The 144179-nt window shown below is 41.4% G+C and overlaps 1 protein-coding gene and 1 long non-coding RNA gene across 5 annotated transcripts; one reads left to right on the forward strand and one right to left on the reverse strand.

Annotated features, from left to right (window-relative positions):
* The first annotated feature begins 3807 nt into the window (after positions 1 to 3807).
* Positions 3808 to 80311, forward strand: EPAS1 (endothelial PAS domain protein 1). The gene is made up of 16 exons (XM_033054893.2): positions 3808 to 4093; positions 45284 to 45474; positions 56008 to 56159; positions 56767 to 56851; positions 57346 to 57464; positions 57560 to 57762; positions 65857 to 65963; positions 70562 to 70709; positions 71448 to 71656; positions 71978 to 72165; positions 72993 to 73103; positions 74758 to 75242; positions 76339 to 76462; positions 76552 to 76669; positions 77198 to 77377; positions 78059 to 80311. The coding sequence occupies exons 1-16, from the start codon at positions 4068 to 4070 to the stop codon at positions 78208 to 78210; spliced, it is 2598 nt and encodes an 865-aa protein (XP_032910784.1). The 5' UTR covers positions 3808 to 4067; the 3' UTR covers positions 78211 to 80311.
* On the reverse strand, positions 30649 to 120088 carry LOC116993805. Of its 4 annotated transcripts, none has more exons than XR_004417363.1 (7): positions 120008 to 120088; positions 67941 to 68028; positions 53572 to 53668; positions 52082 to 52218; positions 43298 to 43400; positions 41664 to 41848; positions 30649 to 32622 (listed from the first exon to the last, which is right to left on the reverse strand). It is a non-coding gene; the product is annotated as an uncharacterized LOC116993805 (long non-coding RNA). The 4 variants fall into 4 exon arrangements; XR_004417361.1 differs by having other exon boundaries at positions 41664 to 42062; XR_004417362.1 differs by having other exon boundaries at positions 41664 to 42062; positions 53572 to 53751.
* Positions 120089 to 144179: the final 24091 nt, after the last annotated feature.

The following is a 144179-nucleotide window of genomic DNA, read 5'->3' on the forward strand; positions in this document are numbered from 1 at the left end:
ATCCATGCTTCATAAGCATCTCTTTTTCCCTGCTAACAAATTAACCTGAAGTTTGAAATTTTAGTCTTATTTGCTATTGTCCTTAATAAATGTTCTTTGGCTTTAGCTCACCCTGGTGTAAGTGAAGAATCCTGTCTCCTTCCTCCAAGGGATCAGCTGTGTTGAATAACAGGGCTCTCTTTTCTCCCTTTCCTTTCCCATCATGTCATTATTTGTTATTACAAGCATCAACTTTTTGCTTTTGCAGTATTGAGGAGCCAGAAAAGAAAGAAGTCAGGGATTATTGATGAAGCTAAAACACTTTATCCTCTCAATAATCTGTTTTTAAGAGCTGCTTTTAATTCTAAAAAGTATGCCTCGCTTGTAAGAGATGGAGTATCCATGTTTTCTTCTGATTACTCTGGAGCATTAATTGCTGAGCAATGTCAAACTTCTGTTCTACCAGGACTCTTCAGTCAGTACAGGTGCCAGTAGCATGCATACATAAAGGGAGTACTGGAAGTGCTTTCACTTGGCTGACGATGGCTATGCGCATTCAAACTGGTGTAAGTGCTGATTTGGATGGTTGATTACATACATATGCATATCCTTGGAAAAAACAATGCAGCATAACTGGTCCTAAATCACTGGTGTGTTTCAGAATAAGTGGCAGTAATCAGGAGCTTGCCAGCATCTTGTTTGGGTGATGAGGTGTTCCCCATGAGCACATGGGGCCCTGTCACTACCCTGTGCAGGTTTCCTAGATTGTCAATGCAGTTTAAACTTCAGTGTGGGCTGTGAAAATTGCTTTCACACCACCGGGGTTTTTTGGTGAGCCTCTCTTTTCCCCAGAGTTTAGTCCAGACACAGTTGACATAAACTCGTCCCCTCTAGACTTGAAGGACCCTTCAAGAACCCATCTGATACACCAAGGCAGATATCAATGACTTTTCAAATACATCCCCTGAAGGCTGCTTTTAGAAATTAAAAACTTTGTGTTCCTATAGCATCTCTAGAATAATTCACATAGGAACAACATGGGTCATCTTTTCCAATATTTTCCAGAACAGAATGGATAAGACACAGCAGCTTGTATTTTCTCTGACTAGTAAAATAAAGAAGTCCCATCTGTTGATCCTGCTGAAATCTTTGATGGGGGGGGTGGAAAAAGAGGAGTTAACCCTTGCTAAGTTCAGCACATGAAGTTTTCCCGAGCACTTTCTCCCCTTCCATGAGATTTTATCTGAGTTATATCTACTAAGCAAAGTGTAAAATGTAGCAAATGCAAGGAAAATGTAAGGAGTAATATAGGAGTATGAAATGGAAAGAGCCTTTAGAAGGGTGAGAGAAATCAAGAGGACAAAGTGTGCTTGCTGTCGCTTTAAGGCTTTGTTTTGCTTTTTGGCAGCTGTATCTTCGTGGTTAAATAGTGCACATTTGTAGAGTCAATGTGCTCACTAATGGTGTCGTTCCTATCGAAGCTTCTGAGCAGTATAAGGTTAGATAAAGTCCATGCTCTGGTGGGTACTGCTGTTAATAAATACTGACTCATCACAAAGGAAATTAGAGTAGTAATGAGATGCATTTGAAAATTAAATTATGTGATTCTCCCCACTGTTCTCCAGCAAGGAGAAACTTGAGCAAGCCTCCCTGAAGGTGCTGTGGAGTTCTTTATCACCACAGAATGTATATAGTAAAGTGACAGTGGTATTAAAGATACATTTGATCTTTGCCTCCCTGAACAGTCCTGGGAAAGAGAGTGAATTAACTAGAGTAAGCTCTAGAGGACAGGCCACTTTTTTTTCTTCATGTTCAAGACGGGAAGCTCATTTGCCAGAAATAGTAGTACAGACAACTTCAAGAACTGAAGCTGTGAGGGGGCTGTAAGAATCACTCAGTCTTGCTTGCTTCACCTTCCTGATGCAGCAGCAAGATTCCTGTTTTCCTGGGCACTGCCCTGTGCTGAAGCCCACCAAGCTGTCTGTGCACAGGAGGACAGGACGGGCGGAGGTTCTTGAGTGGAGCTCAGATGTGAATTCTCCCGTTGTCAAAGCACCTTCAGGCCCTGCAGAGCGAGCGTTGACACTGTTAATCAACTACACCGTAGCCATGTCGGCAGAGCCAACGGGAGTCTGGCTAATGAGCTTGATGTGAAATAATTAAAATTTACTGAGTAGTTTAGATTTAGTCAGTTTGAATGCTTTTCTTGTCTGATTTTCGAAGGCAAGTTGTTTGTCCAAGTGAAGTGCTTTAAGATACAGCAAGGAGCATCGACATCAGCAGAGATCAATGATGGACGAAGAGGTCTATTTAATCTAGGAAATGAGTGACTTGGTTCTTTGATCCTATTGCATTCTCCTATTCCCAGAAGGTTAAATTTAGTCCTGCATACACAAATTCTGTTTGACTAAGTTTACTCAGGTTTTAAATACTTGTGGGTTTCTTTTGTTTAGGTTCTCTTGTATAACAAGAAAAAAAACCCAACTGTTACCACATAATTAGGCTGTTGCTGTGTAAGCATGTGTAGCTCTTTTCAGACTTGAGAGCAGAATATGCAAATTCAAACCCAAATGCATTTCTTTAAACTTTCATACTGTATAAAAGAAAAGGAAAACACCCTCTGACCCATTGTATACAATCCAGCCTCTGGAATGGCATAGGGAAATGGCTCACATTTGAATTAGCAAGAAATTAGTCTTGTTTGGCTCATGTTGCCCACAGTACTTCCATTTTTCAGAAGTAAAGAAAACCTTGTGCAGCATAACGCAAAGGTGTGCATGTAGTTCAAGATATAAAAATGTAAGGTAAGCCTAAGAGAACATAAAGATAAGGTTGAAGTTTCTACCATGCTGAAAGACAATATCAGGAAAAATTTTCATAATCCCTTGTTTAGGAAGGTTAGTTGCTTTGGTGTAAAATAGACAGAAATCAAAGCAAGAGGGTTTTTTTGTTTGGTTTTTTATTATTATTATTTACATTTTTCTTAACTGCAGCAAGCCATAGCAGATGCTAGCACGAGATGAGCTTTTTGGCACTTGCCACAGACTCTCTTCCCCATTTGTCATCAACCACGAGTTTTAAAAGTGCCTGAATCGAAATATACATTACGATACAGAAAATAAAATCGAAAAATCAGGGAGAGGAAGGAAGTCCCATCAGGGAGGCAAAAGTGCAGCCCTTGCTTCCTTGCACATCCCTGTGCCCCCAGCCGCCGCCAGGCTCCCTCTCCTCCGTGCGCGGCCCGGGCCGAGCTCAGCGGGGCCGGAGCGGGGCGGCCCCGCACGCCTGCCATGGCTCCGGCGCCTCGCCCCAAGCCCGCACCCCTCCTTGCGGCTTCTATTTTCGTAATTTTTAATTTCTTTTTTCAACACCCCCCGCCTCGGGCTGAACGGGGGGCGCTCCAGGGAGCGAGGCCGGGGCGGGTCCCCGCTTGCCGGAGGGGCGCTCGGTGCCGGGGCAGCTCCGCAGGTGCTCGGACCGCACCGGCCGGGAGACACCGCTTCTGGGAAAGAAAGAAGGGATAAAAAAAAAGAAAAAAAAAAAAAAGAAAGAAAGACAAGAAAGTTGAATAACCAAAAACTTCAATAACTAAGAAATAAGCGAGCGGCGGGGCCGGTGCCCGTGCGCGGCGCTGGCGGGGCGGAGCGGCCCCGCTGACCCCCGGCCGGGCCGGTGCCGGGGGCGGGGAGCCCGGGGCGCCCCGCCGGCCCCCATTGGCGGGCGCGGCGGCGGCGGCGGGGCCGGGCCGTGCCGGGCCGGGTCCCGGGCGGAGGGGGCCGGCCCTGCCCCCGCGGCCAGCGGCGGCCCGAGGTTTAAAGTGAGAACTTTCTGCGGGCGGCGCCGAGCTGCACAGCCCCGTCGCCGCGTCGCTCCTGTCCCGCCGCAGCAGCCGCCACCACCGCCTCCCCCGGGCGGGCCGTACAATCCTCGGCAGTGTCCTGAGACTGTACGCCTGCCTCGGGGGCGACCCGGCAGAAGCGGACCCCGCTCCCCGCCCGCCGCCGCCCGCGGAGCCCCGCGTCCCGCGGGCAGGTGCTGAGCGCGCCCCGGCCCGAGAGGCGGCGCAGGAGCCGGCAGCGGCCGCCGCGATGACAGCTGACAAGGAGAAGAAAAGGTGAGGGGCCGCGGGCGAGGCGCCGGGCTGCTCGGGCCGCTGCGCCCTCCTCCTGCCCTGTCCCCTTCGGCCGCGGGGCTGGGCGCCGAGGGGGCACTGCCGGCCGGACGGCGCGGCCTCGCCTCCCCGCCAGGGCTCCTGTGCGAGGGCTCGACCCGCAGCCGCGGCGGGAGTGAGCGAGCTCGCCCAGTCCGGGCGGGGAGAGAGGGGCAGGGGTGACCTGCGGGGTAACCCGCGCTCCGGGCGGCCGGGAGCCGAGCTGGGCAGCGCCTGGTCCGGGCAGCGCCTGCCCGGGGAGCTGCTGGTGCGGGGAGCTGCTGGTGCGGAGCTGCCCCCGCGGCCGGCAGCGCTCCCTGCCCCGCCAGAGCGGCCCGGCCGTGCGGGCAGGTGCACCTGGCGGGCAGGGCAGGCAGCCGGTGTGCGACCACTGCCGTGCGCGCCATGGCAGGGCTTGGTGTCAGCCACGACAGAGGTAGTGGGAAACTATTTCTGAGTTGAGGATGGGGGTTTTGGAGGTAGCAGCGCTCTTAGCAAAATGTGTTTCGTCGTTAAAGTCGCGTGGATGAAAATGCCAGGCTGTGTAAATATTTCGATACCTCCTCGCTCCGGTCCGGGACGCTGGTGCGTCTCCCGCGGTTCATGGAGCTCCTCGGCTGTCAGCGGGTTTTCCCGAAGGGCCAGGAGCCCCAGCAATGCCCGGCGCCTCGTTTGTTGCTGCCCTTCGAGAGGGATGTAAAGCTAGACAGACATTCCTACACTGCCAGAGCCACCCTTCCAGAGGGAATCAAAGTAACGCACTGGTGGTTTTGTAGTTCATCAAAGAGTGTGTTTTCTTGTTGGTTCTTGAGAACAAGCGTCAAAACAAAACTCAGCCATCCATAACACAGAAGTTACAGGTGGAGATTAAGAGAAGAATTATCTGCTTGTTACTCCAAAGCTGTAAACAATTCCTATGGATGAGCGAGGGCACGAACATGGGGAAAACTAGGCAAGTGAATAAAGTTCTATGAAGTCTTGTAAAAGGAAAAGTATTCAGTCTGTTTTATGCAGCAGGCAGTCACAAGGATCCGTCGATTATCAGCACACGTTACTGTTCTGGCTATATATTCTCTTTATAAACAATGTGGTTTACAGACTAAGAATTTAATGTTGTTATTTGTCATGCATACTGTCCAGTTGATGATACAGTAAACTTTAAACCCTGGGTTTTTGTTTGTGTAATAGCTCCTCTTTTATTGAGTCACCCTATGACGATGTCATAGGGGAGGTATGGTAGTGTAAATCATACCTTTTCCATGTAGTTCTGTTTGCCTCAGTTTATCACACACTAGTGTACTAGGGTTACACAGTTGCCTGAAGTATTTTCTTTTTGATACAGTGCAGAGTACAAAGTATACATACATTTTGTGTCTTATGTTGAAAAAGTAAAAAGTTACAGTACAAGGTAGTTATAAAAATGTGTTACAATCGTTTATAAGGCAAGAGGATGAAATAGCGTATATATTGGAAATACACTGCATTCACTGTATCACCTCTTTAATGGGACACTCTTAATCTCTTCAGTTTTAACCTCTTGCTTTCAAGCAGAGAGATTGAGCGCTGTCTAATCTTGCGGGACAGCACACTGAAGTGGTTTGTGGAAATACTCTTCGGATACAACACAGGCTTCACACGAGTGAAGTCTGAACCCTGATCCTGACTCTGTCACTGCTTTTAAATATTGTGACATTCAGTGACAATTTTTCTGTTTCTCTCAGAACTAAGCTAATTGTTATCTGGTTGGTGGGTTTGTTGCGTAAATGAATGTTTGTGGAAGAGCTGGGAGAGTGTCATATGAGGGAGTTCAGATAGCTGGCTTGTGCCTCCCTGTCAGTGCTCTGTGGATATCCCCACTGGGGGTGTACCTATGTAGCCTGTTGAAACAAGGTGGTTTTGCTTTCTTAGTTTTCCATTACTATTATGGAGTAGGTTTATTGCCTTGAATTCGACAGTTACTGTATTGTTTGCTTGATCTCTATCCAGATATGCAGCTAGGATCTCTAACCTAACTTGCTAATAGCATTTATAAATCACTTTCACGGAGAAAAGGTGGGGCGGTGTTACCGGATTTCCAGGCAGCTCTGAAACTATGTTGAGGAGCAGTTCTCTTACTGTTAATAAATGTTGTAAGGAAGATAATCTTTGATTCTCTTTATGGTCCACTTGAGTTGAAGAACATCCTCAGGTCCTCATTTGAACTGTTTGCCAGCAGAAAAGAGCAGTTGTTTTATTTGGAGCAAGTGTTGTGGCACTTTCAGTGGGCTGATTTCCCACATTTAAAGTTAATCCACGGTACAGAGCTGAGATTAATATGATTATTCTTCTTAATTTAAAAAAAGAAATTATCTACACAGTATTAGATACTCTCTTAGAATGCCGGTAATTAGAAGCTGTGAGAAGGAGGAATGAAGGCATATAACAAACACATTTTAGCAAAATAGTAGAAACTGAGGGAAAAGTATCTGTATCACTGCTGTACAACAGCAAGTAGTGGGTAAGTCCCCGTGTAATTAGAGCAGTCTGAAACAATATCTTGATGTGTTTTTTAATGATTTGCAAGACACAGTTATTTTGTTAGGAATGGATACTGTGTTAAATGAACGGTTCTGGATGGACAACAGTGTCTGTTTGGGAAAAGTTTGAAAGCAGGCTCAAGGCAAGTCAATTACCACTGAGAAGGACGCATCATTTGACTTTACCTTTTCAGTTGTGTTATTACTTGGGGAATTCTGTGTTTGTTTTCCAGTTGTATGAAAATAAACCAATTTTGCAGCTCAGGGTGTTTCTGTGCTAGTGATCTCCATGTAATTACACAATATGTTTTGTGACCATATAATGTTACACAAATCTGTTTAACTTCTTCTGGTCCAAATAGTAAACAAATGGGATTGCTCACAGTTATTGTCTAGGTAATAGACTGCTTTCATTTACCCTCTTACTTAATGCTTTATTTGATGTTGAGCCCCTCTAATGAGATGCTTTGTGCCTCAATTTTCATTGACCTTTTCCTTCAGGAGAGTAGTTTTGCCAAGCTGAGGTCACTCTTGGCTGTTCCTCCTCAGGATGAGGAAAGTGCCCTGATGGCACACACAGCTCTTCAGAGCTCAGGTAGTTGCTCTCTCATAATGGGTATAATTTGGATGTCAGGAAATGTGAGCATTTGGATGTGCCAACTGCAGATTTCAAGAAACCCAAGTCTGAGTTTTGTTCTCCCCAGTTTTTTTTCTGGGTGTCACTATTGCCAGGTATGCTCCCTATTGCCTGTTATTCCGTGATGCTGGTGAGAGATCTTGTCCATTCTCTTGCCATCCCAAGTTCATCCTTATACTTTTTTAAACCTCACTTTATGTACTTCAGCTGGTGGAGTTTTGAACACTTTCCTTTGCAAACTATTTCACAGATTACTCAACTTCAATTAAAAAAATGATTCAAGTTTTATTATTGCTCAACATCTCCCCATGCATAGCCCACATATTTTATTTACTTCTGTTTGCTTCTGTGTTCACATCTGCCCTTGCAGTTTTTCTTATTTGGAGTTATCAGAAGGAAATGTGATCTCCTGAATTCTTGGTGAACAATCTGTTGAAATTGGCTGTTTAGCACATGCTTATGACGTGTTAACATTAGGCAATTTGTACTTATGTTTCAGCGCCACAAATACAGGCACTTCATAGCTTGCAGGTCATCTTGGAATGATCCTGGCCACTCATAGCCCTCCTACTTGGGTTTTGCCCCTTCTCTTTCTGTACTCACTGCTCCGTCTGCATTTCTGCAGATGGCTGGCTGTTCTACCAGAGGGTGGCCCAAGGGTACAGGGATGAGGAAGGACGGGCTGCTCGCCTGCCCTGGCTCTGCCTTTACCTGCAGAGACCTGGAGCAGAGGTTGGGCTGAGCTCTGCCTTGGCCACCTGGCCTCCTTGGGAGCTCTCAACTTCTGCTGCCCACCTCCTGTGGTTTCATCTTGGTAGAATCAAAGTGTTTCAGCTTGATGAAGACTGAGTGGCTTTTTGCTGTGGCAATGGTGTGCAGTGTGAGTGCCTCCCAGTGTTGTACCATCTTCCCAAAGTGATCTGAGCATCTGAGGATTTGTGTTTCGCAGGGATGCTCCAAGGGCTTGTTCTGCTTGTGTTTAGCACTTAAGCCCTAGAGCAAGTAAAAAATCTGTCAGCCCTTCATAAGCACAATCTTTGTCTCCTTTTCTCTGCATCTTCTGTCACATTTATCTTCTGTAGGTCGTTGGGAGCATCTTGCATATTTGAGATACTCTGCTAATTACCAGTTTTGCATTTATGCTGAAAATTCAGGAGCTCTATCATGAGTATAAAAAAATGGATCTTTCTATGTCTTTCTCTAATATTTTTTACCATGATGGATTAAGTATCATAAACATTAAGTATTTTCGTTTTCAGGCTTCAAGCAGGAGTTAAATGGGGTGGGGGCAGAACTCTTCAATCATTCATTTTCTATTATTAGGATAAGCATTAGAGCAAGGAAATGAGCAATACAAAGGCAGATTGTATTTAAAAATAATTTAAATACACGGAATGGTTTTATTCTGCTAAAGCTATTTGTGAAATGCTATTGTGTTAATTACTCCAATATTCACAGTGACATGTGTATCTTAATAGTTATAAATAGTTCTACTCCTAGTAGCTGGCACAAGGTTGACAGAGCCCTTTTCTTAAATTAAGAGAGAGTGCAAGTATGAATATTATGCATCTGGCAGGTTTTTTTCTCATTTATCATTCTTGTGCTCAATTCGCTTAAAAGGCAATATAATAAAGTAGTTATCTGGTGAGGATAAAACCCTGACTGCTTATATTAAAAAAACTTTTCTTTCTTACCTTTACAGAGCTCCTTTTCATTGGAACTCTTTCTGAAATCTGCTAAATGGGAAACAATTTTACTGTGCATTTGGAAAGTAGCTTAATAAAGTACAGTAGGGCAGTTGGCTGATAAATAAGTAATGTTCCAAAGTAACTCACTTAATTATGCTCTTTACTTCTTCAGCTCGAATCTAATTATGGTTTTGGTTCTTTGCTCTGCGACTGTATTTAGATCTAGAAAATTTAGCTGAAACAAAATCTGCCATAATAAATTTTGATTAAATGGGCATATTTGGGCCTGAAAACAGTTAGACTTGTAATTTAATTTACTTGACTGTTATCACAAAGCATTTGGAGTTGGACAGCATCTCCATTATGCTTCTCTATCCATTGCTTTATGTGACCCAGCAAATATCCAATATGTATTCTATAGAAACTCATCAAATGTTTTGCCAGACAAGAAGCAAAGTTGCTTTAGTTGAATTTTTATGTCTGATCTTCAGTCTAAGAGGTGCCCTGGTCTTGACCCTTTCTCTGTGTGCTATTATGTGGACTCAGCAGTTTCCTTTGATTTAGGGGAATGTTTAGGGTGTTGCCTCCAAAAAGATTGTCTGAAAAATTCAGAAACTTTACACATACTTTATGTTAGCCTGTGGGTGAACGATTAATACCAGCTTATTGCAAGTTTATGAAAAAATTCTGTGTATTTGGGCAGGAGGGAAAAACACTATTTTATTTTGTTTGTGCTCTCAAGTAGGACAAAACCAGGATAATAGAGCTCCTCAGTGGTTTTCCTAACATAAATGTGTTGAACCACCCCCCAAGTTACAAATACTACTTTGTCCTGCTGTGTATGTGTTTATGCACTGATTTGCTTTCAGACAAACATTAAGTACTACATGTTTTAATCTCAAGTATTTGTGAAAATCTGTAGAACCAAACCGACTGTTTGGTCAAAGAGATTTCAGCAGCGTATTGGTGTGTCCAACAAGAAACATCTCTCAAACTGCATCTTGCCTGTGCCTGACTATTCCTCCAGTCCCTACTTCTGGAGGCACGTCCCTAAATCCCAGCTGTGACCTGCATGAGTGAAACCTCCAGGCCAGAATTTGAGCAGACTGTAAAGCAGGAATTGGATGGAGAGAACAACTGGACTTCTATGTGATTTGGCTGAGATTTGTTTGCTTGTTTTTTAATATATATGAGTGAACAGTGCTGAGTGCAGGGTCTTAAACTGCTCTTTGTAGCCTGCCTCATTCTTTAACACACCCTGCACATAAAAAAAAAAAAAAAGGGTTAAAAATAAGTTAATCCTGGTTGTTGTCACCTTCCACACAGCCCTAGGAGAACAGAAGGCTGAAGCACTGAAACATCCCCTTGTATTTGGATATGAAATATTGCGTGCCTTGAACTACCTCTACAAATAACAATACTTTTACAATAACATTTTGGAGCTAGGAGAGCGTGAGCAGTCTCTTTTTGTTTCAGGAAATCGTGTTATCTAAGGAAAAGCTAAAATTAGAAGTGATATGGAGATCATTGAGCATGGTGACTTTTTTTTGGGAGGGTGGTGTGGTTGGGTTTTGGATTTGTTTTTTTTTAAACAGAGCAGCTCTTCTAATGGGTGAATCATGCGGGTGTAAGTTAGGCACTTGATAGCAAGCAGTCTGTCTGAAGGTGTATGTGTAATAAGATTACTGGTATAATTTAGAAATTATTTGGAACTACTGAAATGTCAACTTAATCTATTGTAAATATTTGTTACTCATTATCTAATATTTCAAAATATATTTGGATAGAGTTAGGCAAATGAAGGTAAGATATAAAGTGCAAATTTTGAACAATGGGCTACCAAGCCCATTGCTGGGATAACTGCAGATGCAATTGGTGAATATTTTCTGTAAAAACAGATATTTTCTTGGAAAATAATTTTCCAGAGCACAAGGGAAACAAGAGCTACTGTTCTAGTTTTAGCTAGACTAAAATTAAAGAATTGGGTTAAGAAATTACCAAGACATTTGGAGACTGCTGAAACATTTTAGATTTGGCTTCATTTTTATAAGGTTTCTTGTGTTGCACAAGATGTTGTTAATTGAAAACTAGATGTTTTAAATTCGTTTGAATGGCACTTAAGTAATTATTAGTCTCATATTAATTTAAAGATTTTTCTTTTTTCTTTGTCTTTCTTTTCTGGTGTTAGACTTAACTGGAATTTTTTCCAGATCTTAGCTATACCAAAGTCTACCACAGGCATACATGTGTCTGGTATGGTGGCTTGACCTCAATCAGATTCCTGTCTTCCTTTCAGGAGAAATCTTCAAGTCTATCTGCTAAACCAAAATATTAAATATTCCTTTTACACTATTTACAGGGCCCTCATTACTTAAAGCTTTGAATTCAAAACAGTCCCAGTCTTTCAAAAACTGCAATTGCTTAGACAAGTTAGCAGGTCTGATGAAAATACTTAGTCGTCTTTGGCTTGCATTAGGCAGGAAGTGTGACTTGGCAATGACAAAGGTCTTCTCTAGCTTTGGTTATGTGAACAGCTTTTTAAAGACTGTAGTGTAATTGAAAACATAGCAATGGAGGCCCTCCATAACCCCTCACTGGCTCCTGACACAACAGACAAAAAAGTCAAAATATGGAAGAGATGAAAACAGCATGTTTACAGAATTCCTGACTTGTTCTCAAAGGACTGATCATTTCTGAGCCATGTTCTCGAAAACCTGCCTGCATATGCTGAGAGATAGACATGTTTGCCTTTCCCAGGAAAGCTATTGCTTTAAGTAGCAGATATAATAATATAGTCATACCAGGTGATATCCACCTTTGGCCTAGTACACGTGTTTTCTTTACGTAGTCAGCTTATGAATCCCTTATATGTATATATAGTATTGATTACACAGAAGGTGGTTTGCTGAATGGTTTTAGTTTAAGAACCCAGTTCAGTGACCTGAATGAGTTGCATGAAATCTTAAAAATGTGCCCTATTCTTCTCTTCTTAAAAGGGAAAGCTGGTGCTCATTTGTTGTGTCAGAAGCCTTATGAACCTTTTTAAATCTGCATAGGGAAAAAATCCACTAAGGGCTCATAATTTTGGTGCAAGTTGTCAAAATTTGCTGTATAATATTTTTCATTTAAGATACATTCATGCTTTTGTAAGATGAATATTTGCTTAGGTAATAAGCTGAAGCAAGTATGAATTGGGATGGTTATTAGGCAGCTTTTATAAAGGTGGTGGAAGCATGCTTTAAAGAACATTCCTTGTATTTTGTTTCACCATTAGCATATCTAAGGTATTTACTGCCATAAAAAGGTGCTTAAACTCTTGGTATCACAGCTGTAGTCGTTTGCACTTGCATTTGTATGATAAACTACAAAGCAGTCCTATTCAGCTATTGTGTTTGGGACATTCTCTGGCTGCTGTTGGTCTTCAGGCCCTGTCTGTTCATTCACAATTGTATCACCCTCTCTGCCAGTAAATTCTAGGTATTATTGGGTACTTGTTGTCAAAATACTTCAAAGATCTTTGAGCCATTAAGAAACCACCCCACTCTGTATTTCTACACTTGTAAATGGGGAATGTTGCTAGGAATGCACCCAACTTTTAGCTGTCTGTGCAATTTGTATCCAAAAATCGTTGCAAATAGCAAAGTATCTTCTGAGATGATAAGCATTGTTGTTCCTGGTTAGATTTTTGTGTGGCATTATGATGAAATAACAAACTCGTTAGCTGACGGCAATGACAGTGTCTTCAGACTCTTAGGTATTTATGGCCAGTATTGACTTAAAGCTGATAGGAAGTTTGCTTAGAACAAAAATGGCTTTTGAGAGATCTATGGAATGTCAGCGTCCTACGTAAGTGGATGTGTGAGAAGAAATTCAACATTAAATGACTTTATCATGCCACAACTCTTTAGGCAGTATTTCTATGGAATACAAATCCAGTGACCAGTTACAGCTATACACCAGTCCAGGATTTTTTTTTAAGGTCTCAGTTGCCTCCACAGTGTTTCATAACCTGTGAGAGAAGATTGCAAATTGGTGAAAGTGATTTTGGTATTTTCCTATAGTTTTTGCCAGATGATTCTTCTGGAAAAACTGCATTTGTCTAAGTCAGTGAAGGTGGAGTGCCTTTGGGAAAGAGTAAGCATTTTGGAATAGCCTCTGCCTATTGCCTTCACCATATGGTCTCTGGAAGAACAGCGAGGCTTTGCCTGCTGCTGGATTATCCCCTTCCTCCTCTGTCACAAAGGAGAACCATGACAAACGGGGCTCTTGGTTTACTTTTTCCAGTTATCCCCATATTGACCTGGGAGACACAATCCCCCTTGTCCTGTAAGGTTGTCTTGCACATCAAAGAATGCAGAGTTGGAATTCACCAGTTCTTGCACATGGGATGGCTGACTTCTGCTTGCAGAGGAGGAAACCAATGCCTCAAGACAGATAGTTATGCTTGGTCTTAAGAAAACAGTGTTATGTGCTCTTTTAAGGGAAGGCAGACATTTGGGGGTGTTGACCCCCTTTATTGCTTAATGCAGCCCTTTTATGTGCGGATTTAGGTGGAAGATGTCACATTTCACTGAGGGAACATAGCTTGGTTCAGCTGCGGGTGGGCTGTTTTTGTGCTGCAGCTGTAAGATTATCAGTTTATGTTAATAAATCTGGTTCTTGGTTTTTTTCCCTGTGAATGATTTGAAGGATGTGTTTATTGCCATTACTAATCAGAGGGACATTTTTATGGGAACATCCTTTCTGTGCTCAAGTTGTCTTAATGCTTCTATTGGCTTTTTTACGTAACAGCAAAGCCGTATTTATGTTCCCAGTGATTCACAAAAGGGGACTATCTCGTTTGCTTAGGCATGTGCTGGCTTGAAAATGAACTAGAAGCAAGTGCGGATATCTTGAGGGAAACTTAATGCTGGTGTTTCGAAACAGCCATTATTTCCCACTTAAGAAAAACCAACCCCCCCAACCCTACTTTTGTTTGTCAGCTGCATGACTGGCCCGAACAAAGCCTCTCTGGCATGGGGACCTGGGCCAAAACGCAGTGAAGCTGAATAAAATCATGTTTTAGATTCTGTCTCTTGAGCTTGTTCACCACTCTCAGTAGAGCTGGCTGTGAAAGTAGTGTCTTGTTGCTGACCTGGCTGCTGAACAACAGCTTCAGCAAGTGGGTCTGCTCTCTGCAGTTGCTTCTTCTGTCTCCTTTCCCTTCCACACCCTCTCTGAAATCCCCTTGCTCGGCCAAGTTCTTTGTTCTGCTGGGTACTGGGGGCATTGCATTGATAATGTAGCCTGGACAGTGTGGTGTGACTGATCACTGTAGTTATCCTAGCTCCCCAGTCTGGAAAACTGGGATGGTAGTACATCCTTCCTTCCACCTTTTGTGTGTCTTATTTATTTAAACAGTAAACTTTTTAAAATAGGGACTTTCTATTTCTATACCTAGCACAATGCTGTAGATATGTTGGCAAGAAGCTTGTAGAATAAACCTAACCTGAAAATGCTTTAATAGGGGGTTGTCAAGTGGAAGGAGCTTGGTTATCTCTCACTCCTATATTACCTAGTTAATTGCTTTCTTTACTGCACCACTCCATATTATCCCTCAATATGTAGGTTACACCCACGTGCTGACGGTGACCTACGCCTTCGCTTGCTTCACCTTTGAATTTGTCCTCCTGTCATATAAGAGCCATGTGCAATTTAGACGCCCCAAGCAATTGAGAAGGTGGGGGTGCTGGTGGCGGCAGCAGGGGGTTGCAACATCCTGAAAGCATCTCAGAGACGATAAAATCCCTTATTCTTTCAGATTTCATCACGGGGCAGGCAGGTGAGCAACCCACGGGGCAATAAGAGTGAAAAGGAGGATTTGACCATTGCAACAAAACCGGTCCTTTCTGCAGCTGGGGAGTTCAGCAGGGTTTCAGCAGCAGTCGTTTGGTCTCAGTTTCTTTGAACTGAGAGCTGTAAGAATGTAGAAGAGTGCCGACATACAGGGTTAATGTGACATGGGTTTAGAGGTCAGCATAGGCAGTCTCACTCACAGAGACTGAAGCCTGTGGATCTTCATTCAGTTAAGGCTTCTCTTGCATACGGGTGCCAGGGTGGGCCTGAAGACGGAGCCCACAGTGTTTAGTGTAAAGAAGAAGCAGTGAAAATAGCCTAACATTTTAGACAGAGACTTGGCAGCTTTGCACACTGTGTGCGCAGGCCCTGAAGAAGATAGTGCAAGAAGCCGTGTTATCTGTGTAACACTTCTTTCCCTTTGCCTGCCAAATCTTAGGACAACATCCCCCGCCCCTCCGACCTAAATGTCACTGTAAACATGGTGTAACTAAATTCCAGCCTCTCAAACAGCAGATATGAAGCAATGAACCAGTGACAGCACTGTTGCTTTTTGACACTTTTAAAAAGAAGAATTTTAAAGGAAGCAGGTGACAGCAAGTGGTGCTTATTCAAATAGGAACTTTTCAGAGCTCTTCTAACCTGGGAAATAAAATGAGCCAGGAGCAAAGTCTGCATTGCAGGTCACAGTAGGGATTTGGGGTGCAGTGATGGCTAATGTGGAGCAGAAGGCAGAGTTGAAAGAACAGCGCCTGCCAGCTGACCTGTTAAAACCTTTTAAGAAGGAGCACTGCCAAGGTGAAGTCATTATAGAGCATTCCTTCAGAGGGAGTCATGTGATGAATACAGTGCAAATATAAAATGATTTCATGTTATATTGTATTTTGAGTAGGTTACAGCCATGGAAAGAGCCTACTGAGTCATTTGTTGAGCTGTGCGCTCCTGTTGATTTGGTTTCCTAGGTTTGTCTTGGTACCTTAATTAACAGTTGGAGGGCTCTGGCTTTTGTACCAAAAAACCTCTGTATCCATGTCTAAACTTCTATCAAAATGGAGTTCAGTTCCAGCCTCAGACCTCTGGGTACTGTTTTGTGAAAAATGCCTTTAAGGAAAATAAAATCTCAGCTCTGTGTGATACAAACCTTTATCCTTCTTAAAAGTGGATTTCATGTTCATTTCACTTCAGGTCTTAGCTGGTGGATTAAGGAAATGAAATACCTTTGTGAAGTATGAGGAAAGTAAAACAAGCACTTGTTCTTATACTGTTACTTGTATAGGAAGTCAGTTCTGATTTACACTTGTGAGGATGAATGTTTGGTGGGCAAGTGTATTTCAGTGCACTCTGTTTGGCCACATAGCAGGACATGTTTTAGTGAAGCTGTGGAATATGAAATCAATGTGCTGAAGGAATATAAAGAAAAAACCTCTACCTAGAGATGTATTTGCTACTGAGAGTCAAAACATCTCCTTCACCTCAGAGAAATTAAATACCTCATTGTGCTTGTAGCTGTAGATATATTATAATTTGCTGTCGCTGAATATGAATTGCATATAGGAAGTTTAGAGAAGGATTATGGCTCAGTAAACCACTTGGAAATCAAAAGAAATGTTAATAGATTATGAGACGGTGATTAGATGAATTACCCTCTTCTAGCTTGTTTCCTTAAGGGATCAAGGTTTACATGGTTACAGTGTGTCTACCTCCTTTTCTGATAGAGCTGTAGAGATCTCAAGGATACTAAATAAGTGGGAGTAGGTGTTGTAATGGCTACAGGGAAAAGTTTCAGCCACAGGTCCATTTCCCTGTAGAGACAACAGACTTCCAAGAAGTCCAGGTGGCAGCTAGCTACATGCTTGCAGCCTGCTGTGCCACAGGTTCCAGGATCCACCAGGAGTCTTAGGAGTCTGGAGAAGTGTGTTTTTGCTAGCGCCCTTCTTGACACAACAGCTTGTCACTTTTGTAGCGTGGTTCACTAGTTAACCCTTGTGGCGTTTTAAAAACTATTATTTAAAAGCTATTTGCCTTGCTATTTGACAGGAATAGATACAGAAAAAATGCTGTTCCTTACTCCGGGTGTTTCCGAGTGTTTAATTGTGCTTAGACCTTACTGGTTTTGGATGAAGAAACTGCTGTGCTGCTATGATTAATGCTAACACTCAGTACTGTGGGCTGTTTTAGACTGGCCACATTAAAACCACCCATGTATATACTTCGCTCAGGCCTTGGGAGGTGCAGCTAGACTTGTTTCTGCTGGACAAGAATCTCTGACTTCGACTGGAGAAACAACTGCTCTTCTCAACAGCTGTAACTCTGGATCCGGCTGTAGAAAGATCTGTTTTGGTTGGAGAGGCCCAACTGTGTGTGCATTGGTGTTGATTGTCGGGGTTGTGATTAATTTTGGGCATTGTTATACTGGCACTAACAATGAAGGCATTGTCACCACTAACATTTTCACTTTCCTGTGTTGTTGCAGTGCTTGTTTAATTATTTTTGCAAGAGCAGTAGGTTATGGGAATCTTTTCATGTGCAGACCACGTTGGAGGCAGGAATCTCCTGTTAAGAGTTGTACTTTTGTTGTTCCCATAAGCAAAGGTAATGATGAAAACTTTTAGAATTGGTTCATTGGCTTTGGCAATCGGTATCTACTGAACATCTCTTATACTTCTCAGAATCACTTCCCCTAGTCAAGGCAGTACTACTGTTTGGTTTTTGTTTGTATTATGTATTTGCTGGAAGGAGAGTGCTATTGTGTGTTTTTTGAGGGTGATTACAAACATAAAATAGATTCTCTTGAGAACACTTTGTCTACTCTCATGACAATTGGTAATTGTTTTGTGTTGTGTAAGACTCTGCGTGCTGTGCTTCTTATTTGGCAGTATGTGTGTGTGAACCTAAAACTGAATTTCCACCTCCAGCATTTTTATCACTGATGTTTTAAAGGTGAATCCTGGAACAAAGCATAAAACCTCTCTGAACTCATGTATTGCTAGACGATGAATACTTACCAAATTAAGGCAAATTTTTTCAGTCATTTGGGAAATAAAGTTTGATGCATTTTAATGGATATATCCTCTAATTAGGACCTGTGTGAGGTCGCTTTCAAAAGTGAAAAAAAGAAAGCCAAACCAAAACCAACCCCCAAAACAATTGCTTTTGACATTGGAACAGACTAAAATAGTGTAGTTATGTGCAAGGTGAGTGTCATCCTTTTGCACCAAGTGTGTTTTCAGAGGTCTTTCCAAAATGCCAAGGGAAAAGGAATCCATAATCCTCACATATCCTATTAGCAGAGAACCTTGAGGTAGAGATGGGCAAGATGTGTGGAAAAAATGAGGCTTCTGCAAGACATTTTCTTTGTAGGTCACTTATTGTAGTTGAAATTACAGGGAGTGTAAGAGCAAGTGATTTATTAGCAAAGCCATGAAAATAAACCATTTGCCACTTCTAACAAGTGTTGCACCAAAATATGCCTCATATTTTAAAAATAAGTGAAAACTTGGCGAAAAGTAAGACCCGGGTTTATCTGCATTTCATCAGGTACATGGCGTCCTGGAAGGCAGCCCACTGGCAAAAGCATGGGGAGTGTTATCCTTTGCAGCACTGGGAATGTTCTCTGCTGAATTTGGCGCCAATGACCGAGCTTTGCTTGTTAGCTGAAGTTCACACAGACTCCTTGCCAGGCCTGCCCAGAATGCTGTCTCCTCTGACTTCCTGTGGTCTTGCATAATATTTCCTTGCTTCTTGTATAACTGCGGCTCGTTCTGGTCACAGCCTGGTTTATACGGTCGACTTTTTGAAAGGCCAGTCCTGCAAACGTGCGGCCGAGCCATGTCAGCGGCGGGAGCGTTCCGGTGGTGACGCCAGTGGAAGCACCCTTCCACGGGGACACCGCCGGCAGCGGGGGCGTGTGTCAGTGCCGACATGTCTGAAGGCAATAAAGTTGGCTGCTGCAGCCTCGTGACGAGATAAGCGTGTGAGGCATGACTTCAGATTGACTGCACCTTTGAAATCCGTGCCGCTGCCGCTCCGATTTCTGTAACAAATATAGGCGCCAATTAAGGATGGGGGACGCAGCAGGCAATGGAAGCGCATTTTCAGAGCGCTCTGAAATTCTTGTATTGCTAATAGTCCCTCAGTTAAAAGTCCCCACTTTTGCCTTGAAAACATGCTCCAGGTATCCAGAGTGTTAAAGGCTATGATAGGAATTTCAGGAAGGAGCTTCAGAAAATGGTATTTTCATGCTGCTGGTTTTTAATGCTTCCACACAAGTTGTTTCTGCAGTTGTCCATGGTTAAAATATGCATTAGTTTTGGATTGCTATTGAAGCAAGTGTATTTAATAATGTTTGCCATTTACTAGCCTAGACTATTTGTATGTGTTTTGAAAGTGTATTTCACAGCAGCTTGAACTATGTCACTGTGTTTGTGCTGATTATTTTCTAAGTATTTGTGTTTGCACATGTAGTTATATGTGAAACACCAGGTGTACTTACAGAGCTTTGTCAGTAACTCATTTTCAGAAAGGTGTTTGTCTAACTTGACACCTTCCACACAGTTTAAACACAGTTTTCAAACTGTTACCTGTGTTTTTTGGCAAACCTGTTCCTGGCATGGCTTTGAAAAGCTGAAGAGTAGAGATGGCAAAATAGTCACTTCAGTATGTTTGTAAACTTACTCAATAGACTGTACTGATTTTTTCTGTTATACTTCCCAGGTCATGTATCATCTTCCGGTTAAATACTATCTACTGTGGAGAAACAGAAGAATCATTTTAAGGGGAAAGCATTAGAATTGACTTAGTCATCACAGCTATGTGAGATTCTCTTTAAATTGTCTCATACCATCATCTTTTCCATGAATCCAGGTTATCCATTTGTCATAGAAAAAGTCATGCTGCCTACACATCTTCTTGCAACACTGTCTTGGATCTGATTAATTTAATGGAAAATAAACTTTTACTGGGTAAAATGTGTTATGAGAGCTTTCCTGGTCACTTAAAAGCTGTAGGCTGTAGTCTGATTTATTACATTGTATTCTTGATCAACATTTTAATGGCTACAGTCCAAGTAATACCATACTTGGAGAATTGTCAGAGTAATAGAGTGGTGGTACTACTGACATCTAGCAAATCATTTATAGTATTGGGAGCACAAGCTCTTCTTGGGGGTGTGTATTACATATATGCATTTTTGACAGATGGATGCAAAGCCAGAAATCCTAGTATGGCTTGACCAAAGACCTCTAGTAGCATGGGTGCCAAATAAAACAGGTTAACCCAAATGTGTTGTGGCCAATGTTGGAGAAAAGCAACAAGCTTATGGGTTTCCTGCATAAGCCATAGAAGTATGAATTGTATGGTGGAAGCAGACTGGTGCTGGGGTTGGCCCTAAGATCAGGGAAGACGCATAAGAATTGCAAAAGGTGTTGGACTGAGCATTGCTCAGCCAGCTGGAGAACATAGTTTGCTGTTCAATAAAGATCAATTTACTCTCCAGAAGGAACGGTTGAGATATTTTAGGACCTGACAGTCCATTTCTTTTAATAAGCTTATGTTCCTCCTGTGTACATAATTTTAAGTGATCTCAGGAAAATCATTTTGCGTTATAAAATCAGCTAGAAATTTACTCTGCATATAAAATAACAAGATTTAGAAGCTTGTTCAAAAAAGGTGGGCTGAACCTTAGTCCTTCTTTCAGCAGTGTTAAAAAGGCACATGTGTACTCTTTGAATCCGAATGTAGCCAAGCGTTGGAGAGATCCATGGTCACCTGGGCATGTTCGCTTTTTCTTTGATGGTTTAGAGATGTGCAAATGGGCACTGCAGAAGGCTTGAGGGTTTAATCCTCAGCTGTACAGGCAGACAGATACCCTTTGCGTTCAGTGGGAGTTTTGTCCCAGTAAACAGCTGAGGATTGTTCACTTGTGTACATGTCTAGATGTGGATCTCAGTCCAGTAAACACGTGTGTAGATCTGTACACGCTAATCTGCTTTCAGAGCTGGGAACGCCGTGTCCCTCGCGTCACTGGGGACGTGGCCACACCTGGAGCTCCGTGCAGACTTGTGTTAAGGACACCAATGGCCCATCCAACGTGTGTCCTGCTGCAGGAAAGGAGTGATAGGTATCTCCGGGGCTACAGCAGCCTCCGTCACTCAGCATTTGGTGCGTGGAGATACTGCTGTCCTCTGAAGGATGTGTTAGGGCAGATACACACTTCCAAAATGCCTGTGCTCCCAGATAAAGTAGAAGGGCGCAGCTCGCCTAACACTGAATATTTTCAGCCTGCATGCCTGCTCCTCCCTGAAGCTGAAGAACTTGCTAGGTGTTTCTCAGGCTGAACTTTTACAGGAGCAGGAGTAAACTTCTCATCTAGGGAAGAGTCTGCATAAAGGCTGACTGGGAGCAGCAGAAATGCAGCTGTGCTCGCAGTGCCAAAGAGCATTAGAGTGCTTCTCCTGAGCTGCATGCTGCAGCTGGCAGAGTGATGACACCTGTGAACCTTCCACAGGCAGTGTGCAGGGGAGAATGAGAGACTTTTTGTACAGGTGCTGCTGTTGAGAGAGTTGCCAATACTTTGGTTTATTCTTATGATTTAAAATTTTTTAATGGTACTTGCCCAGAAGTTGTAGTCTGTCAGCAGGGAAAGCCAACCTTGTGACATTACATCAGAACACGCTGTGTCTCATGCAATGTAACTTGCATGCTGTCATTAGGGACCTGTGCACATGAGGGAATGCTGTAGGTGTGTAGCAACAATTTTAATGGATATTATAAAATCCAGTGTCATTAAGTACTGAGGACCTCAGGAGTTTTGGAAGAGCTTCTCCTACTGCCTGATGTAGTAATTCAGTATACTTAGCCTCTTAGAGGAGAGGTGTAATAACAACAATTAGTACATTTGTATGTTTAAGTATGCTTAAAAAGCTTAAATGGATGTGGTTTGAAAAAGTGAAATGAAAGAACAGTAAAATTAACATTAAAATCCAGCATATGCTATGGTGAAGAAGTATAGTCTTAGCCATACTGCAAAAAATAGAGATCTGAAAAGGTTTCTGGTTGACAGATCTGTCAGAACAAGCAGAAGTGAATAGTAAATGTTAACTGCTGCTTATGGTGTATTGGTTTTTTTGTTTGAGTTTTTCAAAACATTAGGGTGCTTTGATGGGGATGTGGTGCTGTGTAATAAAAATTATGAAAATGCACCTTTTCAAAATGTTAACACAAAAGTCCCAGGAAGAATAATATCTTATGCAGTGTTCACACTTCAGTCTCTCTAAATAGGAAAAAAAATTGTATTTTTTGTTTGCTTTAATAAGTATGGGAACACTGTTGAAAAAAGAGCTTAATGCAAAGGGAGCATTAAGAGAGGACAAGAGGCACTTTACTTTTGCTGTCACTAGAGCCCCTGCAGGCTTGGTGAGGCTCTTTTTGGGTGGAGGTGGCGTTTGCAGCACGATGCTGCCTGGGGGCTGGGAAGGAACCAAGGGGCTCTGCCCCTCCTGCGGAGGGAGCTCTGAGCAGCAGCTTGGCTTTGTCCTGAGCAGACTGCTTAGGCTGCTGGCCCAAAGGGAGGGGCTGGCAGGACAGGACCAGGAGCTGTGAAGGCTGTTGAGCAGTTCTGGACACTTGAGTGTCATGCTGGCTACCACAGCAGGCAGTTTCAAAGGGTTCTGCTGAGCCTTGGGTGTGTGCTGGACTTCAGTCAAGAGCACCCATAGCCACTGCCGGAGGTTTGACCAGACAGACTTTCTTGGGGTCAGTGCTCAGGGGGAGGCTGGGAGAACGTTTTGGGGAAGCTTTCTGTGTCCTTCTTGAAAAGTCTGCTGATTGAAGTGGGCAGATGGGAAAATGCTGGGCTACATCAACCTCTCACCTTGCCAAAGCAGATTTACTTTCCTTTATCCAAATCAACAGCAAAACCTCCTCCCACTGATTTCAGTAGCCACACATGCATTTTTGACCAGACATCTTATGGTTGTATATCTAATATGTTAATATCTGTATGATCCAAGTTTTAGCCTGATGTTTAATAGGTAAGGGCCGAAATTCTGGTTTGCCTTTTTTTTTTTCGCCCTCCCAGGAAAACAAACATTTGATACTAGCAACTATAATTCAGGCTTTTCACCAAATTACATGTGGTTGTTTCCACAGCAAAACACATTTTTACATAGCCATAGCACAACACTAGCCTTGGCCTAACTCTGGGGATTACAGAGATAAGATACCAACCATGGTTAGCGTCATCTTCTGATAAACTGGAGCATCAGTAGGGTGCAGAGCTATAGCCTTGAAGGCACAGAAAATGGTATTTAGGGCTCTTTGAAAAGTCTTGGTTTAGGGATTGCATAGGAATGATAAACAGATTTTTGCAAGGTTTTATGGGGACACCATTGTTAACTTTTGCAGTAATTATTGAACTGCTTTCTTGTTGCTTGAGAACTGGTACTCTCATTTGTTTGTCACTGTTCAATCATTGGAGTGAAGCACTCGGTAACAAATTGCAGCATGGGGAAGTACTAAGGTTGTCTATTTCAAGCAACATTTGAATACTGAAAACATAGGTAAAATGAAAGGCGAAGGTTAATGATTTAATAACAAGGTCCCCAGGACCGTGCCTTATGTCTAGAAGGCAGCAATTTGCATTTGCTTCCTGTAGGGTGACTTTACTGAGGAACTGAAGCTACTTAGCATATGCAGATGCTGAAACTCTTCTATGCATCTGTTACTACTTAAAAAGCATAAAGTCTGTGGTGGAGACTCTAGAGATGTCAAAGGAGAAGGAGTGAGGCACTGACAGAGAGGAGGGTGCTGGTGTAGGCAGGGACTGCCAAAGAGAGGAGATGGTTATGTGCCCTCCAAAAAGCTGGGGGGTCACTGGGATGGTTAATGAAGGCAAGTAGGCTCTGTTTAGGAGAAGGATGTTTATGTGCTTGATAGAATTGCATGTACAGCAAATCGCTTTAAATACATTTTGTGGTTACCACTACTTATATCCAAAGCAAAACCATAATTATAAAGTTGCTCTTGTTTCTGAAACATCATGTGCCAAACAAGTTGTAGATATTTGTAGGGCATGGTAATGTCAAAGATCACCTGAGTATGAAAAAGATAGGTTTATGGGTAGCAGCTGTATTCATAAACCAGCTGAAGCTGAATTCTCATTTACATCATGTTGTGAAAACTCAACTTTATTCAAGTATTTGATGCTGGCTCCTGCAGAACCTGCAGCAGATGTTGCGGGCAGTGGGTGGCTGTAGGCAGAGCGCCTGGTGGAGCAAGAGACTGGCGGCCTCAGGCTCTTCAACACTTTTCTGATGCTGGTCAGGCTGTGCAGTACGTGCAACAGCATCATTAATGTCCCTTTGTTCTTCCCCAACAGTGTGTGCTGCATGAACAGCTTGGGGCAGAAAAAATATCTCCTTATGTTGAGCTTGCTGATGATGACAGTGTCTCGTGAAACTCAGTTGTTTCTCTTTGCCTTTTTGATCGTGCTAATAGCTTCTTCTGGAACCACCACCATTACATTGACGCTCCTATTTTTTAAATTGTTTTGAAAAGTTCAAGGAGAAGAGTTTTGTTGAGTTTTTTTTTGTTTTTTTTTACTTTTAATTTTATTTTGTTGGTAGATTGGAGACATTAGAAGAGCGAGCCCTAAGCGCAGTTGGAATGGCAGGTTCCTAGACAGTTCAGCACTCACATCCAGCAACCTTCCCTCTCCTTTTGATTTCCCCGATGCTGTTTGAAGATAAATTATAGACATGAAATAGTGTACAGGTCAGATGCCTGGCACGAGAGCCAAAGGCTTCAGCTCTGGCCAAGTGGCCAAGCTCCCACCAGGCGTCCCCCAGGTTGGCTGCAGGGTATTGAACTCATTGCTCCAGCCCAGCTTGCAGAGCTCACAATCTCAAATTACTCAGTGTTATTCACTGGATCTCTGCTCAAAACTAAACAAAAGTCAGCACCCTCAAGTCCTTTTGTAAAGCTTAATAATAGCTCACAAATAATCATAATGCATTAGGAAAAAAAATACATAGCAAAATATGTCCAATATCTGCAGTAAGGCGTTGGTTTTGCCATCCTTTCACAGCACATTTTAAAGAGTGTAAGAGCACTAACTGGTGCAAAAATGAGTATTAGGACTAGTTGAAAACGTGGCCATTTTGTGCTTTAGCCTGCCCTGCTTATGGCCTGTTCAGTACTAATGGAACTCTATGGGATGTCACTGGCCATTGCACTTTTGCTGTTATATATAAACTAAATTTAAGGAACTTTTTAGTGTTTGTTGTGCACAGTGAACCTCTGGGAAAGCTTCAACCTTTGACCTCTGTAGTGGGTTATGACAGGGAAGATTCGTAAGAGCTTGATTTAGACTCATCTCTGGAAAGCTGGTTAAAAATACTCAACTACCACATTCTTCCTCCTCCCCCATCTCGGTAAAGGTCCTCTTAAAATACATACTCAGGCACTTCACTTGTTTCATTTCTTTGGGAGCCCTGTAGTCAAGGCTCCTTGTAAGAAAAAGATTAAATTGTGTTCATGTTTGTGCTTTTAAATTGCCTTGGTGGTAATCCAAGAAGTATTTTCTTAGTCTTCCAAATTTCCATGTGCTTTAATATTAATCTATTTTCATCAATGTGACCTGCCCCAGCAGTAACATTTGTTTGTAATTGGTCATGTAGTGTTTGCTGAGGAGACATAAAAACTAAATTAAATTTATCTGAGACTTTTAAAAATCACATTCTGAGAAAAATGAGGGATTTATTAGAAAATGAAAAGACAATTGACAGTATTGGGGCAATTTGTCACAAACCTGAATAGTCAATAAATTATGGTAGCAGAACTCTTTTCATTTTGCTTCTACAAAGTAGAATATTCTGTCTTTGAAATACTTTGTACTAGCTTTTAATTTTGCATTATATGTTAATAAATGTTTATGGCTGAGTTTTGGCAACAATATCAGACTGAAGGACTGGTAATGACATTTTTTGTTGGCTTTATAGAAAGAGCCCTTTTATGTGCATTATGTATCACAAATTAGAACTATCCCAGATATCTAAAATTAAAGAATATATATATATATATATATATATTTTTTTTTTTTTTAATGGAAACACAGGTATTCTTCAGAGCATGCCAGAATATCTGACTGTCAGCTCAGACTTTGAAATTCTGGTGTTCTAAGATGGTTTTTTTGTTAAGTCCAAGTGAAAGGCTATTTCATAAAAAACAGAAGTCATTGTATTATTTAGTTAGAATAGTTATTAGTAATGACTAATTTCTTGCACTTCTAGAGCAGTCAATAATATTTTGTTGTTTTTCTTGCAAAATTGTTTGTAATCAAAGCCATTAAACTATCATTTAAATGGAGAGCCCCTGTTTGCCCAGAACAGCTGGCTTGCTACATTAGCTTCTATAAATAAGTTTATTATTTTTGATGAAAGTTATAAAGCAATCTGTTTACTTCTACTGAAGTAAGTAGAATAGCTGAAAACATTGCTAAAAAAAGGATGAAGAGCATTGGAACAAAATAAAATCCTCCAAGGGTTCTTTATGCTTATTTATTATTTTAATCAAGCACAACTTCTCTGTGGTTTTGTGGTCTTAAGAAAACTGGAAGGAGGGAAAGTGCTATTTCACTCTTCAGTTGACTGAAATGTAGTATTCTCCTTGTTTAAAATATCCCTGATTGTCCTGAGATGTTTTTGGAAGCACATAGAACTGAATGGAGAAAAAATACAAAATATGAAAAAATACAAAAACTTGCATTAGCTATGTGGAGAGAATAAAAGCATTAGCATGAAATCTGTTCTCCTTTAGAAACACATATTGGCTAGAAACAGAGACCTCAGTGCCTCATATGCTGAAAATGTGGTCTAAGAGCTTTAATTTACCTTTGCCTGTCTATGTTAATGGACAGAGCAAGTGCTGGAGCTGTTGTAAAACAAATCTGTTTTCCTTTTGTCTGCTCAGCCAGATAATGAAATAAAAGCTAAATTATCACTGATAAAAGTAATTTGAAGAAAAGCATTGATAAAAATATAACAACAGAGCTTGCCATTAGCAGTTTAAATGGATAATGTTTACTTGTAACCTACTTCTGTCCTCTGGTTTTTATTGTCTTCTCCCCCTTCCCGAGCGAGGAAGGACCTTTTCAATAGAGGCTTCAGGCAATAAAATTATGGGTATACTAAATCCTGGCATTGGGAAATTTCTGGGGGATAACTCTTACTTTTTCCTCTTCTTTTCTCTACTACAGCATTGCCAAGTCAAAGTTTGTGCACAGTTTGAAGTGCAATCATCAGTATAATTCTATCCATCCCATCTTGAGGAATGTGTCTGCTAATGACAAAAACTGGGAAAATTATTTCTGTCATTGCAGCACTGGTAGCTCCTATCATGAGTTACACAAATAGTTACTGTGAAGGTCTTAATTCTTGATGTTTAGGTGTGAGACACATTCTTTCCTTTCTGGTCTCTCAATGTCTGTGTCTTTTTTTAAAAATTTAATATGTTAAGGTGGAGAAGTTTGAAGATGTGTCCAAGTTGCTCACAAAAATTCAGAAATGGGAAGGCAAGGACTTCTGAACCCCATGTGTTTGTGTGTGCTTAGTGATTCTAATGTGTACATATATGAATGTGCACACACATCTACAAACATTTAAATTTTACCATCTTCTTGTAAACCAAACTTACCTCTCATCATTTTTTAAATGCTTGGACTTCTTATTACATTGACAATGGGTAGCCAGCGTCCAGGGTAAAACATTAGCCACAGGGTATGTGAAGGATGTTTAGTGTCTTGCAAAAGCTAGATATGCTTTCTGGTACATTTACAGTTTGTAAAAGTATTTATTTAAAGACATTGAGTTCTGAGTGACCAAATAGGGAACCACTTCTAAACTCTAGCTGCAGTACTTAAAGTATTTTATAGTTGCAGCCTGGACACTGCAGTACAGTGCTTGCCAGTTTGCAAATGTCAAGGACAGTTACCCTCTCACATTCCTAAATGACTTGCTCCTGACCATCCTTCAAAATACCTGCCCTTTCTCCAGCTCCTTCTCCAGTTATTGCTGCCAATTTCTGCTTTGCTGTGTGACTGCAAGGGCTGTAATCCCTGGGAAGGCTAGGTCTTGTTGGTCCAATCTGTAAAGTATATGAACTCCCTCTCCTTATCCTGAAAACTAAGACAATGGCACCTGAAAATCTGGGGAAAGTATTTTCATGTGTGTAGCTGTGCAGTTATTGGCTAGAGCACATAGTCTTGCTGGTGTCTTGGTCAGATAATTCCTTACAGGCCCTGGCTAATACAATGTGCAACAGTACTATTGTTTTTACATTTTATAATGCATTAATATATTGATATTTTCATGTGTAATGGGGAAAAAATATGACATATATGAACTTTCTAAAGTACTTTTATCTGACTAAAACCTTTGTGTTACTTGTATTGTACTGTAGTCCCTTAGCATTTATTGTGGCTGATGCTGTTTTTAGAAATGTATAATGTTATAACAATGGAGCATTGCTTCTGTATTATGCCCATTCTGTGGGTAATGCTTTATTCCCTCTGCAGCTTCAAAGTGTTTAGAAAAAAGGGGTAGTGTGCTATTAAAAATGTGTTTATGGCAGAACAAGTAACTAAATTTTTTTTCATCAATACTGGTCAAATACGTGAAAGTTGTCTTCAAAAGTGAACTTAATGGCATAATACTTAGATAGCAATACAAAGTAGTAATAACAATGTCATACATTCAGTGTAAGAAACCCTAAATTCTGACTGATGTAAATGCAAATTTAGGGCAATAACCTGAAGGTATGGTGGCAGAGGTCTGTTTGCAGTGTAGAGTACCAGGTGTACTCTGGCTTCTGACAGACAGGCAGGATGGGATGCACAAGGTGATTCTGCTCATGGCATGTTAAACGGGCCTTCAATGAAGTTCAGCTTTGAGTAACATCAAACCTGCATTACCACAGCTGGATAACAAAGCAGTGTAATGTGTTGGCATTGCGTTTACACCCGAGAGAGAACAAAATGGAGTAGCAAAACTGAGGAGTGTGAATCTCAACGTACAGGTAGATACAGGGAAAACTCTGCTGTTTGGTGTATATTTACTTACTTATTTGTGATCTCATAGGTATGAATGGATGTTGAACAAAGCAGTTTCAATGCAGAAAATGGTCCCCAGTTCCCTTATGACAGAATGAAACAGATGTAGCTCCCAAAACTACTGAAAATGGAGATGCAGGATTAAATCTTCAGGACAGTTAGGCTTAGACTAAGCTCTAGTTTGAACTTCCAATTCACCTCCAGGGAGGAGGATGCAAGGGCTCATCTCCTGGCCTGTGATGTGAATGCCAGAAGCACATCAGAAAATGAGCCAGTTTAGGGAGTTTAGGTGAGCAGCTGGACCAGGGATAAAGCTTGTAAGACCTGAGATATTTGGGCAGATGGCCACGAAAAATTTACTCAGGCCAAATTGGAAAAGGCTTTTCAATGAATGAAATGGACTCTGCTTCACAGGACAGGTGTTCTCACTAGGGGAGCACTTACCTTTCTGAGGAGGGCTGGCAGTGGCCTTGCCATGTCCAAGGGATAGCAAGGGGCTCGCTGAGCAGATAGTCATGGCAGCTTGCCATGGGTGAGGATACAGCAAGAATTCTTGTGAGCAGAAACATGGGAAAAGATACTTGAACATACAGAAAGTATATCCTGGCGTGAGGTTTATTCTGGTTTTAGTTGTTTTGGATTGTGGAGTTGTTTTGGTGTTCTTTTGAGGGCTGAGTCGTATCTGCACAGTTGCAGTCGTGTATTTGTATGAGGGTACCGGTGCATTTTTATGTCTCCTTTAAAGTTTTTCTGCAGTATCTTTTCCTCTTCTTTACTGTATCCCTATGGGAATAAGTGTATCTTCCTTGATGAAGCTACTGAGCAGGCTGAGCTCTTCTGTTCCTAAAAACTGTTATTCATGAAGTAAAAGAGAATTAATCTTTGTCCTCCTGACAGTTCTCAAAGCCTGGTTAATTAAGATGATCAGTGCTTGCATAACTAGGACTTAACAAAGTCCAGATGTTCCTGTATTTCAGGCACACCTGTACCTTTTCCCCTCTGTGAAGCAAGACACTTAGGGTGAAAAGTTCTTGACTTCTCTCTTTATCTAATTCTACGTCTGGACTTGGAAATGTTTTCCATATTCTGGAAGTCTTTCTACACTCATGGGATTTTTTTTTTTTTTTGGTTGTGTGCTTTCCCTTTCCTCTCCCTAAATCTGCTGACGGCACTCCCAAATCTTTATCCCATTTTCTGAATTGTGTTATCTACTTCCTCCAGAGATGGTTTGATAAAAATCTGGTTTCCAGTTCTCTCCATGTTTCAGGCTTCTATGGGGAAGAGAACATCATTTAATGAACCTCTGTTTGTGGTCTTTCTTGCCTTTTTATATGGTAGTCATTACAAATGCTCCTCAATATTTTATTTTTTTTTTCTCTACTGAAATAGATTTGTATTGAGGCATTGGACATGCTATGTCACAGAGTAGTTACAGATTCATTCTCTCATGGCCTCTGGAATTATGTGAAACTCCCATTGTTTTCTATAACAGACTTACAGAAAGAGTTACTTTTTTTTCCTTGCAGAGCCCTTGTTTTGTTTAAACTGTTCCCACAACTGTTTCCACAATTTCGTATCTACTTTCTCTTTTAAATCTTTATCCTTATTTCTCGGTAGCCAAGTAACCAAGAGCTGATGTGGATATCTAGATGTTCCTTCCCATGCTGCATAGTACTACTTCTTAATAGCTGATCTGATGTAAGGAGTGTGACATGTCCCAAGAGAGTCTGAGAGCAAAGTATTTCCTGTTTATTGGCATTAAAATGAAAACATAAAACATTCTTCAAACAGTTGTATTCCAATCTCCCATTGGTGCAAGTCAGGATAACTCCTTTTAAGTTAGTGGGATGAGATAGGAATGGATCTCAGGGACAGGTGTGATGTGATCTCTCAGAGAAGCGCTTGGGAGGGGAGACCTTGCCTTTGTAGTATCACAGACTAGTTCTTTATCCTGAACTCTGATGTGTCCCCTCTGTGTCCTCTTCCTTTGTACAAGTACCATTGTTTGGATGGAGTTTGATGTTCTTTGCTGTCCCTCCTCTCCTTGGGTCCCCTGTTTGTGCGTGGGCATGAGTGTCAGTATTGGGTCCCTGCTCTGAGCGGGACTCAGATGGGTCAGACATGGGACATGTCATGTCAAGTATGTTCTTCCCAGTTGTTTTGTTGCTGTTTTGTTTTTAATGCTAAAATGAGGAAGTGAGGAGTTCAATATTTCAAGATGATCATTTAAATAGTTGCATCTTCCAAAAACGTGGAAAGACATGTTTTGAGACTGGCTTTGCAAAGCTGTTTTAGTCAAGTGTACCTCAGAGGGTATACTCTGTGGCATTCCATCCTTCCCATGTAAACACTAGCGAGGGAGAGGTCACAGAAACAGGCTTTGCAGCTGCTGCCTGTAGCCACTCTTGGGTTTTTACTGTCCAGAGCAGTCCTGTAGTCTGTAGAAATGTGGAAATGTCTGTGCTCACCACAGCGAGTGCTGATGGTGAATACGAGTGAGCACAGTGGCTCTGGGAGCTCCTGAGCAGTGACTTGCTGTGGCTGCTGCCTGAGGAAGGCAGAAGGGGAAATAGCATTCACCAGAGGCACACACTGCATTTTCTGGGAACTGGGGTGGGCAGCGTTTGTGTGTGTGTGGGTTTTTTTCTCCTGAAACCCCACAGCTTATCTTGCTTGTTTCTCTGTCTCTCCTTTCCCCAAACTCGACTTTGTGATTCTTTGCTCTTTCTGGCTTGGCTTGATGTTTTCTCATGTTAAATGTTGGGTTTCAGTTTGCACCAATTTGCACAGAACATGGCATTGATGCAAGACCTATTGGTTAGGAGGTTTTTCACTGTATGAAACAGAGACTGAAAGTGAAGTGGTATTGGACTGGTGTACCTATATGCCCAAATTAACTTCAGGCCTTTAAAAATAAGCAGTAAGAAATAAATTATAATGGAGGAAAAAGAAAATCTCTACAAATATTTTGACAGTGAAGGTGGCTGACCAGTAGAACAAGTTTCTAAATGTTGCAGTGGGTTGGCTTTGGTTCTCCATCCTTGAAAGTTGCTTAAGTTGGTCAGACTGTTGTTTCAAAGAAATGCTCCGATTCAAATTGTATTAATTCAAGTGAATCCTGCAATCTCTGATCTACAGGTTAGACGAGTTGTTGGCATTCTTCATTTCTGGGCTGATGAGGTTTGACGCTGTCATTCATTCCTCTCCCAGAGCTATTAGCAAGCTAGAGCTTCAGGGAAACAGATCTTCATTCAGATTTTTAATAAAACATGCTGTAATCACAATGAACAAAATCTCCATGTCTGCAGAGGCACAGACCTATGCCCTACCTCACTGTGAGTTGGAGCTTAATAGAAAATACAGCAGAGAGATGAACCTCTTTCTTCTTACATGGTGAATTGGTTTTGTTCACTGTGTTTTTCGAGAGATTTTCCCAGGCTTTTGTTGGTTAAAGCTAAACAACCTGTTCTCAGCTGTGGTAAACGTTTATTGATAGATAACAAAACTTTGTTTAGTATCAGTCATGAAAATCGCCTGTTTGATTCTTAGTGATCTGAGAGATTGGTTTCCTCTGAAGTGGAGAAACTGTGGTTAAAATATCCATCCACATGGGTTTGTTCTGGTAAAGGCTGCTGTCTTACAGTCCTTGAAGATTTTTCCCAATGTTTTCAAGTTTTCTTCAAAATGAACAGAAATTGGTAGAAGTCCATTATCTGTATGAGAAAATTATAATAAGAACAAGGGAGAAAAGTTTATATAGATAAATTTTATATACAGTCATGAATAAAATGGCTTTAATTTTTTTTTTAATGTGTAATAAAATTAGGAGTATGTACATGAAATGTATTTCTCCAAGGTTTGTTACTTTATAAAGTATCACTGACTAAAAGCTATGTGAAATCAAGTTAAGTCCTATTTGTACAACTTAGATTGTCTCCATTAGATGTACTGTGCCTTGCTCTTTAATTATTACTCTTGTTTTCCATATTCCTTAGTCTTAAAAGTATTTCACAATAGCATGAAATTGTTCCAGTAAAAGAGTTAAATATTTATTCACATTCTGTATTCTGTATTAAAGGACTTTTTTCTTTTCCCTGTCTATGAAGGGGCAAATGTATTTTTATAACTACCCTTGGCCACAACAGCATGTTCTGTACAAATGTAGCTAACTGCACTGGCAGACACACACAGTTCAAAAGAATACATTAGCAGGAGAAGCGATGTTCCCTTTGGATGCAGCTTGTATCAACATGTGTACGTGGTGCTCCCTCTGCGCCTGCCTCAGCCCTCCCCTGCGCTTCTGCTGCTGGTGGTACAGTTGTTTCTCAGCCTACCTCAGCTTTGGCCCCTGTACCATCCCAGTTTCTAATAACAAAACCATAATTTTAGTTGCAGTGAGCGCAACTTCTGGTCTTTTTTCCCCCTTCCTTTTTTTTTTACCTTTTTCCTTTGGTTTTTCTGAGAAAGGAGTTAGGTTTTGGGAAATTGTGCAGTTCAGTTGATTAAGTTACATAATTTAGGGAAAGGATGAGAAGATTAAAATTTTATTTTCCAAGAAGCACTGTAAGGAGGCACAAAGTGTGTTTACAAAACAGTGTTGGTAGTTTCTGGGATGAGAGCATCCTCACTCCTGACTTGGGAGATGCCATCTGTTTTGTGTAACTCTTGTGGCCACTTTTGTGTGTACTGTGCCAGTTGCAAGTATTTCAGCATCTTGGACATTCTCATCAGAAATTTGGTTACCGTATAGGTAGAATCAAAACAGTGACTATTGAGGTACCACACCCTGACAGATGCACAGTTCTGATAGATCTCCAGGACCTCCCTAGTTGTAATGTGTTGCTGTTAAGTAAGCTGACAACTGTGGATGGTATTATATGAAACAAAAAAAAGTATATTTTCTTTTCTGGATGAATTGAGTTCTTCCTACCTATATTTTTCTTGCACAGAATTTTTTACAGCTGACCCCTGCCTCCTGCCCTCTTGGGGTGATGGGACCAGCGTGGAGATGAGAATCATGCCCAGTACATGCATATGTGCCTTGTTTGCTTAAACTTAAGGAGAGCAAAAGCTCCAAGATGAATAACACTAAAATACTGATAGGTTAATTCATAACTCTGAAGTAAAACCCAGAAAATGTAAAGAAATGTGGCCATGTGAATTTACCTTTGTATATGTACAGAAGTTCTTCCTAGCTTTGCTGCTTCTCATGTTCATAGTAATTTTTTTTTTCTTTTCCCAGAGTAACCATTTTTTTTTAAAATTGTAGCTACATAGTGGTTTAAGAGTTAGTAGACAGTAGGAGCAGGGAAGCAATAAAGCAAGAAACACCAGAAGAGAAAGACTGCATTCAGTTATTTACTTTGTGTTACAATACAGACTGCCTTTATATCAGTTCCCTTTGAAAGTTAGTGTTTAGTGAGTAATTATTCAGGGTGATGTGTCAGAGGAGCTAGAGGCTGATTCCCGACAGAACCAAGCCTTAATTTTTAAAATATTTGAAATACTGCAGTTGAGTGTTGAGGGGCCTCAACTGTTTCCTCCTCAAGTACTGGAGTTTCGATGTCCCTACGGCTTCTGCCACGACCGTGGGTGCGGACGGGCAGGTCAACAGTGAGAAGACTTCTCAGGGTACTGCCAGGAGGTGAAGGTGTGTGTTCTGGGGTTACTGATTGCCCCCAGGTTACATCACTCCAGGCTCTGGTTTTAGCTGTAAATTTAGAGGATATGCCTAACTTGGCTGAAGTGACTGCTGCTTTTCTGGCCAGTAGTCTGACCCTTTGGTATCAATCCTTGTAGTAAGCAAAGAACAAAATTTACCCCAGCTCAAGCTACTGAATTTTGATGTTTATCGACTTAAACTAGTGGCAGACTTTTGAATACTAATGAGAATGCAAAATCCCAGCATGCAAAGTTATCACTGCACCAGCTAACCCAAACTTAGGAGGAGAGAGACAATTAAAGAGCTACTGTGTAAAACAACAGCAGGGGCTGAGAATGAGCTGTGTCCTGGGATGTTTGTACAGACAAAACCCACACCCCAGAGGGCAGAAAATGTAGCCTGGCCCTCAGAATCTGTGCTTGATCATGGTTGCAGGAAGTGGAGGAAGCTGTTTACAAAGAATGATCAAAATTTAGAGCATCTGTATTGTTATTTTCAGGAATTATTATTCCCTGCTTGCCAAAGAAATGGCTGTTTAATCTGTGTTTCTGGATATCCATCATTCACCATGGATGGCTATAAATTGCCAAGAGATAGAGAAGGAGAAACCATTAACTTCCTTCATTACCAAGTGCACGTTAAAATGGTTTAAGATCCAAAAAGTAAAGAAGGGTCAGTGTTATTTAATACAGATTTTATTGCAAGATCTGTTTTCTTTACTTTAGTATTTGTAGATTTGACACTTTGGGAGGATAAAGCATGTCTTATTAATAGACAATGCTGCAAAATAATATTAGTGAGTGTTTTGAACATTCTCTAAATGAGACAAAACATTTTCATTTAGAGTTGGCGTGTGTCCCACTGCAGTCTTTAGAGCATCCAGCACATTGACTTCATGCTTGAAACAAGGTGACCCAAAGTGGCTGAATTTCTGTTGTAGGTGCTCTGTGTAGGTTTCTACACCGAACCCAGGAAAAAGGGTGCTGTAGTGAGCATCACCAGAGAGCAGCCCAAAGCCTTAGGAGAAGGAGCTACTTCTGTGTTTCCCAGGCTGGGGGCTTCACCTGCTCAACCTTTGTGATGGAGACAAGCCTCTGTGAGAGCATGGTCTCTAAAGACTGGCTTCCAGTTTGCAACTGTCTGCTGGTTTCAGAGATCCATTTAATTATGGATTGTTTATTGTTTCTTTCTCTCTGGCTGCTGTTTTACCTGAAATATTTTATTAGTTCTAGCTGAAATTGGTAGAGGAAAAAAAATCACAGCTGAAGTGCACTGTAGTGGACTATATAGCAATTTTTTCAATTGTGTCAATACAGCTACTTTTTAATCCCTCCAAATGCTTGCTATCATGTATTTACTAGCCAATATGCTTTAAATATCAATTTTACTCTGAAAATTAGGATGTCTATGTGAATCAGCTTATATAGAGAGCCTGGAGGTGCATGAGAGAAGAAAGGTGGCACGGAGAGATTTTGGTGGATGGCCTCTTACATGGCTCTTTTTGGTGAAGATTTCTACATCTTTATGGCTTGCTGCTTTTTCAGAGGTTGGAGAACCTACAACATATTGAAGGGTGGGCTGTTTATTTTCCCTGTGTTGTTTTTATGTACTGAAATATTGTAGTGAAAATAGCTGGGTGGGGTGTAATGAATGTTTTCAAAGACCTTCCTTTGAAAGAGGCTTTTTTCCAACCCTTGGTGGTCACCACCCATTTTCCTGTGCTGTGCAGGCCTCTCTCATTGTTCCTACCCACAAAGGCCCCTTGTGTGAACCTGTCAGCAAATGTGCCAGCACAGAGCTAAAATGTCATGCGATACTGGTCCAAGCCTGCTGAAACCCCAGGGTTTGCCCCCACAAATGTTGGTGGGTATTGCCCAAGGCACAACACGGAGTTAGATCGTAAAACTTGGGATTTGTCAACAATGCTCTGCTCCACTCTCTGAACTCTTTAAGGTTGAGTGGGTTTGAGGCTGAGGCATACCACTGATAGCAAAGTCATGCAATGGCAATGATTGTCTCTTAGGCTTGAAATAAAGCTTAATTGAAAAATTGTCCCTGTTTACCTGCACTTGCGCCATCTTGTTAAATAACCACCGGTGGTGGTTCGGTATGGGCTAGGGATGTGCTCAGTACCCCATCCAAAAATGGGGCTGGTTCTGAATTTAACTGCAGGGCCCACTCCCCCTCCCCCAGACTTCAAATTGCACTTCATTCACCTTTAGCTTTAACCTGCTGGTGAAGAGATAAAGCACATCCTTTCATATGTGTTTTTTAGAGTAGGTAAATAGTTGGGTTATCTGAAAACAGATCTTAGCAATACCTGCTGAGCCTTTGAGCAACAATGTGTATGGACCTCTAGATTAGCTGTCAAAATTGACTGATTACTACAAGTAATGCCCCAAGATAAGGATCTGCAATCTCTCAAACACAAATCATTGATAGACATCTGGGGTTGTGCATTGTCATAACCAGCCTTATCCCCATCATTGCTGAGTGATTCCAGGAGAGAAAAGCAGAGTGATACATTCATCACCCACCAAAAAAATTTGGCTGATTTAAAAGCAAGTTCAGTTTTGGCCAATGTTGAAACAGTCATTTCTGTTGTGTTGTTTAGAGTGTTTGATGCTGGGCCTGAAGCTTGCCTTGTCTTAGCTGGTGTCAGAGTTGATTGCCACAGGGAAGGAATCCATGATCTTGATGGAGCAGAACAGTGCAAAACCAGTCTGGGGAGGGAAGAGCTGAGCTGAGCTGATTGGCTGATCCACTGGGATTTGACTATATGCTGTCCTCCTTGTTTCTTTCCAAATGTCCCTAATATTTGAGAAGATGGAGGATGTGTTTCACTCATCTGTTTCAAATGTGGGCTGCAGCAGCTTTGCAAAGGTGACCCAGAGCTGTTTTGACCCTCTGTGAGCAGCACTGGTGCTTTCTGAGCATGAGCCAGAGTAAAGTCACCTAGCCCTAACACAGGCAAAAAGGCAGTGCCACTATCTGCTCTAACAGCTGATCAGCAGCCTGGCATCTTCTCTGCACGCCGTGCGCCTCAGGTGGTTCCATGGGGCTGTGCCTTGGCTCGGACACAAAGCGTTTGGCACATCCTCTGAGGTACCAGGCTTGTGCTGGCGTGGCAACTGCGGGACAGGCTGGCACTCTCAGCATCGTAAAATAATCCAGGAAGAGATTAATGGCTGCCGAAATCCTAATACTTATCTTTCTGTTCAAGGTACTCATAAAACCAAAGGAAAAAAGGAAGAACATAAATCCTTAGACATTGTTTTGCTTACTATTATTAAATTTATCAGACTCTGTTGACATATTGCGAACCTAAATGCTTTCAAAAATGTCAGTGCTTCTGCAGCCTCAGTGAGATTTGCATCATTGAACTTCCAAAGTGCTCCATAGTTGCTGTAATAATTTCAGTATATTTACAGTGATACCTTAAATTGCACTTGCAAATTTTTTCTTTTAGTAGCTGCATTAAATGCAGTTAGTGTTATAAAAAAGATGCCAGTGCTATAAACATTTTAAAACTGTAGAATGCTTTTTGTGTTAGTACCACCATTTTTTTTTTCAGAAATCAATGCCAAGAATGTTAATGAAAAGAAATAAAATACAAACCAAATACATTTTAATTATTGTGACTAAAGGTACAATCAGAACTTCAGACACTGGAGAAGTTGTAGTCTTATGTGTGCTTTTAAAGTATGAGTAAATTTATCCCCATAAAGAAAACCTATTCCTGGCTGTGTTACTGTCATCTTTGAGGGTCTTGGAGTGATATGGGCTTAGTGAATCATAAATATGTTTGAAGGCACCAAAACTTTGGTATTCATTTAGGCCTCATCTCTTGATACTGTAATTGTAGTAGGCAGATCCTCTATTGTTGTGCCAAGTATCCTAATGAGAATGGACGTGAGTTCCTCGCTCCTAATGCAGACTCTTCCCTCTGTTGTCCCTGAGACACTCAGATTTCTCATTTCCCTGTCACCTCACCATTGGTTTTAAACCTTGGTGAAGGAATGGCATCAATATTGCTATGGCAGTAGGTGCCAAGCTTTACTGAACTAGCAGGGATTTGTTATTTAATTTGCATGTACAGAAACACAAGAAATTCCTCAAACAAGCCAAGGAGCTTGTTTGAGTTTGGTGACTTACTGTAAGTCAGGGCAGCTTTAAAGGAAGGGTGGAAGATACTTCATTTCCTTTTTTTTTGTAATAGCCCTTTCTGTTAGTTGCCTTTCTTGTTACCTTCGAACTTTCATTTCCTTTATTAACAAATTCCCCATTTTGGCGTCATTTGAATTTGTTTTGTCTGTGTACTGAGTACTGTATCCCTGTGGGCAGCAATGCTGCTTTAGCACTTGCCCTCCGTGAGCACTCCATATTTCAAACTGGTTTGGGTTTTTTTTTCATCCATCTGATAAATAACTGTGTGTCCTTTCCCTTCCTTTTGCCCTTGCTGCTGTGCTGAACCTGGGCATCTGGTGTGTTCTGAGACTTTAGAAATAGTTATTTTCACTGGAAAGAGGTATAAGGAGGGATCTGCATGGCACTGTGTAGGGGTTTCCTTTGCAGCTTTCCTAGTTTGGCCCGAGTTCATGGGGAGTGAGTAAATTGCAGCTTCTAGCACTTTTTATTTACCGATGGTCACTTTTATTACTTTAACGCAGGGAGCTTTCAAAAGCACAGCATGCCATCCAGAATAAACTGCTTGTCAGGTAGAATAGTTACAAATACTCTTTAAAGGAATTTTAAGGCTAAGTAAGCATGACTGCTGGCTGCTTGGTGTCTGCAAGCACATCTCTGGTGTGGTTCTGAGATAGCTGTGGAGTGCCTCACAGTCAGCAGAACTTCTTTTTTATTATTCTGGTTCAAATCAACTAGGGATTTGCCAAACAGAAAGTAATGCAAAATATAAACTCAGCAAAAAATGGATTTACTAGTTTGAAATAAATCTTTTTTGTTATCTAAGGTAGTACTGCCTGTTAAAATATTTTTGAGTTTTTACAGGTTTTAGTTAGAATTTTTTTTATGTTAAGCATCCGATTTTTCATTTTTCTGTACTGTAAAGTATTTTCTTATCTTTGCATTCACAGAATGTATTTTTCTTGTTCTACAAGTTAGAATTTGATGCTTTAACTCTAAACCATTTGAAATGAGCATTTGCAAGAGAAATTTCATGTGACAACTTAATTAACAGTGGATTCTTGACCTTTAAAGTGCTGAAGCTAGAGACATTTAATAACCAGCCATTGGATATAAAGTAATATGCTTGTTGTTTTACTGGCTTGCATACATGGCAGTTTGAAGCAAAGTCCAAGGGTCACCAAAATCATGAAGTAAACTCAAGCGAGTCTGTCTGAACTGCATAATTCAAAGTGCTGTCTGGATGTGTCACACAGAGTGTAGGTACGACTGAAGGCTACCGGGTTACGTGCGAGATATTTTTCTGCAAGGTGTGCACTTCAGTTTCTCTGAGAGCTTCTGAGGTCTGGAGCCTGCATAGTGGGAGTGTAATTCAGTGCAGTTGCTGCACTGCTGAATCTTAAACAAGCGTGTGTGTGTGTGGATACAACCTGAGTGTCGACCCACATGGACTCGTGAAGAGCAGCGAAACCCCAAGCAGAAGATTGCTGTCCTGGCAAGTCCCCTCCATCAGTTTAGAGGAGGCCACCAATGTCCCAGACAGAAGGGAGCACCCGTGACGCTGACTGCCTGGCACTCTCATCAGCTGAGTGGGTACCGAGGGCTTTGGAGGGGTTGGAATAGCCCGCGGGAAGGACCAGCCAGGTGTATGGGTGGAGGTGGTGGGCAGGGATTGAAACTGAACAGAATGAATACAGTCACAGTCAGTGGAATTGGGATTGAAACCTCATCTCAGTCTCTGGCTGCTGAGCTGAGGAGGATTGTGTGGGTGCCTAACCAAACTTGGGATCAGTGAGTGACGCCGTGTGTTGAAGCTCCAAGGCGGGGGATGATCTGTGTGCCCCATCGTTTGTGGGGCTGATCCTTCCTCTCTCTGGGTCACAGGTACCTTCTGAGGATGCTGTAGCAGGACAGTGGCAGCACTGCAGCCCCTGGCTGAGGCTGGCTGCCTCAGCCGTTTTCCTGGCTGCTGGAGCCCGGAGCTGTCACAGCAGTGGGCACTGGGAAGGTAATTCCTAAACTGACACGGTAGTTTTGCAGGATTGTTTAAACCAGATGGGTTATGCGGGGCTTCAGGTTTTGTAATAATTTGCTGTCCCTGAAGTTTCCAGTCCTGCAGTAAGAGAGGCTTCAGAAAGTCAGATTAAGATCTTCACCCCGGGTGTGCAAGACCTTTGTCTGCAGGCATTCCTGCCGATTTCAGTGAAGCTGTGTTGCAAGGGCCTGCTGGACATGAGCAAAGAGATAGGAATCTGGCTCCTGGGATCCATGCAAGGCATTCCTGCATCACCTGGGGTGTTTGCACCCGGTGGGATCAAGACCTCTGTTCCTGGGCATGGGTGTACCCTTGGGACTAGTTTGGTGTTTGGATTCTAGGAAGGAGCATGGGGAACTGCTTATTAAAATATGGAAACCTCACCTGGGAGCACTAACAGTTGCCAGTTGTTTGTCATCCTTTCTCACGTGCATTGGCCCATAAATTCTATTTTCAGAGTGCAAACTAAACCCACCAGGAGGGAGTGGGAAATCACGTAAACAGCTGTCCTGTACAGTGCTGTACTTGTGTTCTGTGTCACAGAACTGCCTGTGCTTCCAGAACTCTTCCATTCCCAATGGCTTGCATGCTCACAAGTGGTGCAGCACCAGCGCATCATCCAGCAGCCCTGGGAGAGTCCTTGCTGGGAGGCAGCACCTCCCTGTTCCTTCTCAAGTCTCCTGACCACCTTTTATGTAGCCAAGCCCTGAATGGAGTCACCAGACCCATTCCTCAGCTTGGCTTCCCCATTTCCAAAAGAAATTCGAGCTTCTCCGTTCCTTTCTTGGTTTATTGGGACCAGTTATGCTGTGATTGCAGTGAGGGTGCATGTGCAGCTCAGTCGGTTCTTATCCTGCCCAATCCTGGGACTCTAGAAGGAGCAGGTGTCCAGGAGCTCCCCCAAAGCTTACCTTGGAATACCCTGGGGCTTTGTGCCAGCGTAGGGGTGCCTTGATTCGTGGTGGCTTTCTCTGCTCTTCCCTCTGCACTTTTAGAAATCTGTCAGAGCGAGTGAGGTTTCTGCTTGCGTTGTTTTCTCCAAGCGGTGACGCACGCGTGTGCTCTCTTTCTGCCACATAAGTGGGTGGTTTATGTGCTAGGAGGGAATGATTCATAAATTAGCTAGAGCCCAGGCCTCTTCTCTATAGCCTGGGTGATGTGTGAAGAGGATTCAGTGTCAGCTTTTCTTTTCTCCTGGCCTTCAGTCGTGCAGGTTGCTGAGCAGTCACTTTTCCACTCTCCAACTATGAGTGGTCCAACCTCGCCCAGGGGTGGGTAACTGCAGAGAGAATCATAATGTGGCCTACAGTCTGCAAACAAAAATAGTGAAAATAATGCTTTTTGCAGAATCCTGTCACTCAACTACAATTTTGGAGTCTTTTGTAACCAGGACAAGTAAGCAAAGAATGGCCGTCTTTGACATGGACATCCCTGGGAGGCACAGCAAGCTAGTGTAGATGGAGGTCTTGAGTGGGGAAATGGCATGGAGGCATTTTGGGTCTTGGTGGGCTTGTGCCACCCTGGCTACAATAGCAACACAACTTGAGAGTGTGTTGTGGGAGGGGAGATGGGGAGGAAAATTGAGGTGCAGGAAGCCATAAGGGGAAATGCTTAATGGGCAAGTTGTTTGTTTATTTAAAATGATAATGGATGAGCAGAAAAGTCTTTTGAAAGCAATCAGGCAAGCTGATTCCTCCCCTTGTTTTCTGATGTGAGAAAGCTCTTGTGTGGCATGCAATGAACAGAGATGTCTCTCTGCAGAGGACCTCAGCAGGACAGTCAGAAGCAGTGTTGAGGGAAAGCATCTGTAACAGATAGAGAAAATCTTTCTCTGCTTATAGTGCTAACTATTAGAAACCTTGAGCAACCTATGGTTATTGAAACCAGCTTGTCTCATTAGCCACACTTCAAAATTACATTTACAGAGGTTAGAAAACTAAATGTTTTTCTTTGTGGCTGCAGTGGTGTCATGTGAGACCCTGTCTTATACAGCCTGTTTTTACTGTATGAATTGTGACCTGGCTTTGGCCTTGGTTCCCAAAGTTTCATAATGAAATGAGGGATTGGATCTTGTTTTGCCCAATTTGGTTCTAATGTGAAAATTGTGGCCTCTAGATTTAGAACAGAGCTCAAACATTTATAGTTGAAGTTATATTTTTCAAGCGACAATGGGAAATGCTCACAAATACTGCTTCATAGTTCTTGTTCTGTTTGGTTTTGTTTTGCTTCTACTCTTTTATTTTCTTGGTATAATCAGAAACTGAGATTTGTTCCCAGTCTGCCATCTATATAGGCACAGAGTAGGCACATTTTTCTTTAGAGAGCAAGATGTGTTTCTGAAAGTACTATCAGTATAAGTATTATACATGACTCTCCATAGCCACCACCTGCCCCAGGAGAACATAGGGCATTTTTTGTTGTATCTTCTCAGATAGTTTTAAGAAGGGACTTCTTTTTTCACATGGATGTAGTATGACTCTTACTTAGCAAGGGGAGAGTAATGAGTTAGTGTCACCTTGTGAATTTCCTTTAGATTCAAACTTACGTGGGTTGGTGTTCGCTTCAGCAATACCCCTGAAGTAATTATGGTAGTTGGATCCTGCCATTACGTTCTGAAATGTATGTAGGTCTCCTTCAGCACACGCCTCCTGTAACAGAGACCATGTTGTAAAACATTCACCTTGGGCAAAATAATTGTGAAAGAGGTTTGCTGAGGGCTGATCACTCATCTTGAGAAGATACTGTAAGAATTTGAGCCCCCTTGCCCTGTTAGCACACCCACTAGCGAGCACCTATCTGATCCCACGTATGTGCCCAGCTTTTGTGTTGTGCAGCACAAGGGCTCTGCTGATGTGTTGTGTGCTCCTTCCTGCTTTGAATGATGATGTTGAGTGTCCAGCCTTGTTGACCCCCAGCAAACACCTCATTGTGACTTTACTCTTGGCATTTAATGCATACCCTGGCTGGTTTTCCTTCTTACTAATTTATGAAGCCTCCTGTGGTTTCAATGCTAGAAGCTTTTGCAGACTGTCTAGGTCTTCAAGAAACAGTAATCTTTTTAGAAGATTTACTCTACTATGGATTAATACTCTTTTTCTATTTTAGGCAGTTTTGCATAAGACCAATCATGATTGAAACAGTTTCTAGAGTTAAGTAATGCAATTAATTCTTGTTTTCCTTGTAATCTTCATGCAATAAAATATATTTATTGAAACGCCTTGTTTTGATAGGGTGGGGTTTTTTTGGTTGGTCCATTTTTAATTTACAGGCTCATTATTTTATATTGATGTTGAAAAAAACAAGTTATAAGCTGCTTCATTTTTGGGAGCCTTGCGAGTGGAGACAGGTGCTGCTGGTGATTCTAGAAATGAAAGTGCAGCCAAAACAGCAAAACCAGTGGAACTGTTCTACTTAGCACCCTGTTCTGTGCTCAGTCAAGTGGCACTGGAGGACTGTTGCAAGAGTCGGCCTGGAAAGAAATGTATTTTGTGTTGGTGTGTCTGTGATCCTCAACTTCAAAACTTCAACTCGTGCAAGTGTAGGAACTTGTAGTATCAACAGAGCTACGAAGGGTTAAAATGTCTCAAGGTTTTAAATGGATTCAGATGCTTCATGTTCTGAAATAAGAATTGTATTTCATTAAGTCAGTAGAGTTCACTCTTAAAGCGCCCTATCCCAGAACCATTATAAATATATTCCTTGTGCTTCTCACATGTTAAATTTAGCTTTATGTCCCTTGGTGGCTTAAATTTGCATACTTGCTTCATACTTCATACTTCCCCTTTATTATTTCCTGCCCTTCTGTTCTCCATGGAGTTTGAAGAAGGTTGGCTCTGTTGGTTATTTTATTTTACTCAAGAAGGAATCTATTTTCATAGACAATGGAGAGATGGTGATTTAATTAGAACAGCTTCTCCAAAGAAGGGCTATCTTGCAAGCAACAGTATTTTCCATTTTGTGCCCTTCATGGTCAAAGAAAGATGGCTTTCTGGACAAGTTTTGGATTAAGAGCTGAGACAGTTCTATAGACCAACATAATTTGATCCTCTGCTACTACTTTTAGTTTAATGTGGAGTGCAGCCATTGTTACAACGTTGTCGTATCTATGTCACAGCCACATTCACTGTAATTATTCTAGCTTTAAAAAGAATTGCCACCCTGTCCCACAGTAAGTAAATTTAGATGGAACAAGCAAAAAAAATATTTTTAATGTTTCCTGAATCCCAGAAGTAATAGTTTGCTATTACATTTTGAATCTCTTGCCTAAGGCAGATCTCAATCCGGTTGAACTGCATGGGGATTCAGGGTGTTCAAAGGCTGACTCATGTACAATGGGAGCCCTTTCCAGCTGTGGCAGTCCTCTCCTAATTCCCATTCAAAGGGCACAAATAGGTGTTAAAGCCTGGCCAATTGATTTCAAACACTTGACAGAATGGATTCATTGCTGAGAAGATGCACTCTTGTAAATGCCTCACAAGTGGTGAATTGCATTTCAAGAAATGCTTTTTCCTTTCTCTTCTTTACCTATCAGGAGCAGTTCCGAACGGAGGAAGGAGAAATCAAGAGATGCAGCAAGATGCAGAAGAAGCAAAGAGACCGAGGTTTTCTATGAGCTGGCACATGAGCTGCCCCTGCCCCACAACATCAGTTCCCACCTGGACAAGGCATCCATAATGCGCCTGGCAATCAGCTTCCTACGGACTCATAAGCTTTTGTCTTCAGGTAAGATCTGGCCAAAAGAAGTTAGCTGTCCGGGCTGGCTGATGGCAGCTTGGTAAGATGATGCATGCTCTTCTCTGACAACAGGGTTACCACAATAACAGTGCAGGTTTTTTACCTCTCTAAATACAACCTCTGAGAACTCTTGAATGTGGTTTATTAATCTCAGTTATGAGATTTTGAGCTTTTAAGAGTTTAATCAGAATTCAAACACATGCCTTAAGCTTCCATGCTGAAACAAATAATTTTTGATTTGGCATGGCAAGCGTGTTTGTGCCTGCACATTCAAACAGCAGCTGGGATACTCTGAAGGTCCAATACTTTGTTTGAAAGTGGTAATTGTGCTATCCACTGGCAAAGAACAGTGGGTAGGCTGCTTAAAACAAGCTATACTAAGATACCTAAAACAACTTTTAAATACTTGATGTGAGTGGATTGTATGCAATCAGAGTTTTACTCATGTTGGATTAGTAGGAAACATGAACAAGCATAATTTTTATAGCCTGTGAAAACTGATAAAATTAGGAATATTCTTATTTTGCCCCTCTACTTGAATAACCACTTTGATGGAAGTACATGGCTTGAGTAGCCTGCAAGATCAATGAAAACAACTGATGTTTCCAGAACTTTCACACGGTGACCTATGAGTGTTGAGAATACGTTAAGAAAACAATGCCTGCATTGTTTGTGAATGGTAACCCCAGAATTTTGTCTTTTCCTTCATTAATGGCAAGCCTCCCAATAAGGTCACGATTGCACTTCCTCTACACAGAAAAGTTGAGTCATATGAGAGCAATTACTTTAAAAAATGTTATTAGGAAGCATCCCATTTTGTAGTCGAATTTGCTGTTAGTTTGTTGTTAGTTAGTCCGAAAGATATGGCAAATTCAGTTCTGCTTCTGTGCTCTCTGTTATTTCTTGTAGCACATTTGGCTTTTGCTGAAACCTACTGTATAAAATGTAGGTATTTTTATCTTATCTTTTAGAATGTGCTTTTGTCATGTACATCTGTGAAAAGTTTATGTGCTGAACAGTGTTTGGAAGTAATCTCTGATTTTGTCATGTAACTAATACTTGAAGAAGTTGCGTAAATAGGTAAATGTTCTTAAACAAAGCCAATTTGTTAGTAAGTTTCTCATAAAAACACAGCCTCAGCTTTTCAAATATTTATATGTCATGAACTGGAGACTGCCACACCATAGGAAAAGTAAACTGAGACACTGTAACCAATAAGATAAGTAATGTGCGTGCCTGTGAAAATTGACATGAAATAGTTGGATGCAGTCATCAGAAAAATACATTTCCTAACCTGCTAAGATTAAAGTGACCTTTTCAAATGAATTTACATTTCTCAGTGAGGAAAAAATCTACTAATACATTTATTTTGATGCTTCTATGATGTTAAGGCTTAGACTCATTATTTGATAGTATGGACAGTTCAGTATATTTGTATAATATTCATACATACACATAAAGATATGATATTTCTGAGGCATATTTCTGCGACAGTATTTGAAAAATAATAATATATTCATGTAGACAATTCACATTTTCTTGAAGTACCACCAATACCCAGCAGCAGAAAATAATCTGGAAATAAGATGTTACAGTAGTGACAGGCTGTACGTTAATATTTCATGCTTTCTCTGTATTAGTTATTTGCTTAGCCTTTAATCTGATGCACTCACTTCCTCAGTCCAAATATTAACTTGGAGTAAATCCTCTCATTAAAATTTGTGTTGTTAGTAAAATGCAGGTTTGTCCATGGCTGCATCTTTGGACACCAGAGGTATAGAAAAGGGTTTCAAAATCTTAGTAGCTTCTATTCTGAGGAGTTGAACTTTAAAAGGATGGATTTTCTGGAAATTTTGGGTATTATTTTCTGATAATGAAAATATGTTATAGTTAAAGAACTCAAGTCAGAAAATCTTGTCAGCTGCTCATCTACTATTCTGAGTATAGGTAACATATAAGTTAAATTTCTTATCTTTGTGGAGTTCTGAATAATGTCAGTCTTTATAAGGACACTGGCTTTCTCTAGAAGGCTGCCCAGTTTAATTCAGAGTGGTAGGTTTTTGATGCAGCTGGAGGCTCACAGATCAAGAGATTTGCTGCTTATCCTGTTTTGACGAGTGTGAAGCAAGATGGAAAATGGGCTTGGGTGATGTTTGTGCTCGTTCTGTTCTTGCTTCTGCTTTGGACCCTTTCTGAGTCCCAAGCAAAGCTGCAGCAAAGGTTTCATGTGAATGTTTAGCAGCCTGGAATTTGACCATAAATATACTGTTGCATTTGAGAAGTCTGGTTTGACTGACAGGGAGCTTGGGGAGCACTGTGTCATCCCTCAATGGATGAGCTGGGAAATGGGGAGGTGGAAGTGCATAGAAGCAAATGCCCACCCCAGCTTTCAAATCCCCTCTTTGCTTTATGTTGTCTTTATTGAAATGGCTTTGATTATTTGGGCTGGACACCTAATTGTAAACTGGAGTTAAGTGAGTGTATTTGTTCTGTCAGTAATTTGGACATTGAAATGACATTTGCTGCAGCTTGGAAAAAAGCTTCAAAATGTGATAAAGAAAAAACTACTACTTGAGTACCATTTTTCTTGTTTCTTATTTAGTCTATCAAAACCTACTAGCATACCATATTTTAGTTTGTATTACAGTTGGTGGGCACAATTCTCAAACACATCTCTCTGTTTTAAGGCAATTTTGCCTGAAGCAGAGAGAACAAGGCCTTTCCCAGGACTGTACCCTCATCTTTCTGCAAGCTGATGCTCCAGGTGGGATTTTGGAGATGGCCATAGGCAACTTGCCAGTGTCACTCTGCTGGCATTGAGTGTTTCATGCCCTTTCCTATTATTCCCTGAGTTGGAATAGGGCTTTTCACTTGTCTAACTCAGGCAGTTTTGTTAGCTGTGTCTGCATAATGATCATTTATCTGTTGGGAAGGCAAGACCTAGGGAAATCTATGCCCACATTCTTCCAGCAGGTGAATGGCAGTGCCCCTGAACCTGAGCCCTCATTGAGAGCTCTCCTGCTACGTGCCTTGAAAAATCCCGACTTCTGGATTGCAGAGTGCACGTCTCCGGCAGGCGTTGCAGGGCCCGAGCTTGGCCCTTGTATCCTATCATAATAGGAAATAGCTGGTTGTATATCTCAGAGTTCAAAAGGGTAAAAAATACCAGGTTTTGCTTTATAAAAGTTGCTGCTTTACTTAGTAACACGTTTCCCTTTGATTTTCACAGTAGGCAATTCTGTGTGGGAATGTTGGAGAGGAAGCCTTTAACATTTAGAAATGCAGGCTGTTCGTCTGACGGCCTGATTGAGATTAGTATCACAGGAAGCAAACTGAAACAATGGCTTTATAATACTGTTTCCATGTTGTGTACAGAACAGTATGCGGTATAATTGGAATGCTAAGTAGAAATATTTAATTATGATCATCTTAAATATTTTTCAAGGTGTCTCCTGATTCTGTTGGCATAATATATTTTTGCCATCGTCACATTCAAATGTTTGGGATAAATTTAGAACTGATCTTTGCTCATTTCAAGTAAAGGTTTTGATCCCATAAAGTTGCTGCTGAAAATAGCAATTCTGATGCTTATCAGTAGGGGAGTTTTTGGATTTGGGATCTTATGTTGTTTAGTGTGGTCAGAAAAACTGCTAGCAGTACTTTTCCCCTATTATTTTCTAGTACAGCTAGTAAGTCAGGATAATGCTTTTTTGGGGAGCTAATAGATGGCAAAAGAGAAATAATGGCTTTTGCTAAATAATGGCTGCCTTGGTTAACAGCTAAAATTGTGATAGTTGCTAAGGCTGCTTCAGATGGTCTCTTTTTGTCTGAATATGAGGAGAAGAATCCATTTTAGGAAGCCTGTATGCACAGTGCCAATAATTTTAAGTGTTTATTTGAACCATGCTGATGTTAAAGGTGTTACAGGAACCAGAACTCTTTAGTACAGTGAGTTTCTCTGTGCCAGGACTACTTTTTAATCAGGCTAATCAGACAAACACTATTTTATTGGCTTGCCTTAATCCAATCCCAATTGTGTGGTCACCCGGGTGTCTCTTCTGTGCAGAAATCCAGCAAAGGAAACTGGCTGGGAGTTGTTCTTGTGCAGGCAGACAGCAGAAATGGGGAGGGAACAGGGATACAGACAGGAAGTTGTTTGGGAGAAGGGAGGCCACAAGGAAGCCAGTTGTGAAGGTTTCAAGGGAGGGAGACAACAGGGCCGGAAAGCCAGCAGGGAGCAGAAGGGGAAAAAATAGCTTTTCTCTAAGCTTTTAAGGGAGAGGACAGACTGTAGGGAGAACCGATGTGGGCATTGTTTTTGAATGTCTGGACAAACTGCCTCTAATATCAGACCATTGTGGCATAAAACAGTGCTTTAAAAATAGCATGTCTACTCGGTTGCTTTTATTAAATTGGAAAAATAGTTTTATGCCAACCATGCTGCTAGGAATGAGAGTGAGTCGGGCACTGAGTGCTTCAGCTGCTTGAAGTGATGTCCCCTCTCAGGGAAGGTGCACCCAGAGGTCCCACGGACTCAACACCTGGTCTGATGGGGTGTTGTATTCCCAACATTCAACACCGATGGCTGCAGGACTCCAAGCAAGTTCCTGGGAGCAGCATCTGAATGATTTGGCTAGATACAAACTCTGCAATCAAAACAACACTAACATAAGTGTTTTCTTTATCCAAGATTGCTCATGCACTTGGAGATAAGAGCCCTTCAGGAAGCTTCAAGTTTAAGAGTAGCTTTTTCTTGGTGTATCTAAATTGAAAGCTTTTATTGAACACATTGAAAATGTGCCCTTCAACAGGATGTACTGCCCTGTCAAGACAGAAAAAAGGGGGGAAAAAAATCAGTCACTTTCCTTTGATGGAAAACAAGAAACCAGGAAGAGACAAGTCTGTCTCAAAGCTTCTCTCTCTGATGCAGGATGAAGCTGCTGTTAGATCTTCCCTAACTTTTGCCTGCTGGTGTCAGGCAGGTTTTATAGCCCTCCTCTGGAGCGGCAGCTGTAGCCTGGTATCAGTTATGCTCAATATGTAAGCAACTTACTGGTACTTATAGGAATCAGGATGAGAGACAAAGCCAGGAAAATTCTGTGCAGGTGATGATGTGACCTCCAGTAGAAACACATTTTATCATTGTCTACCTCTGAACTGACCAGAAAGACCCCCTTGAGTCAGATCAAAGGTGCTGAGAGGAGTTACAGGCTGTTTTCTAGGAGGTTGTTTATACCTACACAGTTATTTCTTTTAAGGAGAAGCCTGATTTTTGAGTCGTCAGACTCGTTCCAAGAGGTTGGACTCAAGGAAATGAGCAAGCATCTACGGAAAAAGTGTTCTTAAACTTGGGAACAGTGCACATCCTGACAGTGAGAATTAATCAAAGCTTGTTTACAAAAGTTATTTTTAGCATAAAAGGCTATCATAAACACTGCAATAAGCATTTGCCATTACAGTTCAAAGTTTCTTGTCAATGAATAAATTCTATTTGGTGATTAGAAAATTTGTCAAAATAAATACTTATCAAGATTTAATACAGACTGAGACATAGACTGAAAAATACTGTATCAAAAGTCAAGAAATACTGCCTTGGGGAAAAGTGAGCAGTGGATGACCCATCAAATGCTGGGACATGGGGCACCATTGCTGTAGCTCTGACAGTCATCCCAGAAAGGCCACAGCAGCAGTTTTACGAGGCTTTTTGACGTGTTTCAACATCTCCCAGTCTCCGCTAGACGGGGATTCTCCTCCTGTATAGGCTTTCCAGTGTTGCATGAGCACAAACAAGTAGCTATAGTATGAACAACAATATTACAGCACTTCATTCTGCTGAACATGCTGTTAATTTAAACTAGCATATTTGCACTCCAGTCTCCCTGCTATACTGTCATGTTGCCTGAACTGAGGTACTCCCTTTAATTGAGGGGAGGTGGAAAAAGTTGTAGGAAAAAAAGAAGAAACACATCCTTATTTCAAAATTTAGCTAGCAGCTATTTTGAAATGCAATGCTAACAAAAAAACAATCAAACAAAACCCCACACCCTAAAAACCAGTATAGACTGAGTCCCACTGTTACCATTCCTGAAGACCTGCAAAAACCTGGCAAGTCTACATGAGGTGCTTCTCTCTGGATAAAGTGACCTCAGACCCACTGGAAACACAAGGCTGAAGTTCTGCTCTCACCTCCTCATGCTAACTTCCCACTTCCATTTGGTCCCAGCTTTCTCAAATATTTTCCATCTGAAGCTGAATTTTCTTATGCTAATCTCCACTTCAGCTCCAAGGTAAATTAATGAAGACAATTTAAAGCAAAGTGAAACACAATAGGAATTTCAGGGAGAAGCTTGCACTAGCTATGCCATTATTTGTTTTGCATCTGTAAAATATTCTTTCTGAAGCAAACCAGATTTTTGCTGGAGGCAATGGCTGAATTGTTTCTGATGTGTATCACTCTCCTAAAGTGTGTATATCCTCTGGGTGCTAGTAGCTAGTGGTTTCCACAGAAGAAAAGGAATATGCTCTAATGCTGACACCGCAGCCATAGGAGGGACCCCTATTAATTATTTATATTACTATAATTATACCAAGTTACCTGATACAGGGCATACCAGGGCAGCCACAGTGCAGCCCAGCACATTTCTTTGCTGCAGACCCAGGATCCTCAGGTAGCTCATCTGCTTCAGTGAGTTAGTACAGATGACACCTTCTGGGGCTGTGTTTGCAAAGAACCTGGAAAGAGTCAAAGACATGAACACCTGTGGTGTATTCCCCAGTGCTGGAGCTGCTGGGGAGACAGGCAAGGAATAGATGGGCAACAGCAGCAGAGTGGCTTTGGCACTTGGCACCCACCTTTATGTGCCTGATAGTGCCTGCAGTTTCCTCGTCTTTGAAATGTGAGCACACCCTATTAAGTACTGCAAGAAACCCTTATCTGCCAGCTCCCCTTTCTTGCTGCAGCCAGGCTGCTGAGGAGAAAGGAGGGGGTGCAGTGGGGTTTATTGAGTTACCAGTGGAGTGTGTCTGCAAAACACCTTGGTCGTGCTTTTGGGTTAGGTTAGACAGGCTGCACAGCAGCACAATCAGTCTTCTCTCCCTCCTCCCTGTCCACACCACAGATGCCTCCAGCTGGACAAAGATAATTTTAATAAAAACAGTGAACTCTGATCCCACAAACCCCTGTAACCACATGCTTTAAAGCTGACTATATCTTTAAGTGCTGTGCTCAGCTCGGACCTTAAGGGTTGGAACCTGCAGCCCTGATGTGAGTGATCCATGTCCTCTGTGTGTGTTTGTATAAGTAATATAATTTATATACATGGAAAAGCAAACTTAATCATCTGATAATACAAGTAAAGTGTTTGTCTTTCACTGTTGGAGGCATTTAAGAATACAAATGCTTTGAATAGCCTTCCTGCCTTTGAATGGTCATGTTTTGTTAATGCAAACTTAATGAGCTGGGAAAAAAAAATGGAAAGGAGGGTCTGGGGTTAGAGCTGAAAAGTCATTTTTTCTCTGAACCCACACTTGGCTGATTGTCTTGGGCTATAGCCATGATCCCTGCTGAATAAACCATTTGTTTGCTTCCGGAAAAGTAAAAAAAGACCCTTGACATTCTTTACACAGCAGAAACAAGCTTTGGAGCAGATGGTCACTTACCTCTTTTTTTTTTTTTTATTTTCCCTTTCCTAAATGTCATTTTGGTCAAAGTGCATACTATTCAAATATATTATTGTACATTTTCTGAATTTTAAATGCTAGTCCTGATGTAATTTCCTGAAGTAATTTGCTTTGTACTGAGGAGGAACTGGCCCCTGCATGTGTACCAGAATTAAAGTGCAGGGACATGAAATGATAAATCCCCAGCCTATGCTGGCCCTCCCCAGAGAGCATCCTCTCTTCCCTGCTAGCAGTCTTGTTGAGAGGCAAAGGGTGATAAACTAAGTGGTCTTCATAGCTCTGGGGCTAAGTCCATTTCTTCCCTTGTTTGGATGATGCATGATGGCCTGCTGCTGCCAGGGAGGAGTGTTTGAGGAGCAGGAGGATGCAGCAGCAGCAGCCAGTATCATTTTTGTCACCACATACCTGTTCCAAACAGTGCTTGCTGGGCTCTGCATTGCGAATGTTCATCCCTCCCGGGATGCAGTCCATCCTCAGGCACTAGCAGATGCAGTTCCAGGAGCTGTATGGATCAAACTTAAACTTTAATCATCACTCTTTGGTAGTTCAAAGTAAAAACGGCATTAATTTGCCTCAGCTTCTTCCCTATTCAAAAAAGCAACAAACCCAAACATGTAATGTTTTACAAAGCAATGCCCTATTCCTGCTTCTAGACTTCTTACTGCAAAGTAAGTATTTCAACAAGAAACATGAAGGAATATGATCAGTGTGCTGTTTCATTGAGGAAAAGAACAAAAATGAATGACTTTTCTTAATGCTAACAGTATGTGTACTACAGAACAAACTGTAAGCTGAAATTGTAACTCAGAGGAGCAACTTCTCCAAGATATTTGTTTGTGTTCCACTGTTCTTGCAAGTAAGGCTGATGCAATTATGGCTGGAGCCTCTGGACAGCAAAATTGGTGGTGAGCCCAGCTTGGAGAACTCTTGTTCCACTAGGAAGGAGCAGAATCACTTCAGCTCTTCTCTCATCATCTGCTGGATTTTAGAAATTTGGGCTTTTGAGGTTTTTGTGTTGTTAGGTATTGATTTTTTGGAGAACATTGTTTTTGATGTGAGGCTTTGGAGAAGGCTTTTAAATTTGAGTGATGGAGTTAAAATTACAAGTGTGTAGTTAAATAGAAATGTGTGGTTTAACATGGCAAAGGGTTTTAAATTTAAGGTTTTTTTAGTGTAGTAATAGGTATAGGACAAAATGGAAGATTTTGGCTAGTGTTTCTTTTGGTGTTTATCTTTTTTTTTTTTTAAAGAAGAAGAATCTTTCTTTTTGAAAAGAATCTTCTTTTTATCTTTTAAAAGAAGATTTTCAGCAGCTTAAAACAAAAGAATCATCCTTGCTTCCATGGGCTCTAGGGCGCCTTCGATCTGGATGAGACTTACCCATGGCCCTATATCTTGGAGTTGGCTATTCCTTATTCTGAGACAATAAGGTGGGGTTTTTTCTTCTTTTGTTTGCTTTTTCCCTTCAAAATCAGAGCCTTACTATGACATTTGCAATCACAAATCACTGATCACAAATGTGCAGGCTAACTGACAGAACTGTAAAGATAAGCTCACCACAGCATGTCTGAGGTACAGACATGATACAGTTATCTGTAAGTGGTTTTATAAAAAATAATTCCAGAAGTTTCACATAAAACATACCAAGAAATTAATGGGCCAGCTCCTACACAGAATTTTTCAGTACTAGCTGTCTGCATGTCATTCCCCGACAGCTTCTTATTCATGGAGCTGAGACATGCTTAAAAGCATAGAAGGGAAATGAGCATTTGTGTGACTGGCATCAGGAGGAGCAGTGCCTGCCCCTTCCCCCTCTGCCTGCAGTTTTGCCAGGTGCTGCCTCCCATGGCACAAGATGGGCCATGTGGAGCACACATGACAAGGGCATCATGGTGCCATCAATTATCACTACACTGCACCCAAAAGGTACCAGGAAAATGTGTAACAAAAAAAAACCTCAAACTTTCCCCCCCAAAACAGCCGTAATAAATATTCTAGCACTGCCTTAGGTTTCAGCATGTCTTTCCCAGAAATTAGTGAGGCGCACTGGGTTCATGAATCTGCACAGCAAACATCTAGGACAGAAGGAGAGTCTGAGGCTCTCCTTGCAGGACAGGGGAAGTGTGGGTGGGTGATGAAACTTGTCAGACTTTGGGGGAGTGGAGCATAGGAAGTTCTGAGGTCTGCAGATGAAAAAGCAGGTACCAATGAGTGAGATGGGTCTGTGTTTTTCCAAGGAATACTGAGATTTTTGGGGTGACAAAGAGATTTACCCAGAATTACTTCAAGGGAGTTTTCTACTTTTTTTTTATTCAAAGAAGTGTTAACAGGTGTGTCTGTACTGAGTGAAGAGGTTTATTTAGGCATGTTTTGTTGGAGCTGTATTTGAACTTCTTAGAAAGCCTGACCTGATGGAAGGGTCCTATTAGGTGTTTGTTAGGGATGCACAGACTTATGTACCTTCTGTAAGGCTTGCCCTCTACCTTGTGTCTGTTAGGATGTACAGATGTTGGAAGCAGCTAAGAGAACATGCACAAAGAAGATGTACTTCAGTCATTTGCATCTGCAGGTGTTAGTGACTGGAAACACTTCACATGCTAAAGGTGAAGAGAGGATCTTGTATTTGCCAAAACATTCAGAAAAGTATCTCCTGCCTCTCCTAGTGATAAGGGCATCCTTTTCATATGTTGTTCAGAAGGCCCCACCAGAAGAGGTTTGTTGAAAGGATATTTTAACAGCAGAAAAATATTTTGTCATCTTGTAACCAGATGCGCTTGCATTAAAAAAGGCTGGCTGGGGTGCTGAAGGCTTTAAATGCTTTTTTTTCTTTTTTTTTCTCAGTATGTGCTGACAATGAGAATGAATTAGAGGCAGACCAGCAGATGGACAACTTGTACCTGAAAGCTTTGGAGGGATTTATTGCCGTGGTGACACAGGATGGAGACATGATCTTTTTGTCAGAGAATGTCAACAAATACATGGGTCTTACCCAGGTAACTTGTTCCCTTATGCTTTCCTCTCTTTGTAATACAGTTCATAGAAGCAACTCTTACGTCTAAATGCAGAAAACCTGTCTATGTATCACTGCAAAAAAGACTGGAAATAAAATGTCTTATTTCTCAGACAGGTACCCTGTACAGCAGACACCACAGGTTGCAGGTTCCCTCTCCCTTCCTATCAAGTTGTCATGTCTTTGGTGACTGCAGAGTTGCCTTCCTACATCTTACTGGGCAGATGAGAAGGCATTTATGCTACTTGTGCCTTAGACTATGGGACAGAGGGGAACAGAGCTGCTCTTTTGGGTCCCCATTTTCTGCTTTGTGGATTGGGAGTTTTCTCCTGTGTCAAAAACAAGTGGTGTTGACTGTTAACTGCACTGTGCAAATTCAAAGATAAGAGAATTGTTATGGGGAGAAAATGAGGAGTTATGCATAGGATAAACAAAGGGAGGGTCGAGGTGTTTGTGTCTGTGAGCATCCTGTCGATGTACTTAGTGACCAGTTTCATTTCAATTGTATTTAAAAATAGGTAAATACTTTCAGTTGCTTTCATCTGGCTACTGCTTTGATTTGGCTATGTGTAGCTCTTACTTCCACACAGGTGGAACTCACTGGACACAGCATTTTTGACTTCACTCACCCATGTGACCATGAAGAAATTCGAGAGAATCTGAGTCTGAAAAATGGTAATAATGACAAAAGTCCCTGTTTGCTTTTGAAATAACCAAATGAAGTAAATGGCTAACAGTAGAGATCTGTTTGTCATGGTAAAAGAAATTTTCATTCCTACAGTAATCATTAACTCTTGTTTAGTGCTTTGCAGATTCATTTTTCTGCCAAATATTGCTTAAATATGATAGTACTAAGGAACTGTTTGTTTAGTATTTTCCATTCATCAAGTTTAGACAGGTATAATGTTTTCAATTTTAACACTGTGGAAAGATTCATATGCTGCAAGCTAAAACATAGACTTAAAATGCAAAAAGTCCTATTAATTTCCACTTAAAGTTTTAGGTCTGAGCTCTACAAACTGCTCTGCAAGGATCAATGCATCTCTGATGGTCTCTGCTGGTAAATTACCTGAGAATTAGTCTGTTATTTCTGTTGAATCCTTCATGCTTATAAGTAGAAGAAATCAAGAAGGAAAATGAGAAAATTAATTTGCCTTTTCCTTATACAGGGCCAGGCTTTGGAAAGAAAAGCAAAGAGATGTCAACTGAGCGTGACTTCTTCATGAGGATGAAATGTACTGTTACCAACAGAGGCAGAACTGTTAACCTCAAGTCTGCCACATGGAAGGTACAACATTTGAGCCAAATTAAGTGGGTTTGATTTTAATAGACATTTTGATGTGGAGAGAAAGTGCATCCTAAGTTTGTTTCTTGTTATTTCAGGTTTTGCACTGCACTGGACAAGTTAAAGTGTATAACACTTGCCCTCCTCACACTCTGTGCGGGTATAAGGAGCCTCTCCTCACCTGCCTTATAATAATGTGTGAGCCTATTCAGCACCCTTCAAACATCGATATCCCCCTGGACAGCAAGACCTTCCTGAGTCGCCATAGCATGGACATGAAATTCACCTACTGTGATGACAGGTATGCTCCACTGGTTTTTCATTTCCAGAGGTGTTTTAATGTTCTTGTACAAAACAAGCAGTTCTTCCAAATGTCTTGTGTGGACCTGGTAGGCAAGGACTAGAAGGAAGTAGAGCCTGTTATCAAAATGGCTATTTAGTGGCTCACTTAATCCACCTCAGAAATTTCAGTTCAGTTGAAACTGTATTCCTGCTGTATTTCCTTGTCCTGCCAAATGAGGGATTCAGTTTTACTGGCAGAAGATGAGGCAACTTGGAGCCACAACACTTGCTCCCGTGTTTTAGAGAGCATGCCCCATGGCTGTATGGACCTTAGTCAAGGACTGTTTTACGGTTGGTTTGGCCCAGGATGCTGTTATCAGTTAGCTGGCAAGTACTTTATGCTCTACATTAACCAAGAATTGCCAAGGCATCCAGAGTACCTGCTGCTCTGAAATGGAGTTGCAGCCTCTTGCTCAATGAAAAGCAAACAGCCTTTATTGGTTATCTCCCTGCCTCTTTTAATGACAAAATGAACGGGAGGGGAGGAGCTTGAATCAGGCAAGGGGCTTGTTCTCTGCTCCCCACATTTCACTCTTGAGTGGAAATAAATGGAGGTCCCTCTAGTCTCCACCTGCCTGACTTGTCCTGGGATCTCTGTGGCGTTTCATGCCATCTGTCTCTTGTGCCTGTCTATGTACTGTGATAACCATCTTCCGTGCAAGAGAGCGAGCCAGAGATCCCCTCCCGTGAAGTGTCTTCCTGTCCTCTGTTTGCCCAGAAAGTCATGTCTTAAACTGCTGTGGATTTGGAATTTGTTTTGGATTTTTTTTTTAAAGTTTATGAGGTCATCTCTGAATTTAAGATTAACTTTTCTGCCTAAAGAAATTGGTCTCCTGATATTCAGAGATGCTAGCAACCTCTGAGGCCTGGAGGGCTATCAGTGAGATTATACACATGCTCGCAACTTATGCAGAAACTCACAGGACCAACATCTTTGTTGATTTCTTCAACCTTCAAAGTTTTTTTTAAACTTTGCTAAGTAAGATTATCTTTTTAAACAATGTGATTTAGCAGCCGTATAAACTTGCAGTGTTAGCAGCTGTGGATGAAAGCAAGATTGCAAGTGTGAAACTTGTGACTGACCTTCTGACCTCTCTGAGAACTGCACAGCAAGTAACTACAAATGGTCACTGATGTAATCGCAATCAGACTTTTTCCTTTGTTAATATTTTCATGAAAATATTAAGATACCAATAGGATTTTGCTGCTGGAGGGAGAAGCAACAATACGGTAGTGACTCATTATTAAAAGCAATATGCTCTGAATTACTGGGGTCATTTAGTGGCAGGCTACAGGAGAGTAGCAGAGGATTCTGCTTTATTGCATTCACATGTCTCTGAAAGACTTAATGCATAAGCCATTATAAATGAGAATTAGAGGGACTGATGCTATCCCATTCAAGATACTCATACTTATTTTAAAAATAATGATATTTTATGCCTAGTCTTAAATACTGGGCATTTGATTTACAGGGGAAATATTTCACATGGCAGTGAAATACAACAGCTTCCTCTGGAGGATTGAACTTGTAGGGTTTTGAAGATTTTTTTCTCCAAAACCACACTACAAAGTAGCACATCTTTTACTAGATAGTTTTGGTTGGATGTTTCGTGCCTGTGTTATTCAGATTTTGGTAAAGCTGCAAAAAGACAGCCAGGGCAGAGAAGGAGGACACCTCACAAACCTTTTATGTTCTTTGCAGCAGATCTGCCTGGCCCCTGTTTCCCTCCCAAGAAGGATGTTGATTTCTCTCCAGCAGGCGACACATTGCTAGATACATAAAAATGCAAAACAATCAACTGTTCTTATCAAATTCAGTGCTGCTAGACAAATTGCATTGAAGGAGCAGCTTATGCTAAGAATGTAAATCCAGGCTGGGGAGTGGAGGAGGGAAGGCAGCATGTGCCAGTCAGGTGCCTAAACCCTTTTCTACCTACTCTATCCTTTCTGCAGAATGCAGCAGGGCTGACACAGCTCATTGCTCCATAAGGGACAGTGTCTTTCCAGTTCAGGGCTGGTATCATTGAGGGCAGTGTGCCTCCTCCACCAGGCTTCTGCAGTGGTCCTGGTATCCTCCTTGCAGTTCATCTGGTGTGGACAGGTCTGCTTCCAGGGAGCATTAGGTTTTTATTTTTCAAAGTACTCAGTCAAAGAAATGCTTGGATTTCTGAGTATTATCTCTTTAGAAAAGCTCATGGTCTCTGTCTGTCACAAAACAACATGAAAAATATAGGCTGGCTACCTTGCAGCATTTTGTGACAAAAACTAGTTGGCTTTTCCTTAGGAGGGTATAGGGTAGATGTAATATGAAGCAGGCAAGACTGGCCATCATTTAAAACATGTGAGACAGTAGCCCATATAATTTGCCTTCCAAAAATAAATTATGTATGAGGGCCTATGACTTGCCAGTGGTTAGGTGGAATATGTTTGTAGTCTTAAAACAGTTTTTGCAAGGTGATGAGCCTGTAGAGAAAGGTTTGTGGATATGAATAATAAATAAGGGTTGTTTTCTTAAATGCCTGCTTCAGCCATTCCTGGAGAGTGATTTAAAACTGTTCCCTTGCTCCACTTATCTTGGCTAAGTGGTTTACTGGAAGGATTATTTTAGCTGTAATACAGAAATGCTGATCAGGGGTACAATTTAATAATCCAAGTGGGGGTTTAGGTCAGCTGCACAATGCTGTTGTGTCAGGAAGGATTGCCAGTGAGGGTGTTTCAGTCAGAAGAAAAGGCACAGCTTTGTACGAATGCAATTTTGTTACCTTGGTGGCATCCGCACGTACTTTGTAGGCATGGCTTGCTGTGGGGGATCATATTTCCCTGATTACAGAAACCAAATCAGTTATATATCCTTTTCTTCTTTTTCTTGACTGTGACATTTAATGGAAGAGTTGAAGAAAACAAAAGGAGCAGTGGTGATTCAGAATAGGATGGGGCAGGAAGATACTGTTGGTCCCAGTTAGATTTCCCCTATGAGTATTCATGTGGGATCCAGGCTGTGCCCAACTGAGAGGAAACTGAGTTTTATTGTGTTTCCAGTTATGTCCCAGTAAATAAGAAATATGCAGGCACAGGACTTTGGAGGAGGATTTAAGTCAATTTACCATTTGACCTATACTTGGGGAATACTTTTAAATTAAATGAGAGCACAGGCATTTGAATGGACCTCCTGTCCTTTTAATTTGTGCTCAGGGGAAAATGCGGAAAATGCAGTATGGAGATGAGTGAAGTGGTGATAGCTGAAGCCAAAGATCCACATTTGACAAAACTGACTTTTGGTATATGTCATATTTAAGAGTAAAACGTAACCTAGTTCTTTTGTTAATAACAAAAACTTGATTTAGGTATACAAATGAGTGAGAATGATGGTCCTGGTGAAGATTTTCACGTACACATACAGTTTTTTGCCTCACAGAGCAGATACACTTCACAAGGCCATCCATCCTGCTCGGTAGTGGCCAGGGCTTCCAGGATTTTGCATTTTGGTTTGTTTTCTTTTTCCATTGGTCAAGGTTAGAGTAGAAGCAGCCCTGAATATTTTTGAGAGGAAATGTGGTTAGTTGGTAAGACTGCCCCACTGCCTGCTCTAGCAGGCTGACAGAGTGCTTTACCCCAAGCACAGTGTCTGTATTAGGCTTTATTATTTTTTCTCTCTTTTTTTTTTAGCTTATTCTGCTTTAAAATATAACTTTGTTTTGTTTGTTCCCCTCAAGACCAATTTAACTTCAATAACTTGGTAACAGTTTGAATACAGAAAGACTTTGTTAAGAGATGCACACCCTCACTCACACAGTCCGCACAGAGCCCAATGAATATACACCCAGCTGGTTTTTTTATAAGCAGTAAACATTAGAGCAGTCTTTCACAGAGCCTGACTTCTAGGTGATGAACCTGATGGTTCTTACCATACTATTTTAACTCTAGAAATGGTATACAATAAAAAGCTTTGTGCTCCTATAAAGGGACAGAAAAGCACAATTTTAAGAAAGACTAAAATACTTGAAATAGCTCATCTTATAGGAAACGCAGCCTTGAAGCAGTGAGTTTTGATTGCTTTGCCATATCTCAGAGAGATAAAATAGAGCAAAGTTGTGCAAACTTAGAAACAGGATTGAGATCACTTGTTTCGTAATTGCATACCCTAAGCACAAAATTTGCCTTTATTCCATGTCCCAAAAATTCAATATTAAAATACTTATATATAGTATATTTAAGGGAAACCAAACAAGTGCTCAAAACACACTTGAGTGGTGACAGTGGGACAAATCTCCTTCTGCAGATGGCTATTGCTCACCTCTTCACTGTGTTTTCTGAGATTTTGACCTCTGTACATCATGATGACAAGTTTAGCTCAGAAAACTGAAGTGCCAGTCTGGCAAAAAATTAAAATTCCCCCAAAAGTATTCATGTTATCAGAAACGAATTGGTAACAGGAAAATAAACAGCCTCACAGCCCACCTGTCATCTTCAACAAAAAATTATTATTATCTTACTAATTAGCATTCTACAGATGCAAAGGAAACACAAAGCCTACCATGACAGGAATGCCATCCAAAACCACCATACAGTTTGTTTTCTAATTTTGTCATTCCACAGCTTGCACAAAGAGCAATTTTCTGTCTGGTGTCTAAACAAAAGTAGAAGTCTTGTGCCTGAATTCAATTTTGTAAATCATCCTTTGGTATTATGGGATGTAGACATTTTCCTGACTTTCTTAGCTGTGTACTCCTTCTCATAGCTCCATGGGATGCCTTTTCTTTTGCATTTAGTCCTCTGCATGTTCACTTGGCATTTTGTGTTGCTAAGAGGCTCCTGTGGAGAGCACACAGAGTTTAGAGGGTGCACCTCACTGGCAAAGCTCAAAGTAATGCTCAGGTGAGGTCAGTGCAAGGGCCTGTGCTAAAGCACTTGCTGCCTCCTGGCCCAGGGGCTGGGCAGGCTCTTGGCTTTGCCCCATCTTCTTTCATGAACATCTTGGGAGAAGAGCCACAGGGTGGGTGTGATGGATATAGCAATAGCTGCCCACTTCAACCCTGGTGCATAATGTGGCATGAAATACGCTGACATGATTTCCAGTCCTGCACAGCCTGCAGCCTACAAGATTTTTTTAAGCTTTTCAGGGTCACAGCAGCACAGGAGGAATAAAGGGGGCTATGAACTTCTAATTTATGCACCCAAAACTAATAGAGATAACGACTACTAGAGAGAGAGTGTTTTATATAAAATAGTGGTATTTTAAAATGTATTTAGGAAATACTGTCAGCCAGTTTCAGGGGGGTTTTGTGAGCGGGAAAATGGAACATTTTACAATTTTTTAAAAGATCATGTCAATCTGAGGAGTCTTCAAAGAGAAGTGGAATTAATCTGAATAGTGTTAACAGACGATCAGATCAGTCAATGAGAGCATACAGGCTGTTTAGCCACTTATTATTGATTTTAAAGTAACTATTTTAAAACAATTATTCTTCTTTAGTATTTAACTGTTACCAGGCATGGGTTTAGAGTTTAGCCAATGTTGGGGTTTGTGGGTAATTTTTTGATATCTTACTTACATCTTTTCATGTAATAATGTAGTTGCTTGTAGTAAAAAGATACTATCAACCCACTACTTGCTAACTTCCGTCCAAGATTACATTAGATCTAATTAGATTTGACATTGTCACAGCAGGATTGCAGCAGAAGTCATTCTGTGCCATGGAATGACAAGAAGAGTAATTTTATAGTGAGGGTGCTCATTATGAACAACAAGGAGCAGCTTGAGAAGGGGAATTACAGGACTAGAATACATAAATTTTGCATAGAGATTACAATTCCCATATGAGAAGAGTCCCTCAGCCTGCTGTAATGTGTATTTTTTGTTTGCTATCTCAGTTCCACTGCTGACTTCCATGAAGGCTGTAATGTGGATTTGGACTTGCACTGGTTCTGCTGGGTACATGGTGCTTCTGTTTTTCCCCCATTATCTTAATTTTGTTTTCCTTGTCCTGGCTCAATCCACACTTGGTTCTCAGCCCCCAGTGACTGGATTAAGAGTAAATACTCAACTTCTTGAATTTTAAAATCCCTCCCCTTGCTATGAGCTCCAAACTAACTGGAATGGCTTTATGGTATTGTGCCATTATATAGTCAGATTTTAAAGATCATGTGTTTACTCTGGTCCTGGCAAAAGTCTCTGGTCACTTATACCAGTGTGTCCCAGCTGGTTGTGTAAAGGCAAGCAGCAACTATATTTTGTGAACCTCAATTTTATTAGGGCTCCTTCAGTATTTGTTGTTTTCTCCTGATGATTCAGCTTTGGTGACCCAATTCATTATGAGAAGTACTTTTCAATAAGAAAGAAAAAACAACTGTGGTTTCAGAAAAAAGTTAGATTTGAGTGGGATGCAATTTAAAAGCTCAGAAGCTTGTCAGTGAAGAGAGTAAAAAAACTTCTTTGAAACCTGGATTCAAACATTTCCCCTTTGTTAGTCTAATTTTAAATGTAAATGAAACTGGAAACATAAACAGAAGAGTAAGTTTTTGAGGGGAGCCCAATACAAGCTAAAGCTTTTGCTTAACTAAAATTATTATAAACTCAGGTTTGTTCCATGGAAATCAGGACAGAGAATAGTTTTCAGAGTGACAAAACCAAGGTGTCCTGGGGCTATGAGCTATGGAGCTCTGTGGAGGTGGAGGCAGGGAAAAGCTGACTCAATACCTTGGCGTTCAAGCCATACACAAAATAGTCCCATCTTAAGTGTCTTCCTTGCTGGAGGGGGATCCAGGAGATGAATGCCATGCTCTTGCTCTGTTTGTTTTCCAGTATTTACATGTCTGTCTTGTAAAGACATGCTTCTGTCTAGAGGGCTGGGCCAAAGCTGTCCTTCCAGGGAGTACTCAAATCTGAGGATGCCTCTTAAAAGTAGCAACACCACAAGTCGAATGTGGTGGCAGATAAAGCCATTCTGAGTGAGTTAGTGATGTTGCATAAAACCTGGGCACCTCCACTGATGGCTGTGAGGTGCTGCAAGATGTGACCCTTCCCTGCAAACCTCCCAGTTTTTAAAGGTTTGCAAGGTTTGTATGACAGCTTCACAATCAGTTTGTGTCCTTTCTGCTGCTGTTTTCTGTATTACAGGTTATTATAAGAATTTCAGAGGTAGGAAGCTTCATCCAAGAGTGTCACTGTCTTGTAAACCAGAAGATAATCTTTGCTTTTGAATTAATTTTTATGTACCTTTTAGAACTTACTATATTTCCTGTACAGCTGTATGTGATGGTATTTCCAATTGAAATAGAGCATTTTCCTTCCACCCCCTCATTAGAAAAAATCATCAGCACAATTTGATGACCTATTTTCATTGATTCAGGAACTTGAGAAATTCTGCCTTGACTCAAAAAGACTCTGAAAAAAAGGTCTAGTTTTTGAGATCATAGTTTTCTTTGTGTAAAATCCTACTTAGTTTGTGGATTAGTCACCCAAGTAACCTAATCCATATGCCAATGTTTTAAAATGATTGAGGAAAAACTAAGTACATGAGCATTTTTTTTCCTTTTAACTGCCCATAATTTCTCATCTGCCATTTTAATTTGATTTAATGCAGTGCCCAAAGTAGGGATTTAACCATTTTGTGTATGTTTTTCAAATGTACACATACTTTTAAACCTGGTGTCACCAACCACTACCCCTTCACACATATTTGATTTTGAATGGTGGTTGTTGGGAGTTTCTGCATGTAGTGGGCAGCTTGAGAACTTTGTCAGTAACAAAAGTAGATACCTTCTATTAGAGATAGCATGAAATAGGCATAGCAAAACTTACAGTGCACACACTGACATCCTTAGGAATTTTTACTCTAGTAGTAGGACAAGGCAGTTTATTCTGAACATGGAGACATTTCAGAATGTGATCAGAAGTCCTCTACAGTTCCTCATGTGTGTGGAAGCTTAGAATTTCTCATTTTGCTTTTTTAATTCTGTTAGTTTAAGGACTTGAGCTGATAGCTGCCCTGTACATGTAAGCATAAGGCTGCAGTGAATTTTAAATACTTGCCTTTTTTTTTTCTTGAACAAGAATAACAGAGTTGATTGGATACCACCCAGAGGAGCTGCTGGGTCGTTCAGCATATGAGTTCTACCATGCCTTGGACTCGGAGAGTATGACCAAGAGTCATCAGAACCGTAAGTCACATTCTTGTTTTTCTTTTGTCGTTTGCATGTAAAGAATAAATTGTGGGTACCTCAATACACAGTTGAAAATACAAGTGCATTTTGTGTGCAGATACTCTCCAAGAGCAATATTTACACCAGGTTACTGTGCTTGTCTAGCTGAAATCTGCTGCTGGTCCTTCCAGAGGGTCTGGGTTTCACCATAATTAAAAAACTAAACTTGGATTTTAGAGAGGAGAATCACTGTCTCTCTAAGGTATAGTGCAGACTCAGCTGAAAATTTGAAAAGCTGTGTTAGGAAGTTCTAGCCTGGTGAGAAGGGCAGTTCCTGGTGGTCAACTGGGATTGTTCAAAAAGAAGAGAAGGAATTGAGGTGACCTAAATGTGCTTTCCTGTAACTGAAGGGAGCCTACAGGAAAAATAGAAAGGGACTGTTGACAAGAGCATGTAGTGACAGGACAAAGAGGAATGGCTTCAGACTGACAGAGAGTGGGTTTGCATGAGATATTAGGAATAAAGTCTTCAGTATCAGGGTGGTGAGGCACTGGAACAGGTTGCCCAGAGAGGCTGTGGTTGCCCCATTCCTGGAAGAGCTCCAGACCAGGTTGGAGGGGGCTCAGAGAAACTTGGTCTAGTGGAAGATGTCCCTGCCTATGGCAGGGAACTAGATGATCTCTTAGGTTACTTAAAGATTCCCAAGCCATTCTGTGATTATTTTTCTTGTGTGCTGTTGAACTCAGCAGACAGAGCTAAAGGGAAATAGGAAGAGCTTATTGCAGTGTTTTTTTGAATGTCTCTCTTTTGCTATCAAATAACAACTATCTTCCCCATCCAAAATAGATGTGCAAGGAGATTTTCTTAAAGGGATATTCATTATACAAATAATACCTATTGCCAGGAGCAGCTGATTCTTGTTCCTATGGGAACTTAGCTTTCTTAAAGTAAAGTACTTGAATTATTCTAGGAGCAGAGACCAGATCCAAGCTCCCTCTCTTCAGCAGGCCACACAGTTACAATTTCCATCTCTTTCACATCAGGTGTCTTAAAATAATTGGATTAAAATCTTCAATCTCTGTCCTTAAGAGTTAATGCTTTGGCTGGAGACAAGGCAGTGCATTGATGTACAAATGACATTTCCCATCCTTGGCTGTTACAGCCCCTGAACCAGTTTACTGGAGAGTTCTAACCAGCACATCACTAAAACCTCTGCAGATGCTCTTTTAATAGAAACACAGCAAAGCAGTTAGACTGGAACCTGCAAGATCAAAAACTAACCCCCCACACCTTGTAGTTGCTGTGATGAAGGCCTCTGTCCCAAGGAAAAAGCCCATGACTTAGGTCACGTCTACAGGGAATTGGCCACCAAATAGACTTACAGAAAGTATTTCTGTACTTCCCAGAGAAAAGTTGCAGCAAAGAATAGCTGTCTGACCTTAAGGGGTTAGCTCCAATGGCAAAGATTCAGGACAGTTTTAAGTTGAAATGTTTTTTTGAAAAAGTGTTTGGCAATGATGAAAGTTGTGTGCTGTAAAACAGTGTTGATATAAATCATTCTGCTTCCAGAGCTGCTTACAAGAAAAAAATAGAACAGCCCATACTCAATGTGAGTTATCTGGAAATGTAATTGTTAAAATTGTTTCTTAGGTAATATGTTAGTGCTCTTATTCAGTAAAAATGAATAAGTAATATTTATAGATAGGATGTTAATATCCTCTGCTATTGAAAGTCATCCTTTGAAATCAGAGGGTGTGCTGCACTGATGCTTTTGAATCATTGAGTTCGATTTCTAAGAATGGGACAATACCAGGGAGGGAATAAAATGGGATCTGGCAATCCATTTGGTAAGAGGAAGGGGAGGGTGAGCAAGCCCTTGGTGGTTATCCTCATCTAGTTAATAAAATGGGAGCACTGAGTTACTTGTCCATGTAAAGACTTGTGTTTCTAGTACCCACCGTGACTAGGCGTTAAGAAATGTTGCAATTCACTTACCCTCACACAGTGCAGGGTGTGTGTCCAGATGCCATTTGTGCCCACTGTAAACGACCATGTCCTATAAACTTGCTGCAGGGTATGAGGTCTGATCAAGAAGCAGAATGAGAGCAACAGTAAGTCTTAGAGGCGTGGTGTTACATCAGCAAAAGTCCTCAGGGCACTGCACATGCTATAAATGTTTAGGATCAAACTGTTCCATAGGATTTATGATAGCACAGGATCAGCATGGATTAGGTTTTTACTGTTGGAAGCACAGGACCAAAGTCTATTGCTGTGATAAATGTGATTTCCCACAACAGAACCATCAGTTTAAATTGCCAGCAAATTTGACCCCTTTAGTTTTTCTAACATAAAATAGTTGCCACATCTTCAGGACCATCAGGCTTCTTACCAAGTCAGGAAACAACCCCAAAGACAAAGTGACAGCAAGCTGTGACTTGACAAAACACATGTAAACTCTTCAAATAGGAAATGCCTGGATTCCATTATGTGTGCCATTGAGATGCTTGTTCTTCCAAGCATGTGGCTATACAGAATTTACACATTTTCCCATTGTCCTTTAGTAAGTGGAAATAGCCACCTCAAAATTCATGTTCAGCAGACTTGATTTTACTAAACAATATTTTTTTTTAGAAATATGCTATGTATAGAGTATATCTCCTTGCAATAATGCAGTCATCAATTCTGACAGTGCCCACCAGTTAGCAGAAGTTCAGCAAGCCTTCCAAGGGAATAATGGTTTTGTGTTCTATTAAATTCATCCCCACCTTTCCCCCTCTCCACACAAAGAATATAATTGGAGCCTATTTAATTGACATGTAACTCTAGTTCTGTACAGACATAGGTAATGTATACCTTAGAAAATTTTACAAAATCAAGAGAGGAAGTGAGAAGCTCACTCTGAAGGCAGAACCTTAAATGTAGCATTGATACCAAAGTCAGCAGTTACAAGTGTATTAGTAATTTATGAGATTACCCCATGGAGGGATTCTGCTGTACTTTATTATATCAGAACATGACATGCTTTGAATAATAATAATAAAAAAGATTAAAGCAGTAAAAAGCTTCTTTGTAATGTAACAGGCGCCTACACTGTGACTCTTATTGATGAGCTGATGATTAGGAAGCAGTGTAATTATGTTTCACAAGCAGAGCAGAACAGTCCAGTCACTAAAACACTTTGAAATGAAAGCCTTTTGATTTTGTTCCACCAGAAGTATTTAATCAATAAAAGTAATGTTCTACTTTGTCTAAATAAATTAAATGAAGGATGATTAAATACTCCTAGGAAGAAAACAAACAAACTTCAGAAATAGAAGGATAAACACAGCAACAATTATCTGCAAAACAGTTGCTGTATTCCACAGGCCTGGATTTGTACATTTGTATGGTGGCAATGTAGGAGAGGCTGATAATAAATAGCTTCTTTTAATGGCCACATTCACAAGAAATTTTTCTGTAAAAAGACCATGGTATCAATTTTCCGGTCCTCCTGAATCAAATTGCATTTTTTCTAGGGCATTAATTTGATGGCATACTTCTTTTGGATGCAAGAACTATTTAAAAGGAGAGGTTGCCAATGGGTGGTCAAAGGTTTAGTTCAGCCAGTTCCACTTCTGCTGCTATTCAGTGCCTATGTACAAGTACAAGCTCTTATTAGTGCAAGTACTGCTTTTCTACTCCAGCCCTAAATTTTTTGTCATTGATTGGCATTATTTTTCCTTTGAATTACAACAGACAGGACATCATAAAACCTTACATCTCAGAAGTCCAAAGCTCCACACTGAAGTCTCATTCTCTGCAAATACTGGAAAATATTGGAGGGTAGCAGGCCTACAGAATTCACCCTTCAAACATTTAGAAACTTTAAACCAAATTTGTACTGTTGTCAGTTTATTATTTAAGAAACACAGGATAGTTAAAAAAAACAGAGTTATATTAACATTATTTGATAGGGTGACGTATTTCTTGGTTTCTTTTAGGCTGCTAATTCCAAGCTCTTGCAGAGGAACTACACAGTTCAACTACAGGGAGAAATATAGTGGTTCAGCCTTTTTTTATGTCTAGACAAAGCAGTCCTGTTTAATATTTTTAGTTTTTATACCTTTTTAAGAGTGATATTACTACCATAAGATGTTAGATTAAAAAAAAAATCTTAGTGAATATAGCTTTTAAATCATCTGATTTTTACGTTTATCAATTACCTAAATAAGGAAACTATAGTTTCCGCAATAAATTCACTTTTCTACAGATGAATTTGGGGGCCCAAACTGAGGCACTTCTGCAACAGTGACTCAAGAAACATACACTCAGCAGGCATTACTTTTGGAGTTGGGATATTATATTAAATTTTTAAAATTCCACTTTGTGATCTGAAGAGTCAGACCTTCTCAAGAACTCAAACGCCAGAATTCAAATTTTCAATCCTCAAATGAACAGCCCCTTTCATGTTTAAAATGGCTGAATTTCCCCAAAGTTAAGCACGTCCCTTGTCCACAAATGCCTTAGTGCACTTCTGCATAACTGAAAATACAGAAGTGGGTGTATTTAAAACAAGTGTTACATGTTGCATGTTCATGTCCTGATGCATTGTTTATTTCTCTGCCCCCTTTTCTCAGTGTGCACAAAAGGTCAAGTAGTGACGGGCCAGTACCGTATGCTTGCCAAGCATGGGGGATACGTGTGGCTGGAGACCCAAGGAACAGTGATTTACAACACCCGGAACCTGCAGCCCCAGTGCATCGTCTGCGTCAACTACGTGCTGAGGTGGGCTCGGGGGACACACGTGTGCATTCACGTGCTGGAGAATCGCACTTTTCAAGGGTCTGTTTATTCAGCCTTGTTGTTCTGAAATCAGTTTAGTCATGTTTGTTCAGTCTTGTTTACTGATGTTAGACACCGATGAAAAATGTGGCATGCCTGTTCCCATACGCGCTGTTGAAATACACCACAGCCTTTCTCCTCCGTAGAGCGGCTGCTGTGCTCATCCAACAGCGTGTAAGGTCTGCACCCAAGATTTTATTGTGCAACACGACTGCTGATGTGTTTTGTTTTTCTAATGCTGTGACCAAGAGATAAACTAAGTAGTAACTGTATCATATGTTGCTAGGAGAAGCTGTTTACAGCCTTAAAAATCAGGACCAATCAAAAGTTTTGCCTTCATTTGGCAAAACTCAAGTTTTTTTGCTCCTAGTTGGGGCCAAAATAGGAAATACTTATTTGAGTGATAGTCTGGGTCCTTACAGCCTCGATTACATCCCTTTAAAAAGCAGAGCAACAAAGCCCTGAGTATTCCCACAGAAGTCCTGACCACACTCTCTGCGTCATCTGAAATGGTGGTGCTCAGCAACGCTGGAACTGTGCCTTGCCTGTCGAGAGCCTGGCATGCAACCGAGAGGCCAAAACGCTCCTATAGCCCCAGCTTCAGAGGCTTTGTCCTGCCTGCTTTTATCCACATCTTTCATCTTTATGGTACAAAATACCTAATACCTATTCTCTCATTAGTGAAATTGAGAAGAACGATGTTGTGTTCTCCATGGACCAAACAGAATCACTCTTCAAGCCTCACCTGCTGACAATGAACACTGCCTATGACAGCGGCATCCCTGCGACAGAGAAGAGTGACTTCTTGTTTACTAAGCTAAAGGAAGAACCAGAGGAACTTGCTCAGCTGGCACCAACACCTGGTGATGCCATTATTTCCCTGGATTTTGGTTAGTATTTGTATAAATTATTTTTGTGCAACAAAGAACCACATGTGAGCCTACATTTAGAAACTTAATAGACAAGGTCTGTTTGCTGTGAGTACAAATTGGGAGTAATGGCTAAAAAAGCCCACATGCTCACACCAGTGGAAAATTTCTGTGAATGAGAGCAGAATCAGGCTTTCTTGCTGACTAAACGTGCATTAAGTCTATGCCAACTTATTGTCATGGCAACTAGGAGCAGTGTTTACTTTTAAAGAATAGCTGCAGTTATATCATAACACTGCACCAGCTAAAAGTATTCATTAATATTGTTAAAACTCCATCCAGGAACACAGAAGTATGAGGAAGCCCCTGCCTTCACCAGTGCTGTTTTGACACCAAACAAAGGATGGCCAGTGGAAATGAAAAGCCACCCTGCTCAAGGTGAAACACTGACAATACCATCCTTTACCATGCCTCAGATTGCACCTGGCAGCAGTACTCCAAGTGCAAGCAGCAACAGTAGCTGTTCCACGGTAAGAAGAGCGTAAAAAGCATTTAAAGGATGTTATGTTTTGTATGAAAATTCCATCAATATATGTAGACAATATTTTTGTGTTGGCAGTCCTACCTCATGGCTTATTAGCAAGGCCCAGAGTATCTCTATCCTTCCTATACTGCATCATGCCTTAAGAATTAATAGCCAAACTATCAAATGGGAACAATATCTTGGCTTCACACTGCAGTCCTCGTTGTCTCCCAGCTGTCCCTCAGTAATTACTGTAACATATAAAACAACTAGTAAGAGGACATGCTACCACCTTTCATGGAGTTAGCCTTATATAAAAAGCCAATGTAAAATTGTCTGCCCCAGACACATCCTCCTTCTGCTAAGTGGAAGCTTAGCCAAGTCAGGCTTTTGAGAGCAGCTCCTTGGAGTTTCCCACTGAAGAAATGAACATGGTTCCATGGCACTGCCCCCAAGAACTGGAGCCACCCCTACCAGAGGTCATCCAGTCTTAATAAAAGCATGGAGGTATTGCTAAGCATCTTCTTTCTTGACAAAAGTATTTAATGGTGTACATTTCTTGTTCCTGGTCTAAGTTGCTGAAAAACATTTAAAATAGGATGACAACTAGGTTCGTGTAATGGGTGCCTATGTCTTGTACTGACAATTTTATGTCAGAGAAAAGCTTCTGATAGAAGTGGACAGTTTTGGGTTCTGAGCACACTAAATATACTGTCTGCCCATTCACTTTTCATAGGAAAGAGTTACTGAATAACAGCATGGTATAAATGACATGATGCTAAGCCAGTACTGTGGCTGTCTTCCTGCTTGTAACAAATTGTTATTTCCATGCAGCCCAGCAGCCCAGGAGATTACTACAGTTCTGTGGATGAAGATTTTAAGATTGAGGTGATCGAAAAACTTTTTGCCATGGACACAGAATCAAAAAGTCAGTGCACCTCTCAGGTAATGAACTATCTCTTCCAAAAGCTACCAAGATCAGTCTCCTGCTAACAGACAGTACAGCTGCATGTTTTGTGCACAGATATTGGCATGCAGCATTTAAACTGCATTTGCACATGCACACCAAATCTTTGGTGCACATTAACAAAACAGTGCACTTCCAAAAGCTGCCATGTCAATCTCTGTCCCTAATTCTTTGAAGCACAAGGTTTGGAGTGTCACTGTGGTGGCACTGCTAAGAAGAAAGGATCACCAGAGAGCTTTCAAAACTTGGATGTTTCTATAGATTGGATAAGGAATATAAGCAGCAGCAATTTGTTTTTAAATCCAGCTGAATGACTAATGAGTAAACATCCTTTCTAGAACAAAATAAACTAATTCTTGCAAAACAACCAAAGGAGGGAGGAATGCCCCTCATAGCACACATCTCCTTTAACTACAAAATGAAAACTCATTTTAGATATACGCTTCCTCTTTTCCCTCTTGGAAGTTTTCAGAGAGACTTGGAAATTACGTGCACATGAAGTAACACAATCTCCATCTCCTGCATTCTAATAATAATGTAAGTGTAGAAATTTCCCCTATAAATAAATAAACCCACTATTATAACATTACAGAAAGTGAGCTAGTGAATAAAAGGTGTGGACCTGATTCAGCTTACTTAATTTTAGATATCTAATCAAACTGCCTTTGTGAAGAGCTTATAGTTGAAAGGAAGGAACAGGCACTGCTGATTGAAAGCACAGACCTCACACTCATCTCCATCTATTAATCCTACAGAAAGTTTGAGGTGCTGGGGTCCAAATTAGTTACCAAAATTTTCCAGCACAATTTGCAGGCTTCGGTAGGCTGTAATCATCTTCTGAAGAAATTTTGTCTTAGTCTGGACATAGAAATGAAAGCAAGAGAAAGAGTGGACAGATAGGAGATGTGTGGAGCAGGGTGAAACTCACTGCAAGACTTTACATGTGCAAACTTCAGTATTGTCAGATTCAGCATCTGCTTGCTCAGGTGTGTCCCACCACATCAGCTGCTTTGGTGGGAAAGTCAAGTATTATAAAAGTGCTGCAGGGGTGTTATGAGCTGATTGAGGGGCCAACATTGATTATCCGCTTTGCTCAGCACTGGTCAAATGCAAAGAGAAGTGAATATGGGTGACTAGTCCTCTAAAGAAAAAACATTACAGATTTAAGTGTGATTGTGTCCTTCTGGCTAAATTTTTTCAACCCTCGTATTTTTAGACACCTTTTTTTAATGTAGCTGGATTATGAGAAAGCTGTGTTTTCTATTTTAACATGAAAAAGCCTGAGGTTGAGCTACATACCACATGTTGTAGAGTCTTGGCAGACAAGTTATTCAAAGCTTAGTGAAACAACATCTACTTCAGATCACAGTGATGCTGGAGGCTGCATGCAAGCTGCTTTAACAAATATTGCTCCCCTAGGAAGTTTTTCCTTCAGTTTGTTGTCTTAATTTTGCTGCTGATGTTATGATGAACATGTATGCTAGCATAGAAGTAAGACATCTTTAAACAGGAGTTGGCCAGTTTCATTAGGTAAATTTGGCATACAGTGATTTTTCAGCTTCGCATCTGTTAGTATTCCATATCATAGTAACTGCCACAGCTATTACTAACTTACAGTTTCTTTTTGCACAGACTGACTTTAATGAACTGGACCTTGAAACATTGGCTCCTTACATTCCTATGGAGGGAGAAGATTTCCAACTCAGCCCCATCTGCCAAGAAGAAAGTCCTCTCTCTGAAAGTGCACAAAATACCCAGCAGAGTCTAAGTAGCATGAGTACCATCTTCCAACCTCTCGCTCCTACTTCACAGAATCAGTTCCTCCCAGAGAAATATTGCCCACAGCTATCAAATGAAAAAATTAATTCTGGCCATGGGTCCTTGTCATCAGTGTTCTTCAACAATATGAGTAGGTCATCACTGCCACCATACCATGACCAAGCCAGCACTCCCTTGTCTTCGATGGGAGGAAGACCAAACACCCAGTGGCCACCTGATCCCCCATTAGAATATATTCCTGCAAAATGGAGACTCATGGATAAATACTCAGGATCCCTATCAAGTTCCCCCTCAGGCCCACCAATAATTTCTCAGAGGGTGCCCATATATAAAAAAAGGTATGTGTCTCTGAGGTATAACTATGTATTTTTACCCAGAAAATATTTTGGGAAATTAGAAGGGTCATAATTTTGAAAATTAATTTTTTCTCAGTTGAGCTGAAATAACTTGTGATAGGCATCAGACTGTAGCTCTGGGGAAATTAATGTGGTGCTCTCCCAGTGGCAGTGAGTCTGGAGGAAGCAGAAGCGGGCTAATTTTTCATTGCCTGTAAGGATACGCAAATGAATTTCCTGCTGGTCCGGTTAAAATTACACCAGTAATTTTGCAAAGCATGCTTGACTTTATGCAATTTAAGAACAGTACCAAAAAGACTTACTGGTCCAGCAGTAGCAGGGACACACACGTACTTTCTTACCTTGCATATATTTTCTGCACAACAGAAAATGGGGAGGAGAGAAGAATAAAAATTCATTATTGCTGGCATATATAAATACTACAGGCAAGACTTAAATTGCAGGGTCATTTTCTACAACCTTATTGTTTGCTTTCTTACACACATGAACAGTATGTGATGAGATGTAGATCAGAGGGTACAGTCCTAGAAGTTGCCTCATAGCTAGAAGTTTTTCTGTAACTCTTGAGTTTTCAATGTTGCTCACACTGACATGTTCAGAAAGTATATAAAATAGCAACAGCCATTTTAAAACACGAAACTGTACAGTTTGCTTTTTGGGATTACTTGTTGGCAGAAATACCAGTGTCTGAATATGCATCTGGAAAGAAAGCATTTGTCCCCAGTCAACAACTTTTGTGTTCATACCTAGTATGTAAAGCAAGGTGACATGCATGGCTCTCACATCCAGTTCTTAAGAATTACATTACTTTCTTTTCCACAGTATTTTTTGTCTGCCTGGAGATCCCTAGAGGCTGTTTATGCTAAACTTTCCATAAGTCTTTGATCCCAAACGTCAAAAGTTTCTGAAGATGGTGGGATGACTAATAAAAGGAAATAAAAACATTTGATGTTTGAGATCTGTCCACTGCCAAGTCTCAGATACTTAAATGTCTTTAAATGAAAGAAGAATCTGTATAAATGAACCAGATTATTTCAATTTGTCTTCCTGTGCACTCACAAAGATATCCTCTTCACAGGCCCCTGGATGCTTTTGGACAACGAGGCATAGATGTAAACCCAGCAAGACTTGCTCTGTCTAACAGTTTGAAACTGAAGCGACAACTGGATTATGAAGAGCAAGCTTTGCAACAGCTGAGTGGGGTAATCACAACAAATGCAACCCCTTCACAACTCTGGACTCACCATGGTCATTAGTGTAATTGTTTGTTTTGCTTCCCTTCTCATTCTAGGGAGATCCATCTGTCATTAACCCATCTCACTTAATGTGGAAGAGAATGAAATTTCTCAAGGGGGAAAACTGTTCCTTGGTTACAGAAAAGAAGTCTCTCAGCACAAGTGTTCTTACTGGTAATACAAAAGAAAGGGGTTTTGCAATGTTACATATTGAAACACCATTTTTAGACAGGTTGAATAGGGAAAAAAGCTCTTTCAAAAGGAAATGTAAATAAGCTCTGTAAATATTATACTAAGCTAAAATTAAAGATCAAGTTGTATCACTAAGAGCTGAACAATTTAAAGGTGCATTTGATAAATACCATTTAGTTGGTTTCACATATGTTCACACGCTTTGGAGGGAGCAGAAATCAGCATAATGGAGCTGTGTTTACCTCCTGCTGATCCAAGGTGTGAATATCTCAGGGCTTGAACAGACACTCTTTCTCTACCACACTGTGCTTCCTTACACAAGCATATCTTGACTGCACTACTACTGCTAGAGCTGGGGCTGTTTCTGGACTTCCTTTGTGAAAAGATGCAGATTTGCCTATGCTGTAACACCATCATGCCGAGGTTCATTTTGCTTTGGATCAGTATTATCTACTATAATTACTACAGTGGCTTCATTTAACTGTTTTTTTCCTACTATTTAAATAACAGATGAATTTTTCTGTAACTCAAGAGGTCTGAGCCAACCAATGAATCAACTGCAGCAACAGCAGCAGCATCAACCCACCTGTGACAGTCCGGGTGAGAATTTGAAAGCAGGAGCGTTTCCCCCTCTGTTTTACAGTTCCCATTGTCAGGACTACAGTACCCAGCCAGCTCATAAAGCATCAGGTAAGAGCTGTCAAACACAGAGATTGGAAAATGTTGGTATTTTGTTCAAATACTGATTCCATGAAAAAAAAAAACCCCACACCTTTTTTTCATGAGAAAAAAATGGGAAGGAGGATGATAAAAATCAAAATACAGCACAAAAAATTAGTTCTGTGGGTCAGTGTGAAACTGTAGTGTTTACATTTATAACATATGAGAAATATATTTTTACCCTTCATTTCAGTTAAACTTAATACCTTTTCGCCTTGGAGGACCTGTTATCCTCCATCCATATGCTTGTCTTGTGATGATTGATTATTACATCTTACTAAACTTTGCTGCAGCATTGATATGGAAGTTTGTAGGTTAAAGGGGTGTGTCTGTTCTTTTTCATACATGAGAGGAGTGGTGTCAATTCAGAAACCATGTCTTTTACTACGGCTTTCCTCATCTGCGCCGAGTTTTTCTCAGAACAATCTCAGTTTGGAGGCGGAGGTGAAAAACTGCACTTGTTTGTGTGACACCCTTGCAGCAGTTTAAGGAGGGGCAGAACACAAGCTTGCTCTGACCCATGGAACTGCTGGTGGTTTGAGGCATATTGACACAAAAACAGAATGAAACTGGCGTAAACAGAAGAGGTGGGAGGAAACAAGTGCTGCTTCTGGTCTCAGCCCCTTAACTCACTTCCCTGCTGTGTTCCAGGTATGACCAGTCGGCTGCTGGGGCCCTCCTTTGAACCCTACCTGCTGCCCGAGCTGACGAGGTATGACTGCGAGGTGAACGTGCCCGTGCTGGACAGCTCGACGCTGCTGCAGGGCAGCGCGCTGCTCCGAGCGCTGGACCAGGCGACCTGAGCGATCCCGCAGCACCCCGTGGCCCACACTGTCCAAAACAGCTTCAGTTTTTAAATATATTTTTGCAAGTAGACAATTTCTAATACCAGTACACTTTTACAGGATTTTACTTAGATATCGAACCTGTCCACATTACCAAATAGTGGCCTTTTGAAGTTACTCACTTTATTATTCATATTAAAGAAATACATCTACTGTATTTTCTCTATTGCAATTAAAGTGGTGTTTAGAGAGTTTGATTACCCTCCCCTTATCTCATTACCTGTAATTTATATTCTGAATTTTTTTTCAAATCTCATGCTAATAAAAAGCTGTGGTATAAATGCCTCATCATGTGATACTTTGGCTGCAGTACTGCAAAGATATTTTTTATTGCCAAAGATGAATGAAACAAATTTGATCTCCAACCACAGTTTTTTGTTGATCTGCCAAATTAAAATCCTTTGAGTCTTTCTATTTTCCAGCATTTATTTTATTGTAACTTTAATAACTTTTGGAAAAGCATACTAAGGAAAAATCCCAGCCTTCTGCCTCCCATCCCTTTCCTTCATTTTTATACACTTTGTTGAAAGAAATGTGAATGGTGAAATGCAATGTTTGTGGGTATCTGTGAAAGTAACATGTTTTAAGCTTTTTTCCTCAGAAGCAAGCCACATTCTCAGCTGCCTTAACCTGGCTTAGCTCTACAGCCAAGGGAGTCCTACAGATTTACCCCAGTGGAGGATTTAGGCCTGTATTTTCGTTTGTGTTGAGGTTTCTTGTTTTGTTCTTTGTTGTTGCCTTTATTTTTTACACAAAACAGATTTTTTTTTAATTATTATCTCTCTCTGGGTCAGTTGTTCATCATCTCTTGGTACTTTTGCTATATCTATGACACAACTGCTTTAAGAGCTGTTTCTGCTAGAAACTTGTAGTATTTGTTATGATGTTGCTGATATTTCAGGAATCGGAGCAGTGGCTCGTACTAACACCTCTGATGTTACCCTTTTTCATTTTATATGCTAGCTAGCAATATAATTGCAATATTGAATCCACAAATCTCAAAATATTATTTCCCAGTGTATTAAGCTAACCCAGTTATAATTAGACAAAAAGAATTAGGATTTGCATAGTGAGATGAATAGCCAGCAGGGAGGTCTCTCATTTTTACTTGCCTTACATTAATCAGCAGCTAAAAAGTCATTAAAAGGCAGCCAGACATTTTCAGAGCTCCTTTCCAACTATCATTAATTGTCATGTACATATTTGAAAAATAGGGCTTTGAATGCTTTCAAAGGGTTTTGAAAGTTTAAATTACATCTCTAAACAGAAAAAAAAATATTACAATAAAAGGTAGGTGAGCAGTTCTGACTTTAAAATACATACAGACTTAGATCTGTGTTGGGATCTATCTTGTTTCCTCCACTGGTATAAATCACTGTAGATTCACTGAAGAAAATGAAACAGTGGCAAAGTACTAAAGGTAAAAATCTGGCCCAGAAACTTGAAACAAAAATATATTTTTGAGACTTCTGACTCTGCTGAAGCCTGGTGTATAAAATTGCTTTATATCATGCACTGACACTTGCATAGAAAGAGCCTTGGGTTCATAGAGCACTTCACTGTGTTAAGCAAGTCTTAACCACACTAGAAAAGCTGAAGACCTTTTGCTATGGGTACATGATGTAAAAAAATATACTTCCTACTCTAGGCAATCTTTCAAGAGTTTATTACCAAAAATAATCTACTCATAAAGTGAAGTTATTACTGTGTGAAAAAATTTATTGTAAGCATCAACATCTGATGAAAATTGGCCATCCAGATTTGACAAATTTGCAGTGGCACAGACTTAAGGCTTAAAGGATTAAAGACACTTGAATACTGCTCTTCTGTTTCTTATTTGTGTAGTTTCAGCATTAAAAATGTTATACCCTAACAGTTTACTAAAACACTCTGAAAAAAATATTCCATGTCTTAATATTAATCATACTTTTTATCATAATTATTTCATAATCTATATTGCTGAATTCTTATTGACAATATTATAACTGTATGGGAACGTTAACTTGATAAGGAAATGTATTTTGACACTGATACCTTATTAAAGTATACTGATCCTAAATTCTTTGTGACTCATTTGCTATGAATTTGTTATTTGTTGTATCATTGTAAAACAAAAAGTATTTATTAAATTATTTATAGAAAATAAAGGTTTGCATTGATCTTTGAAGACTGAAAGCAAAACCAAATGTTACCCATGTTTGAGAGCTGGGAAGTAGCCTGACAAAGGTCCATAGTATGAACTGCTTTCCTCAAATGAAGAATTAATGCCCTGCAGACCCCTGCCCTTCTGGAACTTGTCCTGTGGCTCAGACTGCTACTTCCATTTCTAAACTGTGCTTCTTCCTGATGAGCTGAGGCTGCCTTTTGTAATGCTTACCCTTACCATAAAAAAGAGAGGAAAAATTAAGTCCCCCAAATCACAATTTAGAGGCCGAATTGCTACAAGTCCCAACCTGAGTTTTGGTGGAGAAACAGAAGCCATCATATTCTAGCAGTCTTGGCAAGCCCCTGGCTAATGGGCTTTCCCAAATCCTTCCAAGCCTCTGCTTCACCCTGACAGTAGTCATTAATCCCAATGCTGCTGTTAAATAGGTCAATCCTTTTCCATATAGAAAATTTTTACACAGATTTTGCCTGTGTAATTACACCAATCACATAGTAGGAGGACAGACACATTAAAAAATTAATTTCCAAATATGCACCTAAACTTCACCACTGTGTGGAAGCTGTTAATGCTTGATCCTTCTGATAACTGCCTTTGAAATGTGCAGTGCCCTCACAGGCACCAGTGAGCTGCTCAAGCACCAGCAAACCTTGTGAAGAGCCTGCAAAAGTAGGTTATCATTACCTCCTTTCTTAGACTGGACGCTCAGTAGAAACCAAATCCTTGCTTCTAAATCTGTTGTAATGAACATTACCTATACAAAACTTGCCCTTTTAAAGTATCTCCTTAGTCTTTGTCCAAGTGTCCCCAGGACTAACTCAGCATAGGAGAGCCTAATCCAACTGAGTATTGGGGAAAAAAAAATCCAAAAAAAACCCAAAAAACCAAACAATCTCTGAAATAGAGATTAACCTGTTAAGATCAACTTCTATCTTTTGAAGAGTGTAATAGCTAACTGTTCATATAAATTAGTGCTGTCAGGCATTATTTTTGGGGTGTCCAAACAGCTGATGGCTCACACTCTCATACTTAAGAGGATCCTGCACTCACCATTCCCATGTTCAAATAGCTGAAAGAACATACTGGTAGTGCCTTGAGCTGCCTTTTGTCTTTCCCCCTCTACAGCTAAACATTTTTCATGTTAGTAAGTTTTTCCTTACATACATGAACATCCTGGACAGCTATACTCTGACAGTACAATTCGCATACGCCAAAGACCCAAACCCTGGTGAGAAACACAATGCAACCTATGAATTAATAGCTGAATTTTATTCTGCTGAACAGGGATTTACAGCAGCTTTTAAAGTTTTTTTTTCTCCCCAGTAGGCCAACGGAAGTGCTTAAAATTCAGCGTACATCATCTTTCACTGCCTACAAGCACCATTTCTTGGCATCAGACTTTGTATCTCTAACAGCACAGCACTGATCCCAATGATGTTGTTCAGCACTCATTACATTCTGCTGAAAAATTGGCCTGTTTTGCCAAGCTCTCATGGCTTGGGCTGGTCTCAGTCTCTGGCTGATTATCAATTCTATCATCTTTTTAAAATGATCAAGCAACCATTTTTTCCTAGAACACAGGATTTACTCAGGTAAGACTCATGACATTTATCAAATAAATGCTTATAACAAAATACAATAGGGAATTCTCAACATGTGATAAGTAATAAAAATACAAGAAAGCCCAGAAAACTTGGATAACAAAGTCCAACTGTCTTTTCACTGGAGACACAGGCTCCTAAGCCATACTGAGATCTGCAGACACTACGTGATTCATCACACTCACTTGGAGCAGCAGGCAGAGCACACAGAAAACTAACACACAGATGCTCCAGTTCTAGGTGGTAAAGGTTTCATCTGTTACTTCTACCTGATGAGCTTTATAAAGCTATTCACAGACATGCCACATGCATGTGTGTGTGTGTATATATATTTTTAAATTTTTCTTTTTAAGTGTTACAGTGGAGAAATATTCCTCTACATCTAAATAAACAGCTTATTTTTTCTTTCCCCTCCAACCCCTAATTATAGGCTTCCCAAGGGAGGAAGAAATAATTTCTAAGAAAAAAGCAAGTCCTTAACAATATTTTATTAGGACAAGGTCTGTCACACATCCCTGTCCTGCTCCCTTAGCACAAACCAGCACACAGCACAAAGGCTGCCTTTTGGTTTCCTAGGGCTGTGTCTGAGCCCACCCTTGCCTGTGGGGGAGGCAGGTGTGGATTCTTGCTGCTCCAAGCTCAGTTCATTGATGTTTCCTTAGTTAACTGATACAACAAAAGCACCATCAGAAGGCTCCAGTAACTGGGACATACCCCAGTTTTGGATGTTTGCATTAAAAATGTATTTGAATAAACCAAAAAATTTATAAAGTGAGAAACACCTTAGCTACTGTTTTGTTATTGTTTGCCTGAAAGCCAGCTTGAAGTTTTGGAAGCCTGTGATGTGCCACAAGTCTCACATGGAACATTTTCCTTGAAGAAGTCCTAAATTCCTGGTAATCAAGGAGTTACTTAATTCTCTTCAGTCATGCCTCCCAGTTCAGAATGTGGTTAGGATGTCTCATTAGGGAACAGCAGCACATTCATGAGCCTGGCTTGCAAGGACTACCTGTAAGCCAACCAACACCAGCCTTTGACATGCTGGAGGCAGCAGAAGCTGTGTCACAGCTTGGGCACTATCTGAAAAAAAAAATAATATCCCCCAAACTCCTTACTTGAAAAGTCTGTGCTTAGGTCTTGGAATTACAGACAAAACTGGCAAGCTAGATCCTCAAAGGCACCAGCACCAGAAACCAGAGTGACTTTGTCACATCAGGCATATTAAAATTTTTGGGGTCTGGCTGTTGATCTTTGAAAGACTAGCACTAGCTCTAGGGACTGAAGCTGTCTCCCCACAGCACTGGCAAACCATAGAAGAAAACTACCTCAAGCATTGCCTCCTCCAGGCTTACTGTCCCCCTCCAGTGCACAGTTCCAGGAACAAAGGCCCTAGATAAACCATAGCAGGGCAGCATGACCATCTTGATGGCTTATTCATCCATCAAACATCAAATGTCCTCTAGTCTCTCAACAGCTAAAACATGTTTCTTAGCTGCAGCGAGCAACTGCAGACAATTGCTTAGTTTTGTCTCCTGTCCTTTCCTCTAACCCCAATGCCATTCCTTCCACTAGCCCCAGCCCATACATAGGTCTATGGTTTCATCATTCTGATTTCTGCCTCATGCTGCTTCCCCTTGCCCAGCTCACCTTCCCCTCTTGACAAACCTGCTCCAACCTGTCCTCATTGCAGGCAGCAGTTTTCAGCAAGAATTTTGGGACTTGCAGTGTGGGTTCCTTCTCATCACGTCCTTGCCTTGGCCGTCTGTTTGATGCGGCAGTCAGCCAGACTCCCAGCCATTTTCACCCAAACCTCAGCTTCTCTGGTTCTGGGGTTGAGCTGATGTTAAAAATGTCCAAACCCCACTCCTAGTCTAACCACTGGGCATAAGAGATCACAATCCTTTCCCTGACATGAAAGCAGATTTAATGCTCCCACTCACAAGAAGTTAGTGCACCCTCCCAAGAGGTGCAATACCACCCCAAGTCACTTCAGACATTTCTCTCAGCCTGTTTTCATTTGCTATTCAAGCAAGCAGTGGTGGGGTATGAATGAAAAAGGTTCTGCTGGCTCACAAAAAATACAGTGTCTCTTTTATCAGCCCCTTGACACAGTGTTTCAAGAAAAAGCCCAACAAATTTCAGATGCACGTGTAATTTATGCACAGTTTTGGAAATGACAGCAGAATTGAGCAAGTTCCCCAGATGGCTGAACTCTGATCTGCAAAGGCAGAACAATTTCCCAACCATAGGAAGAGCAGGATTGGTTTGCTCTTTTAGTTCTATCAGCACCACAAAATTAACACTAACAGTGGGAAGAAATCCATATTTGTGGCTCCCCAAACCTTCTTCCCATACAAGTACTTGCTTGCTCAGGACAAGAATTAAGCCTGACACAGAGAGGTGCACACACTTGTTTGACTGCTGCCAAATGCTGCCATACACTTGACAGACACCAACAAGCTCACAAAGGGTGTGATTTCCAAGTCCAACTTATCCATCAGTATTTTCAGCCCTGAGCAATCCCTGTACACTCACTCCAGAGTCTGGTTGCCCAGAATTTGGAGAATCCTGGGGTGCCCCAGAGGAATCCATGGGGATCTCTCTCTGTCTATAAAACCCACTTGTGTGTCCACTGGAGAGAATGACAGGAAAGTGATTACAATGCCAATTCAGCAGAATTTTCCAGAACAAAGGTCTTTTTAAAGATGTTGGCAGGAATGCATTTTCCCTGTTACAACTGTTTATGCAACTGAATTATATTTTATATTCTCTATCGGGAAAAGAACATCAAACAAACCCAGCAGCCTGAAAGTCTTCCTCTTTTTCTCAAGATTCTGGTAAACACCAAATTTGATATAGAAGGAGAAAGCACAAATAGAAAAAACCCACAACTGTCAAATCCCCAGACCAAAGCACACAGCTCCCTGGCATTATTTTGTAGCAGAAATTGTGTGAACTTCTAAGTGGCAAGCCACAAAAGTTGCCTCATATAATGAGCCTTATGATCAATACAAATACATATTATTTTAGTTCAGCCCCTCCTCCACACTGCAGCACCACAACAGTATTACACTGGATCAAACGAAGCATAAAATGGGTGTCGTCACCATCCATTTTTAGATCCGTCGCATGACATCCATTGGCTTTTTTCCTGGAAGAGCAGGCAATACTAATTGTGTCTGTCACTTTACTGTTAACACAGATAGTGCTGTCCTTAACTGCAGCCCCCAGAACACACTGGAGTTCACAGAAATCAAGCGAGTGGAAGTTTACCAGGAAAACAGGTTGCTCTTTTTTATTTTAATTTCAGTTGCAGACATCACGATGAGTTTTCCTGTGCCTTGCTCAACTACAGAGATGCTATTTTTTAACATATTTACACCTTCTAACACAGGTTGTTGTTCACAACTTCCATTTTAATCTTTAGTCAGTTTTTCAGTGCACAGTATGATCTATTTCAGAGCCATTCTGATCACCACAGAAATCTCAAAAAGTAGCACCAATACTGAATAATTATTGGTGAACTTTATTCTTCTCTCTTAAAACCTCTCTTCTGCAGAAGATTATTTAGTGACAGGCAGCACCTTGAACAACTCCATGATGGGTTTGCTTTTATCCAGCACCCCTTTTTGCCTTCCCCAGATCCACAGAAAACAGCCATCCAAGCACTCTAAAAAGTGGACATAAACATGGCTATTTGAACCATCAATTGTATCTTAATACACCTAATAAACACTTTGACTTCTACTTTCAATTTTAGAGGGACTTATTCAAACTCTCTCCTTAAACATTCTCCTCCCCTCATTCAAAACAAAGAAGAAATCATCTTAAATTCACTAAAATACTCATCTATTTAACCAGCAGAGGAACCAGGAACCAATGAAATATCTGGAACTCATTGGAAATACAGAGAACGGGGAATATTCAAGTAAACAGTACTCTCATTCTTCTTTCTGCAAAAGTCCCTGCTGGGCAGGATTTGTTTGCACTCAGGTTTGTATTAGAAAAACACACACACTTAGCTAAATTACACAAATTCCACAAACCTGTGCTGAAAACAATAAACAGAGTGAAAAGTGCCCATACCCAGCACTCAAGAGCCTCAACAGGTGCCTCTGGATGGCAGACTGCCACGACAGCCATACTCAAAACACTTGTCCCAAAACCTGCCCAAAGAAGCCATCCTCCTTCTTCCCCCCTTCCCTTTTTCCCATATATTCCCCCCTTCCCACAGAAACATCTCAAAGAGTATTTTGATTCTTACAGGCAAAATCATGTCCTGACTCATGCCTAGGAAGTAAATCCCATGTGCCTACAAAACCTATGGTACAAAGTGGCTGCTACGGTGCCACCATCCACAAGACCCCGTAAAATGAGTCTTCTGCAGCCTATGGCAGGAGCTCATGGTCTCCATAGGCAGTCCTGATCCTGGTCTGGGAGCGCTCAGCATGCTGCAGGACAGGCACTGGCTGTGCCCAGCAGACACTGCTGCTCTTCAAGCTGTGGGCCAGAAGCGCAGTGGCTGAAGCACCTGCACATTTCATGTGCTGTCTGCAACACAGGTCACCTCTACAACACCCATCTACTTAGGTTTAAAGTAGGTAATGCACAATTCACCAATATATGGAGCTAGGGGGTAAATAAGCCTGGCAATGCATTACTTGCATTGGTTCACGGAAATACTTTGTGGCTGTGCTTTACAGAGCAACATCATTCACGGTAAAAGTTGCCTAACAGGAAATTGCCCCAGGAAGGTTTCCAAACCCCATGCATTCTCCTTTCACATGAAACTCCCAAGCTTCACTGCCCAAAGGGCAACAACTTAGCACACCTCCTACACCAATATCCTACCCTGTTCTTCCCAATAAGCCAAACCATAATGGCAGCAACTTGCCAGGGCTGAAAGCAGCATGACGGGGTCCCGCAAGCACACTTGTGCTGAGCCTTCCACTCACAATGTTTCACATTCATCCCATACCTCTCCAATTTGCAGGAACCCTGCAGCCACTCCCTTCTTTTCCTCACTACCAAATTCTTCTCCGGAGAAAACACCTCCAGCTCACTTTTCACAAGGTCCAACAGCATTTAGAAATCTTTTTCCAGATGCTGTTACTGGAAATGCAGACTCCACAATTACAAAAGGAGTTCTGGGATCTTAACTGTACTAGTGTGACTAATCTTTGAAAGCAGTATTTCAAAATACTTCTTCGAAATCCAAACATACATTCAAATTGCTTGGTTTATTTTTCTTTTTTTTTTCTTTTCTTAAGTGAGCTAGAGAAGAAAAAGGACACGCACAGTCACAGAGTTACAGAACTGCAGTTGGACAGAGCTAGTTTTGACAGGACACGTCGCACACAGAAATAAATCAGTTCATACCCAAAGAGGTATGAGCTTGTGGGATTAACCTCTGTTAAGAAAACTAAGCATTCAAGCCCCAATTTTCAAAATAATATGCTGTAGCTGTACAGCAATGCTAGAAACAGGAGATTGTTTCACACAGTGCCAGTAACTGAACTAATGCTGAAAGAGTAAAATCACTCCCCTGCAGGATCTCCCATCAAGATCCAAACAAACAAACAGGTATTTTTACAATAACCAAGGCAACAAGACAAGAGTGTATTTGAAGGCAGAAGTCAGCAGGATACAAAGAGACCTTTTTGAAAACACTGAGTATTCTCCCAGATTTTAAATGGAAACAACTAGTAGCCCATCAACAATTTCCATGCAGTTATAGCATGTTCCTGCCCAACATATGTTTCTACTGATAACTTATTGCATCTTCATGTTTCTCTGCTCTATTAAAAAAAACCACAACAAACCAACCAACCAATCACCTGACATGCTCGTTTGGATTTTTCAGCTTCTTAGTGTCTCCTGTTAAGAGCTAAAGAAATGTAATTTACATGCTCTAAAAAAATGAGCTACTTTGAAAACTTAACTTTTTAAACAGTTCAGAGAAGATGTCTGTCATCCTTTCATTTCCAAGCAGCAGTTTGTGTAGATTTTAGTACAATCAGTTCACGTCTATGTCATGTTTCATTTTCATGCTTCATTTTACAAGCCGACTAATCAGACTAATGAGGTTGAATGTGAAGAAATCCCATTGTTTCAAACTGAACAGCTTCTGAAACCACAGTTATAATAGTCTTTCTTTGCTTATTCATTTCCTCTTTGCAAGTAATAGCAAAAAAAAGAAAAAGAAAAAAGGCATTACAGAATTTTTCTGCTAAACCCTAAAGGCAGAAAGCCATCTCAGTACAACATCCCCTGTGATTTACAGGAGCTCAGGTCGTATGTTCCTGTAAGGTAGTCACAGTGCCTTCCACTTTGTGAGCATGCCTAAATGAAAGAAAATCTTATTAACTGCTTTGGTAGGGTCACAGCTACGCTCTCTATGTTCCAAAGCGGGGGCTTAAGACGGTCCAGTGAGCAAATGCCCATCTGCAGCAGCAGGGAATTTGTGCTGTGCTGAGCACACTCCCACATGGAGTCATCGATTCCCCCACGCCGGCGGCATGTCTAGGACCTGCCTGGGGACTGGGAGCTTCCTGGTTCCTTGGCCCATCTAAACCATCAACCACACATATACAGCTAACCCATGGCATGAGATAGAAGCTAGAGGTGAGGAATGGAAATTCCTACTTGGAGATTTATTACAGAGCCGTCCCAGGTTCTGATACAAACCCACCAGTGCTCCTCAGAGTTTTTGTCATGCATCATTGAGAACACAGAGATGTACTAAGAGACTTAGAAGGGAATACACTCAATTATGGGACAGTACCACAAAAGGCAACACTGTCTACCCTCCAACAACTCTGACAAATTTGAAAGCACAATCTAAACAATCTTGACTTTAATTTGTTCATTCAGAGGTTGGGCTATTATTTTTCCTTTAACATCACATACAAGCAAGGCTTGTTTCTGGTCCTCTAAACGCCTGAGGAGCTGCCCAGACCACATGCTGAACAAGTGACAAGTACATTACAGAGTTAGAGGATAACAGAGCATTCCACAAAGTTTACTGTGAGTATCACTAGACCTGCTCAGAATGAATATGTAAGGTTCAAATCTGGTTCACAGTTCTCTGAAAGAACCTGGGGATGTCTGTAACGGGGCATGAAAATGGAGAGGGGGCAAGTTTCTCTTTTTAGCCAGTGGCGTGCTGACAGCACAAGCAGCACAGTGCCATGGTTTACATCTGACTATGGTTCCATTCAAAGCACAAAGTATCTATACACAAAATGCAGGCAATCCACTTCCTCCTAAAGCCGTAAGCCAAACATAGAAACATACACCTGCTACAATACATCCCAGGTTACACCAGAACCTTTAAGTCCTTCACAGATCACCAAGAACATCAGTGTGGCTTTAGGGAATTTAATGGACTAACCCTCCTGCATAGAGAAGGGATGAAGATGTCAGAAGACAGATTTACGATTGCACAGCAGGAGCCAACACTACTCTGTATGGTCTCTGTCTGGTTAACCTCCAGCAATTCCTTGGGGAAAGGAGGAACGTCACTAGTGAGAAGGCACAAAAGGCTTTTCACCACCTGCTCTTTCTCACTCCTGGGACAAAAAGTGCTATCGCATAGTGGCATCCTCCATATCAGCGGGAGCCTGGCTGTGGAAACAAATGTGGAAGGACTGGGCAGAGTCCATGGTGGGTTACAGCACCAGTCTGATGGCTGCTACCACCACAGCATGTGTGCATGACCATCACCCAGAGCCTACCACCACCCAGAGTTACCAGACATTTGAAAGTGTTTTTGTTTTCCACCTTCATAGGAAACAAACCTGAGCCCTCATTAGCAGTACCTTGGCAGGAAAATAACTGAGAGCTGATGAATCTGAAGAATTCTGTGCAGAAAAATAATCTTAGCTTTCAAGTATCTCAAATGATCCTCTGATGTTTAATTAGGAATAATTAAAGAGTGAACAAAAAGCCTGAATTCTTTCATGAATACTTCATAAGTATATGCTAGTTATTTCAAACAGTAGCTCAGTTCCAGGGTGGTAGACTCCCTTTGCACAGAAGTCGAAGAAAAGTAAGCTAATCAGTTAAAGGAATAGAGAAAAAAGGTGTCAGATTTCTTCCAAAACAGTGGGGGTTTTTTGTCAACAAACTGGTTAGGAAGCTTGAACAAGATGCCTGACTCATCACAGACAGTGATCCCCATCAGCCTCAAGACACAGGTGTCATTAAAAATCATCATGTAGCTTTACTGAAGTCTTTAAACACTGTACTGCCTCCCAGACATGGGAAAGGACTAAAACTGCCTGAACAGCTTGGGTTTGGCATAGAAAAAGAGCATTAATTAAAGAGTTGGGTTATTCCCAAATTGTGTTGTTAAGGAGTCCCATTATACCTTCTGCTCAGTAGGTGGGATCCATTTTCTTTCAGCAGTGCTGATGTCAGATGTTAAAGACCATGTAAGAAATACTCCCCTAAGACAAACTACCTTCTGCTGAAAATATACCACTCGTGTTGCTGGGAGCACGGAAGGGAAGCTCACTGAGTATGTGGCTGAAGAGCAGGAGATATGGCAACACACGCTCAAGCAGTTTTAAAGTTGGAATATGGAATATAATTTAGAGCCATCAGGGACACAGGAAGTGCAGTGGAAAAGGATGATGGCACTCCTCAAGGCAAGGCAGTGCAGCCTCTACTATCTTACTACACCTCCTGACTTCTCTCTGTTTTTTGGCACCATCTGTGTTTTACCAACCTGAAGAATGTCCCTTCTGTGCAGTTGGACACTGTTCCCACACTGAGTAGAGCAGGATATAGTCACCACCTCGTGAGCATCCCCAGGCACGCTCATCCTCCCACGGGGGCACGGGGGGAGGACAGGACAGAGCCCCACGACTTTGGCGCAGCTGTAAGGGCAGCAAGCCACACGCCACTGGTGAAGCGGCAGACACGTCGCCTCTCCAGCAGATGCGGGAGCAGCCTGTGGAGACCTTCCTGTGTGAGGGCGCAGCTGGCACGGGGGCTGCCCCCACATCCTGCCCCCACCACTCCAGCTGCACGGCCCAGCTGGGCACTGCTCCGGCCAGGGGGCACCGGCACGCGCTGGCACGGCAGGGACGGCCGGCACGGCACAACAGAGAGGGCCAAAACGCAGCATGGAGAGAGTGGAGAAGTGAACAACAGCACCCTCACCACAACATCACACCTCTTCTTAGAAAGCCTGTGCCCCAGAATGACACAGGGGCTCACCTTTCCTCTCCATGGCCACAAAAGCCTCCTGGGCGCACCAAAAGTCACCAGGGATAGTGGCAGGAGCATCAGTTGTAGCAGAAGGACTGAGAAATGGTGACCAGGCCAAATAATCCCCAACAGTAGCTTTTGCTTTATTTTAGCACCATGTCTGCAGACCTTCTGAGAGTGCTGAGGAAAGTCCTGAAGGTTAGTCTGGAGGCTACATTCAGAAATGGAGTGGGTGTGCTGTGTGGGGAGCCGCAGGTTCCTGGCTGCTAGCTGTGGGAAGGAAGGAGGCTCTGCAGCCACACTGGGAGGCACCCAAGATGTGGAAGGAGGATGGGGCTGGGGACTCTGTCTTCCTTGCCTCACTGGTCCCTACAGATTTGAAGATCTCTGGTGCAGGGATTTTTCTCCCCATGCTGGCTTTCTGAGTACCTCCAAGAATAGTACCTCGAAGGCATTTGTGGCTCTACAGATTTCCACAGGTACATATTATACTAAGCAAGAAAGAGGAATTTTAGTCACAGGATGACAATGTGGAGGAGGTATTTAAATCAGCCTCCAGCTCTAGGAACTCACCACTCACCAGCAGTGCTTTCAGCGTACTGGTGTGCACTTCTTTTTGGCTCAGCAATGCGTTACATCAGCATTACATATAAATCCCCAAGGCAATTTTTGGTTACCTCTTCATGCCCAGCCCATCTTCCCTTGCATCTACAAAACCAGCATTTCACACTAAATAATCCAGAAGTCTGCTGACTAGAGCATTTCCTAACTGGAGAGAAAGCATCACAGCTTCACCCTCTTCCCCCTGCATTCCTAAGAGCACAACACTCTTCCTGTTTGATGGACAGCTTTTCTGTCTAGAGCTTGTGTCACTGCAGCCAAGCAATTACTGCCAGCTAAGCTCCCAAATCCTTATCATAAAGAGCGGCTGGGCTGAGTACCTGAGCATCAGTTAATACATATTAATTTAAACCACACAAACTACAGCCTGATGTACTGACCACCCTGGACACAGCGAGGTCCAAGGCAGACAGCAGACACCCCGCCCATTGCCCCAGGCAAGATTATCAGACCTGCCCCTGTGAAGTTAAAATGCTGAATTTCATCTAGAATCACGGTCTTGCACATGTTCCTTCACCATCTCCCAGCCCAGCTGCTGTTCTTGCAGTTTTTTAAACACTCTGGAAGAACCACGATATCTTTCTCAAGGAAGTTCAGCTGCACAAACTGAGCAAAGACAAACAAAACTAGCAGTGCCTCAATTCCATTTCAAAACTAACAACCCTACATAGCTTGGGCAAGCAAAATCTTTTGCAGAACAAATGACAGTCAACAGCTCACCAGCAGCAAAGGTCACCTTGTTATGGTTATTTTTCATGCTTAACCTTTCCAACCTCATTTGTTTTCCCCTTCCACGCCTCAGATAGTGCAGTCTGACTCCCGCACAGAGACTTTCAGAATTTAACCAAAAGACTGAAAGACTGTTTTGATACTTAAACACAAAACATCGACCTTAAAATCATCCTGAATTATTATCCACCTTAGGAAACCAAGAAACAAGAGATACTGTACTACTACAGGATTTTCAGCTACAGCTGTTCAAGAAATTATAAATTTTATTTCACTTTTTTTTCCCAATATTTTCTGCAGAGAAATTGTCTAGAAATGCTGAAGAATATCATGAAGGCTACGCACTTGGAAACAAAAGAAAAATAAACACAAATTACCATCTCCCCCCTCAAATGCTTTAGATCTAAAACAACACGTTTAAAGGCAGAATACTTGTGCAGTGGGAAATACATAGAGTAATATGCTTTAGTGATTATAACTGCAGGGCAGGGAGGGAAGAACAGGTTCCCCCTTTCCTCCCATTTATTTCAGGTGAGATTTTGTACCTGAAAAAGTTTACACAGCCCAAAATTACTTACTTTTTGGGGAAGAGAACAACACAAATACATTATGAAACAGACTAATGCAGTTTAACACCAAGAACAATAAAGGAACATCACAATTTTATCTCATTTATTCTTGGAGTTTTTGTAACATGTTCTCACCCATCCACTCTTCATACTTATTCCAGGGAAACACACAGCAACAACTTGTGTATATTTTAATCCACAATCTTTCCTCAATAATAAAACACTTTTTTGCTACTGAAGTGTTCTTACTCATCCCTCCAGGAAACATTAACATCAGCAGATCTGATCAGGGACAAAGTCTCCCCAATGGTTAGACAGTGTTTATAATTTCAGTTAAAAAAAATCGCAACAGACTAAGCTCTCTGGGATGAGTAAGCAGAAAAGAACATCTAGACCAGTGCAACCATGCCATATGTTTCTTCATTACAACAACTGTGCAACGCTGAGTCAAAAACTCTATGCGTCTCCAGCAAGCACTGGGAAAAATGACCTTATTTTTCTACACAGCTTGCCCTTTAGCAATCGCCGTTTGAAGGACAGCAAACCCCAAGCAAACCAACTCGATCATCCCCCAAGGATCCCTGAAATAGTTCAGCCCTGATAAAAAGTCCTTAAGGGGCTCTTCCCAGAAGCACGCATATTTTTTCATAAGCATTTACCTAAGAAAAGTGAAGCAATGAAGCACACAAATGCCGGTTTATGTAAGCCCATTCATGTGCAAACATGCACATAAATACCAAGGACTGAAACGTGGGATCTCATTCAAAGGTACTTAGAGTGCAAATGTCTGACTTCGTGCAAACAAAATCTTAACACCTGAGGTTCTGGGGACTGGAACTTAAAACTCTCATGCTGAGAAATCGGTCTTGGTCAGGATGCCATGCAGCTGTAGTCAATATTTGGCTTCTGAAGGCACTGTTTTGCCTAAATAAATGTTGACAATTTAATTAAGTAAATCTCAGACGTGCATAAAGCAAAATTATATTTAATTCAGTTACAGATGCATCACACAATACATAAAGCTTGTCCACTTTCAGTTTTATATATGTAAAACCCCGTTTAAATTTTTTTTTTTGTCTGTTCCCACAGAAAAGATGCATTTCACTGACTGAGTGAATTGCTTACCCTTCTCAGGGATGACCAAACCAAACACAAATGGACTCTGGTCTGAAGACAGAATTATCTGTGTAAATGTACGATTAAGACAATATGGCCTTTTGAGCAAACTTACAGATGCAAAACCATCCCATTCAGAACATTTTCAGTCATAGTATAAAATGCAAAGAAAACAAAACCTCATTACATTTTGCTATCCATAAAGACAAGTTTTTAAAACTCATTTCTGAATCCATTGGAGAGATCAGACCACTAAAGTCCCTTCAAAACATTTCCCTATATGACTTACTTATTGACAGGAAATTCATAAAATCCTCATTGTGATAACAAGTGATCATAATTGCAACTGCTCCCACAATTGCCAAAATGCCTTCTCTGGAGTGTTTTTGAAGGAGAAGCATGAATTACAGAAGTGTGTGAGCGTTCAAGAAATGTTAGACCCAAGCTTATTGTACCTTCCACTCTGCTGTGCCTGTGGTGAAGTACCTGTGACCTTCCACTATAACCTTTTATTTCCTTTCCTCAACAACGCCTGCTAGCAAAGAAATCTCAAGTCCCTGACTTTTGAGTACCTGTGATGAAAGAAAAGCCTTGCTATAGATGAGTAATGTGATGGTTGGCTCTCACAATTAAAGGATGAATATTGTGTGTATGTTGAGATAAGTTTTGTGGATGTATAATTACAGTAATTTCATGACTATAAGGCGCACCCTTTTGACTAACTTTTCCCTGAACCCGGAAGTGCACCTTATAGCCCGGTGCGCCTTATTATAACGGACAAAGTTGCGAAATTTGCCAAACCAGAACTGCAAGCCGCAACGGGGAGCGGTGCTGCGGGAGTGCCGAGTCGCGAGGAGGGGCGGGAGAGGGCGGTCACAGCCGGCAGGAGCCACGCTGGGAGGGAAGGAGACAGCGCCGGCCCCGGTCTGGGTGCAGGCAGAACAAGAAGCCAGGTGGCGCCACCCCGGGCGCGGGGGCGGGGGGAACGAGAAGCTAGGTGGTGCTGGCCCCAGCCCAGCGGGAATGAGAAGTGCAAGCCCGCAACAGCCCCGAGCCGAGCAGAGCTCACCCGGCAGTGGTATCAGGGCAGCGGCGGCGCGGCCCGGGTGGTCGGAGGAAAGCGGCAGTGTAGCCCCTGCAGCCGCGGGAAAGTGGCGGTGGCGCAGCCCCTGCGGCCGCGGGAAAGCGGCGAGAAGCGGCAGCACCGGCATCGACCATGGGAAAGGGGTGAGAAGCACCGCCGCCACGGGAATGCAGCGAGAAGCGCCGCTGCCGCTGGCCGGGGAGAAGCCGGGACGCAGCACGGCCGTGCGGTGGGAGCCAGGAGCCATGAGCCGTGCCAGACGGCGCTGGGGGCAGGCGGGAGTGCTGGGGCCCGCTGCACGGGGAGGGCGCCTGGGGCTGCATTTAAAGGCTACACCGATCTTTGAAAAATGTTTGCAAATTGAGCACCTGCCAGTAATTCATTACTTTGTTGCACGCCACGCGGCTCCTCGCTGCAAAAAAAAAAGCGCGCCTTATAGTCCGGTGCGCCTTATGGTCGTGAAATTACTGTATGTTATTGTATCCTCCCATAGTCCTCTTTCCCCTCCCCCTTGTATTGTTGTCACGAGATCGCTTGGGTAGTGGGGGCATTTGGGGAAGGCCTTGTTACTACAGCTAACCTCCACTCAAGATGTAAGAAAGCAATCTCCAACAATGAATGGCAAAGAAGGGGTTAACAGACAAGAGTTTGTGAGGGCCTAAGGGTATAAAAGGTAGAGCATCCATTTTGTAGGTGAGCACATGGTAGTTTAGTCCTGTGCTCCCAGCACGGATTTTTTCTCCTTATTCAGTCTTTTGTTGTATTTTTGTTAAGGTTTGATAAATCTTTGAAATTCTAAAAGTGAGCATCGTTTCTCACAGCCTCTAGGTCATATTCCCACAATCCAGAGCTAGACAATTTGAAACAGATCCATATGCCACTCCTGAAAGTGATTTTGATGAGCAGAAATCACTGACTAACGATGCCCAGGAGGTATTTTTCTACCCTCTGCAGAACCATTAGCATCATCCTCAAGATTCGTTACCCACTACTGATAGACCTTTCTATCACCATAGCATATGTTGCAACTTACATTCAGTCTAATTTCTCCTCAATTTTATGCCCTTGTTCCCCAGAAGGATGCCAAGAATCACTGCACCATACCATGAAGAAACTAACTTTGCCAATAGGTCGACAGTAGCTGCTTCTGAACATCTGGTTTAACCTGTTGCCAGAAGCATAATTATCACCTATAATGCTTGACTTCCTGAGATGTTGGCAAGAGTCACAATTTCTGGTGTGTTTTCTTACCCATATAATGGACAGCAATTATCAGACATGAAAAGAGACTAGAAAAATTTCTCTCTTCTAGACCTAGGTGGCAAAAGCTATAGTCTCAAGATACAACTTAATATGCATTTTGGGCACAGTATTCAAAAAAACCCAAACCACCAAAATTTATTCTTTGAATACCAATCTTTCTCCTGGTTCATTCTACTGGCAGTGACAAGAGACAGAAGACAGATTATTACACATGGCTACTCAGAGCCGCCTCTGAAATGTCCTGGGAAAGGGCCTGTCTAACTGGTAGTATGTACAAGGGCCTGATAAAACATGCAGTCATAATGAAAAAAAGATGAAAGATCCTTGGACTAGCTAACTTATTGCTAATTTTTCCTGGTTGATTTCATGCTGTCATCCTTTGCATACCAGAACAAAACCTCTCTGCTATCTCAAAATTCTCACATGGGTTTGACTTTAGTAGTCCCATGGGTTTTGAGGGCATACTAGTACCAATACTTCTCCTGAAATCAGAATCAGGGTTTCTCCTGTCTGGAGCATGAGAGTGTGAACTGTTCCAGTGTAACATTTGGTATAGTTTAGATAATCTCCTTATCTGAAAGCAAATTTATGACAGAGAAAGGAGCTGAGAAGGCAGAGGAGTAAATGAACTACTAACACTGCTAAGAAGCTGCTGGACAGGCAATAACTTCGTGTTACATTATTTAACATTCATTGGCAAATAAATTACTCCCTTCTTTCACATGTCTTTCTCTCTAGTAGGCAGGTTTCTGTCCAAGATCTTCCCATCTTTTGTGAACATGAACCCTTCTTCATCAAAAGTGATCCTTCACCAGGCTCAAACATCACTCACAGTTCATGGCCAGGGGCTTGCCTTGAATTCACAGGTACCTTGTCTCCATAAACCATCTTTGGTTTTATTCGTTAGGTCATCTACATAACTTGTTACTGGGGGACAAAAGGATGTAAAATTATTGCCAGAGTGATTCTTTCACCTCTTTCCCACTCCAAATGAACTCTCTCCTATGCATCCTATGAAAAATGCAGAGTTGAAACCTACTAGCCAAACATTAAAACTGTATTCTTTCTTGTTAGGTATGACCATTAACTTCCTCTCTTAAGTACAGGGTTTTTTGGTTATGTTCAAGATTTTTCAAGCTTGAATTCAAAGATTTTAACCATGGTTTGCTAGGAATGAGAAGTGAGCATGCCCAAGTGTAAGTTCCTTCATTCCTTTGCCCATTGGGGATTCTCATATCTTACAAGGTGTTTCAACACTATAAACCACTTAAATTAGTCTTGTTATTCTTCTTTTGTTTACTGATCCTAGAATGTCCTCATATGCTATATCTTTTTTAAGTGTTGCCAAATAATTGTGGAGACTTCATTAGTAATCCTACCTGCTTTGTCATAAATGGAAAAAATTGAACAAAGAATTATTCAGTTCTGGCCAAAGTGGCATGCAAGTGATTTTTAATTTTATTTAATCCACAGCTAAAATATAAGCTGAAATAAAAAATTTATTAATGCAGACTTCTGCTTCTGAGAATGAAATTTATCCCTCACACCAAGATGTAGCTCCAAGGTAGCCTCAGAGAGGAAATTAAATAGCCTGTCTTTCCTTTAGCTTTTCAGGGAGTAAAGTGAAAACAACCATTGGTTGGTGTTGAATATGATAACGTATTCAGAGACAAAAATGCTCTATGTAATAATTCTCATTACAAAGTGTACAACTGTCCTCCTACCTTTGACATTCACAGCAAGCATTTCAAGGCCATGAACTTGAAGAGCACATTTTTAAAGTCTTCTCCCACATACAGCTGTCAGTGTGGAGTAAGAAAAATACTTCTCAAGCTGTTTTGATTGTGCGTATCTACAGGACACAGGTGAATACCTATGTGACTTGCTATTGATTTAAACACAAAATAAGTGTGAATATGAGAAGCAGACCCAGATTCCAGTTTACAGTCAACTTGTATAACCTCTAAGTCAGCTATTTCAGAGTGTTCTGTCTCTTTACCTATCTAGTTATTTCCAAACACAGAGCCCATCTCATGGAAGTTCAGTATTTTAAACAAGAAATAATTTTTTTCCCCCCCAGAAGATAAATATTTTACTGGACAATGCCAATAAAATAACAGCTCAACAGGACCAAGAATACTAGATACTGATCTTGTAAATCTATGGCTTTCAATTCTGCCTCTAATTACAGAATAGCATGGATTCAGTAGAGCACAAAGGCATTTTCTTGTGTCAACAGGACCATAGCAATGCTCAAATACTTTCTTGTGCTTTGGTTCAGTATCTTAGGATATATCTGTTGCTTTTAGTATTCATGTCTCAATCCTGATTCACCTTCAGTGAACCAGGTGAACTTGATTCATGCCTATGCAGATGGCCACATTCAGGCTCATTGGCACATCTCACACACCTAAAAGATCACCTGTCCGTGTATCTTGGCTCACACATGTTGCTTAACCAAGCTGCACTGTGCACCGTGTAACAAAATATCTTTCCTTTTCCAGGAGGCCAAATACATTATCTGCCCTTCACTGTTCGTATTGACTTCTCTGTATTAGCAGAGTGCCTCTGTTAGCAAGGAACAACAGGGACCTCAGCTCCAGGCAATCCAGACTTCCCGCACTGAGTTCAGGCAGGCAAGAGCACAACAGCGTTTCTGGTTTTTAACCTCTGCTCTACCTCCACAGCGCTGCAGTCACGGCAGGCAGAGAGCTGTACAAATCTCCAAACACACAGTGTTTGCCTTGCAGCAGCAGCAGCCTGAACCACAGCTTCCCCAACTCTCCAAGGACTTCATTTTTTCAAGAAGAAAGACTAATATCACTGGTGGGAAGATCCAAGCTGGGAAGAAAAGGAGAAGTACAAAAGCTGTGTATTCAGGAAATGCTGTTCAGTGCTCAGTTTCTTGGTGAGAAGATCGGGAATGACAAACTGGGACAGGGGAGGAGAGAGTGATAAAGAGAACACAGCAGGTGAAAAGGAGGGCTGAGATCTGCTGTATCGCTGGGGCGTGATCCAATCCCACATGGAAAGTGCAATCTCTTTTTCATTTAAGTTGAATCCTGGACTTCTATTACGTTTTCTGGCAACCTGCATGCAAACTCCAGAAGTTCATACCAAGTACTGCATTTGATGGAGGTCTGCACTGGAGTGACGAGAATAGACACTCAAAGACATTGACAGGTTATTCAAGTGCTTCCAGGAAAACACAGCACAGATACTGACTCAACAATAACAGCTATTCACAGGCTTCCTGTGAATCCTCACACATGGACAAGTACAGTAAATTCACGAATACAAGCCGCACTGACTATAAGCCGCATCTCTGGGTGTTGGCAAATATTTCGGTTTTTGTCCATAGATAAGCCGCACCCGAATATAAGCCGCTTTGTCGTTCGCAGCGAGGACCCGCGTGCAATTGGTAACAGAACCGCGGGAGGGCGGGGTTTACTGGCTGAGCTAAGGTTGTGCAGGCTCGGCCCGCTAGGGGCTGCTGACGGGGCCAGATGGCCCAGCCCGGTGCTGCCGCTCGGGGCCGGCCGCCGCTGCCCCTGGGCTCGGTCACCCCGGGTTGGCGCTGCCCCGCGGTGGCAGGCAGGGACGGAGCTTCCCCTGCTCCTACGGCAGCGGCGGCAGGCGGGGACGGAGCTTTCCCGCGCCCGTGGCGCCGGCGGCGGGCACGGACAAAGCACCCCGTCGGCTCCCCGAGCCGCAGCAATGGCAGCGCGGGGCTCCCGTCGGCTCCCCGAGCCGCAGCAATGGCGGCGCAGGCTTCCCCCCCCTCCCCGGGCCGCAGCAATGGCGGCGCGGGCTTCCCCCCACCTCCCCGGGCCGCAGCAATGGCAGCGCGGGGCTCCCGTCGGCTCCCCGAGCCGCAGCAATGGCTTGCGCGGGGCTCCCGTCGGCTCCCCGAGCCGCAGCAATGGCGGCGCAGGCTTCCCCCCCCCTCCCCGGGCCGCGGCAATGGCGGCGCCGGGCCCCCCCCCGTCTCTGCCCTGGGCTGTGGCAGAGGAGGAAAGAGAGCTCTCCCGCCTCTCTCCCCGCCCCCCGTGCTGCCTACAGGGAGCCAGGCTCCACCCGCGGTGCAACAAAGTAGCGATTTGTAACAATCGCAAAATGCCGACTTTGCAGCTGCTCGGCTCAGCACTCTGGCAGGCACTTCTGAGGTTGTATTAGCCGCTCCTGATTATTAGCCGCATTTCCGGTTTAGGAGCAAAATCTTAGTCAAATTGGTGCGGCTTGTATTCGTGAAATTACTGTATTTAGAAACTGAAGGCTCTAGTTCAGCCCACTGCAAGTGATATACACATGCTCTGTAATTTCCGTATCTTGTATCAACAAGTCCTTTGGTAAAGCTGCCTTGAAAGGTGCAGTGTGATTGCCACAGATGACTGCTTTTTGGTATAGCCAGCCTCAAAGCCTCCCTCAAGCTATCAACAAGAGCTTTGTATCTCTGGGATGTAAGGGTTCCTCACTCAGGCACAGCACAGATGAGGCTATGCAAATGAGCAACAGGAGGATACTGCTTTAAAGCTGATATATGAGCAAAAAACAATGTTGAAATGCAAACAAAATTAAGTGGTTTTGATTCCTTCAAGACTTGTCACTAACTGAAAAAAGGTGGCTTCCTCCTGTCTGGGGACCAGATTTGATGTTGCTGCATCTCTTGTAGCTTTATTCAACACTGTGCTGAGTGGAGAGAACTGTGCACCTTTTGCAATGCAAATACTTTTTTTTTACCTCTCAGTTGCCTGGATCAGCCCCATTTCCAGCACATGATATAATATTCCAATAACTCTGTTTCCACCCTTGCTTTCCACTAACAAAAAAATCCAAACAACCTTGCCACCACTGATGTAATACTTAGCTCAAAATGCTGTTTATTTTTGCCTTTTCTACAGTGCAGAGCCTTTCAGAATACTTTCTCCAGTCATCTCTGGTAATAAACATGAGACCACAGCTGAATAAACTGCAACAGTATTAAGTCACCCTTCTGCCCACTTCTCTCTTTAGAGTTTCTTCTAAAGCTACACAATTAGAACATATGTAACCAGGAGTGGGTGGTGCTTTGCAGCTTCAAGCAGACACACTAAATACGGAGAATCCAGAGAAGGAGACGCTGCTCTAAACTCCAAGGAACATTCAGAAGACACAGATGGTTAGAGCATGGTGCTAATAACACCAGTTATTAGTGCATTTGATCCCTTTTCCAGCCATTCACTTAAGACTTGGACTTGATGATCCTTGTAGGCCCCTTCCAACTCAGAATATTCTGTGACACTCTACCTTAGACATGTTTTTCACTTTAGGTAAATAACACAAGAAAAATGTGAAATCTTAAAAATGTTCAGGTAAGCAAATCAAGTTAATGCAAATGTGGACATTTAGACAACATGAGGAAGGAATAATTAAGAGAATGAGAGTGATTGCTTACTCAAACAGTAATAAAAATGTTATTCTCGCAGAAGTAGTTGTATAATAAAGGGTTAGGTTATCCAACATGCAGATGAGTTCCTGAGATGTCAGTGGGTGACAAATCAGGTAGGAAGAACTAGAGACTACTTAACTACAAGGCAGGAGTTTCTCATATCATCCTTATCTTTTAAGTATGTTGCCAGTCAAGGAGGATGTGCTCTAAAGCCGTTTAGTCTAATACGTTGAAGCCTGAGAAGAAATTTGTAGCAGAACAAGCTGAACTCAATCCTTTAATCATTGGGTGCTTTACCAACGCCCACAATATAAAGATCTTCATATGGCAGTTTAAAGAGGAAGACCAGCTAGTGGATGAACAGAGGTTAGTTGCATGCTGCAGCATTACTGTGCATGGGATTTGAGAGAAATGTTGCATAATGAAAGATCCCAAGAGTTTTGTTACATTACGGAAGTGGGGTTCACATACTCACACCTTGCAAGTAAAAAGCCTCAAGCAGAAGCATGAAAATCTACAAATTTGTCACTTAAGTCTAGGTGACATATTTTCTTACTAATTTCACCTCATCATCAATTTTCCACCATAATTCTGAAAGAAATGAGACGGTTACAATCCTAAGGGAAATGCCCAGCAACATCTATCTCCTGCACAGCTTCAAAGTGAAGCAAGGTGTTTGAACTGCAACTGCCGATTTCAGTCCCAAGATCAAGGGTACACTGGCAGAGGCCAATTCATCCCAGACAGCGGTGAATTCACCTCACCATGTCAGAAGGCATCTTGAAAAATAAAAATCCTACTCTTCACATCTTGCTCTGCTGAGGATGAGGGAAGATGAGCACAGTAAGAAGCCTTTTAACCACGTGTTTTGCTTTTCTTTTTCCCTTTGTTGGATAGAATCCCCTATATCACCTTGTTTGCTGCTGGAAGACTATCCCTAGTACACAGGCTTGGTAGACCAGTCCTCTGAGAGCACTGCCTTCACTATAGGCAGGCAGATGTTCTTCCTGTCCTGGAAAGAATAGGTACTGGAGAATGCTGCTGGGATTTTTCCCTAAACATCCTTAGGAAGTAGACTTCAAACAGAAATGTTGCTACGCTAAGTACCAGATGTAGCTACGTGCTGCACAAGCATGTTTTAATGATTCCAAATTAGGTAGAGTGGCAGGATGGCACCAACCAACTTTAGGGCAATTTATATCATCCTAAAGTAATGACTGGGGGCAGAAGAATAGAGTAAAATGGTAACCAGCACTTCGAACATTCAAGCAGCAAGCACAACAATATCAAACTTGTGAAATACTTTGGAACACAGATAAGGATAATAAATCTCCAGGTTTCCTCTACCTACAGAAATCAGTGATGCAGAAAGCTAACAAATTTTACTCAGTTGATACAGAGCTTTTACATGGGCTCTACGTACTTACATGTCCAGACTGCAGACCTGATAGACCAGGTGGTATAGAAGAGGGCCCTTCCATATTAACACTGGAATCTATCCCAAATATTTTTTTGTGTGTGTGAGAAAGAAAAGTCCTAGCCCTAAAAACCAAACCCAAATGGTGCCTTACATAAGACCAGCTTCATATTTTTCAATAATATATGTTCAAGAGCTTTATTTTTGCAATACATAGAAAGTATTTGAAAAGCTGTGACCTGAGAACAGAAGTTCACAGTGACGCTGACATCTGCTTAACCTCACACCTCTATTTCTGTTCCTACTACAGCTATGACTGTCTCTGATTTTAATCAGTGTCACAACCTTTCATATTAGCTCTAGAACACAGAAACACAGAACAGGGAGGGGAGGAAGAAAAAATATGGCCAAAAAAATTACCTTCTGTATTTAATTATCAGCATGACCCGTCTTTTACCCAAACACTATGGTTAATAGGTTTCCTGTAGCCATCATGTGATTAGCAGCTCTTGCACCTGTTGGCGTATTAAGGCATATATTTTTGAGTTAACAGCCAGTGTCTCTTTCTAAATAAGCCACGACTACATTTTAAATTGCTTAAGTCAACTTCCTCAAGTAACCACGAAGCAAGATGTTCTCGTGGGAAAAAAAGAAAAAAAATAAAAAAGTGCTAGACATCAGTTTTCAGCTCAGAAAACCTCAAGTAAACCCACCAATTATTTTATCAGAAGAATGGAAAAGCAATTAGAAGAAACCTGGTCATAATAGAGAATAAGAAATGTAGAGTGGGATAATAGGCTCACAGGTGGAAAAATACCTTTATCTATGTTTTATCTTCACTTTGAAGTGCTGTTGCTTTACCCTGATTGTCATAGATAACAAGTTCTCTGAGGGCAAACATTGTAGTATTCCTCTACAAGCACTCAGAACAATATAACTAATTCCTATTCGGGAAGAGAACAGAAGGCTTCTGGCACAGGGCCCCTCAGAGTTGCTTTAACAACTCTCTTATGTGTTTGCACTTGGAAAACAATATCACCAAAAAAATACAAGTTGGGGATTTTTGGTCTGTTGGGTTTTTTTACAAAACAACAGTCATTTACTCTATTCCTCCTTTCCCTTGTGCCTCAAAGCATTGTTATTAAAATAGTTTTTGTCTTCCAGTAATGTTTCAGGATCAAGTTTTGTGATCATAGTTTACATTACTCCCCAAGTAACACATTTTGATCTCATCCTCATTTCCACTCATTCCTTTCCCAGACCTCCTTGGTAGGGCAGAGTTGGATTTCCACTCCCTGCCCCAGCAGCACACTGAGCTTCTTTCCCACCAAAGGGGTAGGGGAATGACTGTGTCTGGGGCAGGTTTCACCCAAATACTTGGTAGGTACTTTGTACGTAGTGTCACCACACAGGGACCTCCAGGTTACCAGGCAGTCACTGTGACTGTGTGACTGCATTTGTTTGAGACCGTTGCTACAAGGACATGTACCAAGCTTCATTTAGGTGTCTTCTACTACTATTTGTTCATGGTTTCATACACAGGAATGAATGGGAAAGACACCCTAATACCAAATACCATGACACTGGCAGTGCCAGTTCAGCTGTGTTTGTGGGTTGTGTAAAATGCAATCCTTTGGAACAGTTAAGGCTGTGTGTCTATTCTTTTTTAAGAATTTGTTTTAGCATGGACAAGACCCAAGACACCAACTGTTATTATCAGATTCTGGCTTGCAGTCAACAGATCCTTTTGTATGTCCACACCGAGCTTTTGCATGAGCTCTGACCAGGCACATCCCTCAGCTCAGGCTGCTCAAATTGAAGCAAGCACTTCTTCATAAAAGGCTGCTGTGTACTAAACATGCAACCACTGCCCAGCATCACGTGGAAGAGAGAGAAACAAATTGTGAGTCTTTCTTCCAGCTCAGTTTTTTATTTGGAAAAGAAGCCATCTCTGCAATAGTTGAGGGTGAAAAGCGAACTTGTTATCAGGTCTGACTTTTGTCCAGGCCAATAAGGAGGTTGGTAGCTTGCAGAAGAATTTGGTAACTAGATGATACAGAAGTGAAAGAGAGAATCTGCAGCTTTCACCTTGCTACAGAAAACAGCCTGATAAATAACTAGCAGGATAAGCAACCTAACTCACCACAAGGACAAACCTGGGAGTTTGTTGCCATCATCATCAGATAAACCCCTTCAATTTCTGTGCAGAAATTGTGTTAACCTTTATAAATGCCTCCTATCTCATCTCGGCATGAAGCCATACACTTCCGTATATCATTACTGCCTCTATAACATGCTAGCGACAACCAAGATGTGGTTATGTTGCCCCGAGGTTTATTACTTGATTTCTGTTTTTGAAGTTGCTGTATCTGGTCTGAGTACTAATTATGGTTTTGTACGTATGGTTTGAAGAATGATGCTAAAAAAAATAGCGAGCAAGAGCAGAATTGCTAATATGGAAAAGTAGTTACGCTGGTTTGCCATGGGTTTTGCTATATAGTTTCGACAAGGGTGATACATGTATTTCTCAGGCATTAAGCACATCAGGCAGCCGTGAACTAAACAGCTACAGATTTGGGTTTTCCTGCTTACTCACATTTTTTCCTGTAGCTATTTAAGAAGTCAAAAAGAAAACCTCAGGAGTGCTAGGTTATGTAATAAAAATTCCTTTGCACACACCCAAAAGAGCACAGAGAGATGGTCACAGAAGGGGAAGCCCAAATAATACCCAGTCCTGGCTAGTACAGGAGCCATGAGCTCACCACAGCCTGATTTTCACAATCCTAGAGGAATACATTGGCACTAGGACAGGAACCCAAATTAAGAAGAAGAAATTCTACCTAGACCCTTCCTGAAGTTGTCTCAGCACAGCCTCAGGCCCAGTGTCCAGGCATGAAGCCCATCAAGATGGATCAACCCTGGAATGCCTTTTGGATGGAGGGGGGGTTGCTGTCTAGGGGTATGGGACACATTGCGGGATACAGGGGCAGAGCAATTTGGGATTGCAGAAGACTTTCTACAGGATGTTAGAGAAGGCACCAGAGATGGAGAAAGGAATGAATTTAAGTGATTTGGGATAAACAGACGTGGAGAAAATAGAGAGACAAATGAATATAAAAGATTGGTCACAGGTAACTAGTTTGCTCTTTGGTACGCTTGTCTAGCAGCACCAGCCCAGATTTCCTATCAAAATAATTTCTAACTTTTATGCCAGGTGAGGGATTCTGTTCATTATGCACATGTGTGTGTACAGGGATCTGATTGCACCTACTGGAGCTGGACCTGGGTTGGAGTGTCCATGTATGCATGCAGTGAGCGCAGGTGTGCAGGGGAGCATGCGAGTGCAAGAAAGGCCTGAGCTGAACTCGCTGGTGAGGAGGTGAAGCAGCCTAAAAGCCAGGGTTGTCTCCAGAGGCAAGAATACAAGGGAATCAGCTACTGGAGACCAGGGCCAAAAATACATATACTTTCCCCGCCACCCCTCAGCAGAGGACCTCTGCCCTGCTCAGCAGGAAATGGAGTGGCATGCAGCCTTTACTAATGCCTGGCAATACACTGTTAGCCTTGCTGTGGCTTGGGCCTGGGAATGCAGCTGCCTCACCTGTCTCAGGCTGCTGGTGATGTATCTTCCACTAACATAGTACTCTCTTCTGGATTATTATGACTTGTACATAAATGGTTGTCACTACTCCATACCAGAGGTATGTTTCATAAAGTAGTCTACTAATCAAGAGGGACCTATATGCAACAAATGATTGTTTTAGCATCTTGCCTTCTCAAGTTCACCCTGACTTAAAAAAAAAAAAAATGCAGTGGCTACTATATGAATAATTCTCTTAGATTGAGGCAATTCATTTGGGGAAGAGTCATGAGAGAGTGAACCATCTATTGTTCACAGGAAAGAGTAATCATATAACAATAGGCAAATCCCTGGCTGGGATCATGAAGGACCTCCATATCTCCTAACTTATCCATTACCACACGGTAAGTACCAGAGCCCTCCTTCACAGAGGAGAAGTAGACTTTCAATCCTGAAAGCAGTCAGAGAAGACTGCCTGAAGGGTGTGCAGGCTATATAAACAGGAAAGGAAACACAGGCAGGGAGAGGCTGAGTGCCTTTCCCCAGGTCATGCGCCAGAACCTTGAGAGAGCCAGAAATAGCGCTTGGGCTTCCTGAGCCCCCTCCATCCCACGGCACACCTGGTCTCCCACGCAGTTAGCCTGCAGACATCAGTCTCGGCCAGAGACACCCTTTCAGACATCAGTGCTTCTGAGAACAGAGCAGCAGCAGCCTCACAGGAGCAGCATCTTTACTCTTTTCAGGAACTGAAGTTTTAGAAGAAAGTATTGGGATGGGAAATATTAGATAACAGTGATGATATTTCAATATTCTTCACTCCAAATCAGTTGTCTATCCTTTCCTGGATAGCATTTAAAGGATTTGTTCTTCACTGTAAGCTCATAGTTTCTCCTCCCACGTAAGAGGCTATTTTTAATCACAGGACAACTTCACCACAGTCTAGTTATATGTCCGCTAAAAAAAACCTCCCATTTTAAGTACTAATAAACCTAAAATCACAGCACAAGTAGAAATCACTCTGCTAGACAAACATCAAACACAATACACAGCATTATTGTTTGCCCTTCCCTGTGAACACTGGGGACATTTCACCCTGGAAGTTATTCTTAGTTAAGCAACTGAAGTACAGAAATTCTCATTCTCCTCATATTCCACGTGATGACAACTGCCTTGTCTGAAGTGAGTGGTGAGGTCCCAGGCCTGTTTACCCACAAGCAAAATTCATCAGGTGAGAATGAAATCTGTACTCGTTCTTCTTGGCCCTTTTCTACCAGACGCAGGGCAGTGCTTGGGTTCCTTAACTCACTCAGAAAATCAGAGTGCAGGCAGTGATGTCTCATTCAAGAGCAGCGTCTGCGTCATTCCCACCCAGCAGCGTATGCACTCGGTGCTCTATTTCATACCCCCAGGACTGTCTGGCTGTGTTAATGCAATAAGTGGGTGTTTTGATTTCAGTTTCCTTGTTTCTACTGTAGCAGGATTTAGGGGGGGTTGAATTGTAACCTAGGGAAATTGTGTATAAAATTTGTTCTCGAGCCTCTGGGCTGCTTTCTCTTCCAAAGGGAACATACCTCAGTTAACGAAATGCCCCCTCCCTCTCTTCCAGGTTTGAGTTAATTACACATCCATATTATTCCGTATTCACAGGTTGCTACCTCTCTTTGCAGTAACAACAGTCATACAAGAACCAAAAAATGTAACATCAGTGAATGCACCCTGCCTCGGTGCATGTGGCTATGCACCACCACAATTACCCCAGTGTTACTGGGAACACGTCCTGCCTGTTACCATCTCATGCTATTCTGCTTCTGCCTCCACCCTGTACACTCCCACCCTATGGTTGAAGAAAATTTGCTCCAAGCCCTGGGAGCAGGCTGCTGTCACCTGCTTCCCATGGCCTTCCAGCTCCTTTGTCCTCAAGGTGTAACTGTCAAAGCTGAGCTCTCCTAGGCATGTAGCAGAAGTGGCACAGCCTAGTCTACCACCTCCCCAGGAGAGTGGGGCAGGGGGAGAAGACAACAAAGCACAGCTCTGCAGCCTTGCACCGGGCAAGGGAGAAGGGCACTGGACATGCTGCAGCCTGGGGAGGAGCAGGGGGAAGGCTCCTCTCCTCCCATTTCTGTTCTGAGCTGCATTACTGTGATTTGGCAAAATCTTGCTATTCTCCTCGAACACCAGGTTAGCGTGGGGCTGAGGAAGGAAGGGCCAAATGTTTTGATGCTGCACGTAGGGCCTGCAGGGTACCAAAGTGAATTAATAACGCTACACCTGGGCACTGAGTGCACACGCAGCCTATTACTCGGGGGCTGAGAGCCAAATGCCATTAACCTCCAAGGCAGATCATTATTAGACCATAACACCCAACCTGTCATGTATCATTGTTTCATTAACACGGTTCTGGAAAGCTTCTAATAAAGTCAGGGAAACTGTTGCCTCAAAATTAGCAGAGATTACAAGATTTTCCACGCGGATACTGAAGAGAAGAAAAGGAAGTTTATTACAATAATTTTAAGGGCATTAGAGATAACTCTGATAATTTTGCTTCTGATCTAAAGCCCACTGAAGGCAGTAAACAGGCTCCTATCCTTTTCTTCTGAAACAGTGATTTTATTATTATAAATATGATTCTTCCCCACTCATTTCTTAAATTAAATTAGAGGTTGCCCAGCCCAGAAGAAACCTGTAATGCATATGCCAAAATATTTGCATGGCTGACAAGCTCTGTCTTTGAATCTTCATGAAAGGCATATAATTGTGTTTAATGCAATTTATTTGTCATTAAAGAAATAAGCTTTGATCCAAACATCTTTGCAACAGAGATCCAAAGAAACTAAGACTCCAGGTCTATTTTAAAGCAATGTGCATTTAACATTCATTCCTTTCCTTATCTGATTAGGAAATTTATCCCCTAGTAGATTATAAAAATAAAACAACAAAAACAAAAGGTTATACTTACGTAAGTTTATTAATGCCTTATAACTTATGCCTGGGCTAGTTTTCTGTTGGATTATTTATTGTTCTAAGAAGTGTGATTTTCATCCAACTTAGACAAAAAAATCTTCAGAACAAAGATTATTGACCATTCTACCCCTCCTTGCAAGTTTTAGATGACATCTAACCAAGTAGGTTTCCAGTGTTTCAATGGATCTCCCAAAGTCAGCTGACAGAAACTCCAAGAAATTTAAATGAGGAAAGAAAGAAAATGAGAGTTTTGAAAAACTTTAATTGAAACACTTTTATGACTTATTTTAATGACAGTGGCAGCTTGCCTGCATTTAAGCATCTCTGCAACATGTGCAGGGCCAATGTGGTCAGGGTACTGTACTTATGTCCACAGGGGAGGAAGAAGCTACAAGGTTTGGAGGTTTTCTCTGTGTGTGTGTGTTTTGGTTTTTTTCCCCTTGTTTTTGGTGTAATCCAGATATGAACAAAATAAATACTCTAGAATGTGAGTTAAAAATAAAAATAGAAATAGGTTAAAAAAAGCAATCATGTCTTACCCCCTCTCAAAACCCCCAAAATTCCCAAACCAACAAAAAAACCCAAAAAACCAAAAACAAAAAAAATGAAAAAATAAAAAATAAAAAAAATAATAAAAGGGAAAAAAAAAAGAAAAAATAAGAAAACGCCTCTGTGATAGAAAAAATGGAGGTTTTTCCCCCCCTGCCAAATGCCTCCAGGAAACTTTCTGTGGAAGTTAGAATATTCATCTCCCAGAATCTGGCCCCTAGTGAGAAACTGCAGTGTGCCAAGTCAAGAGGGGAAAGGGTAAAAAAAATGGAAGCAAATTCTCCATTGATTGTGAAATAATCCAGATCATCTAATTTCCTTCTACAGCTGTGGAATATTTCTTTGAAAGGAGAAAAGTTACTTGGAAGTCATGATTGCCTAAAGACAAAGAGAACTCTTAAAGATTTGACTTTCAAACTGATTCTTATCCACATGACATTTAGTTATTACAGCATTTAGAAATCAGTGTCACACACAGTGGATGAGCCCACCTTTTGGCCACGTCAGTCTCTGCAGCCTGGGTTAATCTGTTTCTGACACTGGCAAATACCAGATGATGGGGGAAAAGAACAAGACCAGTGCAAGCATGCGGCGACACCTCAGCAGATTACTCTGCCAGGATCAGCACAATTCACAGGTCTCCTGTGAGACTCCTTGATCCAAAACTCCTGAACCCATGTGAAGTTCTCTTACCTCTAGCCTCTGCACAACTGCTTAGATGACATTACAAACCACGTCCCCTTGCTTTAAATCCCAAACTTACTGAAAATTTTTACATTCCCTGGATCTCTGATTATAAACAGCAGCAGGAAAATCCCTTTTCATCTTCTCCTTCCTTGTGGCATTAAAAGACTCTTGTGCATCCTTTCTCAGTAGTTTCTTTCCCAAGAAAGGAAGTCCCAAACCTATTTGCTGTACAGAAGGTGTTTGGTTGCCTTTGACAATTACTGTTTGTGATCTGAATCTTCTCTAGCTCTGAGCTGCCTTCCCTGATGTGGATCAGATGCCCTTAGATATTTCCTGTGCTTTTGGTTTTTGACTACTTATCCCATTTTGTGAAGCCTTAATGCAGGCAACAGTGGAACCAAAGGCCCCTCCAAAGATCAGCAGTAAGGCAAGCTGGGTTTTACACTCATCACTTCCTCAGGGTCTGGCAAACAAATAAATGCATTCTTAGAAACAAACTCATACCACACTCCCAAATTCCCTCTTCACAAAAAAAAAAAAAATAAATTTTAAAAACTATTAAAAATCCAGGAATTCCAGGTTTTCATTCCAGTGAGGCTGAGTCAGATTTTTTAACCAAGTAATTTCCATTCTTTTTCAAAGAAGAGAAGACCATCCAAGAACAGGCCAAAGGCACCATGTTGGTTTGAATTATTATTATTATTATTAAGATCCTTTTAGTCAAACCAAACCAGCCTAGAAACTGTCATAGAAACTGTCATGCTGTAAAGACAACGAGTGCCTGCACAGTAGAAAGCTCAGTCCCAGCAAAATTGACTCTAGAAACTAACTCTTGCTAGTTTAACCCTATATTACAGAGGGCCTAAAATATAATGTCAGGTTCCTGAGTGCAAAATATCCATCCTGGAAAGTCTGTTTTTCCATTTGTTTTTAAGGAATAACCAGGAAATGTCTTTGAGCACCCCAAGAGGTAAACTTTGGTTTCTGTCCCCAAATTATCTGCTTCAGCAGACATTTTCCACTCCTTTCCCTATGTTCACTGAGCTCTTCAATTGTGTGTAAGGAAGTGGAAACACCAGAGTATGAAATGCATTCCTCTTTGTCCCCTAATGACCACTGGCTGGATCTTGCAAGAAGATCCACAGGCTTGTTGTTGCTGTCAGACTCCGCAGTGGTTCAGGAAAAGCTGTGCTTGTGGAGAAACAGAATCCAGGCTGGCAAGTAAATACAGCTCTACTGGAAAAACATCAGTAAGCAAAGAGTCCCAGATCCACAGGTCTGAATTACAACACAGGGACAGTTTCAAGTCCTTCAGGACTCATCCCAAGTTAATAAACCAGGAAGCTTTTCTTATGACTGGAGAGTATAGGTCCAGGCCTTTGGCATGCTTTTTAGGGAATGGTTGTAGTTGTGATGACATTTTAAAAAGCTCTGGAAGCCCAGCCACAGATGCAGAGATGAAGCATTCATAGTATGCATTCTAATAATTTTTGTTTACACAGCTTAGGGAAAAAAACCTAACTAAAACTAATTCCTTTTCGTGTGGGAATCTGCTCTGGCTTGACTCAAAGGTCATTTTAAAGTCTGTGTGCATTTACAGTGCTAGACAAATATTTGTCAAATATACAGGCTGCTGGTCTCGTTTGAAAGATAAAGGTTGTGGAGGGAGGAGGGGAAGGGAAAAAAACCCAACCAATACAGAACGTTGAACTGAATGAACCTTAAGGAAAAGCATCCATCTGCCAGCGAGAGATGCATTCCTGTTAGCAGAGACTGCCACCTTTTGGGGAACAGCTTCAGACGCCAAGCAAAGAGGATGCTCCACCTTTCCCATAAATTTCCAAGCTTGGTTCTGCATTTGTGTGTATGTCAGGGTCAAATGGCTTTAATTTCTCAACTTCCAGTAAAACTAAAAATAGAAAATTTACAAGAGGATGTTTGAGCTCTGCTAGGTTTTTCCTTTGTTTCTAAAAAAGCAAGGTATCTTTTGTCCAGTCTGTTCATCTCTGCTGCTAGTATTTTCAAATCTCAAAATCACTAATGATTCATACCATATGAGCTAGTAGATCTCAATCAGATTTCACAGAAGAGGAAATACCTCAGATCCCAAAATCCCAACTCATTTCCTGAGAATTAGCCATTGAGAAAATTAGGTACATTCAGATTCATGCTTCATTTGGGGAAAGCAAAGCAGGAACTTAGCTAGGACTCTTTTTGGCTGGAAGCAGCCAGTCAGCCAGCCTGGATGTGGCTCTCCAACAGACACTGTAAATACTGTTTTACCCCAGCACTGACCCCAGACACACAAACACAGGGGTCATTACGGTAGGTAAGCAAGAAGCAAAATAGAGCACAGATCAATTGGATTAAAACGTCATTGACTCTGCTGTTCTTTTGGTGATTGGCTTGTTCATACACAGGGACCGAGCCCATGGGAAAAAACTAAATACTTCCCACTCTTCACATGTGTTTTAACCGGTGTTTTTGGATCATGTGTGAAATATCATTATTAAACACACTGTCTTAGGATTTTTGGATATGTTTTATCTGCAGTCTGACATTAAAAGAGGTGACTGAATGTTAAAAAAATAAAAGGAAAAAAATGGTATTGTTAAGAAAAATAATCTTACTACATCTTGGAAGCAGAAGCAGATTATTCAGTAATTTCTGCTGCCCTTCTTGCCTCCCTTGACAGAAAGGTTTTGGGTTTTATTTTCTCTTTTAAAATAAATATCTGTACAGTTCCAATCCCAGTTTGACAGAGACCCCAGGGATATTAGGTTCTTGTAAGAATCCAGACAATTTCTAGGAAAAGGAAAGAGCCCGAACACTTCCTAGAGGGACAGACTGCAACCAGAGCTAAACCACACCATCAGACACCAGGAGGTGTCACATTTTATCTCACAATCTGAAGTTGTGCCCAACTCAAATACCTCTCCTGACCTGCCTTTTTATGTTTTTATAAAAGACAGTCTTTGCACTGACGTTGCCTCTCCCTCACTTGCTCTCTCAAACAGGGAACCCTGCAGTCTCAAATCACAGCAGAAATCTTCTGTACAGCCCCTGGGGGCAGTGACGCCAAGGAGAATACTCCACAGGAGTCTGCCCTCCAACTGAACTACCTCCCGACCCTGTAAAATGCTGTCTTCTATCGCCAGTCTCCTCCATTCAGGAGAATGAAAGGGCGTTGCCTTTCAGAAGGTCAAAAGCACTTATGTGTTGTCCTTGTACTACCAGAGGAGTAAGACACAATACTGAAATCTGCTCTGTCTCCCAGAGCAATCTTTCCCAGCTGCTGTCCCTACTAGGCTGCTACCTTCTTGTCCTCTCCATTCTGCTCCTTGTTCCCAAGCTGAAGAGGACATTGGAGAAAAAAAACTTGGATGCAACTGCACCAGCCCCAGCATATCAGTGGAGTGGGAGTTAAAGACACCCTGGTCTTCCTGTGTTGATGATTTTCATCTCCAGCAAGAAAGGGGAAACGAGAAAGTTTAAATACTTATTTCACATGAAACATGCTGAGAGCTCACTGGTTAGAAGCCACAATACACAGATCTGGAAACATCAGAAGAACACAAGATATCTCTATATAAATCACTACAAGCTATCCTGTCCTAGTCTTCAAAATACAGTAAGATGTGTTAAATACTGCCAAAAACTGACTGACTACTTATTTCCATTTCCTATGCTGAAATACCATGGTGGCTACAAGCAACTGAAGCACGCATAAATTCAAAGTCCAAGCCAAATTTTCCAGCAGCTATTCTAGATTGTATCCAGTCAGAACAGCACTTGTTCCAATTTTGATGTCAGCCAGGGTTCAGGAGAACAACTGAACTTAGAAGATTTGTTCCACCATTGTGAAAGTTTAAAGCATCTTAGAGAAGTATGCTCTAAAAACTCCTGCTTTTAGCGTTGCTACTTATTCAGCACCTCTGAGTTAAGGTTTGAGGCCAAAATAATTTTCCACCCCCTACAGGCTCTGGAAGGAATATGCCCTCACCACCATGGGAGAATGTTTTCAGACATCCACTTGTGGGGGTAAAAGAAAAAAAAACATCGGGCATTTTCTTGTCTTAATAGATAGAGGAATTGTTAATTGCACAGGAAGAAGACAACTTATTTCATCCTTGAAAAGTTAGTCTTCACAGACACAGACATTCAGAATACTCTTTTTTAAGATGGGTATCTTTAAAGGCTGCTGTGTTCTTGGTGAGCCAACAAATGTTAATCAATTTATTTCCTTTTTCTCCTGGGAAGAGCTAAAACACTTTCTCCATTGGAATTGATGTAGCAAAACCAACAACACATCAGTCCAGTGAGCTGAAGAACACTACTGGGAATATGTGACAACTAAAGGCTTGAGTGAACCTTTGTTCAGCAAAGACACAAGATCTGGGGTAATCCCAAGTTTCCAGTATTTTATTATGAAGTGCCATATAATGCGACTGCAGACAAATCAAGAACTAATTTGGCCCCTCAAAGCCTTCAATCCAAGAGAAGATGCCCCTGGAACAAGTGAAGTAAAAACAAATGGTGCTGTTGTGGCCTCCTTGAGTTGCCTTCAGCCCTGTCTGGGTTGTTTCCTTCCTACAAGTCTGTCTTCTGCCTGTTGGTTCACTCTCAATGTCAAGGGCATGTTGGTTTGGTCAGGAACATGAATCAAAACATCAAGAATCTCTCCTCTGGCCTCAGAATATCCCATTAAATTAGGTAAAAATCAGGTTTCAGGGGAGTATTGTAGTAAAGTAAATTTGCCTAGGATTTGGTCCTAGGCCTGCAGAAATATTCAAAATTTTCTTCTCCCTAAAATAAATAATAAGCTACCTACCAAAATTTGTCAAGTACAGCTTTAACAGCAGAATAGAAGAGTGTTCTCAGCCACACCAAGTTTGTGTCACGTTAAATCACCTGGGAAAATTATTTATTTAAAACCTTGGCAGACAACGAAAATTATATATTTTTAGTTTAGGCACCAGAAAGAGGTTGGATAAACAGGTCTAGATCAGTTTGTCAACCTAACTAAATTTAAACAAATATTTCAGCATTAGTTTAGCTAAAGAAAATTTTTAGTCCTTATATCTTCTTGTTACCCTGATCATATTATGAAAAGGATGTTACCTAAAACATTTAAGTAGAATGCAATTCAAAATCATCATGATCAACTAGAACATTTAGGACACTACATACCAGCACAGAGCAAGGTTTCCCAGGGCATTGACATCCTATGGCATTGAAATCCCTACTAAATTTCAGCAAGGTTTGGTCATGTCACTTTGGCTCCTTAGAACTCTACCCTTGCTAGATTCAAAACAAATGCTTTGAAAGGTTGATTTATTTCTAATCTTCCATCAATTTCCCTTGCTTCTAAAAGAAGAGAAAAAAATTAAATAAAATATCCCAACACCTAGAAGACAGTTGTCTACCCCGGCGTGAATACAGCAGAAAGTGTCTTGAATTATTTTGAAACCTCCTAGTGATTTCTCCAGAAGGAGAACCAAACCCCACTCTGGGAAAGAAAAAAAATAAAATAAAAGCAACTGATGGCCCCCAAGAGAGGGCAGTGTCACACTAGGGATGATTCACAGAAAGCATTAGTTACACCTGTTTTCTGCCACATTTTATTGTATGTATTTAAGAAGCTTGATGTTTAAATACCACCATCAATCAAAAAATATTGGGCATAAGTAAAAAACTTAAAAGTTGGCCTGCTGCAAGTTTCAAAGGAAGGGAGATACTTCCATTTTACAGATGCTGCAACATAAGGAATAGTGTTGCACGCATGGGCTTAGTCCAACAAATACGGCTCACAAATACTGCTCATCTTTAAACACACCATCAACATCAATTTGCCAACTCAATTTGCTTCCAAGTTCACCAGCAGCAAGGTCCTGGTGAGATACAGTCACAAGATTCTGCAAGATCAAATACCAGCATACCAAAAATGATTATTTAAAAATTTGCAAGTTGTGAAACATACCTCCTCAAAGACAAAGGTTGTCTGAGGCTTTTTTGTTTGGTTGGTTTTAAGTCATTAGAAACTAGTTAGGCTATATCAGCCCTACTGTCCATTTTTCCTTCTGAGCACAGGCTTGACTACCTGAACAACTGGGGAGAGAAAACTACACCAGACCAGAGCCTTTTCTACTTTTTGTTAAAGTCATGATGTCAGCCCCCAAATACAGTCCAGTATCTTCTTTCTTGCCAGTGAATGGACTGGCTTCTAGAAAGATGCAAACCTTTCCACTAATTCCCACCACTTCTCACACCTCCAAAGCTTTAGACCCATCCTTTAATACTGATACTTCATCCAAAGCACCAATTGACTGATGATGGTCTCCAGGCCCTGTGGAGATACCACGTGTTGGGTGATTACACTCAGAAGACAAAAGTATTATTTGCTAGCTGGAAATAACCCAAGTTGTACAAGCCATTTACCTCTACTCACAGCAATGCTGAAGGCAGAGCCAGCTGCTGACACACCTGGGGCTCAGGGTACCAGAGGCAGTGGTGCTTGTGTTGGAGCCATGCAGAGCAGCAGTGCACTGGGGACAGACACAGGCTGTCCCTCAGGAGCACTGGAGAAGTGTTTACCAAACTAGGGATGGAGGGACAGCTGTGAGCATGGCACTACTTTTAATAATTTAAATAACCTGATTCATGTTCCGCCTGTAGCTGCTAAGACCCTTAGTCCAGCTGCACACCATCACATAACACCTGTGAGATTCATCTCTCTCGCCCTGCAGGTGGCAAAGCCCACAGGCAGGTTCAGAGAAGCTGGAGTCCAGTGAATTTTGTTCCTTCAAGCAGAATCACCCTCATCTCATACTTTTTCTCTCCCTCGCTCCCTAAAGCATTCACATCTTTGTTCATGCTGGTGACCAATTTCAATGAAGTCCAATTTCATTAATTTCACTAAGATGGTGAAAAAAGTCACACCCCCATATTTTTTCTTCACTGAGGTTGACCCATGTGGATATCAGGAGTTTCAGATAGCAGTGAAACTTTCAGGGCCAGAATAAAAAACAAAAGTTAATGCAAGGGGGAGATATCTTAATGAAAATTGAACTTCTTTCATGTGATTTCAAGGTCGCATGAGAAAACACACAAAGACCTATTTTCTTGCTTCCATCACTGAGGAACTAAAAATCCTCAAAACAAACAAATATTCCTTTGCTGCAATGAACTCCACCTTTGCTGCAAGAGAACACCACCATGGGAAACATCAAGCAACTTTTATCTAAGGTGGTGCCCAGTGTGCAGACCCAAAAAGTTTTGCGTCTGAAATGAGATTTTTACAGCTACAATATGCCATTGGTCTCTACAGTGATAATCCTCTTGGGTGCTTTTACAAGCCAGAAGAGCTAAGCCAGCTACCACTGAGGTTAACAGAATGATTTTCACTGGTTTCAGTGATAGTTAGCCTCAGTGCTGCATGGTAAGGTCATTGGACAAAAGCATTAAGGCAGGATTTCAAAATTCTCTGTGCAGTGATAAAGTAACAACATATCTCAGGATATAATGGCTTTTAAGCCAAATCCCCACTTCAAAACCAGACATCCAGAGTTGGGTATTTCAAGTCACTTGGAAGGATTTGAGTCCATGAAGTGACAAGCAATTTGAGTTCCAAAGCATCAAACAAGTAGGGAATCCCAGAAGTGCAGTTAATTACCCTAACCACAGCACTACAGACACCTTATTTTTAAGACAAAAGCCAAGAACACAGGTGTTTATGCAGACAGGTGCATTTTTGCAGAAAGGTAGTATCTTGTTTTTAAACATGCAACACATGTCAAAGCCAGCCCTTATACAATCAAGCACAGACAAAAAGATAATTCAGAGACATTACTGTAATTTAGGTTAAATGGATCTTGGGAAAGAAAATGGAAGATGAGAGAGAGCACTAGGATTTAAGGTGTGGGGCTCTTTGAAGGAGCCTGAGTCCAGACCTGGCTATGATCAGTGGCATCCCAGGTTCAAACACTTATCCTGTCAGGCCTCAGTTCCCACTGAGAGGAAGTAATTTGTATACACAAACACATTTTTTACACCTTAGTATTGTACTTTGGAGAGTCATCCTCAGTACTGCAATACAAGTGGGAATCAACCTCATTCTGTAAGACCTACAAAGAAGTTTATAAACCTGAAGGCAGCAGTCAGGGCCCAAAATATTTTTCCAGCAGCAGCCTATATTAATCTAAAAAATGGTCTCAGAAGACCTGAAAGCCTCTTGTCCCCCCAAACCTAGAGTACATACACTACACCTAGAAGCTGGCTACTCGTGACTGCTAACAAGTGTTGTACTGGCCTTTAAACCAGTCCCAAATGGAGCAAAAGCATCCAACTGAGACCAACAGCAACTCTATATTCAACTAGCTGAACTGCACCAAAGCTTGCCACAGACAAATTGCTCCATAAAAGCAGTGGGACAGAAGTCCTACCACCTGTCTTTACTGACACCCTGTTTCCTCACCTGTTCCTACCATGCTCGGGGTGACAAGGAGCACACCTGAGCACCCAGGCCCAGCTGAGCACCTGGGACACTGCTGCAGCTTGGCAGAAACAATTCTTTCTCTTCCTCTTCTCACCTCACCCCTCATAATGGCAACTTGCGAATCATTCTTAGCAAATTAGTCCAGGTTTTCTATCTGAGCAACACTTCCGAGATTGCATTGGTGAAAATAAGAAAAATTAACATTACACTCTTCAGAACATGCAAACGCACCCACAGCATCCTCCTTCCTGTTAGAGAAGAGTTGGAATCACTCACCCTTGCAGGGTACTGAAGGTCTCCAAAGTTTCTTTGTGCCTCGCTGCCAGGGCCGGCCGGCGCTTTCCCTCCGCCGGTGCCTCCCGATGCTCTCAGCCCGCCCCCGGGAGGCACAGCCTGCCCTGCCCTGCCCTGCCCCGCTCTGCCGGGGCGGGGCTGCCGCCGCGCCCGGCCTGGGGCAGTCCCGGGGCTCGCTCGGGTGCTGCTGGAGGGGCTGTGTGGCTGTGCTGTCCCGTTCCTTCCAGGAACGCCAGCAGGCGCCGGCCGCCCGTGGCTGCGCTTTGCGGGCACGGCGGGAGCCGGAGCTGCGGCTGGAGCCGCGGCCGAGGTGCCGCGCTGGGATTGAGCACCGTGCGCGATCCTCTGGAACGAGCTTCCTTTCTGCTGCACTGCCCTTGTCCTCGTACCCCTTCCTTAGCCTTCCACTGCAGGACTAAACAAACGGGAAGGTTTTGATCAGGTTAGGTAAGCCTGTGTAGAGGTGGGAGCTCACCTTGTGCTCTAAACGCCCTTCCGAGCTCTGAAGTCACCAATTCACTAAGAGTAGTCCGTGCAAACTTCTGGCCACAAACCCTACAGCCTTCTGAAGTCCCCTCCAGCTTTGAGTTAGAGGAATTTCTGCCTAGAGGGCCCCAGAACGAAGTTGCTAAATTCGGAACAAGTTTCAGTTAACTAGTGAGTCAGTGCCTTCCTTTTACTTCCAGATTTGCCCTTTGATTTGCTGCAGCCTATGGGAGAATGCCAAATAAAATATATGAAATGTAGCCTTGAATTAACAAACTTTTTGTTTAGCCAAGGTCAGTAATTCCCAACTTGGACACTAATAAATCACAAATTAGCTGCCAAAAATGTGGGTATTATTATTATTATCAATCATGAATATGGTGCTCTTCATGTGGCTTATGATATTTCAGCTTCAGGTACAGACCTGACGGTTAAAAAGTTGTTTTTTTAACCTGCTGTGGTTCTCTTGAAATCAAACCAGCTCTAAAATACTGTCCATTTTTAGGCTTAAAATAGCTGAAACTACCCTTTCCTGTGGTTTCGCATGCAACCATACACTTGGTGATGAGTGTGCCCACTGTTGTAAAATAAGGGCACAGGGCATGGCCAGGCAACTCTAAAGGGGTGTTTGTCAGGCCAGGGAAGGGCAAGAACTGATCATAGCTCAGAAGAGCCTGAAAAAGTTAGGGAGGATCATGGATTTTTCTATTCTTTGCTGTATTGCTTCTCATGACTTTATCAACAATTATTTTCAACAGCTTTTTGAGCTGCAGGTGCCAGAAGCTAGGCAGCTACACAAAAATTGACACTTTAAAAAAACCAACTCTCATCAGTATGGGAATAACTATGGAAGTATAGCATGGGGACCCACAATGGCTCAGAGATAACCTGTCAGGGAAAGGCTAACCTATTTTGTTCCTTGATTTTATGATTTGGGGATATATTTAAGATTATTTAGTGTTACCTTTTGTGTGCAGTAACTAAAATGCAAGAGATTCATTCTTCCCCTTCCCAAAGCTAGCATTGAATGAGTGTTAAAAATAATATTTTTGTGCAAACTCTCTATCCTGAAACTTTCAGTGGTCTTACATCCATGACTGGGAATTTGAATTAATATTAGATGCAAATGAATATCATCTCTCCTGCTGATGAAAACCCAGGGGTTACCAACAATGAAAAGAAGTATTCAAAGTTGCTCATGGTATTATAAATGAAATTTACAGGTTTTACTCTTAAGTAATTAAAAAAAATAAAGTCAAATCACTTTATTTGCCTCCCACAGAAATACTAAAGCAGTGAGGGAGCCTAAAGTGATCTTCCTGTTTAAAACACAATACAAAGAGAATGCAGACTGAGACGAGGCTTATTTAAACATAAGACAGTAAGGGAGGTGCATGAGGCTATTTGGATGAATTATGCTCAGATCCTAACAACACTGAAAGGATGATAAGATAGTACTTACTTTAACCTGACGTACCATATGATAGATGACTCTTTACCTTTTCTCAACTGGAAATATCCTCTACTGAATGACTAAAATTGTATTAAAAGGGTCCAGTCATATTCTCACTAGACTGAATACCTTTTATTTGGGCTATATTTGATATCTTTCCTTATCAGTATGGAAACTTCAGAAGTCACAATACTTCAGCTACTAGGAATATATGCAGTCCCCAGTACTTGCTGGTCTATCCATGACAAACGCCTCATGTAACTGCAGAGGGTGGCACAGCACAGAGGACAATGCTTATGTCCCAGGATCGCAGATTGCTCAGCACAAGGGAGTGAACAAGTAACAGAAAATTAAATTCACCTGAGCACCTCCTTTCAGGCTAATAAGCTCAGCTCTGAAATCTCTCCGTGATAACTTTTTTAAAGGTGAGCCCAAGTCAGTGTACTAACCTAAGGAGATAAAATAGAACACATTTTAAAATTATTTCTTATTGTGCATAACTTTATTTGGATAGATGAATGCCCTTGCATGATGCCAAATACGTTGGTGATATGATGTCACTCAGACACAGTTCTCTTGAGGAAATCAGTTCATTTTTCATAATTAGGCTACTGTGTGTATAATGGCTGAAATCCTTTATGTATGATTGGTGTAGTGAGGAAAAAAATAATTAAAAAGCAGAAAAAGAAGGGCAAAGAGAGTATAATAAGCTTCCTTTTTTAAGGACATTTTTTCTTATTTTTTGTAATAATGCTAAGGGATCTTCAAGGATGTTCTGGAACAGAATGGGGATATCAATGTTCTGACAAAGATGTAGGTTAAGGAAAGGAGTGACTGAGGATAATGTAGGCACATACTTACAAGCATACTGGCGCCTATAGAAAAGTGGCTAGGAGTTTAACTCTCATTTACGGTTATCATGTTCCTTGCCTAGATATGAATTTAAAAAATGATACTGAATATAGGTCTGTAGGTAAACCTTCAAAAAATCTCACCTGTAGGCTTTTGAAGAGAGAATTTGTCAGCAATCCCTTGTACAGTACTCCCTGTGGAGTTGGCTAGGACCCCACAGGAAGTAAGAACAGTGTATCACACTTCTTTAAAATGTAACATAATCAATATCCTTCTGTAGCTCAAACAAGGAAATCTTTCCTGGAAATCTACCTTAAACAGGGAGCTTCTTACTGCCTCCAGTACAGTCAGAGCACAACTTGTAGGATATTGTATAATCATTAGCTAGGAGCCAGTCCTATCCTTTTAACTGACTAGAACTAGGCTGGCATTTCAGCATGTGAACTGAAAGTCAAACCTCTTGCTTCCAGGTTTCTAGTACTTGCTTCAATTTACAGAAGTGGGTGTGAGACATAGATCTCCTATATTAGAAAATATTTGGGTAAATAATCAATATGTTCGTTAATGAGTTTGAGGAAGAGGAGCAGAAGAGGAAGCAATTAAAGCAAGTTATTATTATGGCTAACTAATGTCCAAGGACAGGGTAGGCAGCAGGCAACAGACCCTTCTTCACAGGTTTTTCTATACAGAAAATGTGAAACCAGCTGTCCCAGTTCAAGGGCCAGGACACAATCAGCACAAAGACTCTGCCCTTGCCTGACTTCATGACTGGTGTGCTGCCACACCAAACTGATGCTTATTGTTGGCACGGTCACGTTCTGTCACATTTCTGTATTGACCCCTGGGGCAGTATCCAGGCTTCTTGAGGGGGTCAGAGCTTACCACCTCCTTCACAGACCGTCCCACTCAGTCACTGTGTTCTCCCTTATAAATATGTTTTTATGTTGCAGTGAAGTTTTCTGCCAGGATTTGTGTGCTCCCAGAATGTCCTTGTGCACAAGCAAATGAGCTTATTTCTGGGAGGCAGGTTTCTTGGATCAGATAAAGCAACATGCAAATGGCTATCCCACTTCAGTGCTCCTGAATAGTTTCTCATCAAGGTATTGCACTGAATCTCAGATATAATTAGCCCAGGAATCTCTGCACTGTTCTCTATTCCCTGCTGTAGATATACCAGAACTTCAGTTTCCCAGCTGTAAACTGGAATTCCTTGCAGAGACTGGTCACAAGCTCACAGTGACTTTGTGATACAGTAAAAGATGTCCCTGTAGTAAGGTAATGTGAGACCTTTAACAATCTTACAAAAGACTTTCTTCTTTGTTATTCAGGCATAGGAAGCCAAAGTTATTCTACTGCTATTAGTCTATATAACCTTTCAGAAAAGAATCTATCAATTGCAGTTTATAACATATAAATAAACACAGGACCTCGGTTGCTTTTTGCCCTGTCCCATCTATCATATACACTAGTGCAAAGCAAGTATATTTGCTCAATAGGAGACATGTGGAGAGCTGGATGACAGATACAGTGAAGATAAGAAAGACTAATGGAGTAACTGAGACCACTTCCTGTTGAATAATTTATCAAGTGTTTTGTCAGTTTACAGATTTCTCAAATCCCAAAGCACACTGAAGACAGAATGATATGCAGTTCTCTGGAATTCCATCATTAGCTCTAGCTGAATATATTAGTTTTTAATTGCTTTTGTTGCCAATGATCCAATTACCTAGTTAAACTATTCTTCTATTTATTGAATAATCAGTAAAAGAGCAAGAAGGGTTAGAGGGTACATATATATTTGCATATTTACCTTATTCTTTCCATATGTACATTTTCTAAGAAGACACTGAAATGGAGCTGTGGCAGTCTCTTTGCTTTTATTAGTTAGCTTCCCTGAACTCCTTGTGGAGAATGCAGATATCATAATGACTTAAATGCTTTCTAATTATGTATTTGTTCAGCAAGTCTCAAGACATCCTCATGAATTTCTTTCCTCATAAATCTTCAAGAACTGCAAAAAGGATTTTCATCTCTGTCCAGGGATCAAATGTTGCAGTGCAGTCAGGAAATCAATTTGGTTTTGCTGAATGACTTCATTGGCAAATGGGAGGCACAGGGTACTGTTTGGCACACATTACAATAAACTTCCTACAGTAAATAGGTACTTACAAGATCATTCACTCCCCACATACCCAAGACCTTTCCATTTTAAACATGCTCTTGTCCTTGATTTACTGTTTTAAAATATGTCTTAATATTCAAACCAGAGAAGAAGCTAATGTCATTTCTTCTTTCACCCAAAGAGGAGGCTGCTACTTCCACTTTCAAATTATTCCCTTTCTCTCTCCAAACTTGCTGTCCCTTTCCCAGCAGAGCTGAAGCTAACAGCCAACATAGCAGGACAATATATTGTTGCCATCACTTGTGCTGCAGTTATTGCCAATTTTTACTTTCATTTCCTTTTTTATATAAATTTTCCATAGTTGCAAGGGCACAGAACAGTACATAACAGCTGGGACAACTTCATATGTTTAGAGAGTTAGAGATGTTCATGCCTGAGTAGCAAGTGTCTCTTCATTATGTATTTTAATATCTGAAGAAAATTTCTCTGTAAAGCCTGATGCTTATCATATGAGCATCTACGCTGAAAGCCAAATTTAGAGAAGGATGGCAGTAATAAGGGATTGTGAGTAGGTGCAAAGAATTCCAAAGGAATTCCAGAAGTTGAATTTTTGGTAGTCAGGCACTGAAAAGTACCTACAAAATATTTAATAAATGGACAAGTCAGCAAATGGTGGTGTATGTAGACACCAGCGGTTTCAGACTGCTCAGGTTAGGCAGCCTTCCAATACACTGGGTCAAAGTGCTGTTATTTGGAAAAATGGGATAGGGCTGACAAAATATTTCCTTATACTGCAGCTTTTAGGCTGTTAAATAGCCAGGTAGTCTTCCTTACACACCTCTTAGGAAATAAAAGATTAGCTGCTCTGCAGGACACACACCATTGCTATAGATTTTTATGCAGTTGGGTTAATTTGTGGTTAAAAAAATTAATCAAAAACATTAATTATTGGTATGGTAAGAGGAGTTATCTCCTCTTTACATACGGGGAATTGAGCCACTGGCTAAAACAAATGACATGTCCATGCCTTATCTTTAGTCTTACACCCTACACGTGCAACCTCCCTTCTTTGCTCATATTTTCTCCTTCCAACTGCAGCAGTAGATAAAATAAAATTCCTCTTAGGGAACAAGTATGAAAATTCTCATATATGCTTTGCTTTTTAAAAGCAGACATAAAGCTCCTGATGCACAGAGGCATTAATACCAGAAAGAATTCTGTTCTCAGGAAAATGCTGATTAAATACAGTAACTGACACATGCACAACTTTTCTCATGTTGGGATCACACTGCATGCAGTGGACAATCAATCTATGTCTACTGGCAACATCAATAGGACTTCCAGAATGCCAAACATTTAGAAATTCCAGGCAAATGGCTAAGCTCTTCTTCTTTTGGCCATGCAAATCTTACATGCAAGAAAACAGTACATGTTTCAGTAAACTGAAATACACATAACCCAAATCAAATATAAAGACAAGAAAATTATGATAATCAATATTCCTAAACCCTTTGAAGGCTAAAGTGCCTCCTCTATTTAGTTTTTGATCAATCCTGGTGAACTTTTTGAAATTATCCTAGCCAACTCTGCTTCACTGTTCCTTTTAGTGAATTTTGATGGCCACTCACAATATACATTTGAATTTCCTGAAGATAAGCAGAAATGTATGTATGTACAACCTGGCTGTACATACTAGATAACAAAGACAATACTACATGATGTGTACTGAGAGAAAGTAATCTAATTTTACCATGAAACACATTCTTTTGTTTTTTCTACAGCTTATCTAATGAACTCAGGATCTGTTCTTTTGCCTGCATTGGGATACTTCACTTCCATGAGCTGATTGATCACACTTTCTTTTCTTTATGCACCAAGGAAAGAGCTCTTCAATTTTGTACAAATAGTGAAAAACTATTTACCTGTAAAATCTAATTACCATATACAAACCTACTTACATATCTACATATATGACTATTTTAAGATATTTGTATGTCACGAAGGACAGAACAGGAATACATGTAGTCCTGTGACCCATTAGGGCCCATTAATTTTCTGAGTGATGGTTTGGTTGAATGATATCGGTGTTTCAGTAATCTGTGAAGATATTAAAACCCTCCAGGGATCAGATTATGATCTAGACTAGTTTAGCAAACCTCATTGTCTTCCATGACATTCTGATGCTTTTCATCATCTGAGAATTTCACCTAGAATATTTCACAACAATTCTGAGGCACCATAGATAAAGCAGTGTTCTTTTACCCAAAAAATAATAGCATACCCAAATCCAAGTAACTGCTTTTATAAGTAGTTTATGGAATGAGAGAATTGTTTCATTACACCTATATTTTGGAGCTTCCTTAATTTCACAGTTTACTCTGTGCTCATTAAAATTCTAACTACACTTCAGAAAAGCTAATTTCTTGAAGCCTGGGACCAACCCTACTCACTTTGTTGAAAAGGTGCAGCCTGCCCTCTCCCACGGCAGATATTGAAACAATGCTGTCAAGCTGTCTGAGCTTGAAAGAGACTTGAAAGATGAGAGTAGGAGGCTGTGCATGTTGTGTCTGACTCCTCTGAGTAAGCAAAGAAAGCCAACATGTGTCAACAGCCAGCTCAAAAGCCTCACCAGTTTGTTTTACCTGAAATTTTATACTAACTTCTGCAGTTATCACAGGTAATATTAGAAATTACCTCTGGAAAAAAAAACATAAAATTATTTGCAAAACCTGAGCTACATTTGCTGCATGTTTCATTGCAATCAGTGTATCAATCACTGAAGCATTAATGAAATTTTTGCTCCCAAGTGTATTGCTCCATGTTCTAAACCCCAAGTTTCATTTAGGTTCTGGATCATTGATAGAGTCTGAGCCAAGAAAAGGCTCAGACTGATCCTGAAAGATGAACACATTCTTTCTTCTCTTGGCTGTGGGCCAACACTGTAGAAATTATCTCTCCCATTGCTGACACCTACATGAGTTTCACAACTGCCTGCAGCTCTGTTGGAATACTGGATCCTTTTGGAGAATGGCAACTGACAAAATGTCATTTCTTCCTCTATAAATGTTGATGGGGTGTTTCACGTTTGAGGTACTTTCTACTTTTCTTTCTAGAATTAAAACGTACTGCATTTGTTACAGGCACAGAAGCTGACAAAACTAATTTTTTTGAATATTCTAGATATATGTGTTCAGATGAAACTAAGTTCACTAAAATTAGAGTGTTTAGAAAACTTGGCATATAGAATGTAGCTACTTGAGAAGCCATCTCCAGTGTTCTGAGAACAGAGATGCTAGCTGTTACCAATTAGTTGATGCTGTTAGCAATTGGACCTTGGTCAAGCCTGAGAGATCATCACAGAGCTGACACCAGGATTTATTTGGATACCTGCTCTTATTATCCTCCTACTCTGGGAACTGGCTCACGATGACAGCTGTACTTAGAAGTACCCCCACACTAATACTACTCACATTAAATGTCAGCCTAGTTACTCAGCCTGCTCCAGCTCATACTACGTGGTCAGAACTGCCTCAGAATGACATTAACATTTGAGACGTGTTTCTCAGTTATCAGCAATCCTTATCCAAAAAAAGAGTTATTTTTTTAAAGAAGAAAAAAAATAAATCACTTCTCAAGCTATCAGAACTACAACATCCCTTTATTTTGGATATGAAATACTGCGAACATTCTCCATTTCTTCTCTTTCTTCTAATATATATTTATATATATATATCTGACATTTCTATAAGCTTTTGGGGTGATGCTTTCCTCTTTATGACTAACTTTACTGAACACTAATATATCTTGATATACATATGCCCCTTCTCCCCTAACATTACCATATAAACCAAGATCAGATGGTTCAGCTAAAAGCCAAATTGTTCCTGGCACAGCTCTACTTCTGTAAACAGAGCAACTATTTTTCTAGTTGATTTTTTTTTTTTAAACAAAGCAGAATTCCAATAAGAGCAATGGAAGGGCAAAGTACTTCTCAGTCCACTGCATGGAAATTGATAATTCAGGACACATATATAAATAGCAGTTTGGGAGATGATGCTTGGCATTTTAGAGAAGCAAGGCAAAAATTAAGGCATGAAAATCCATTTAGGACAAAGATACAAAAGAAGAAACAAGTCCAATACTTGGACTGAGTAAAGAAAGCAAGCTAACAAATAGCTTTAAATGGCACTCACTCCCAAAAAACAAAGCAAATCAATATCACCAAGACTCAACTCCCTCATGGAGAAGCCCCAGAAACAAAGAACAATGGATGACTCAGAGAGGAGCAAAAGAGCAATGAAATATTAACTGAACATAGACACTCTTGATGTGAAAGGCAGTCTCTGTCTTCAGTCCGGATTTATGTGTATTGCACAGAGAGGAAGCCAGCACTGCGCCATCCCGGGGCACACATCCCCTGGCAGACTGTAACCCTGCTAACATCATGTCTTGCGGCTCCCTTTACATTCTCTCAGCAAGTTAGACAAGTCCTAGAGAACATCTGCCTTTTGGGGTTTTTCATTTACTGAAAAATTTAATAAGCAACACAAGATTATCCACTCAGCCTTTCCGGATGGCTCTAGATCTTCCTTCTTAGTCCTGAGTATAATTGCTACCAACATAACTCATCTTTATCTTTGAGGCTATCAGCTTCCTCTTTCCTTACATATTTTCTGTCAGCTAAAATCTCTAGAGAAACTTCCTAAGCATCTCCCTTTTTCAAGAAGCAGATCACAGAGTTTCCCCTTCGATACTTTTCTGAGGTAACTAACAGAAGTTCTTCTGATGTTAACTGGGACATCTCTACCTGGTAAGCACCTGACCCCATTCCTCAGCTTCTCTGCTGCTGCCCCAAGCAGCCATCTCTTTAAATGGCAGTTGTGGGATAGTGCAGAGGGGAAGGTTGTAACATAACCCACACAGCATAAGTCAAGGAATGGTGCTGGCCATCCAACACAGTCAAGCCTCCTTTACACCCAGTTTAAAAGATAATACTTATAAGCAATGACAGCCTTACATAATGAAGAAGAGTGCTGTATGACCCTAAAGTGACCTGCTGCAGTTGTCATTCCTGCTGCCAGATAAACTACTGTGGCAACATAATAACAGCAAAGAAAATGCATCAGTCTGTAAGGCTTGGCAAACCATTCTGGAGTGAGTCCAGGAATGACAAATGGGTTCACACAGCCAGATGTAACAGCATGAAGTGACTAGGCTGTATAGACTAAGACAGAAAAATCTTCAGGGAAGTGTCCATCACCAATACAGTTGTAAATAGTTGTCGTGTTGGGAAATGGAGCACACAGGCTGAATACTGTCATGATCTGTGTCTCCAGTTAAATAGCAGCTAGCAGCTTTGGAGCAGATATGGATATGCAACTGGATAGGAACAGACTATAGGAGACTTCCCTCTATTACTGAGCTTGCTGCAAAAGCACTCTACATTGAAAAGTTCTGGTGTTCTGTGTATGTGAATTTTATGCCTAATTATAGCCCATATTGACTAGATGGCTACATAACATATTATCAGTACACAGAAACAAGCAACAGCTTCACTACCTTAACTCTTGGACACAATTTATCCCACCTTGCCCCACCACCAGCGGAGAAGCTAAAGGAGCAGTTCTCATCTACATCATGAAGAGGAAACCAAGAAACAAACAGTTGTGGTGAGAGAGCAGATAACACCTGCTGCAGCCCTGCACTGCATGGCCACAAACTCTGGTTGCAGCTTGTGTTTGCAGAGAAGCTGAACGTGAGTCAGCAATATGTCTTAATGGGGGAGGAGGGTCAATGGTGTACTAGTGAAAGTGTAGACTGCAGATCAAAGGAAGTGCCTGTTCTCTCTGTTCAGGACTTTTGAGATGACATCCAGCCCAGTCTGAGCTCCCCAGTGCACAAAAAGACATTGTCAACTGAAGGAGGTCCAGTGGAGGTATCCTAAGATGACTTGAGAACAGCAATACATTAATTAGAGGCTGGTGTTTGTTCAGCCTACAGAAGAAAAGTCTGTGCAGCTATCTACCTGCTATATTAACTATCAAATGGGTGGTGATAGAAAAAAACAAGCCAGATCCTTCTCAGAGAGACACTGAGTAAGGCTGAGAGGCAAGGAGCACAAGTCACAGCCAGGTCAATTCTATCAAAATTTTACAGTAAGAACATTCTGGGACTGGTGCTGGTGCACAGAGAGGCCAAGCAGTCCTTGTCATCATGGGCTCAGAGCCACTTTCAGGTGGAAAAAGCAATTTCCACCTCCTTATCTGGGGAAGCATTGAGCTGATCTGACCATTAGCCATCACTCTACAAAAGTGAGTTACCTTCAGCCCACCAACTAATAACATCTTGTTTTTGTGTGTGCCAGTGGCACACTGCTTCACTTGCAGTGCTTGTGGATGATCTCAGGCCGTGCTGGCAGTTGAACTTCTGGCTCAGGATGTGGGAGGATGTGGGTTGCTGGTGTTTGATGAGGGAGACAGAAGTATGAAATTTGATTTGGTGGTGCAAGTTCACATATTGCGCTGAGAAGACAATTTGTAGGAGTGAAGAATACAGTAGGTTATAATAGAGGGCTTTCTTTTTCTGTGTATATGCCTTTTCTCTCATGGAAGAAGAAAAACATACCCAGAAACTCAGTGTTTTGTGAGTCAGATTTTAAAGTCTCGTGATTTTTTTCAATCACCTGCCATGGAGAAAGAGGAAGAAGAAAGTACATTTATGCAATTGTGAAAATCAGAAAACCTAAAGACTATTTTGAAAATATTATTAAAATGGGTTTTTTTCAACAGTATTGTGGCCATCAACAATACATGCTTTCTTTTGTGTGAACTATGATATTCTCTAGAAAGCAACTGGGGATGAGAATAAATCTTTTGCACCTATAAGAGCTCTTGAATTTAGCTCCATTTTGGCTGTTCAGGTCATAGGCATATGATGTGTTAGCATTATGCTTGAGCTTTCAGAAAGAAGGGATGAGGTTAAAGGTTTCAAGTCAATAACACCAACACAATGATATGTAATAGCTACTGTGTATGACCATCAGGTTCTCTGCTAGCAGCAGTAAGAGGAAACAAAAAAAGGAAACGGAAGGAAGAGATTTTCAAGCAGAGTTACAGCTCTTTCACACTCAATATCTGAAGGAAGATGAAAAAGAAGTTTTGCTCAAAAGAAAATATCTATTAAAGAGAAAAGAACCTGTGGCAGCTCTTAAGAATGGATGATGGATTCACTGTTAGCTCAAATAAGCTCATTGCTATGAACAGTGTCCAAGCCTTTCAGTCATTATCTCTATAGCCTGATATTTTCCAAAAATAGGGAAAGTAGTGTGAATAGATCACTGGATTTACCTGTAAGTATCCCATTAAGATAATATATGGAAAAATATGTCTAAATGAACATTTGTCAAAGCTGATTAAAGAGCTTTTGCTGCCAAACAATCTGAAAGACTTAAAACATCTTTGAAGCATGATGTTTACAGAATATTATGGAGAATGTGGTAGGATTCAGAAACAAAAAATCCAAACCCCCTAAATGTAAAAGGTGTTTGAGGAGGAAATGGAGAAGACATGTTGATAGTGAGCCCACAAACCTATAAACAAGGATGGGAAAAGAAAAGCTGGGCAGGACACAGAAGGAAGTATAATCTCTGGCTCAGTTGTGAAATGCTTCTGCATTTTGCTAACATCTCCTTCCTTCAGAAATTACTCTTCAGAATCCTCTTAGCCTGTTTTAAATTAGATCAGGAAATATGCCAATAGTACAAACATATTCACAGGCAAAGCCAAAACACTCCATGGAAAACTCAAGTAGATGAGGTAGATTATAAAAGTATAATGAAATTATGGTGAGTTCTGCCCTGAAGAATGAAGGTGAAAAGTTCAGGAAAAAAAAAATTCAAACTCAAAAAATACATTCAGTCTGCTATAATACTTCATTTGATGGATGACTTAAGTTTTTTTACCTATCTCCTAAGGAAAGTTATCTCATCAAAGTGACCACCTGACATGGATTGTTCAAGGCCTTATGCCATTACAACCTCAGGCCCTCATTCCCTCTTGCTTCACAGGGCATCAAAACTAATTCCTGTGAACATAGGCCTATTCCGTGTTTTGTCTATTTTGCACAAAATAGGGCCATAAAAGCTGCTTTCCATTTTGACAATCTCAACATCTACACAGTGATTAGACTGCTCTCTTGGAGAGATGTAGATATCTAAATTAATATCTCCACTCTAAATCAGATGAAGGATTAAAATAAATCCAAATTCTACATTTCAGTTTTTCTAGGAATATCACAGCTTGAAACCCACATCAACAAATGTGAATCCTATGAGGAGAGCGAAAAGCTGCCTATGAAGAAACAAAAAAAGTCTATTCCTCCAATTAGCATTTTCAGATGGTTCTCTTGAAGGTCAGGATACTGATCAGTAACTTTTGAATTCCACTGAGCTACAGTTGAATGTTATAGTTCCTATGTTTCTTCATGGTGAGTCTGATTGCTCTTATATTCACATTTCTATTCTATGCACGTTGTGATGGTGCTACTTGAGTACTTTCATCTGCTCTTTGAAATAGCTTTGACATTCATTTTGTTCCTCTTTTTAATGTTTAGTTTCTTTTAGAGATCCATGAAGTTATCCAACAATGAGTACATCTGTCAAAGCCCAAGCTTTTATACTTTTCCCTGTGGAAAACAACAGCCTTTGAGTAGTCTGAGCACCCTCGTCAGTTTTTCTATCACTTCTGTGTACTTAGCAGTGCAGACTCATGCTCTCCCAGGATTTCTTTTTGCCCTATGTCTATTACAAAAGAAAATTGTCTGCCTGTCAGATATTTTCCTGTCTCAGCTGCTTTGAAGAACAGTTCTCATAATTACTCCTTTTTGTTCAGTTCTTAAAGCCTGTTTTACTTCATATTCCACAAAAGAAGCACAGATCATCTTTTCTTCTTTTGATGTTCTCAGTACTCTTCATTAAAACTGTTCATAAGACATGAGAATCTAGGATGGGGCAGAATAACCAGATATTTCAAAAGTACATTTGTACTTAGGTGTTCAGTTCACAGGGAGGATAGGAATGGCACAAATAAATAAATACTTTAGAAACACATTGTGAAACTCACTTTGAAAAATAGTGAATGTCTATCTAATGGTGACAACACTTCAGGGTTTGCTGCAGGCCTGTTATTATAGTCTGACTAACATTCAAGCTTCTTCCCATTTTTTCATCTCCTCCACTCATCAGGGATGACAGCATCATCTTCCTACTCACTAAGCATAAGCAAAGCACCATCCTTCCTCACCCATCTCCCAGATTCCTTTCTATCTTGGCTCTGTTTAAATCTTACTACTCCTTTCTCCACAGCTTTGCAAAGACCACCATGTTTTGCTTGAGAGACTGCCAGAGTGTTTGTCCATGGGTCTATAACCTTATTGCTTGACTATTGCACCTCCACTTTTCCAGCTCTGTTGCCTCCAGTCTTTTTGCCACTTTGTCTACGCCAAACATTTTTGCTGCTTTCTACTTTGCTTTTTGCTTTCGTAACCAGCTTCACCTGGCTTTCTTTTTGCCATCTTACTACTTCAAACATAAGCTTTCTTAAGGCTTTAAAGACTGCTATAAGGTAACATCATAGATCTCCTTTGATACAAAAATGACAATGCTAGTCCACCTTATTTTTCTAACAAACATGTCTGTAAATAAGTTTCCTGATCTGTCATGATTGATATGTGACATAACATGAAAATTCCTTTCAGAACCAAGGAAAGTTTCACCAACACATTCTTCAATTTCCTTCTTAAGCCTTTCCTATAAGTCACCACTATCTTCAGCTCTGAGATCTGACTAAAGGAAGCAAATCCATTTTTCCCTTCCTTGGTCCAAACTGTCACCCTTCATAGATGCCTGCTGTCTCATCAGTCCTCCAACAGGCAGCTTCTTCTGTAATTCCTTTTTCGGCTAACTTGCTGTGTGGTACCTTGAATATACTGTCATACCCTCTGCAAGGAGGAGAGGCCCACAGCCCATTCTCTCCTACACTCCCTCTGGAGCGATTTCATACAGCCACTTATCTTTCCAGAATTCCTTGCTGTAACTGCCTGCCTGGAGTGTATAGCCCCAAATCTCTTTGATTAGAGGAATATATAAGCAAGGCATGGCAGAGATTGGACCTACATTACAGAGGTCACATTTTTTTCTGAGGCAAGGGAATACTCATTCAGTCAGCTCAAAAATACTCTGTGACTGAATAAATTCTGAAGAAACTGAAGAGGAGATTAGAGGACCAAATCCCAGTCAAGAGAAAACAAGCAGTTGTGATGGTTAATAGACACAAGGACAGCTCATAGGAAAAGAATAATGAGACATGGAGCATGATGTAACAGGAACAGGCCAGATGGCGGTACAGCTGTGGGGAAACTCAGCTAGCTCTGAAATGAGTCTTCAGTTATTCAGACTGCTGACTGCAGACCCGAGCCACTGACTGCAAAACAAGCTCTGGTTGTCTCAAGCAAGTGGCAGTTTGTTAACAATTGCCCAATTGAAAGCAAAGTGGAGCAGGTGATAGTAAGAAATCTGCTATGGCACGTCTGATGAAGAGCCATTCAAGAATCTCCACAGCTTCTCTTTCTTTCTATGACACAGATTTAAAGATACTTTAGAAAGTAGAAATATAGCTTACACCTTAAATAACTCAACAGCTAGTAACTCTACTTGGTACTGGATTATCCAGTTGACATCAGTTCCAGGAAATCTTTTGAAGTCATGGATGACTCAGTGTGAAAACAGGAAAACAAATCCATAAATAGTTTGAAAAATATAGTAGTATGGAATTTCTGTGATATCTGTGAATGCTTGTAGTCTACCAGTGATAAAAGCCACAAAGGAAAAACTTAACACTAGTCTAGGTCAATTCTCATGTGAATCAGAACAATTCTTCAGAAACACCAGTGCTCTCAAATTCCTAACTTTTATGCTAGAATTTAGCAGCTACCAGCTACCCAATATACAGCATGGTACTGTTCTTACACTAACAAGAGTTAAATGGAGCAGTGTTTCAGTTTTAGAACAGTGTGCTGAATGTACATCCCAGAAGTCTCTTTTGGGGAAGTGGACTACAGAACCAAATGCCAGTCTCCTAAGGAGTGAAAAATGAGAAGTAGCAATGATTTCAAGTGACTTTGCATACAAGTTCCTGGAAACTGTGCAAACTCTACAATTACCTAAAAGAAGTTTGTCGTGAGGTGGGGGGTAGTCTCCTGAGTAACAAGCAATAGGACAAGAGAAAATGGTTTTGAGATGTGCCAGGGGAGATTTAGATTGGATATTAGGAAAAGATTCTTCACCAAAAGGGCTGTCTAGGATTTGAACAGGCTGCCCAGATAAGTGGTTGAGTCCCCATCACCAGGAAGTGTTTAAAAGGCATGCAGATGAAATACCTGGGGACATGATTTAGTGCTGAACTTGGGAGTGCTGGATTAATGGTTGGACTCAATAATCTTAAGAGATCTTTTCCAACCTAAATGATTACATGATCCTATGATTCTATTTTTTAAGTCATTCTCTGGGATTTAAAGAAAAGATCTGCAGTTGATATAAAAATACACAGAATATTTCTGTTTCTGCCTCTGCTACTGGATGCACAAGAACGGCAGAGTTCAGTGCCAGAATATTCAGAGACATTTAACATTCACCGACAAACATCAGCTGAATGGTTTTCCTAAGTAATGCCATTAGTCTGCAATTCACAGACATTCTCCAATACAGTTCAAATGGTTTTCAGTGGATCATGACAAGTGTCACTGACAAGTGCTTGCTCTTGAAATATTCATGGCTGAATGTCATTCAGATGGGAGGTCAACTGTCCACCACTGTATGAGCAGTGCTGAGGAGTGCAGAAAGAATGCTCTGGTTTTCTCCACCTGATTAAATCCTCCCACATGTATCATCTATTTTTGCGCTTTTTGCCTTGCAGCTTATTGAAACATCACAGGACATTTGTGTCCCAAAAGCAGATTGCTTCGTTATTTGCACTGCTTCATCATCACGCTCCTCATCTACACAGAAAAGGAACTGCTGTTCTTTTTCATCGAGAAGCATCAGCTGCTTGTTATTGTACTCATTCTCTTATATGTAATTTAAAAATCTCTGGAATTATTTACTTGCTATTAGTTCTTCCTCTCCAATATCATCCTCCACCAAAATTTCTGATTATAATCCACATTGTTCAGATGTGAGGATGAACAACACCTTAGGAGAATGATTAACCATGTGACATGAACTGTATGTGTTTTTTTCTGGTATTTCACTTCTGAAGAAAGCTCATTCCATCCTTCAGATGCCCTATAAGCCCTGGAAAATATTTCACTGATAATAAACTGATTTTTTACCCCAAAAAACAAAAATTAACTGAGTATGGTGTAAGAATGGATGAAGTGAATGTCTACCACAGCATTTTGTTAGCTTCTTGGCAGCTAACAAACTGTCTTCTCTGATGCTGTGCACAACACCATCTTAAACACCCTAAGCAAGAGCGATCTGACTTTACTATGAGAGGTTATTCTAGAGTGTAAGAGCTACTGCCAGGATCATCTGACATGGTGCATTTCTCTCTCCATAATTCCATGGGTTTTTTTCCAGCTATTACTCTTCAAGAAAGCCACCACCAAGGAAAAAGAGAACCTTTGCTTTACAAAAGTAATGGCATGATCTTGTGTTGTGCTCCCTTGAAACAACACTCACCAGTTATATCAGTTACATTAAACAGATTTCTGTCAGACTGCTAAGCAAGGGGAAAACATTAACAAAGGATTAGGGGAGCAAAGAATAGATATGGGAAGAAAATACTAGGAAAGACTTAAAGGAAGACCTAAGTGCCCCGGTAAAGCCTTAACCTACTGCTGGGATTGCCAGAACATGGCAGGCTTATTCAAAGAGCTGAACCAGTTCACTGAGACACTCTCCACTATTTTTATACAGATTAGAGCCAGCCAAAGGGTATAATAGGGATTACAAGGCATGGCTGCATGCAATATCTGAGATCAAAATTGAGGAAGTCAGTTCTAGCCCTGTCTTTGTAATTCAGACTGAATTAGACAAAATCCCCACTGTGAGCCTAGAAACCATTGAGAAAGAGAATATTAATGTCTCTCTCTAGTCATAAATCATAGTGCTCATTTTTAAAAGTTCTCTATAAGCCTCAGCTGGGCATGACTATAAACTATTTAGATTATGCAAGCTTAGATTTTGCCTCAAAATGAGCAAGCAAAAAGAAGAAACGTATATCAAAACCTCATTCACCACTTTTAAACTCAATTTGGTAAATAGAACCAGCCATAAATCCTGCAAATGTTCTTGACTGATTCTTTTTCATTAAACTTTATCACCCATGCAAGTCTGGGTTATCAGCCGACACACACACATACTAATAAAGAGGAAGAACTTTTACAGCCACTAGAATGTGAATTAGGAAGGTTATGTTTGATTTAGAGTTTGATGCAGAAGAAACAGATTTTACATCTGCATTACTGGCTCGATACTGTTGCTTTGCAGCTAGGTTGACATTTTTCACTTCAGGAAGAAGCAAGTCACTGCCTACTGCAGTTTCAGTCCACTAATTTTCTATTGCAAGGGGACACTTAGACACCCATTGTTCAATAGTATCACCCCCTTTCACCATAAATCATGTCTCTTGCTCCCCTTGTGGGAGTCTTTGCAGCTTACAAGATCTCTACAATCTTTTTCTCTAACACCTCCATGAATTTCTGTTCTATCCAAGTGTTCACTGTTTACAAAAACCACTCTCCTGAGGATAAACATTTCATAATCTGCACCTCTCTTAGAAGAAAAGGGAATGCTAGGCATGGTTTCCTGGGCAGACTCTGGTCTCCACACACACATTGTCTTTTGAAAAAACAGACAAAATCAAGCCCAAATAATTTACTTTATTGAGAGAATAAACTCAATTTCAACGTAAGGCTCTAGAGAAGATTAGTGATTGTGTTGAAGATCGAGGTCCTTCAGGATCTGAAATCCTGAATAACTTCTTAACAGGTATAAGAAGTTACTCTAGTTGATCTACAGGACCATGGAGGGCAGTGAGGAATTTTATCTTTAGTTAAAGAGATATACTGACAGTTTTTGCTATGGCCTGCAGTCTTATCTCCATCTTAGTCCCTTTTATGAATATATTGTCGCACAGACTTCTCATGAAATAATTCTGCTGATGAGGGTTTGTTTTATAATGTCAATGACACAGAAACTGTCATCACAGCTATCCCATGGAAAGATTCTTACTTGCAAGTGCTTCCCAGTGTGCACAATAGCCACACTATTATCTACAATTAAAAAGAGATACCAGACCTATGACTTCTAAATTACAGCTGAAACACAATTTGGCAGTGGAATAAAGGATAGGCATCTTGCACCGAGCAGCAAGCAGTAGCAAGAATTCTTAGCTATTTTCAAGACCAGAAAATTCTGAGGACACAATAAAGAACACTAACAAAAGCTTAAATATTTTGCTATAATAGAAAGCCAAAGCTGTGTCTGGGCAAACACCTCCCTGTTATGAAACACCTTAGCTATTAGATTAATTTCTTATATGGTGAGATGCATGGAGAATACTTCTTTCTCTTTGCAGGCTGAAAGCTTGAGAGGGCTGACCAGCCTTAAACCAACACATTTCTGTAAGCATCATGGCAACTCAGAGAAAAATGTCAACTGCTTAGAAATAAAAGTTAGAACATGTGCTATGATTGCCTCTGCAGAAAATCAGAAACTAATAAATTTAGTCTCTCCAAGCAGGATTTCCTGGAGTGCATTGTTAACATACCCTAAAGTATTGATAAACTGTGACAGTTTTCTAATTCTTTCCCAAATGCAAAACACTGTTCAGCCATTCAGACGGAGCACTGAAATGACTATTTGAAAATATCCATCCATTAAAGTCTAAATTTAGATTCCACAATACACAGCAGGAACAGGACCAGAGTTTGGCACAGGCCTTCCTATTTTCTTCAGCTCTGGGGGCAGAAAGGATCCGGTCTGGTCTCTGGCATGATTCAAAGCCACTTTCTGTCTTCTTGCAATTAGAGCCTGCTTCACTGAGCCAGTGGAATTATCTCTTGTCCTACTTCCTTACTCTAAGGGATGTCACCTTTGTGGGTGAATAAGATTGATCTTCTTCCCTCAATAGAGAACTATTTTAATTTTTTTTTTAGGGAATCCTGTTAATTATCCATGCAGCTGAAGCAGACCCAAGAGTCAGGTCCTACACACATTATTAAGGATTCCTTTCAGGACAGGAAACCAGCTTGTTACACTTCCTTTGTTAATTCACTTTCCTGGGTGATGAAATGAGCTAAATGGCAGGTGTTGGCATGTGTAGTGGAAGTGTGTGTAGGAACAGGAAAAGTGGATGAAAGCTGCTACAATAAAGAAGAAATTAAAAGAAGCATCAGGGCCATGACGACAGGAAAGAATTAAGAAGCAGATTTAGGGTGATGCTCCAGACAGACATGATGATGCTGTAAGAAAAGAGGAAACAACATGCAGTTCAGCATACATTAGTTATGCATAACCATAAAATGAGAATTGAAACAGCCGTCATTAGAATGCCTATGAGGTGAAGCATTTCCTATGGGATATAAGGGTAACAAAGCAGGAAAAATAAGTAGCAACCATTTGAAATACTTTTCACTATTTCAAGTCAAAAGAATTTTTTTGTATTTTCCAGATGCCACTTTTTTGAGAGCTGACTTGGTATATGGGGAGACAGATTATCTGTGTATAAAGTCCATGTAACAGCGACTTACTAAATGTGTCTGATACAAAATCCATTTTGGAACTTGTTTTATATATTGAGACACACTAGAAACATCTTTTTTCTGCTCAAAATGCCTCCCTGAGCTCAGTGGAATATAGGGCCTTCTGGGTGAACAAACAGCTGCTCTGATGTGAAAATTCTGCGCGTTTCCTAAGAATTTTGGGAACAGTAAGGATAGACTTTCAAGCCACGAGTCCGCTTTCCCGGTGAAGCGTGAAGATCGTTTTTTCCGCTCCCGGGGCGGGGGAGTGAGACAGGTGTGGTGGGAGGGAGCAGGACGGGGAGGGCACCTCACACTGCACGGAGAGCAGCCGCGGAGGGCGGAAGGTGCCGGCGGCCGGAGCCAAAGAGGGGACGGGCAGTCGGCGCCACACAGAGCCCGATTTAATCGCCCCGAGGCGCCGCCGGCCCGGCCCCGCCGACGTGACCGGCGCGGCGCGGTGGCGGCCCCGCTACGTGCGGCCCCGACCGCCGCTTCCCGGGGCCGCCGCGCCGCCCCCCCGGCTACGTGAGCGCCGGCAGCGCCCGCGGCGGGGCAGCCAGAGCCGGCCCCGCCGGCCCCACCGCCGCACAGCGCAGCGCAGCGCCCGCAGGCGCGCCCCGCACGGCAGGAGCTGCGCGTCGCGCAGGGAGCAGTGCCGGCCTGCGGAAGCTGAGGTCATGGAGCTGGGATGAGTCCCAAGCCTGTGCATTTCAGGGATGAAGAATGACAGTTTATGCTAGAGACTGGGGAGTCATCAGTTTGGAAGTGACTGAGAGGGAGGGATCCGGGCTATGAGCTGTCCTGGTTGCAGCCGTGAGAGAAAGGATACGGGGTCCACTTTCAGACTCTTCAAGATAAGAGAAACTTGGAGCTCCCAGAGAGGGTCCGGTGGAGGGCCACAGAGATGAGGAGGAGTCTGGAGCATCCCTCTTACGAGGAGAGACTGGAAGCTGGGCCTGTTTAGTCTAGAGAAGAGGAGACTAAGAAGGGGTCTTTTAAGTGCATATAAATACATCAAAGGCAGGTGCCAAAAGGATGCCAGACTCTTTTTGGTGGTGCCCAGCAACAGGGTGAGGAGCAGTGGCCATAAACTAAACACAGGAAATTCCATCTCAACACAAGGAAGAATTTCTTTGCATTGAAGGTGTCAGAGCATTGGAACAGGCTGCCCAGGAAGATTGTGGAGTCTCCCTCTCTGGAAACATTCAAAATCCACCTGGACACATTCCTGTGTAACCTGCTCTAGGTGACCCTGCCTTGGTAGGGTCATTGGTCTAGATGATCCCCAGAGATCACTTCAAACCCTAACAACTCTCTGATACTGTGAAATGTGATCCTAGGTGCTCCCAGTGTGAAATGCCACCGCACAAGTGTGAATATTCAGTAGGCCACAGCTGAGATGCTGCCTGCAACTCTGGCTCAGTCATGTAATTCTGGTCACTCACACTCAAATACAGGTGAACTGGGACTTGCATACCTGCTGAGAAGACTTAAAAACAAGATAAGGATGATGGAATCTTTTGCAAAACAAAAGGAGAGGGAAGAGTACTGGATACTTAGCTAGCTGGAGCTCTATCAGTTCATGACAAGTTTTATACATACATATATTTACAGTGGCAGAAAAACTGGACTTGAGCAGGGTGTCATTTCCAATCTTCTAAGAGGTGGTCCAGGATGTCTAGATACCTCAGTGATAAATCATGCAAATAAGTAAATACACAAACAGTAATGACATTCCTAATGTACTTATGTAGGGGCCTCCAACAGCTGTGCAAATGTGAATGCCAAACACATATCTATCACTCACCTAAAAGCTAAGCAGGAATTATTGGCTTCATGTTAAGCTGGGAACACTGATGTATAGAGTCTGAATATGAGTCTATTCCACAGGCTTTCTTGTCAGTAACCACAGCTTCATTGAGCTGAACTAGCAACTCACAGAAGATCTGGAGTGCAAATACCCATGTAAAAAGCTTTCCTAGAGCAACAAGAAAGGGGTCTACACCTGCCTGCTGTAAGAACAATCCACTGCTTAAGATGCCATGAGGGCCCTGTTGGTTTCTCAGGAGTGGCCTGTGTTGTACTGTAATACTGTATTCTTTATATCCCAGGGATAAGAGAAAATAATCAGAAGCTTCTCTGTCAATTAAAGCAGCCTTGAAGTGGGTCTGTATTTTGCTTGGGCACATCACAACAATGGAACAGTGTTCCCCCTGAGTGAAAGAACCATATAATTAAAAAAAAAAGTAAGTTAGAGACAGAACTGAAAGAAACCACAGTAGCCCTAAATTCTCTTATACCACAGTAAATGCAAGTCTTCATTTACATTCAACCAGCAACAAAAATTGCTTTGCATCAGCTGTCTTTCTCTGGCCTATACTTCCCAGATACTTGTCCATGCTCTCAACACAGAACTGTAACTAGTGAAAAAAGCAGACACTTCCCTTTGCTAAACTTGGCCCATAAAGAAAACACAAAACCAACCAACTAGCAAAACTCAAAGACAGGCTTTTAAGAATTCATCAAAGAAAAAGTGTTGGTCTACCTGTGTAGGGACTGGCCTCATAACAAAGGCCAGCTCTTAAAATACACATCTGCACTAGGGAAAAATGTGAAGTCTTTCCCTGCACTCATGCAGTCCTTCATGTCCTACACCCCAACTCAGTGGTCTCAGGCAAAGTTAAAACACAAATATTTTACTCTAGAAACCATCATTCTCCAATTATACCTGAATTCCGGGCTGAAAAAAATTGTAGAGAGCAAATAATGCATCAGTCTAAAATAGGTTCTCTGTTATTTTCACTTTCCCCACACAGATTATATTTCTGTTCCTTGAATACCCAGCTTCTTCCCTGAAGCACTAGAGAGCTCAGCAGAGCCCCAGCACTTTAATTTTCTAGCACTTCTGACAGAGCACTCCACTTAGTGGAAAGCTGAACCTGACCTTCCTCCATGGTGCTGGGCAAGCCTTGGGACTCTGTCCCAGTTTTTTCATTGGTTTGCTACAAGGTTTGTACAAGTGGATTCCTTTTTGTCCATTTTCTCCACTGGAAAAATAATGGCTCGTTTTAGTCTCATGATGTTTGAGTGTCAGGATCCTGAGTCACGAAAGGCTGTCAGTCAACCACAGAAAATACATTTCCCATGGAATGGCATCTGCTTACATAAGTTTTATTGCATAAGTTTTATTGCAGATGAGTTATCAGACAGCTTCAGTTCATAGTCTTGAATCCTATCTATGTTTCAGCAAAGAAATCTCTACATTTCCTTTTCCTAGGAAATGAAATTATTTCTTTTTTTTTTAATGGCTTTGAGCAACTTTTTTCCTACAGCAGACATAATTTTTCCTTTCTGTGAGGCATTTGTCATGACACAGCACATACAGCAGAAAAAAATTCTGGGCTGGACTCTGTAGCATTGGTGTTGAGTCACACCAT

The sequence above is a fragment of the Catharus ustulatus genome, chromosome 3 (genome assembly GCF_009819885.2).
Source record: "Catharus ustulatus isolate bCatUst1 chromosome 3, bCatUst1.pri.v2, whole genome shotgun sequence".
NCBI lineage: Eukaryota > Metazoa > Chordata > Aves > Passeriformes > Turdidae > Catharus > Catharus ustulatus.

Excerpts from the sequence above, each read along its gene's own strand:
- EPAS1 (XM_033054893.2), top strand. The coding sequence starts at position 4,068 with ATGACAGCTGACAAGGAGAAGAAAAG. Across the intron at positions 75,243-76,338 it reads GTGCCCATATATAAAAAAAG|GCCCCTGGATGCTTTTGGAC; the intron begins GTATGTGTCTCT and ends TCCTCTTCACAG. Across the intron at positions 77,378-78,058 it reads GCCAGCTCATAAAGCATCAG|GTATGACCAGTCGGCTGCTG; the intron begins GTAAGAGCTGTC and ends GCTGTGTTCCAG.